At 40.4% G+C, this 116,355-nt stretch overlaps 2 protein-coding genes and 2 long non-coding RNA genes across 5 annotated transcripts in view; 2 read left to right on the forward strand and 2 right to left on the reverse strand.

Moving 5' to 3' along the window:
* Positions 1-13,661: 13,661 nt before the first annotated feature.
* Positions 13,662-21,820, reverse strand: LOC144221834 (uncharacterized). Of its 2 annotated transcripts, none has more exons than XM_077752361.1 (2): positions 21,739-21,820; positions 13,662-17,561 (listed from the first exon to the last, which is right to left on the reverse strand). In XM_077752361.1, the coding sequence occupies exon 2, from the start codon at positions 17,521-17,523 to the stop codon at positions 14,743-14,745; it is 2,781 nt and encodes a 926-aa protein (XP_077608487.1). In that variant the 5' UTR covers positions 17,524-17,561; positions 21,739-21,820; the 3' UTR covers positions 13,662-14,742. The 2 variants fall into 2 exon arrangements, with proteins under 2 accessions (XP_077608487.1, XP_077608488.1); XM_077752362.1 differs by having other exon boundaries at positions 13,662-17,558; positions 21,739-21,818.
* A 613-nt stretch (positions 21,821-22,433) lies between these two features.
* Positions 22,434-34,997, reverse strand: LOC144221837 (uncharacterized). The gene is made up of 3 exons (XR_013332196.1): positions 34,719-34,997; positions 27,649-27,693; positions 22,434-22,471 (listed from the first exon to the last, which is right to left on the reverse strand). It is a non-coding gene; the product is annotated as an uncharacterized LOC144221837 (long non-coding RNA).
* Positions 34,998-35,114: 117 nt separating this feature from the next.
* On the forward strand, positions 35,115-89,635 carry LOC144221836 (uncharacterized). The gene is made up of 3 exons (XR_013332195.1): positions 35,115-35,188; positions 79,958-80,349; positions 89,265-89,635. It is a non-coding gene; the product is annotated as an uncharacterized LOC144221836 (long non-coding RNA).
* An 11,871-nt stretch (positions 89,636-101,506) lies between these two features.
* Positions 101,507-116,355, forward strand: part of LOC144221835 (uncharacterized) — a 33,157-nt gene continuing 18,308 nt past the window's right edge. Inside the window, 3 exon segments of the mRNA XM_077752363.1 lie at positions 101,507-101,630; positions 104,302-104,428; positions 105,168-105,260. Coding sequence (XP_077608489.1) covers positions 101,604-101,630; positions 104,302-104,428; positions 105,168-105,260 — 247 coding nt within the window. The 5' untranslated portion in view covers positions 101,507-101,603.

Consider the following 116,355-nt stretch of genomic DNA (forward strand, 5'->3'; position numbering starts at 1 on the left):
TGCTGACAGCTACCTCAGATCCTGGAGCCTGCTTCAGATTCTGTATCTCCCTCTCTCTCTCTGATCCTCCCCTGCTCATGCTGTCTCTATCTCCCTCCCTCAGAAATAAATAAAAGCAGTAAAAAATTGTTTTTCTTAAAAGGAGTAAATAATGAAAAAAAAAACAAAACTCTAGGCTTTACGCCATACTGGTTGCAAGAACTCACAGTGTTGAAGCCCTCTCATTTTCCATGCCACTGGCTTTGGGGAAATATTCTCCTTGTGCATTCCCCTGTGTGCTCCTCTTTCTCTGCCTTTCTCCACAACCACAACTCCCAGACCTCCATAGCAGTACAATCTGTTTCTCTCCAAGCCATATCTCTGTCCTGCCTACGGTACAGTTTTTGAATTGCCTCTTGTCTCTCCTTAGTTAAGGTGTTCCTCTGTCTGTCTTCAGGTTGCTTTTTGGGGTATTAGGATGATTTGATAGTTATCTAGTTGTGTTTGTGGAATGTGATGAGCCTAGAGTCCTCCCACATCGTCTCCATCATCCTCTTTTCTGAGGAATCCTTGCTTTTAAAAACCTGTTAAATCTCACACAAATTGTCCAAAGTTGGAGAATACAAACCCAACGCTTATCAATTAACTGTTTCCACACAACAAACAACAATATTCCAAATAAAGAAAATTGCATTCACAATAGCATCACAAAAAATAAAATGCACAGGATTTCACACAAGATAGAGGTCATCACTACTGTGATGATAACTGAAAAATATTGGGCCAGAACTGAAAAAATAAAACGCAGAACCACATCCACCTTGCATAAGAACGTTTAACACTCCTGGGCTATTGGGCACAGGGTGGCTCAATTGCTTAAGCGTCCAATTGTGGCTCCGATCATGATCTCAGTCCTGTATCAGGTACTATGCTGATATCTGGAAACCTGGAGCCTACTTCAGATTCTGTGTTGTTGTCTCTCTCTGCCCCTCCCCCACTTGCACTCTATCTCTCTCTCATAAAATAAACATTAAAAAATATATTATTAACTGTCAATACTACTCAAAGTGATGTATAGATTTAGTACAATCTCTATCAAAATTTCAATGGCATTTTAGGAAGAAAAATCAATAACCTTCCTAACATGAATATCGCTTTCACAGGAATATATGTACTGACAAGAATCTTGAAGAAAAGAGTACATTGGTAGCAACACATTTTTAAAATTTAAAACCTATCTCAAAGCTGTAAAGATCAGGACAGAAATAAACAATATAGAATCCCCCCAAAAAACAGTTGAACAGATCAATGAACTCAAGAGTTGGTTTTTTGAAAAAATATACAAAATTGATAAACCTTTAGCCAGGCTTCTTAAAAAGAAAACAAAGACCACTCAAATAGACAAAATCACAAATGAAAATAGATTTATTACAACTAATCCCTCAGAAATACAGGCAATTATCAGGGAATACTATAAAAAATTATATGCCAACAAATTGGACAACCTAGAAGAAATGGACAAATTCCTAAACATGCACACACTACCAAAACTCAAATGGGAAGAAATAGAAAATCTGGACCGACCCATAACTAGTGAAGAAGTTGAATCCGCTATCAAAAATCTCCCAACGAACCAAAACCCTGGAACAGAGGGCTTCCCTTGGAAATTCTATGAGACATTTAAAGCAGAGTTAATACCCATTCTTCTCAAGCTGTTCCAAAAACTAGAAATTGAAGGAAAACTTCCAGACTCATTCTATGAAGCCAGGATCAGTTTGATTCCCAAACCAGACTGAGATCCAGCAAAAAAAAAAAAAAAAGAGAACAACAGACCAATATCCTTGATGAATACGGATGCGAAAATCCTCAACAAGATACTTGCAAATCAAACTCAACAGCATATAAAAAGAATTATTCAGAATGATCAAGTGGGATTTATTCCTGGGTTACAGAGCTGGTTCAATATTGGCAAATCAATCAATGTGATACATCACATTAACAAAAGCAAAAATATGAGCACTGAGTGTTATATGGAAACCAACTTGACAATAAACTATTTGTAAATAAAATAAATAAATAAATAAACCTTCAATAACACCTTTCTATAAAAATAAACAAATAAAAATACAAAAAAAAAGCAAAGATAAGAACCATAGGATCCTGTCAATAGATGCAGAAAAAGCATTTGACAAAATACAGCATCCTTTTTTAATAAAAACCTTAAGAAAGTAGGGATAGAAGAAATTATGTAAACATCATAAAAGCCATTAATGAAAACCCACAACTAATATCATCTTCCATGGGGAAAAACAGAGAGCTTTTCCCCCGAGATCAGGAACACGATAGGGATGTCCACTCTCACCACTGCTGTTTAACATAGTGCTGGAAGTCCTAGCATCAGCCATCAGACAACAAATGAAACAAAAGGCATGAGAACTGACAAAGATGAAGTCAAGCTTTCACTTTTCTCAAAGCTAGAACAAAAATTGAAATCAGACAACATAATTCTCTGCATGGAAAACCTGACAGACTCCACCAAAAGTCTGCTAGAACAGTTCCATGAATTCAGCAGAGTCCCAGGGTGCAAAATCAAAGTACAGAAATCGGTGGCATTTTTATATACCAATAGTGAAGTAATGGAAATCAAAACCAATGTTTCATCCCATTCACAATTGCACAAAACTCATAAAATACCTAGGAATAAACCTAACCAAAGATGTAAAAGATATGTATGCTGAAAACTATAGAAAACTTATGAAGAAAATTAAAGAAGTCACAAAGAAATGGAAAAACATCCCATGCTGATGGATTGGAAAAATAAATATAGTTCAAATGTCAATACTGCCCAAAACAATCTACACATTCTATGCCATCCCAATAAAAATTGCACCAGCATTCTTTTGAAAGCTAGAATAAAAATGCTAAAGTTTGTGTGGAACCACAAAAGACACTGAATAGCCAAAGTAATATTGAAGCAGAAAACTAAAACGGAAGGCATCACCATCCCACACTTTAGCGTCTACTACAAAGCTGTAATCACCCAGACAGTGTGGTATTGTCACCGAAACAGACACATAGACCAATGGCATAGAATAGAGAACCCAGAATTGGACCCATACATGTATGGCCAATTAAACTTTGACAAAGCAAGAAAGAGTATCCAATGGGAAAAAGACACCCTCTTTAACAGAGGGTGCTGGGAGAACTGGACAGCAACGTGCAGAAGAATGAACCTAGACCACTTTCATACACCAGACACAAAAACAAACTCAAAATGAATGAAGGACCTGAACATGAGAGGAAACCATCAAAACCCTAGAGGAGAAAGCAAACAACAACCTCCTTGACCTCAGCCGCAGCATTTTCTTACTCGACACATCTCCAAAGGCAAGTAATCACAAGCAAAAATGAACACTTGGGACCCCATCAAAATCTAAAGCTTCTGCACAGCGAAGGAGACAATCAGCAAAACTAAAAGTCAACCAGCAGAATGGGAGAAGATAGTTGCAAATGACATATCAGATAAAGGGTTGGTATCCAAAATCTACAGAGAAGATATGAAACTCAACACTCATAACACAAATAATCCAGTGAGGAAATGGGCTAATGACATGAACAAACACTTTTCCAAAGACGACATCCAGATGGCCAACAGACACATGAAACAATGCTCAATGTCATCATCCAGGACATACAAGTCAAAACCACAATGAGATACCACTTCCCACTCGTCAGAATGGCTAACATTAGCAACTCAGGCAACAACAGATGTTGGCTAGGATGTGAAGAAAGAGGATCTCTATTGCACTGCTTGTGGGATGCAAACCGGTGCAGTCGCTCTGGACAACAGCATGGTGGTTCCTCAGAAAATTAAAAATCGGGGGCGCCTGGGTGGCTTAGTCGGTTAAGCGTCCGACTTTCGCTTAGGTCATGATCTCGTGGTTTGTGGGTTCGAGCCCTGCTTCAGGCTCTGTGCTGACTGCCAGCTCAGAGCCTGGAGCCTGTTTCAGATTCTGTGTCTCCCTCTCTCTCTGACCGTCCCCTGCTCACGCTGTCTCTCTCTCCTAGAAATAAATAAAACATTAAAAAAAAAGAAAATTAAAAATCGAACTACCCTACGGCCCAGCACTTGCACTACTGGGTTTTTATTCAAGGGGTACTGATATGCTGTTTCCAAGGAACACATACACCCCAATGTTTATAGCAGCACTATCAACAATAGCCAAAGGATGGAAAGAACCCAAATGCCCATCGATGGATGAATGGATAAAGAAGATGTGGTTAATAAATACAATGGAGAATTACTCGGCAATTAACAAGAATAAAATCCTGCCATTGGCAACAATGTGAATGGAACTAGATGGAATTCTGCTAAGCAAAATGAGTCAGATAAACACAAATATCATACGACTTCACTCATATGAGGAATTTACGATACAAAACAGATGAACATACGGGAAAGAGAGCAAAAATAATATAAAAAGCAGGAGGGGGACAAAAACATAAGAGACTCTTGAATATAGAGAACAGAGGATTACTGGAGGGATGAAGGAGGGGGGTGGGCTAGATGGGTAGGAGACATTAAGGAATCTACTGCTGAATTCATTGTTGCAATATATGCGAACTACCTTAGATGTAAATTTAAAAAATAAATTAAATAAATTAAAAAAAATTTTTTTAAATGTTTTATTTATTTCTAGGAGAGAGAGAGAGAGAGACAGCATGAGCAGGGGAGGGTCAGAGAGAGAGGGAGTCACAGACTGAAACAGGCTCCAGGCTCTGAGCTGGCAGTCAGCACAGAGCCCAAAGCGGGGCTCGAACCCACGAACCGCGAGATCATGACCTAAGCGAATGTCAGACGCTTAACCGACTAAGCCACCCAGGCGCCCCAAATTAAATAAAATTTAAAAAAAAAAGCAAAGAAAAATGAACTTTGGAAGTGAGATAAAACATTAGATTTTCTCATTTTAGGGAGGTGCTTCGTTATCTGATGAAATTACTGAGTCTCAGTTTTGTCTGATTAAAGCCTCCATAACATTGGAAAGGTTAAACAAGAAAGCATGTGGTAACTACCTCCATTCTTCCTGGGCTTTCTGCACCAAACCCCAAAAGGGCCACCACTACCCTGACTCACTTCTCACAGAGGCAAAACAGAACTTAGAAATGGCTTAGAATAGAGTTCCTCAGAAATATGGAGATTTCCCCAGGGTCCTCAAAGCAATGAAGAGGCTGTCAGATTATGAAGGCCCTCACACTCCAAGCAGGCCTCCTGGCCCTCACTGGACCTGACGGACCATCACCGGACCTGAAGGAGAATCCTTAGAGAATAGGAGAGGTTGCTAACGTCCGACAACAGACGTCCCTCTGTGAGAGGGAAATAGAACCAGGTTTCTCAAACTAACTTCCATTCAGGGAGAGTTGCTCAAACTACATTTTAAGGGGTATCTTCCTCCTTCACAATGGGACCTCACCTCTGTCATCTGCTTCATACAGTCCCACGTACCTGAGTGAGTGGCTACCGTCTCCAATTGCTTTACATTCCAGTGCTTGACCTTTTATTTCAAAATGATGATCAGACTTAGTTTTGAAACAATGAGACCTGTTTATTTGGAAAAAAAAATATGTTGGACATCAGAAGCTCAGTTGGTTTAGCTTCTTGTCCTAGATCTTAACTCAGGTCATGATTTCATGGTTCATGATATAGAGACCAAGTTGAGATCTGTGCTGACAGTGAGGAGCCTGTTTGGATTTCTATATCTCTACGTCAGCCCTTCTCCCGCTGGTATTCTCTCTCTCTCAAAATAAAGAAATAAGTATTTTTAATGGAATGACTATTAATGGAGATTCTACCTTTCAATCCACTGTTGTGTTCAGTAGAGAAGAAAGGACACTGTAGAATGCTACAAAATGATTTCCCAACTGGTGTTGCCCAACAATGGCTTTGGACCACACAGGAGCAATTGCCGAAGTTCACACCTTCACCTCCCTTCCGAGTACTATCTCTACATCAATGAGTAGAAATTGGTATTTAATACGTGGGAAATACCATTTTATGCCTCTCAATATTTAGAATTGCCATTAATCTACAGAAATGATCATGTTACTCTAAGGGAAAACTAAAACTAAGAAGGAAACATCAGGAAGATTTTTCTCTACATCTGCCAACCTCTAATCTTTCCCTTACTGCAGGGATCTGAATTCTAGTCATGCAAAGAGGAATTTTCCAAGAGACAGTCTTCAAAGGAGGGAACAGAACCTGAGTGTGGTTTGGGAAATCTGGAAGCAGTTATCCTCACCCAAGAAGAGGAGGTGTTCATAGATGTCTAACATCACATCCCTGTATGGTTCCCACTGCCTGTGGCTCAGGCATCCCCACTCCTCCTGAGAGAATTCTATGGCCACATTCCTGAAGGTCGGCAGTCCCAGAAATAAATAATACATTTATCAAGTGGCTGCTGGCAGTTCACAATGGTACCTAAGATCAAAGAGGGAGTCAGTGTCACCAGCTGGACTTCAAGACCTGAACTTCACTGTTACCTGCTTGTGCCCATGGACCTTCGTCCCTCATTTTACTTCACCTCTCCTCTCCACCTTAATTTTTACTTCAGGGAAAACACCCCATGGGCACAGTGTCCTTTGATAGAAAACAAAGTATGGAATGAAAAGTTATGACTGCCCTGAGAAAGAATTTCAGCCTGCTTGATCCTTGAGCTTAACCCCTGACTCACACCTCTGCAGATGACCCAAGGAGAAAGCCATGAAGTGGCCAACAGTTATTTTTACCTCCTTATAATTCTAAAACCTCCACCTGAGGAATACAAACCTTTTTTCATAACATACCTACAAAATATATATAGAACTGTTTTCTTAAGGTGCTTGTGTGACCTTAAGTAGAGATTGAGATAAGATAATAGGCTTCCGGGCACCTGGGTGATCAGTCAGTTCAGCATCTGACTCTTGTTTCAGTTCTGGTCATGATCTCAGGGTTCCCAGGATTGAGCTCAGGTGGTGGGGCTCTGGGTTGACAGCAGGGAACCTGGTTGGGATTTTTCCTCTGCCTTTCTCTGCCCCTCCTCTGCTCACAGGTAAGCTCTCTCTCTCTCAAAATAAGCAGAACTTTAAAACAAAAAAGATGACAAGCCCCTCTCTTTCTAAATACCCACCCTAACCCTACTTTTTCATTTAAAAAATTTTAAATGGTTACTTTTGAGAGAGACAGACAGACATAATGTGAGCAAGGTGGAAGGAGCACAGAGAGAGGGAGACACATACTATCAAGCAGGCTCCAGTCTCTGAGCGACTTCAGGCTCAAACTCACAAACTTGAAATCCTGACCTGAGCCAAAGTCAGATGCTTAACTGACTGAGCCACCCAGGTGCCCCTTTTTTTCGTTAAGAAAATTTATCTCATAGAGAGAGAGAGAAAGAGAAAGAGAGGGAGAGACAGAGCATTTGTGGGGGAGGAGGAGAGAGGGAGACACAGAATCTGAAGCAGGCGATTGGACGTGAGCTATCAGAATAGAGTCAGACGCGGGGCTCACCTCACAAACCATGAGATCATGACCTGAGCAGAAGTCAGGAACTCAACCAATTGAGCCACCCAGGTGCTGCTCCACCCTAACCCTAAATAGAAGGAAACCATCTCCCCGTCTCTGTAAATCTCTGCTTCCCTCGGGTCCCCTCATTGGCTGCAAATCAAGTTTCCTTTGAGTGACAACTACCTGGAGTAGTTCCTATCTTAGATTCTATTATATTTTGTGTTTCAAGGTTCTCAAACATGTCATTATGTGATTCTTCTTTTCATTTTCTGAAAATATAAAGAAGCAAATAGAAGGGTATTTCTGTGACCTGATGTGAAATGAATTAAAAACATACTGGATGAGTTTGATTTAAAATCCCCACTCTCTCTCTAGGGGCGCCTGGGTGGCTTAGTCGGTTGAGCGTCCGACTTTCGCTTGGGTCATGATCTCGCGGTTGTGGGTTCGAGCCCCGCGTCGGGCTCTGTGCTGACTGCCAGCTCGGAGCCTGGAGCCTCTTTCGGTCTGTGGCTCCCTCTCTCTCTGACCCTCCCCTGCTCACGCTGTCTCTCTCTCTCCTAGAAATAAATAAAACATAAAAAAAATTAAAAAAAATAAATAAATAAAATAAAATCCCCACTCTCACAAGTCAACATCCTTACAACAAAAAGGGAGCCCTTAATTTTCTAGCGGAAACTGATATGATGTGGGCTGAGAAGTGTCAAGTAGTATTCTTGAGATGTTATGGGGCAAAAAGTAGTTTTTAATAAGCATGTAGACTCTGGGCAGGAAGACCTACGCATTTATTTTGAGAGAACATTGATCATACATTTTTAATTTAGGGAGGAAAGATGAAGTTTCTAAAGCAATTTTCATATGGTAAAGAAAACTCATAGTATCTTTAAAGTCTGGCTATTGTCAACTTAAAGAGACTCTGCCTCTAACAAAGCACTAAATTAAGGCACTTGGGAATTCCTAGAAGAATGGCATTGTCTGCCAGTTTCAAGTACTTAGCAGTTGTGTTTCAAGTTGAAGCAAGGTTTGTTAGAGAAAGCATGAGTGGAGGAGGAGCAGAGAGAGTAGAGAGCAAGAATCCCAAGAAGGGGCGCCTGGGTGGCTCAGTGGGTCAAGCATCCGACTTTGGATCAGGTCACATGATCTCACGGTTCGTGGGTTCGAACCCCGCGTCGGGCTCTGTGCTGACAGGTAGCTCAGAACCTAGATGTTGTTTCAGATTCTGTGTCTCCCTCTCTCTCTCTCTCTCTGACCCTCTCCTGTTCCTGCTGTCTCTCTCTTTCAGAAATAAATAATAAAAAACATTTTTTAAAAATAGAAAGACTTCCACGCAGTCCCCACACATTAGCGTGGGAGCCCAATATGGGGCTCAAACTCATAAACCACAAGGTCATGCCCTGAATCAAAGTTGGCACTTAGCCAAATCAGACACCCAGGTGCCATGATTTTGACGTATTTTAGATTTCACATGATTTCATATAGTATTTTCCCTCCCGTGTGATTCTCATTTAATTCAACAAAAAATCTTCCACTTTGTAGGAGTCACAAACAGGCTCTTCAAAGCTGGACCCTGTTGGCAGAAATATTCGAGTTAAGAAGCAATCAAAATTAAGCAGATGAAGGAAAAGTGTTTACTTTTCACCTGTTTAAAAATAATATACATAGGAAAGCTGCCCAGGAGAGCACTCACCACACGGACTACGTTATGATACAAGCAAAGTATGGTCAACAGAGAGGAGCCCAGGAACGACCATGTGAACAAAGTTTTCTATGTCCTACTGTTTTAGAGTGGCCCAGAAAATATTTGCTTATCATCTACACATTCAATGCAAATCCAATCAAAATTGCACCAGCATACTTCTCAAAACTAGAACTATCCTAAAAGTTGTATGGAACCCCGAAGAGCCAAAGTAATACTGAAAAATAAAACCAAAACGGGAGGTATCACCATCCCAGACATAGCCTCTACTACAAAGCTGTCATCATCAAGACAGTATGGTATTGACACAAAAATAGACACAAAGACCAATGGAATAGAATAGAAAAATCAGAGCTGGATCCAAAGGTATACAACCAACTAATCTTTGACAAAGCTGGAAAGAATATCCAATGGAAAAAAGACAGCCTTTTTAACAGATGGTGTTGTGAGAACTGGACAGCAACATGCAGAAGAATGAAACTAGATCATTTTCTCACATCATACACAAAAATAAACTCAAAATGGGTAAAGGACCTGAACGTGAGACAGGAAACTATCAACACCCTAGAGGAGAAAGCAGGAAACAACCTCCTTGACCTCCACCGCAGCAACTTCTTACTTGACACATCCCCAAAAGCAAGGGAATCAAGAGCAAAAATAAACGATTGGGACCTCATCAAGATTAAAAGCTTCTGCACGGCAAAGGAAACAACCCACAAAACTAATAGGCAACCAACGGAATGGGAAAAGATAGTTGCAAATGACATATCAGATAAAGGGTTAATATCCAAAATCTATAAGGAACTCACCAAACTCCACACCCGAAAAACAAACAACCCAGTGAAGAAATGGGCAGAAGATATGAACAGACACTTCTCCAAAGAGGACATCCAGATGGCCAACAGACACATGAAACGATGCTCAGCATCCCTCCTCATCAGGGAAATACAAATCAAAACCACACTGAGATACCACCTCACACCAGTCAGAGTGGCTAAAATGAGCAAATCAGAGAACTCTAGATGCTGGCGAGGATGTGGAGAAACGGGCACCCTCCTACACTGTTGGTGGGAATGTAAACTGGTACAGCCCCTCTGGAAAACAGTGTGGAGGTTCCTCAGGAAACTAACAATAGAACTCCCCTATGACCCAGCAATAGCACTGCTAGGAATTTACCCAAGGGATACAGAAATGCTGATGCATGGGAGCACATGTACCCCAATATTCATAGCAGCACTCTCAACAAAAGCTAAAACATGGAAAAAGCCTAAGTGTTCATCAACAGAGGAATGGATCAAGATGTTGTTTATCTATACGATGGACTGCTCCACGGCAATGAGAAAGAATAAAATCTGGCCATGTGTAGCAACATGGATGGACCTTGAGGGTGTTATGCTGAGCGAAATAAGTCAGGCAGAGAAGGACAAATATCATATGTTTGCATGTATAGGAAGATTGGGAGGAACATAACGGAGGACCATGGGGGAGAAGAAGGGGGGAAATGGTGGGGGAAAGGGAGAGAGGCAAACCATGAGAGACTTTTGAATGCTGAGAACAAACTGAGGACTCATGGGTGTGCGGGGGGAGGGAGGGATAGGCATGGAGGAGGGCACTTGTGGGGATGAGCACTGGGTGTTATATGGAAACCAACTTGACAATAAACTATTTGTAAAAAAATATATATTTGCTTATCAAATACTTACTTTTCATCTTCCTGTGAATTACATTCTTTCCCTTGGAGGCCCCAGACTTCTGTTCTTCCCTCCTTTCCTTCTTCCTTCCTTCCTTCTCTCTTCTTCAAAGACATGTATACCTTACTTTTCCTTTCTCTGCAATTTCCCTGTTTGTGGAGTCTCCATACATATACTATTAAATTTGAATGTCTCCTGTTTGTTACCCGCCAGTTTACTTCTTTGTCAACAATGAGAACTTCCTCTGAGGTTCCAGTTGATGCTTTCACATATTCTTCCAAACTGTACTTGGCTCCTCTTTTAAACAATCAACGTTATGGGAGAAAAAGTAACAGAAAAGCAGGGCACAATACCTATATTCTAGGGGAAATACTGGACACCCATTTTCAGATCCTAAGGTATGAAAAGCTTAACTCACATGCACGTTCTTGAGGTACCCAGCACAGCACCTCGTGAGTAAAAGCTGTGTGTGTGGTGAGTAAAAGCTCCATGAACACTGCCTTAATGATGTGTCTGTTACTTTCCAAATACAGACTTTCTCAGACTATACCTGTTCCAAATACTGTCATGGGTACATACATCTAACACACTGACCTATGCTTTCTAGCTATGGCTTGACTAATTGTCGCTTCTTTGAGATTTCAACAGGTCACTGATGCTGGGGTAACAAGGAACTCAATGTTCCTAGAATTTCAAGTTTGACCATGGTAGAAAAGTGCCCTTTTCTTGTGCCAGCAAGTCTTGAGGTCATATGGAGAATGATTCAGCACTGTACCACTGCTTCCCCTGCATGTCAATGCTCAGGAGTTCCCTGACTCCCCTTTAAAAACTCCCTGCTTCCTATGCGGCTTTGTAGATTGTCTACAGCCCTCCTTCAGAGAGTGAAAACAGGTCAAATAGTAGGTGTTTCTAATAAATCTCATCGGGTCCCTGTCTCTCAACATATCCCACTATGTCCAGGCCCTTTGAGCGTCATCTCCAATATCTACTGTAACGTGTGACATTTTACAGCAATGCCCACAATGATTACATCATCCAGTATGCCCTCCTTCATAACTGCCACTGATCAACACCTGGGCATCACAGGAATCATTGTCATCTTACACCATCTGGTCCTAGTAACACACAGGGATTCAATTCAATCATGAAGATAAAATGGCACTTCTCTCATCCTCAGAAACCCACCACGTTTGCCAATTCCTTAGCTCTATGACTTTTATTCATCAGATGATGCGACCAAGAGCTGCCTGTGACTTTGGAGTTATGAAAGGGAGCCATTTCGGGTTCCCACCCTACAATGTAAAGAGATCTTCACATTATCTTACTTTCCATCCCTTTCCTACAGTATTCAATGATATGCGATAGGTGAAAATTGGTGGTCAGATAACACTCCACTCTACATATCTAGGTAAACTGTCGGAGGCCAGCTCCGGCAGCCCCAGGGGTCCCTGAAGGATGGACAGAGTTGGCAAGAGAGTGAGAGAGCCCTGAGATTCTTTCTGATCACCAGGCAGGCATCTCTGTCCTGTCGTTTTTTTGTGTCTTTATTTAAAGGTTCAGCAACAACATGAAGTGAGACAAAGGAATTTCTACAATGGGAGGACTTTTGCGATAACAACTTTTTGATATTCTGCAGAATTATCCCAGTCATAGTGAATTTACAGCCAAGGATTTAACAGGATGCTTTTAGTGAAAAACAGGATAATATATAGGTTAAGTTGTATATAGATAAGCTACGAGTCATTCTGTCTGGCTCTCAAAGGATGAATGTTTCTGAACTGATTTGTTTGTGGAAACCTATTTGATGCTGAATGTGTGAACACCATGGGGGCCCTAAATGTGTTAACCTTTTGCTTTTGGGTATGTGTTAACTAGGCTTATCTATCCTCATCCCAGCTGCCAGTAGGGGTGTTTGTGGAATGTAGGCCTTGAGGAAGGGACTGTTATGCATCACCAATTAGTAAGTTATGTTTTGTCCTTGTCTGTGCCTTAACTCTAAATTAGGCTCTTTTGACACGGGACCAGGCTAAATTGTAACTCTTGTGTTCTTAACCTCCTTTATTATCTAAGTCTTGGATCTGCAAGGCCCATAGGAAGACCCTTTTGACAATGATCCACAGAGCTTTCATCTAAAATCTCTTTCATAAAGGCAGGAATATGCTTTTCCTTATGAGGTATCTGTGTTCAAAATATTGGTCTGATATGGAATATTGTGAGGCCTGGTCAATACCAGCATGCTCATTTCCAACATGAGCCAATAGTAGCAGAAAGAAATACCAGTTTTCATTTCTCATGGTAGGAGCCGTGCAAACACTGCCATTTCCTTGCTGTCACTGCCATCCAGAGAGGACAGGCGGCTCCCAGCAGTAAACACATTAAAATCAATTATGTTTTATTAATTAAATATTTTAAGTTCACACATAGACAAAGTCATGCATTTCAAGTCCACTCTATTACCACTGTTTAAATCTAGAAGACAAGCCTTCACAAATATTTGACAAGTTGATATGGGAATACAGACATCCATAATTTCCAGGCCTGAGGTCATTCTTGTAAAATATGTATAATCGTATGACAGTTTGGGGAAGAGTTTGTCATGCTGTTTCTAATTGCTCTGAGCATTCCATCATTTAAACCACATTAACTGACATTCTCTAACTATTGCCATGGCAAAGGTATACTAGTGTTTCACTACCCTGCCACCTCTTTTTTCCTTATAGACCATTTGGGATATTATTTTATTTATAGTAGTCAACAAGAGTTTTGCTTTTATTATTATTCTTTATTTATTTCAGAGAGAAAGACAGTACGTGAGCAGGGGAGGGGCAGAGAGAGAGAAAGAGGGAGACATAGACTCTGAAAGAGGCTCCAGAATCTGAGCTGTCAGCAGTGAGCCCGACACGGGGCTCAAACACATGAACCATGAGATAATGACCTGAGCTGAAGTCGGACACTCAGCCGACTGAACCACCCAATCATCCCAAGAATTTTAGTTTTAATACAAGGGAAAGAATGATGTTCTGAACACCTATTACATTAGAACTTACACCAATGATTTCACCAAAAGCAGCATCTCCATGAAGTTTCTTTATAAATTGTATATTATGTTGTTCATCTTCCATGACAATGACACATGAGTCACAACTATTGAAGAAGGGCATGTCATATCTTTCATGCATCAACAATCAGCCACATAATTTTCAAAACCCACTGGGAATTAATGAATTTTGGAAGTAATTCGAGAGTAGAAATATATTAATGTTTACTAGTCACAAATGTCACATAGGGTTGAGGTGATAAAAAAAACAGAGCACAGACTGAAATTAACGTGCCTATGAAAAACTGATCCAATTAATCTTTTGAGGCATAATGGCATATACACTGTTTAATATTGTTTATTCCTTATAATTAGTATCTTGACGTGTGTCTGAGTAGAGACTGACGTAGTACTTTCCAAGGTGAATTCTGTGACATTTATTGACATTTGATATTCCATTAAATATCCTTCTAAAGATTTAAGTCTTTCAAGGTACCTTCTTTTATGAAGAAGTGTCTGGTGCTTGCTAACGTGTACATTTAATATGAAGGCCTTTCCTCATTCATTATGTCTGTAGAATTTACATCTCTTGTGTACTTTAGGATATTGATTAAGGATCAAATTCCACTCATAAACCCTGCAACTTTCTCTACATTTTCTATTGTGAAGTAAGGGGTGAGCTGTCTACAAAATGTTTTTCACATTCCTTAAGTCTGGAAGATTTCCTCCAGTATGAATTCTGTGATAATGAGTAAAGAATAAAGACTGATGAAAGACCTTAGAATATTCTTTACAGTGGTTTCCATCAAGTATGAATTCCGTGATGTCGAGTAAGGCTTGATCGTTGGGTAAAGGCCTTGCCGCATTGTTTACATTGGTGAGGCTTCTCCCCAGTATGGATTCTGTGATGTTGAATAAGGTACGAGCGGTACGTAAAGGCCTTGCCACATTCCTTACATTGGTAAGGTTTCTCTCCAGTATGAATTTTCTGATGTGCACATAGATTTGTGTGCTGGGTAAAGGTCTTTCCACATTCTCTACATTGGTAAGGTTTGTCTCCAGTATGGATTTTGTGGTGTTCAGTAAAGTTTGAAGAGTGGGAAAAGGCCTTGCCACATACTTTACATTGGTAAGGTTTCTCTCCAGTATGGACTCTGTTATGTTGATTAAGGGCTGAGGACCAGTAAAAGGCCTTGTCACATTCTTTGCACTTGTAAGGTTTCTCCCCAGTATGGATTCTGTGATGTTGACTCAGACCTGAGTGGCTGTTAAAGGCCTTGCCACATTCTTTACATTGGTGAGGTTTTTCTCCAGTATGGATTTTGTGATGTTTGGTAAGGTTTACGTTGTGGGAAAATGCCTTGCCACATTCTTTACACTGATAAAGTTTCGCTCTGGTATGGATTCTGTTATGTTGAATAAGGGATGAGCGATGTGTAAATGCCTTGCCACATTCTTTACATTGGTAAGGTTTCTCACCAGTATGGATTTTGTGGTGTTCAGTAAAGTTTGAAGAGTGAGAAAAGGCCTTTCCACATACTTTACATTGGTAAGGCTTCTCTCCAGTATGAATTTTGTGATGTTCATTCAGGTTTGAGCGGTGGGTAAAGGCCTTGCCACATTTGGTACATTGGTAAGGTTTCTCTCCAGTATGAATTTTATTATGTTGATTAAGAGCTGAGTGGTTATTAAAGGCCTTGCCACATTCTTGACATTGGTAAGGTTTCTCTCCAGTATGGATTCTGTGATGTTGATTAAGAGCTGAGTGGTTTTTAAAGGCCTTGCCACATTCTTTACATTGGTAAGGTTTCTCTCCAGTATGGATTCTGTGATGTTGATTAAGAGCTGAGTGGTTTTTAAAGGCCTTGCCACATTCTTTACATTGGTAAGGTCTCTCTCCCGTATGGATTCTGTGATGCTGATTAAGAAGTGAGTGGCAGATAAAGGCCTTGCCACATTCTTTACACTGGTAAGGTTTCTCTCCCGTATGGATTCTGTGATGTCGATTAAGAACAGAGAGGCAGGTAAAGGCCTTGCCACATTCTTTACATTGGTAAGGTTTCTCTCCAGTATGGGTTCTGTGATGTCTATTAAGAGCTGAGGGCCGGTTAAAGGCCTTCCCACATTCTTTACATTGGTAAGGTTTCTCACCAGTATGGATTTTGTGATGTTCAGTAAAGCTTGAAGAATGGGAAAAGGCCTTTCCACACACTTTACATTGGTAAGGCTTCTCCCCAGTATGAATTTTGTGATGTTCATTCAGGTTTGAGCGGTGGGTAAAGGCCTTGCCACATTCTTTACATTGGTAACGTTTCTCTCCAGTATGGATTCTGTGATGCTGATTAAGAAGTGAGCGGCAGATAAAGGCCTTGCCACATTCTTTACATTGGTAACGTTTCTCTCCAGTATGGATTCTGTGATGCTGATTAAGAAGTGAGTGGCAGATAAAGGCCTTGCCACATTCTTTACATTGGTAAGGTTTCTCTCCAGTATGGATTCTGTGATGCTGATTAAGAGCTGAGGGCCAGTTAAAGGCCTTGCCACATTCTTTACATTGGTAAGGTTTCTCGCCAGTACTGATTAGTTTATGTCCATTTACTGATGAGCCATAATTAAAGGTTTTACTACATTCTTCACATTTGTAAGGTTTGTCTCCAGTATGCACTCCTTGATGTTGAATTTGTACTGAGTGCCAGTTGAAGGCTCTGCCACAATCCTTACAAATGTATTCTTTCTCTCCAGTATGCATTGTCTTATTTATCTTTAGCCTTGATGACTCACTAAGCAGGTTCCCAAGTTCACTGCATGTAGATGGCTTTTCTCCCACATGAATCCTCTGATGATCATGATCATTAGAGGACTGGTTAGGAATTATCCCACAATCATTATATTTTGAAGGATTTTCTCCCAAATGTGTACTCTTATGCATAAGAAGGTTGAAGCTTTCATGAAACACTTCTTTACGTTTATTCAATTCATAATGGTTCTCTGACAAACATGTCCTTCGATGTTTCATAACATTTGAACCCTGGTTAAGTATTGTCTCAGATTCACTGCAATAAGCAATTCTGTTTTCATTGAAAATGCTGTGGTTATGGTTTAAGGTCGATTGCTCAGAGAAGGACCCTTCAAATGTACACCACTTACCACTTTTTCCTCCAGTTGTAAATCTCTGATTTTCAGAAATATTTGACTGAAAGGTCAATGAAATCCTATTGTCAAAATGGTACAAATGTGTGTTTTCAGGATGGACAAGGTCACTTTCCAGATTTTCCAAATTTTTGTTCTGCAAATATGTGTGTTTCACCACTTGATTTGAGCCTTTGCCCATAGAAACATACTGCTTTCCAGAAGTAATGGACTTCGAAATTGGTGTTACCCAAAATGCTTTAGAACTTTCACCGATTGGGGCAGTGAGACTCTTATAATGGACCCTTGTCTCCATTTGCATAGGTGCTTCATGAGATCTTTGATGCCCTTGTCTCTCCCCAACACTGTTCCCGTCTATCACTAAGAGTCCATTCTCAATGACGCTCTCTTTACATCTACCCACTGACACTCTTTGGAAAGCAGTTTCTCTGCACATCTTTGGAAGGAGGCTCTGAGGGCCATTTGAAGACACTGCTGAAAGGTAATGAATACAAGAAACATCATTCCAAATACTACTGTCAGGTGAATACAATAACAATTTCTGACACACAAAATTGAAATCAGAGAACTTTAACTTTAGGAAAAATGAATCATTAGTTTTTCTACATCACTCAGATTATATCTGTATTTAATTCCAACTATTTTTTATCATGATATTGTTGGCATTTGTTACAACTTTGATGGCATTTATTTATTTAGAAATAAGAGGTTTTGGGGTGCCTGTGTGGCTGAGAGGGTTGAGCATCTGACTCTTGGTTTCAGTTCAGGTCATCATCTTATAGTTAAGGAGTTCCACCCCACATCCTGTTCGGCACTGACAGTGTGGAACCTCCTTGGAATTCTCTCCTCTCTCTTTGCTCCTCCTCCACTCTCTAACTCTCCAACTCTCAAAATGCATGGGGGGAAAAAAACCTTAAAAGGAATGAAAGTTTCTTACTTGCTTGATTCTGAAAAATGGGTAATACCCTGAAATTCTGTGTTATAATGTCTTTTAAGTGCTTAATACATCAGGGTTTTCATTAGAGATTTCCATGGTGTATATTAATGAATATACTTTACAATTTTACTGTCCATGAAGACATGGCATTAATTCAAAATGTTCCGTTTTTTCCTGAGTGCACACTCAGAGTTCAGTATTATAGCTACAGGTGACCTAGGTGGTTCAGTACGTTCAGTGTCCAGCGTCAGTTCAGGCCATGATTTCTCGGTCAGTAGTTGGAATCCCTTGTCAGAATGTGTGCTGATAGCTCGGAGGCTGGAATCTGCTTCAGATTCTGTGACTCCCTTTCTCTCTGCCCCTCCCATGTTCAGACTCTCTCTCTCCTTCTCAAATATAAATAAATAAACATTAAGTATTTTTAAAAAGGAAACAATTTATAATAATAGATACACAGGGACTCCTGGGTGCTGTTTTAGTTGGTTGAGTCTGACTGTTGATTTCACCTCAGGTCATGTTCTCACATTTTAGGACTTCGAGCCCTGCATTGGGCCGTGTGGTGACAGAGCAGAACATTCTTGGGATTCTCTGTCTCCCTCTCTCTCTCTCTTCCTCCTCCCCTGGTGCTCTCTCTCTCCCAAAAAAAAAATAAATGTATAGTAACATTCCTTTACATAATTCACCATTTTTATGTAGAATTTTTGGGTTATAGTTTGTCTTATTCTGATTTTGCAATTCGATAATAATGTGGTTCCTTTAGTATGGATTTTTCCACTACATTATTTTTCAACGTCAGCTTTAGGTGTGGTTTTGTTTTTACCTGTGTATTTTCGGAGAGGTTGACAATTTTCAGCTCATTACATTTTTGGACAATGTGAGTGTAACTCAAATATGAATCACCTTTATGCCCTCTTCCAATACGATTATCTTAGTATTTGTCTCTAGAAATATTACCCTTGCATACTTTGTGAATCATCCTGTGTTATTTCTTTCCTTGGTTAGTGGTCAGTGAATATTGTTTCATCTCTGTGTGTTGTCAGAATAGAATTAATTGTTTTATCTGTTTATTGGTGAATATAGTGTACATATTTTCATTGTGGTTTCCTTAGAGATTACTTAAAATAACTTAAAGGTCTAACAAACCATTATACCCACTGTTGGCACAGAGCTGGACACAGGGCTTCAACTCACAAACTGTGAGACCATGACCTAAGCCTAAATCAAGAGCCAGACAGTTAAACAACTGAGCCACCCTGATGCCCCTATGTAGCTATAATATCAAACTGTCACTGTATACACATAAAAGAAATGGAGCATTTCGAATTATTGGCATGACAGTAAAGTTGTGAAGTATATTAATTAAAACCAACCATGGAGGGGCACCTGGGTGGCTCCGTCGGTTAAGTGTCCAACTTCGGCTCAGGTCATGATCTCACCGGTTCATGAGTTTGAGTCGGCGTCAGGCTCTGTGCTGACAGCTTAGAGACAGGAGCCTGCTTCGGATTCTGTGTGTGTCTCTCTCTCTGCCCTTCCCCTACTCACACTCTGTCTCTCTCAAAAATAAGTGAACATTAAGAAAAAAAAAAAAACACCAACCATGGAAAACTCTTATGAATGAAGCAGTGAAAAGACATTAAAAGTGTGTTATGTTAATAGATCTTTCCAATTACATAAATTTTAAGAGTGTAATCCATCCTTCAGAATCGAGCAATCAAAAACATTTCCTTTAAATTTTTTTTAAAGTGTATTGTGAGAGAGACAGGGTAACAGCGAAGTAGACAGAGAGAGAAAGAGAAAGTAAGAGGCAGAGAGAGAGGGAGAAAATCCCAAACAGGCTCCATGCTGTCAGTGCAGAGCAGGATCCAGATTACAACTCACAGACCGTGAGATCATGCATGAACTGAATTCAAGAGTCACATGTTCAACCCTCTAAGCCACTCATGTTCCTCCAAATCTTTTATTTCTGAGTAAACAAGCACTGGCAGTATTGTAAATAGCAAGCACATTATTAAAAAAATCTCTGGGATTGAATTCAGATACATTCTGAGAAAAGTAGAAAAACGAGTGATTCAATTTTCCTGAAGTAAAATTTCATTTACAATTGAAACTTTTCTCTATATACAGAAATTTTACTAACCATCACCTTCATTTGTTATAAAGCACATGCCCCTGTCATTTCAGAACTACTGATCAAGGGACACCTGGGTGGCTAAGTCAGTTGAGCATCAGACAGACTCAGGTCATGATCCTACAATTTGTGGGTTTGAGCCCCATGTCAGACTCTGTGTAGATAGCTCTGAGTCTGGAGCATGCCTCAGATTCTGTGTCGCCTTTTGTCTCTGCCCTCTCCTTCTCACTCTCTCTCTCTCTTTCTCTCACGAAAATAGATATTAAAAATTTTTTTTTAAATTTTAATGTAGGGGCGCCTGGGTGGCTCAGTCGGCTAAGCATCCGACTTCAGATCGAGTCATGATCTCACGATTCGTGGGTTCAAGCCCCGCATCGGGCTCTGTGCTGCCAACTAGCTCAGAGACTGGAGTCTGTTTCAGATTCTGTGTCTCCCTCTGTCTTCGACCCTCCCCTGCTCATGCTGTCTCTATCTCTCTCTCAAAAATAAATTAAATACTAAAAAAAATTTTAATGTAATAAATCATAAGGTCATCTCATACACAACTACTCAGAAAGTGAAAACATATATAACAAAGTCACATCAACTTCATAGTATACATGAAAAATTCTAAAATGATTCAAGTATTAAGAAATAATGTAATAATTGAAACTTTATTATGGGCTGTGAGTTTTAAATTCTAAATGTTGTATCACCCCTATGGTATTAATTGATGCAGGAATGCTGGCAACATCATAGGTGCTTTAAATTCCTTCGCCAGTGAGGAATGGAACACATGCAGTGTAAATATCTTATTTTAGTTAATAATACACAAAATGAACTCCTCTTACTTTTGAAAGTTTATTTGTACTTGAGAGAGAGATAAGACTAAGTACGGGAGGAGCAGAGAGAGAGAGAGGGAGACAGAATTCCCAGGTTGCTCGGTGCTGTCATCACAGAGGCCTGTGCGGGACTCAAATTAACTAACTGTGAGATCGTGACTTCAGTTGAAGTCAGAAGCTTCAAAAACTGATCCACCCATGTTCCCTAAAGCCTGAACTTCTGAAGTGAAATAAAGGTTGAGATTTTCTCATTTTAGGGAGGTGATTTATTATCTGCTGAAATTAGTGGGTCTCAATTTTGTATGATTAAGATGAAAGCCTTCATAGTATTGGAAATCAACCAGATAACATGTGATATCTGTCCCCAGTGTTCCCAGGATTTCTGCATCAAACCCCAATATAGCTACCACTACCCTGACACACTTCTCACACAAGGCGAACACGCATACATGAATTAACATAGACTTCCTCAGAAATACAGAGATTTCCCTAAACCCTCAAAGCAATGGAGAACCAATGAGATGAGGGACGCCCTCACTGTGGCTGTGAAGGATCTTCAATGGAAGTGAAGGACAATCCATAGAGAATATAAGAGCGTGAGGTGTTGGAAAGCAGATGTCCTCTGTGAGAGGCAGAGACATGAAACTAGGTGTCTCAAACTAATTTCTATTCAAAAAGGGCTTCTCAAACCACATTTTAAGGTCTGTCTTCCTCCTTCACATTACGACCTCATCTCTGTCATCTGCTTCCTTCCTTCCCACCTACCTGGGTAGGAGCCTACTGTCTCCTTTCTCTTCACATCCAATTGCTCCCTCTTTTGTTCCAAAAAGATGACCAGGTCCGGCTTTGACACAACAAAACCTGTTTGTGAGAACAAAGGGATAGAGTATTGCTGCAGATTCTACCTTTTAACCGAGTATTGGCCTCAGTAGAGAAGAGAGGACATTCTAGAATTCTGGAAAATCATTCACAAATTCTGTTGCCCAACAGCCTCTTTGGAACACACAAGAGGGATTTCCAAAGGTTCACAGCTCGGTCTCCACTTCCAAGTATTACCACTACCATAATCAGTACAAATTGGTATTGAAGTAGGAAGTACCATTTTATGCCACTCAATTGAATTGCCATTTAAGAAAGGCCAGTTAGAATTGCCGTTAATCTAAAAAATGATGATGTTACTCTAGGGAAGAGAACACTCACCTGAAAGGAAAAATCGTGAAGATTTTTCTCTGCATCTACAAACCCCTAGATCTTTCCCTTACTGTACGATTTGAATCCCAGTCATGCAAAGAGGAAGCTTCCTAGAGAAGTCATAAAACAAGGAATAAAACCTTGAGTGTGGATGGGAAAACTGGAGGGAGTTATCCTCACCCAAGAAGAAGAGATGTCCATAGTTCTCTAACATCACATCCCTGTACAGATCCCGCTGACTGTGGCTCAGGCATCCCCACTCCTCCTGAGAGAATTCTACGGCCACATCCCTGAAGGTCAGCAGTCCCTGCAACAAACACCACAGTTACCAAGTGGACACATGAGGAGGTCATATGGTACCTATGAGAGAAGTTAATGTCACCTGCTGAACCCCACAACAGAACCTTCACTGCTTACCTGCCTGCGCTCACTGACCTTAGTCCCTCATGTTACTTACTATTCTTATGTACACCTCTCTCCTACTTCAGGCAAAACAGCCTATGGGCACAGTGTCCTGTGGTGGAAACAGAAAGTATCCAACAGAAGGTAATGACTGCCCTGAGGAAGACCTTGAATTGGCTCAAATTGAGTTTAACCCCTGACTCCCATCTATGCAGATGAAGTTTTTAGGGTAAACATGGAATGAGGACAGTTACCTTTATCTCCATTATGTATTTCTCAAAAGGTTTCTTTCCTCAAAGAGAGAGCACAAGTATGGGTGGGGCAGAGATAAGAATTCCAACTAGTTCCATCATCAGCAAGGACCTTGACTTGGGGCTTAATCTCAAGACTGTGAGATCGTGACTTGAGTCAAAATCAAGAGGGGGAAGCTCAAGGGACTGAGCCACCCTTTTAACTCGTCATAATACTAAAATATCCACCCATGGAGGAGCACAAATGTCATTTACTGTGTAACGTACAGAGAATGTATAGAACTGTTTTCTTAAGGTTCATGTGCAACTTATCCTCAGCCTCCCCTTTCTAAATATCCACCCTAACCCTTAATAAAAGGAAACCATTCCGGAGCACCTGGGTGGCTCAGACAGTTAAGCCCCTGACTCTTGGTTTCAGCTCAGGTCATGGTCTTACACTTCGTGAGTTTGAGCCCCACATTGAGCTCAGTGCAGAGTCGGCCTGAAGTTCTCTTTCTCCCTCTTCCTCTGCTTGTCCTCTGCTCTCTCTGTATCTGAATAAATAAACTTAAAAAAAAAAAAGCAAATGATTGCCCCTTCCTCCTCAGTCTCTGCTTTCGAAGCTTTTCCCTGTGATCACCTTATTTCCTGTAAATCCAAATTCCTTGTCTGATATCCCCACCTGGTATAGTTTTTTGTGATTCACCAAGGACTAAACTCTTGTTAGCTATGTTATATTAGGAGAACTGGTTCTGGGCTAGAGGAGTGTCTTGCTTTCTGCAGTAAGAAAATTTGTAACAGACTATCATGCCATAATATATTCTTTAACTTCGAGGTATGACCGTTATAGATATTGTGTTTATTCAAGAGAATTTGTAAAATGAAGGCATCAACACAGGTAAACACATTAAAAAATGATTTTTAAACTTCATATGTTATTTTTGAGGGACAGAGAGAGAGCATGCATGGGGGAGAAGCAGAGATAGAGGGAGACACAGAATCCAAAACAATCTCCAAGCTCTGAACTGTTAGCACAGAGCCCAACACGGGGCTCGAACCTACAAACTGTGAGATCATGACCTGAGCTGAAGTCGGAGGCTCACCTGACTGAGCCCCCCAGCCCCCAATGCATAGACATTTTTGAATTTTTAAAAAATCTTTTTATTTATTTCTAGGAGAGAGAGAGAGACAGCGTGAGCAGGGGAGGGTCAGAGAGAGAGGGAGTCACAGACTCTGAAACAGGCTCCAGGCTCTGAGCTGGTAGTCAGCACAGAGCCCGACGCGGGGCTCGAACCCACGAACCGCGAGATCAGGACCTAAGTGAAAGTCGGACGCTTAACCGATAAGCCACCCAGGCGCCCCATGCATAGACATTTTTGAATGCTGTAGTACAACATTTAGTACATGTGGTGTCTATTTCTTAAGGGAAAGTTTCGGTGGGTTCCAAATATACTTAGCATGTTGTAATATGAATTAGAATTCACAACAGTGCGTTGGAGATCCAGTTAAATGCAGATACTGTTCGGGACATCTTGGATGGGGGAGGTGTCTGCATTTCTAACAAGGCATTAGTCTATGGGCCAAGGGATACATATTTCAATATGAAGAAGTAGAACTCAAAGGCAGGAACTCTTGGAGGACGTGGANCCCCCAATGCATAGACATTTTTGAATTTTTAAAAAATCTTTTTATTTATTTCTAGGAGAGAGAGAGAGACAGCGTGAGCAGGGGAGGGTCAGAGAGAGAGGGAGTCACAGACTCTGAAACAGGCTCCAGGCTCTGAGCTGGTAGTCAGCACAGAGCCCGACGCGGGGCTCGAACCCACGAACCGCGAGATCAGGACCTAAGTGAAAGTCGGACGCTTAACCGATAAGCCACCCAGGCGCCCCATGCATAGACATTTTTGAATGCTGTAGTACAACATTTAGTACATGTGGTGTCTATTTCTTAAGGGAAAGTTTCGGTGGGTTCCAAATATACTTAGCATGTTGTAATATGAATTAGAATTCACAACAGTGCGTTGGAGATCCAGTTAAATGCAGATACTGTTCGGGACATCTTGGATGGGGGAGGTGTCTGCATTTCTAACAAGGCATTAGTCTATGGGCCAAGGGATACATATTTCAATATGAAGAAGTAGAACTCAAAGGCAGGAACTCTTGGAGGACGTGGAACTGAATGGGTTTCATAGAAATTACAGGTTCTACTATGGGCTCCAGGGTGGCTCAGTCGGTTAAGCGTCCGACTTCGGCACAGGTCATGATTTCACAGTTTGTGGGTTTGAGCCCCGCGTCTGGCTCTGTACTGACAGCTAGCTCAGAGCCTGGCGCCTGCTTCAGATCCTGTATCTCCTTCTCTCTGTCCCTCCCTTGCTCACACTGTCTCTATCTCTCAGAAATAAATAAAACATAAAAAAAAATTTTATAGGTTCTACTAGAATACTGAGAAAGGTGGCAACAAGCCTTTCCAACCATTTCCTGGTTAGTTGATAACATTAAAAGTCTCCCATAAATTCATGGAAAATAAATAATAACAATCTAACAAAAGAAACACATTATTCTATTTTAGTGAATATTTTGCCAAGCATCCAGTACATGGTAAAGATCAAGTTTTAACTCAGGTTAACTGACCCAGAGTTGATCAAAAATGACACACAGGTCAATATATAGAAGGGACCTTAAATCAATGTTCACAGCAGGCATCAATCCTGAGAAGAATGATGGATAGAAGAAGGTATGCACACAAATACTGATCTTCCTCTATACATTCCATGTACACATGCATACGTTTTGAAAGTAGTTATATAACATTAAAAGTAATAGAATAGAAAATTATCAGGGTGAGTAAGAAATAGTTTTAATGAGCAGTGTCTGGGTGGCTTAGCCAGTTAGGGGTCCAACTTTTGATTTCAGGCCTGGTCATGATCTCAAGGTTTCTTAGTTCAAGCCCCACCTCAGACTCTACGCTGACAGTGTAGAGCCTGTTTGGGATTCTCTCTCTCCTGCTCTTTCTCTTCCCTCCCGTCTCTCTCAAAAAAATAAAAAAACCAACCAAACAAAAAACATTTTGATGTCATGAAAGTCCTCAATCTAGCTGTAGAAAAAGATGCTTAGGTCTTTTCCTTACACTATCAACACAAACACATAAATGATATGAATATAACAGTTTTTATTTCTGAGTCTACTATAATGAGGGATACAAATCGAAATATGTTCACCGTCACCACAGAAGCCTGACCTATGACCTAGAGCCTGCATAGTTTTCGTAAGCATCAAATAAAGACTGCTTCCTGCATTCTGCTGCTGGTGCTTCTTCTTCTTTTTTTAAATGTTTATTTATATTGTTAGAGAGAGCATGGGCAAGTATGTTGTAAAAGGGGGAGAGGCAGAGAGAGGGAGAAAAATAATCCCAAGTAGGCTCCAGGCTGTGACTGAGGCACTCAGGGGGCCCTGGATACTGCATATGAAAAGGGTCTCATGACCACTGTTAACGACTCACCAATTGTTAATATTGAACTGAAAGATAAGCAGCAGAGAAGTCGTGAATTGTTAATATTGAACTGAAAGATAAGCAGCAGAGAAGTCGTGCGGAAGTCTTTATACAAGTAGCAATCTACAGAAACATTTGTGATTGAACACTTTGTGCATCTACCTTCCCCTGTGAACTTATAAGCTTCATGCAGCCAAAGTACCGTTCTTTCTGCCCACGGGGCCTGGCCCTGTGCTACTTCAATAAATTACCCATCTTGTATCAAACAGTAACTTAAGACTTGTTTCTTGACTCTACAACTCAATGATCCCATAACATCATATTTCTTGGAAATCTTTTTATTTTATCATTTTTAATAGTATAACACATTTTTTATTGAGAGAGAGGGCACGAGTGAGGGAAGGTGGGGAGAGAGAGAGAGAGAGCAACCCACGAGGGGCAGAGACAGAGAGAAAGTGAGTGAGTTGTGGGACTCGACATCATGAAGCCTGAGGCTGTGACCTGAGTTGAGTCAGATACTTAAACAACTGAGCCACGCAGGCACCTTGAAGGCCTTATTCAAAAATCAAGTGTTGGGGCGCCTGGGTTGCTCAGTCAGTTGGGCCTCCAACTCGGCTCAGTTCATGATCTAATGGTGCGTGGGTTTGAGCCCCACGTCGGGCTCTGTGCTGACAGCTAGCTCAGAGTCTGCAGGCTGTTTCACATTCTGTGTCTCCTTCTCTCTCTCTGACCTTTCTCTGCTCACGCTGTCTCTCAGAAATGAACAAACATTTCTAAAAATTTGGTGTTTATTTAAGAAAGGATAAGGGTGCGGGGGGGGGGGAGAGAGAGAGAGAATCCTAAAACGTCTCGGGTGGTCAGCATGCTGCCTGACATGAGGCTCTATCTCAGGAACCCCGAGATTATGATCTGCACCAAAATCACGATTGGAGACTTAACCGACGGATTCACCCAGGCGCCCCTCATTGAAAGCTCTTGTTTCAATCATCTTTTGTGCCCTATGGTACTTTGGGATTTTCAGATGCTCAAATATGTGAATTATGTGATCCTTCTCTTTCTGAAAACAGAAAGAAGTGCACAGAACAGTATGTCTGCGTCATGACTATGCAGTGAACTACACAAGATGAGGGCCTTCACTGCCCAATAGAAACTGATATGATGTGGGGTAGGCATAAATAAAGGCTCAAGAAAGTATTCCTGAGGCCTTTTTGGTAAACGACGCTGATCTTATTAAAGCACAGGGACAGGATATGTGGAAAGAATGAGCTGCAGTGTGATGGTGAGGAGCCAGTGATTATATACTTTAAGTTGAGGAGTAGTAATGCAAGTTTCCAAAGGTTTGTCATAGGTAAAAGACACTCACTTGATCCTGGAGTCTGGCTATTGTCCAGCTAAGCTTGCTTTTTGCCTGTAAAAAAGCATTAACAATAAAGCAGTTGTAAATATCTTGATGAATATCTTCCTCTGCCAGTCTCAAGTATTTCTCACAGGGTTCCAAGTTGTACAAAAATTTAATGATATCTACATTTCTTTTGCCTTTGTTCTCCTCATCAGAAACTGCAAGGGCTGCCTGGTGCTCAGTCATTTAAGCATCTGACTCTTGATTTCATCTCAGATCAGAGTCTCATGGTTTTGTGAGTTCTAGCCCCAAATGAGGTTCTGCAATGACCCTGTGGAGCTTGCTTGGGTTTCATGCACTCTCTCTACAACTTCACTGCTCCCACTTTCTGTCTCTAATTAGTAAACACACACACACACACACAGGGAATGAGAAACTGGAAGAAAGAAGTTTCCATTTTAAATATGATGGTGTCTGGATCTCGCTCAGGGAATCTGCCTAAAATCATTTCAACTGATAAGAAAGAAAACATGCATTTTATAGGGGAGAAATCTGGCAGCACAAAGCCAAGTAAAAGAAGGTAAAGTCAGCTGTAAGGAATCAAAGCAATCTCAGTGCCTGAGGCACACCTCACAACACAGGACCCTCAGCTGTGTTCTGGTGACCCCCAAACAGCAAGTCAGAAGAGAAACAACTTTGAGGATACAGTGGATTTTTATAGACTTCAAACACGTATACTTTCCATGTCTTGTGATATGAGAATATTTTGAAGTATCTTTTCCACATCCTCATGAGCAGGTTATTCTATCTTTGTTTCCATCTTATGTATTTGTGCATTTTCGTACCTACTGTACCCAGAGCAGAGAGAGCATTGAGATCAGGCCTAAATGGGAACTGTTTCCTTGACTGCTATCCCAGGACCAGACCCCGTCAGCAACAGGAAACTTGGACTCAACACCCCTCCCCCACTCAACTCAAGGATCTGTCTCGAAGGGAATATTTTCAATACTTGCAGGACTTTAACTGAAAGTGACAAGTGTTGATGCCCTGCTGGAAGCCAGGTTGGAGAGAAGGGAGACGAGTCTCTGGGACACAGGGAAGGAGTGTCCTAACCACCTACTTTGAGTATAATTTCTGAGAAGGTAAAAATTAGGTGAAAACATAAAGCAGAACCATCAGAACTAAAAACAAAATCACTGGCTTTTTTTTTTTAAATTTCTTTTGTGGCAGGATTCTCACACCAAGGCTTTTCTTTGCAGGAAACTGATAGGGAAAAATCTCTTATAAGATGGCAGGCAGGACTGATAAGGAAATACCTGTCCCTGATCAAAGGCTCCCTCCTCTGGGCTCTTCTTCCCACACTGCTTGTCTCAAGCCGAAACGAGGAATGCGGAAGTAAGAGGCTGTAAATTCCTCCCTCTGCTGAAGCTCTGGGCTCAGCCCTCTGGAGAATGATCTCTGAGCCCCTGGTTTACAATAAACCCCCTCCCTTCCAAGATCTGCTGGGTGTTGCTTGGTTCTTCCAGACCAAATTTCCACAACAAAACACTTTTATGCCAGCCAGCACCACTCAGTTGGGCTCCTACCCAAGGAACTGAGCCCTGAACACCACGTGGCATAGTTTTTATAATTTTTGACTTCTTTGTCTTCCATGTATGGTAACACACAAATGTGTAGTCTCACCTAGTGTCTCTTATTACAAGGTCAAGAGGGAAGTTTTCAGGTACTCATATAGCCACGTTGTCTTAGTGTTTTCTTTCCTCATTGAGGAGATAAGATCACACTTTTAGAGAGAGGAGAAGAAGGCAGAAGGAGGGAGGGGGGGTAGGAGGGAAACACAGAGAGAGATAAGTAGAGAGAGGGAGAAGAGAATGCAGACTGAGGGAAGAGGGACAGAGAAAGGGAGGGAGAATCTTAACCCCGACTCAAGGCTGGAACACAGGTCCCGGGGATCATGGCCTGAACTCAAATCAAAAGTCTGTTGCTCAACTGGCTGAGTCACCCAGGTGCCCTGCGATTCCTGCGTGCATGGAATTTCCCCAGAAAGACAACAGGGCCTCCGGTCAGGCCCACAAGACTTACCTGAGAACTAGCCATTTCTTCTTTCACCTTCTCCTCCAGATTTTCTTCTCAGAAGATGTTTATGGGGAAATCCCAGCTGAAGTAGGAGAAAATGTCTGTGAAGCCACAAACACAGCCTCTTCCCCAGTAAACTGCTTGCCTGCGGGCAGGAATTTGAAATGCAGAGAAAGCCCAAATTCCTAGTCCTTTGTGTCAGAAGCTGTTCACAAACTGTGAGCTCCTGCTTGGAGACCTATCCCTGGGTTTCCCTTCTCTGCTTCCAGGGGCCTCCCTTCCCTCAGAGGCCCACAAATTCTGCTTGAGCCTAGAAAACGTGTGCTACATGGACCTGACCCTCCCCAACTCCTGTACAGGAGACCTGTTACCTCTCCTTGAGGAAAAGCCTGCACTCAACTCTCATAATTTTTAAAAAACATTTTACAATAATGAAATTTTTTATGATTTTTTAATGTATTATTTATTTCTGACAGAGACACGTGAGCAGGGGAAGGCCTGAGAGAGAGAGACAGAATCCGAAACAAGCTCCAAGCCCTGAGCTAGCTGTCAACACAGAGCCTGACATGGGGCTCAAACTCAGGAACTGTGAGATCATGACCTGAGCCGAAGTCGGACGCTTAACCCACTGAGCCACCCCGACACCTCTCAACTCTCATAAATTAATGGGAAGCCTTCCTGCCTAACCCTGGGCCTCACTTAGAATTAGGATACAAAACAATAGGATTCAGTAGGCAGAAAGGGAAAGATTAGGACCTGAGGTCCCTGGCTGGGGAAAAACACATTTTGGAACAATGCTGGGAGTGTCTGATCCCAGCAAAACCCCCTCAGGTGTAAGGTTTCACTTAAGAAAGTGAGAGTCACCACCTACTGCCCCTCAGGTTCCCCTCAGGAATTTGACTAAAGACCTAACTAAAAACTAGTAGTAGACCATAAAACCTAAGACCCACAAGGAACTGTATGTCCTGAGACCACCCCTCATACAATGGAAATGAGACAAGCATCCGTGGAGAACCCAGCAGCTACAGTCATGAAGGCAGTAAGTGTAACAGTTGATAAGCAACCAGGGGGAAGGGAACGAGGGTGGGAGACACCTGACCCTCATAACACAAAGATTCTTGCCTATTGTCTCAGGTTCTCACCCTCCAATGCCCCCTCTCTGTACAGAGGGCTTTCCTACAACCTCCCTCTCTCATACTCTAATCGACTTTTGCCTGTTGCTCATTTTGTGTCAATTTCACAGGTGATCCTGTTGGGAAGCATTTGGGGAGGTGACCAGGCAAAGCACAGGAACCAAGGCTCGGGTCGTTGCTCAGATGAAAATACATGCTGTCTGGGGCGCCTGGGTGGCTTAGTCGGTTAAGCGTCCGACTTTCGCTTAGGTCACAATCTCGCGGTTCGTGGGTTCGAGCCCCGCGTCGGGCTCTGTGCTGACTGCCAGCTCGGAGCCTGGAGCCTGTTTCAGAGTCTGTCTCCCTCTCTCTCTGACCCTCCCCTGCTCACTCTGTCTCTCTCTCTCCTAGAAATAAAAAAGAAAAAGAAAAAAAGAAAATACATGCTGTCTGCACTGATCAGAGTTTCTGGAGTTTTACACATTCTCCCTCTTTCTGCTGCACAGAGGGAGAGACCCTTCCAAATGGAACTTTCCCTTGTACATGCAAATGTCTCTTACAAAGAAAACTTATCCTGGGTTTTTAGAGCTTTTCCTTTGTTAGATCAAAATAATCCTTATGCAAAGAGACATAATTTGATGTGACAAACTGCTGCCCTTCAGTAAGAAAGTTTATTTTCATAAGTCACTGCCAAATAGCTTTCCAAATAGGTGTACTTTAAAAAATTAATGGTTATTTCTGAGAAAGAGACAGGAAGAGTGAGGGAGACAGAGCATGCGCAGGGGAGGCGCAGAGAGAGAGAGAGACACAGAAGGTGAAGCAGGCTCAGCTGAGCTGTGAGCACAGAGCCTGACGCGGGGGTCCAGCTCCTCAACTGCGACATCATGACCTGAGACAAAGTCAGGGGCCCAACCAACGGAGCCCACGGAATCACCCCTAAAATGTACTTTCTCATACTCCCATCGGAATTATATGAAAATTCTATATGAATGGCTCTAGATTTTCAGTGAAATTTGGTGTTGCCCTGTGTTTTTTGGGTGTACTTTTTTGTTTTTCTGTGTTTTGTTTTGTTGCGATTTTAGTAAATATTGATGTTGTTCATAATATAATACGAAGTGGTCTTACTACAGGTTGTCCTTGTAACTGAAATTGAAATCGCTTAAAAGTGTAAGGTTGAATAAAAATAAAAATGACTGCATTTAAACATAGCATGGGTTGAGGGTAAACGAAGTAACGTTGTTTTTCTGTTTGGGGCAACTGGCCCCTACCATTTTCACCTTTTTTGATAGTTTTTTTTAAAGTGTATTTACTTTAGACATAGACAAAGAGAGACTCAGAGAGGATCCGAGAGCAGGGGAAGAGCAGGGAGAGGGGCAGAGGGTCCCAAGCAGGCTCCACGCAGATGGCAGCGAGCCCAGTGCAAGGCGGGAACACATGAACTGTTACGTGACGACCTGAGCAGAAGTGGGACGCTGAGCAGATTGCGCCACTCAGTCAGTCCTCTTCGCCGTTTTGCTCTTTTTTTTTTTTTTTTTTAAATGAGGAAATTAGTAGCACTCAGGACACCCAATGAACAAGGCTGGCAGCAGAAAGGATTCCTGTCCAAACCAGGTGGATACTTATTTCCCAACAAACCGCCAGCCCTTCCTCTGGGTGGCCTTGCAGTTCTGAAGGCCCTAACCTGCCTCAGCCTCCTCAGCCTGGCAAAGCAGGAAAGCTACTGTTCCTCTTTCTCCCACATTCTCTTGTTGTGCCCGAATCGCGAATTCCCAGAGACCACCAAGGAGCTGAAACCGATGCAAGTACATAAGGGTCTTTATTACAAGCTCGAGCAGGGGCTCACCCACCAGCCGATGCAGCAGCAACAGAGTGCAGCCCCGAACAATAGCGAGCAGGGTTTTTATGGGGTAAGGGACGGGGGTGTTACAGTGCACACGTTGTACATATAGTATCATCACATAAGGGCCAATCATAGTTGTACAACACCCATGGTAACAGTTTTGACCATTCAGTGTCTGTGAGGTGTCCGTTACTTTTGGCGGAGTCCAATTATGACCTTTTGAGACTCCTTTGAAAATGACCAATTATGACGTGAGTTAGGCAAGGGGGAGTAGCCCTTGTCTCAGGCCTCAGGAATGTTTTTAACCTCCTCTGATTGGCTGATCTGAGAGTGGTTTCGGCCTTGAGCAATCTGCGGTTTTTCCTGAAACTGCTGCTTTGTGCAACCCAAGGTTGCTTTTAATTCAGGCCTTCATCTCAAAACGACGTTACTTAGGCTCTTCATTCCCCCCTTCTCTTGTGAATTTGAAGAGGTCAGGTCCCAATCATGAGTTGTATTGCCCCCAGACGTTCTTGCATGAAGGCAAGCAATTTATTTAAATAACAAAATCTCAGATGGACATTGTTAAAGTTTTAATGAGAGTTCAGTATGATGCAATTGACAAACAAATTAAGTTATTTTTGTGACATATAATGTTTTAAGTAATCAGAATATTACGTGATAACCTTATACCAAAACATTAAAACTTTAGGATTTGCAGATATATTTGGGCAGTTATAGCATTTACCCATGCAATACAACCTAAAGTTTATGGTTGTACACAGTGCTTTTCCAAGTAATTTAGCATCTCAAATAAAAGGGCCTAATTGGTCAAAAGACTTTTTTTATTATTCAAGTCCTGGGAAGTTTGTTAAAACCTTAGGAAGTTACAAAGCGCATCCTATATAGGATTATAGATCATAAAAATCTTATAACTTTTTTTATTCAACTAAAGTGGGAATAAAAGATCCTAAAGGCGTATGTATACCATAATATAGTTGTTAGCAAAACCTAGCTCCTTTTTCATTGAGAAGCTTTAACTAAGCAATCAAAGACCTGATAAAGATGAAACCTAAAGCTTTGGTTTTCTTGGTAAACTAAGGAGAAAACTTTTGTTTACATTGTCTTATCAAGAGCAGATTTACAATCTAAGAAAACTTTGTCTTTTGACCAGTGTACTTTTCAAATTCCATTCATCTTAACCTTAGTCTATCCTGAGTACACATAGAATTCTTTCTGAAAGATTTCTTTTCACGGATCTTCTACCTTTTCCTGTGCCTTTAAACTTTGTCTCAAAACTATTTTTTTTCTAAGTAACCAGTCTTATTTAGGACAAATTTACTTTTTTTATTCTCAAAAAAAATATATTTTTATTTCTTATATTTTTTAAATGTATCTCTCAGTTTCCTACATACAAGATTGATTTTTTTTTTTACCAGTCTTAAGTACACTTAGCAGAATTTTAACTTGGAAAACTTTGGTCTCCAATTGAGGACTTAGTAATCAATTGAGAGGTGTTTACACTAGAATTTTTTTTTAACGGTAAATTTAGGAACCAATTAAGCATAAGCCATTTTTTTCCCCCCAAAAGATCTAAATAGTCTTACTTCTTCTGCAATAGGAAGCTGAAAACTCAAACCTATGTTTAGTAATCATGTATTCTATCTGGATATAGGGCATACAATTTAGGCCAGACATCTTTTTGGGCCCACCGAACTTTTCTTAAGTCTTTCAGTAGACGCTGATCTTCAAACTCCTTAATCGCCTGTGCTTGGAGGTTGGGAATGATGGGAGGGGTCATCCCAAACATGATTTCAAAAGGAGTTAATCCCATCTGGTAGGGGGAGTTGCACACCCTATACAGTGCAAAGGGGAGGAGAGCCACCCGGTCTCCCGCCAGTCTCCAAGGTTAATTTAGTTAAGGTCTCTTTTAGGGTTCTATTTATCCTTTTTACCTGTCCTGAACTCTGGCATCTGTATGCACAATATAATTTTCAATTAATCCCCAGGGTCGTGGCTAAATTCTGGCTGAACTTGGACATAAATGCAGGTCCTTGTCTTACCCTATCATCTGAGGAAAGCCATACCTTGTGAAGATGTCTTTTAGGAGTTTCTTGGCCACGATCTGGACAGTCTTATATTTGGTTGGGAACGCTTGGTGGGCGGCGGTTCCTCAGCCCCTTGGTAGGCATCCCTCTTCATCAAGGACCATTACTTTACAGCGGAGATTCCGGAGCTGGCCATCCCCAACGACGAGGAGCTCAACAAGCTGTTGGGCGGTGTGACGATCGCCCAGGGAGGCGTCCTGTCCAATATACAGGCCGTGCTTCCGCCCAAGAAGTCTAGCGCCACCGTGGGGCCGAGGGTGCCCGTGGACAGCAAGAAGGCCACCTAGGCCTCCCAGGAGTACTGAGGGGTGCCCGCGCCGCAGCCGGTCCCCCATGCCACCCAGTTTTAGCCCTCGCTGACGGGAACTGCTGGAGCCCAGGTTGAATCCCCACATCTGGTGTCAGCGGCGTCTCAGGCTGACCATCAAGTGCGTGGTGGTCGGCGACCGGTGAGTGCGCTGCGTGGAGGCCGCGGGTTGGGCGGGGACGGCCCCGGAGACCTTGCCCGGGCGGGCGCATGGCTCCGGGGAGGTGGGAGTGGCGGGGGTGCAGGCGGCCAGCTTGGGGCCCGGAGGGGCGGTCCTCAAGCCCTGACGTCCCTATTGCGCGCTCCCTAGAGGTATTTTTTTTGGCCCAATGTCCTGCTTCCTTGCAGTAGGCGCATTGATTTTTGCCTAAGTGGGGGGCGCCCTTCCAACCGCTGAGAGTTTTTCTTACTTTCTTTTTCTGAGGCCAACTGCCTGAGGCGGGTTTTTTTTTTTTCCTGTCCTCCGGTTCCGCAGTTGCCGCGAGTAATATCTTAGCTAGACCCTGGTTTTGTCTCTTTTCAGCTCTTACTTGCTTGTCCTCTGCACTTTCCCTGTTGCTATATATCCTTTCTGCCACGACCACTAGATCTTAGAGTCTCTTTTCCCATAGACGATCTAATTTCTGAAGTTTTCTCTGAATGTCGGGAGCAGACTGATTAATAAAAGCCATGGCCACCGCAGCCAAGTTTGCCTGAGCCTCAGGCTCCATAGGGGTGTACTGGCGGAATGCCTTTATTATTCTCTCAAGGAATGCTGCGGGCTTTCCTTTGATCCCTGACTGACCTTGAAGGCTTGTGAGCCGCAGCCTTGAGACTTGCCAACAGTCTGGCGGTAGACTAAGAGACTTTCCTTATCTCTAACCGAGTTGTAGTCCCAATCCGGCCGTGCTAGGGGAAGTTCAGCATCAATTCGAGCCTGATCAATTTCGGTGTGACCTACAGTGGGCTGATGAGTGAACAGAACAGTTTTTAGTATGTTAAGAAGGGCGTGGGGATTCTCCGAGAACGGAGTGTTCTGAGATCTCTAATTGTATAAATCACTCGTGGCGAAGGAACAGTAATGGTGGGGCTGGTTGCCCCGATCATCAGGGNACAATAGAGTCCGGCCCCTCAGGCGTTGCTTCTCGAGGCTCCGGGTCCCTCGGGCGGGGCCCATTTCCGCCGACCCAGGGCCACCAATGGTTCGGGTGGCGACCTTGCCCCCCTGCTGGGTCCTGTGGAGGGGGTTGGTAAGGAGGGGGAGAAATGAAGCTTTCCTTCGTTCGGCCCTGTAAGAAAGGGTACAGCGGCGCAGAGGGTTTAGTTTCCTTTTTTGGCGGCTCCGAAGCCTGGGTGGGCGGGTGCTTTTCAGCCACCGCCAAGATGTCAGGTTTCTGTGGAGGCAAGAAACTTTTAATATATGGGGGTGGGTTATCAATCAGATCGGCCCAAACCACAATGTTCATTGGACATCCTGGCAAACACTGAGAGGTATGTGCTTTTTTTTTTTTTTTTTTTAAATCTCTCCAAAATGGGCTAACATTAAGTCTAGGGGTTTGGATGAAGTCTGTCCCATAGCATCAGTCTCAGTCACAAGGTAATAGACACCAACAGATAAGACCGACAACCACAGAGAGACACAGAAGGCTAGACAACAGATTCCCCCGCTCGATCGGAGGAGAAACAGAAAGTAAGACGCCGGCCTCATGCCGGTTCGCGGTAGCGACCCGCTCCGTCTTTTTCCAAGGTACAAATGGGGGCGCTCCGTCCCCTTTACAAATGGGGGGCCTCGAACCCCCTTTACCAATGGGGTCTTGAACCCCGTTACCGATGGGGGCCTGAAACGTCTTCACAGGACGCCCCGTGGTCACGGTCCCGTGCTGCAACCGCCTGACTGTAATTGACCACTTCCAGATACCGAATTGTCCCTGGACCAGAATATGAACCTGACAGACAGACAAACTAGACAAACAGAGACAAAGAAGTTCTTAGCGGCCGGTTGGCCCTTCAGTTCGGGGGTCCTGGGGGTCTTGGGGAATCCCAGGTGCCGGGAGCCACACCGGCCTCTCTGGATGGCAGTCACAGCAAGGAAATGGCAGTGTTTGTACAGCTCCTGCCATGAGAAACGAAAACTGGTATCTCTTGCTGCTACTACTGGCTCATGTTGGAAATGAGCCTGCTGATATTGACTGGGCCTCACAATATTCCATATCAGACCAATATTCTGAACACAGATACCTCATAAGGAAAAGCATATTCCTGCCTTTACGAAAGAGATTTTAGATGAAAGCTCTGTGGATCATTGTCAAAAGGCTCTTCCTACGGGCCTTGCAGATCCAAGACTTAGATAATAAAGGGGGTTAAGAACACAAGAGTTACAATTGAGCCTGGCCCCGAGACAAAGAGCCTAATTTAGAGTTAAGGTACAGATAAGGGCAGAACATAGTTACTACATATATCTTTGCTAATTGGTGAAGCATGGCAGTCCCTTCCTCAAGGCCTGCTTTCTGCAAACACCCTCCCTTACTGGTGGCTAGGATGAGGATAGATAAGAGTAGCTAAAACATTATCCACAAACAAAAGGCGGACACATTTAGGGCTTCCATGGTGTCCACACATTCAGCATCAAATAGGTTTCCACCAACAACTCATTAACCAGCTCAAAAACATTGGTCCTCTTGGGGCGCCTGGGTGGCTTAGTCGGTTAAGCGTCCGACTTTCGCTTAGGTCATGATCTCGCGGTTCGTGGGTTCGAGCCCCGCGTCGGGCTCTGTGCTGACTGCCAGCTCAGAGCCAGGAGCCTATTTCAGAGTCTGTGTCTCCCTCTCTCTCTGACCCTCCCCTACTCACGCTGTCTCTCTCTCTCTTAGAAATAAATAAAAATTAAAAAAAAAAAACATTGGTCCTCTTGAGAGCCAGATGGAATGACTCTTAGCCCATCTGTACACTTAATCTATGACCTAATCTTAGCGTTATTAACTTAGAACAAATATGTATCCTGTCTTTTACTAAGAATGCCCTGTTAATTCTTTAGTTATAAGATTTACTTAACCTCACTATAATTAGAATAGTTCTGCAAGAATATTTCTGTAAAACCTGCCTCTGTACACTTTCCAAGGCATCTTATCACAGAGTTATCCATTGTAAAAATTCCTTTTTCTGATGTCATGTTATTATTTAACCTATAAATAAAGACACCAAAACTGACAGGACAGAGATGCCTGCCTGGTGATCAGAAAGAATCTCGGGGCTCTCTCACTCTCTCTCTCGCCTACACCGTCCATCCTTCAGGGAACCCTGGACCTGCCGGAGCCGGCCTCCGACACCCGGGAGAGCACCCACATGTTGTGCCTGAATCATGAATTCCCAGAGACCACCAAGGAGCTGAAACCAATGCAAGTACATAAGGGCTTTATTACAAGCTCGAGCAGGGGCTCACCTGCCAGCCTACTCAGCGGCAACAGAGTGCAGCCCCGAACAATAGCGAGCAGGATTTTTATGGGGTAAAGGACGGGGGTGTTACAGTGCACACTTTGTACGTATTGCATCATCGCATAAGCACCAATCATAATTGTACAACACCCATGGTAACAGTTTTGACCATTCAGCGTCTGTGAGGTGTCCGTTACTTTTGGCGGAGTCCAATTATGACCTTTAGAGACTCCTTTGAAAATGATTATGACGTGAGTTAGGCAAGGGGGAGTAGCCCTTGTCTCAGGCCTCAGGAATGTTTTTAACCTCCTCTGATTGGCTGATCTGAGAGTGGTTTCGGCCTTGAGCAATCTGCGGTTTTTCCTGAAACTGCTGCTTTGTGCAACCCAAGGTTGCTTTTAATTCAGGCCTTCATCTCAAAACGACGTTACTTAGGCTCTTCACTCTCTTTTCAGTTTCTTTTGGATCTGAAGCACCAAGTACACTTCTCAACAACGGAATGAATGTGTAGGAGAGGAAAACTTTGCTTCATCTGTTCTCAATTCTTTGTCTGGTCTAATAATTGAACTATTACAAGACAGATTCATAAGTGAAAAAAAGGCTTAATTATAGGAACATCAACGAGATGAGTGTCAGAGTCAAGCAAATGATCCTTATGTGCCATTCTGATTAAGGAGAAGGGCTAGAGAATTAGAATTTCAAAGAGGGGGAAGTACACTCAGGAAAAAGGAAAGAGTAAATATTGGGCAAACAAATATTTGCCATGCCAGGCAGGCAACACTTTTTTACAAGTTCCCCTTTGGTATAACCTATTTTCCCAATAGAGGTCTCTCCTCTGATTCGTTCTTTGTCTAAAAGCCTCAGAAAAGAAGGAAATCTTTCGCTTTGCACCAATAGAAGAATCCTAGAGGATATTTTCTTAAGTTAAATTAAATGAGCCACAAGGAGACAAATATATACTGTATGATCGACAACATACAGGGTTTGTGGGGGCCTGAGCCAACGACCAAGAAAGAAATCTTATGGGCATCTTTGGTGCAAAAAGGTGAGTTTATGAAAGCATGGAGACAGGACCGATGTGCAGGAAGAGGTGCACTGGGGTAGTGGGGCAGGGTGTGTGTGACCCTTTCATGGAGTCCAGGGAGATAAAGCCAAGAGGGACTTTCCAAAGAGACTTTCACATGCTACAGACTTACTGGAGACCTAGCTGTTGTCAAGGTCAGGTTGTTTGTCCCTGCAGCAAAGCGTTGACATTGAGACAGTAGGGAGTTCCTGGACTTTAAACTAGGAAGGGATTGCCTTTTTCTGGGAAGTGGTGGACACTCTTATCAGTTTAAACGTTTGTTTGTTTTTCCCTTCGTGGTTTGGGGTAGCCTGGGGTGTCCAAGGAATAGCCTACATGCCCACCTGGGGAGGGGGTGCTAGCTTGTGCTTTGCCCCTCAGCCTGCCTCAAGCTCCCTCATCAAAATCACATATATGTGGAACCTAAAACAGACCAAACTATAAAGATTAGCATGATTGTTGCCAGGGGCTAAGGACAGGGAAATGTTCAGACATTGGATCAAATGGTAAAAGGTTTACTGATGCAGGATGGGTAGGCACTAAATGTTATAGCCTGGTGAGTAGAGTTAAGACTAGTGTATTGTACACGTGGAATTTGCTAGGGGTAAGGTGCCTGGGTCAGTGGGTTGAGCATGCGACTTCAGCTCAAATCATGACCTCACAGTCTGTGCGTTTGAGCCCCCATGCCTGGCTCTGTGCTGACAGCTCAGAGGCCAGAGGCTGATTCAGATTCTCTGTCTCCCTCTGTTCCTGCCCCTCCCCTGCTCGCACTCTGTCTCTCTCTCTCTCAGAAATAAAAAACTATTTAAAAATTGTCTTAATTAAACAAAATAACCACAATTTGCTAGGAGAGGTTATGCTATGTGGTCACAACACACAAACGTACACATGTATTAATTCTGGGAGGTGAGGGATATGTTCATTAGATAGAGTGTTTGTAATTAGTTTGTAAGCAGGACCCAAGGGTTCAAGAGCACCTGCCTCCAGTGGCCCCAGACAGACCCAGTTCTGCCACTTGTGGGTGACACAGTTGAAGGCAAGAAAGAGCACTTTGGCTGCCTCCATGTTGACTTCAAACTTTCCCAGTGGGTTCCTTCCAGCTTGTCTCCTGGCTCAGGAGGGACACCCTGTGGACAAAGCCCTCTGAGGGGAACTGGAACTACCCACTCAAGCCACAGGGACTGCCCTGGGCCAGAAAGACCCCAGCCCCGAGTGACTCCTAGACAGGACACCTTTAACCTTCACCGCCTACCTGTAGGTCCCCACTCACGTTGGCCCCACATCTCACGGACATAAACCAGGAATATTTCCCACACATCAGAATCAGGAGAAAACAACCACTGAGCACACTAAACAAGAAAAATGAACAACGTAAATCACGAGCAAAGCATGTATGGGTAATATTAATACATACAAAAATGCAAGTAATTTATTGGCAACTGACATATCTGATTCCTATTTGAATTAAACCCTAACTGTTTTAAAATGTACTCAGTTAGAAAATTGTTATCCACAAACCTCAAACATAAATAAAAAATAAAAACAAAATTAATTAACATTGTGGAAACTATCATACCAGAGGCAGTATGATTAACAGAATTCACAAAGAACAATCAGAGAAATTTTAATCATCAAAATCCTGAATAAATCATAGATATTTGTTATAAAGGATCCTGTTTAAAGAAAAATACATTAAAATTTTTCAAAAACCCTCCACTTGCAAGTATTTTTCAGAAATAACAAGGAGTGGAAATGAGAATGTAAGGAGGAGCCAATACCATTAAATGTCACCCCATATATAGAGTTGTCACTCATCTACAGTAAAGGATGATGGTACCTTAAGAAGGGGACAGTAAAGCTGAAGATATGGAACATCATGAAGATTTTTATCTCAACATCTAAAAATCCCCACTTCTTTGCCTTACACCAGGGATCTGAATCCCAGTCATGCAGAAAGTAATCTTCCAGGAGACACTCCTCAAAGGAAGTAACAAAGCGCCAAGTGTGGATTTGCACCCGTGCACCAGGAAGTTAATGAGTTTTCAAATGTCAGCCCCAAGATCCCCAGCAACCCTCCCTCTTCTTCAAAGCCTGTGAACCCTTTCTTTGTTTTTGTGAAACAGAGATTCATGTTTATTTCTTTATTTTATTGTTTATTGTTTTTAGAGAGGCTTTTAAAATGTTTATTTTTCTGTAAGAGACTTTTTTTTAAAATGTATCTATTTTTGAGTGGGGGAGGGGCAAAGACAGAGACACGGAATCCAAAGCAAACTGTCACCTTAGAGCCCAATGCAGGAATCCAACCCACGAACCACGAGATCATGACCTCAGCCAAAGTCCGATGCTTATCTGACTGATCTACCCAGGCGCGCCAGAAATTAATATTTATTGAGAGGTATTGTAATTCATGCATTGATAATGAGGATGCAGAAATATAATTGCTTTATGGTAGCCTAGTACAATCAACAATTGCTTCAATGTAGCCTAGTCTATAAACTAACCAGTAGGTCATTATAAAATTGTTAATGGCAAACAGTATAGCGGTCCTAGTAACTATTGTTACCTTTTCTTAAGAACCTTGTCAGACATAAATTAAAAAACATTTAAAAAAACACGACTACTTGGTTATGATGATAGGCTGAAATGTAATTTCCCCAATTCAAAATGATAGGAATGTTGTGCTATACTGTAAGTATTTGAATGTAAAATTGTAAAACAGTAAGAAAACTAATACACTGTTAATATATACTGAATATCACTATATATATACTTAAAATTTTTTTTCAAATTATTTCTGAGAGAGAGTGAGACAGCATGAGCAGGGACGGTCAGAGAGGGAGACACAGAATCTGAAATAGGCTCCAGGTTCTGAGCTAGCTGTCAGCACAGAGCCCGACGCGGTCTCAAACCCACAAACTGTGAGATCATGACCTGAGCCGAAGTCGGACCCTTAACCGACTGAGCCACCCAGGCGCCCCAATATATCTTTATGTAAGGATAGGTTCTCCACCTCCATAAGCTTCCCACAGAATGTTCTACAAGATGAATACTTAGGCAATGATGAGGACAGACAACAACTCCTACATGTTTATGGCTGAGTAATACTCCTTTATATATATCTCTATCTATCTATCTATCTATCTATCTATCTATCTATCTATCTATCTATCATCTATCTATATCTCACATCTTTTTCCATTCATCTTTTGATGGACACTGGATTGCTTCCATTTTGTAGTTATTGTAAATAACGCTGAAATTAATACTCACGGGTGCATAATCTTTTTGGGGATATTCTTGGCCTTATTTCTTTTTTTTTTCCGATTTATTTATTTAAAGTCAAGTTAGTTGGGTTGCCTCAGTGATTCAGTTGGTTATGCATCTGACTCTTGGTTTCAGCTCAAGCCATGATCTCAGAGTTTGTGAGTTTGAGCCTCATGTTGGGCTTTGTGCTGACAGCATGGCACCTGCTTGGTATCCATTCTCTCTCTCTCTTTCTCTGACTCTCTCTCTCTGCCTCTCTCTCTCTCTCATCCTTCCCTTCGTGCTCTCTCTCAAAATAGATGAATACATGTACAAAAATAAATAAAATAAAATAAATTCAGGTTACTTTACATAGTCTGTACTATTACTTTCAGGACTAAACCCCTGGGATTCTTCACGTACATATGACACTCAGTGCTCATCTCAACAAGTGTAGACTTTAATGGCCAACCCCCTATTAGCTTATCCCCCCCAACCTCCCCTTCAGTCACCCTCATTTGTTCTGTGTACTTAAGAGTCTTTTTTGGTTTGCCTCCCTCTCTGTTTTTATCTTATTTTTCTTTCCCTTCACCTATGTTCACCTGCTTTGTTTCTTACATTCCACATATGGGTGAAATCAATGATACTTGTCCTTCTCTGACTAACTTATTACACTTAGCATAACACACTCTAGTGCCACACACATTGTTGCAATGGGCAGGAAATCATTCTTCTTGATCGTCAAGTAATATTCCATTGTATATGCATGCCACTTTTCTTTGTCTTTTCATCAGTTGATGAATATTGGGGCTCGTTCCAACATTCGACTATTCTTGATAGAGCTGCTGTAAACATTGGGGTGCATGTGCCCCTTCAAATCAGCATTTTAGTATCCTTTGGATAAATACCTAGTAGTGCAATTGCTGGGCCATACAGTAATACTATTTTTAATCTATTGAGGATCCTCCATGCTGTTTTCCAGAGGGGCTGCCCCAGTTTTCATTCCACCAGCTGTGCAAAAGAGTTCCCCTTTAACCGTGTCCGTGCCAACACCTATTTTTCTGCAGTTCTTAGTTTTAGCCACCGGGGTGAGGTGATATCTCATTGTGGTATTGATTTGTCTTTCCCTGATGATGAACGATGTTGAGCAAATTTTTCTGGGTCTGTTAGCCATCTGGAAGCCTTCTTTGGAAAAGTGTCTCTTGGGGTCTTCTGTCCATTTCTTCACTGGATTATTTGTATCTTAGTTGTTGAACCTGATAACTTCTTTATAAATTGTAGATATTAACCTTCAATTCAAATGTATTTTTCGATTCCATCAGTGGCCTTTTAGTTTTATTGATTATTTTCTTTACTGGCAGAAGCTTTTTATCTTGATGAGGTCCCAATAGTCATTTTTGTTTTTATTTCCCTTACCTCCAGATATATGTCTAGTAAGAAGCTGCTGTAGCCAAGGTCAAAGAGGTTGCTGCCTGTGTTTACATCTAGGATTTTGTTGGTTTCCTGTCTCACATTTAGGTTTTTTATCCGTCTTGAATTTATTTGTTCATATGGTGTAAGATATGTTGCTGTCCAGTTTTCTCAGGACCATTTATTCTAGAGACTGTCTTTATTCCGTTGGTTATTCTTTCCTGCTTTGTCAAACATTAGATGGCCATACATGAGTGGGTCCATTTCTGGGTTCTCTCTTCTGTTCCATTGATCTGAGTGTCTGTTCTTGTGCCAGTACCATACTGTCTTGATGATTACAGCTTTATAAGACATCTTTTTAAAATTTGTTTTATTATTTATTTTTGAGAGAGAGGGGCAGAGCATGAGCAGAGGAGGGGTGGGGAGAGAGGGAAACACAGAATCAGAAGCAGCTCTGGGCTCTGTGTTGATGTGGGTCTCAAACTCACAAACTGCGAGATCATGACCTGAGCCGAAATCAGACACTCAACCGACTGAGCCACTCAGGTGTCTCTACAATACATCTTGAAGCCCAGGACTATGATGCTTCCAGCTTTGGTTTTCTTTTTCAGGATTTCTTTGGCTGTTTGAAGTCTTTTCTGGTTCCATACAAATTTTAGGATTGTTTGTTCTAGCTCTTTGAAGAATGCTGGTGTTATTTTGATAGAGATTGCATTGAATATGTAGATTGCTTTGGGTCCTATTGACATTTTAACAATATTTGTTCTTCCTATCCAGAAGCATGGAATATTTTTCCTTTTGTGTACGTGTGTGTGTGTGTGTGTGTGTGTGTCTTCAATTTATTTCATAAGCTTTCTACAGTTTTCAGTGTATAGGTTTTTCACCCCTTTGATTAGGCTTATTCCTAGATATTTTATAATTTTTGTGCAATCATAAATGGGATCGATTCCTTGATTTCTCTTTCTGTTTCTTCCTTATTGGTGTACAGGAATGCAAACAATTTCTGTGCATTGATTTTATATCCTGTGACTTTGCAGAATTCATGTATCAGTTGTAGCAGTTTTTTGGTGGAATCTTTTGGGTTTTCCATATAGAGTACTATATTATCTGTAAAGAATGAGTGCTTGACTTCCTCCTTGCTGATATGGATGCTTTTTATTACTTTGTGTTGGATTGCAGAGGCTAGAACTTCCAATACTATGTTTACTAACAATGGCGCTAGTGGACATCCCTGTTGTAATCTTGACCTTAAGGGGAAAACTCTCAGTTTTTCCCCCTTGAGGATGATATTAGTGGTGGGTCTTTCCTATATGGCTTTTATGATCTTGACGTACAATCTTTCTATCCCTAAATTCTTGATGTTTTTTTATCAAGAAAGTATGCTGTATTTTGTCAAACGCTTTCTCTGCATCTATTGAAAGGATCATGTGGTTCTTGTCCTTTCTTTTATTGATGTGATATATCACATTGATTGTTTTGCCGATATTGAACCAGCCCTGCATCCCAGGTATAAATCCCACTTGTTTGTGGTGAATAATACTTATAATGTATTATTGGATCCTGTTGGCTTGTATCTTGTTGAGAGTTTTTGCATCCATGTTCATCAGGGAAATTGGGCTGGAGCTCTCCTTTTTAATGGCGCCTTTCTCTGGTTTTGGAATCTAGATAATGGTAGCTTTGTAGAATGAGTTTGAAAGTTTTACTTTCTTTTCTTTTCTTTATTTTTTGGAACAGCTTCAAAAGAATAGATGCTAACTCTTCTTTCAATGTTTGGTAGAATTCCCCTGGAAAGCCATCCAGCCCTGGAATCTTGTTTTTAGGGAGATTTTTGGTTACTAATTCAATTCCTTTTCTGGTTATGGGTCTGTTCAAATGTTCTATTTCTTCTTGTTTCAGTTCTGGTAGTTTATATGTTTCTAAGAATTTGTCCATTTCTTCTAGATTGACTAATTTGTTGACATATAATTGCTCATAATATTCTCTTATTATTGTTTGTATTTCTGCAGTGTTGGTTGTGATCTCTCCTCATTCTTGATTTTATTTATTTGGGTCCTCTCCTTTTTCTTTTTGATCAAACTGGCTAAGAGTTTATCACTTTTGTTAATTCTTTCAAAGACCCAGCTCCTGGTTTCATTGATCTGTTCTACTGTGGGGTTTTGTTTGTTTGTTTGTTTGTTTTTTGTATGTTTTGATAGCATTGATTTCTACTCTAATCCTTCTTACTTCCCATCTTCTGCTATTTTGGGATTTTATTTGTTGTTCTTTCAATTTCTTTCCAAAGGTATATTTTGTGAACTTGCTTCAAGCCAGTTAACTTAAGAGAAAAGTTTTCTTAAATCTGTAAATAAGAAAACACTTTTGAAAAGGCTTTACTTAAATTTCAGGTTGTTAACATACAGAATAATATTAGTCTAAGGTGTCCCATATAGTGTTCAACAATTCCATATATCATCCAGTGGTCAACACAAGGAGACTCCTTAATTCACATCCCCTATTTACATCCCCCAAACCGCTTCCACTCTGGTAAACACCAGTTTGTTCTCTATAGTTAAGAGTATGTTTTTCAATTTGCCTCTCTCTCTTTTACTAATCCTTTGCTTGTTTCATTTCTTAAATGCACCATATGAGTGAAATCATATGGTATTTGTCTTTCTCTGACCTATTTTGCTGACTATAATGCTCTTTACCTCCATCCTTTCATTGCAAATGACATGATTTCATTCGTTTTTATGACTAATAGTCCATTGAACATATCTACCATATCTTCATTAATTTCAATCAGTGAACCCTTGTGCTGGACTTTTTGAAGCAGAAATGCTGACTGTCACTAACTGTTGAACGGCTCCTCCAACAATTCTGTGCCTCAGACAGAACCAGAACACAGGATTATACTCATCATTGGGCTGACTGAAGGGAGGAAGGTCTCTCACAGCAGTGAATTAGCTTCCCTGAAAAGTCATCCATGAAGACTAGATCTAAACTGAAATAGTGTTATATACCTGGGATATTAGTGCTTTGGTGCAACCACAGCACACACCTTGCTGATCCTGCCTATTATAGAGTCCAGAAGGCTTCTCCATCTCAAATACCTACTCTTCCATGTGACATTTTAAAGCTATGCCCAAAATATTTGCATCATCCAATATGCCTATCCACTGCTACTGATCCACGCCTGGGCAGGTACAGTAACCACTGTCATCCAACAGCATCTATTGTTCAGTAACACACAAAAATTCAATTAAATCATGAAGATAAAATAGGAATCCCTTAATCATCAGAAACTCACCACATATGCCAATCCCTTATCTCAATTACATTTATTCATTCTAGGACACCACCAAGAGCTGCTATGACATTGAGTGACTACAGGGAACCACCTCCAGTTCCTTCCACACATTTAAAAGAGAGTTCTTCACATTTTATTTGAATAGCTCTTATCTATCTAAGGATGGTGCCATCATCATGTTTTACTTATATTTGCATTCCATATCCCAGTGCTAAATGTCTGAATTAATACTGTGTCCCACTGGACAAACATCTCTATGATCTCATTTAGGATTTCAATGATGTCACACTAGCCACAAAAAGGCAAAGAAGAATGTTTTTGATGCCTATGTAAATGGAAACAAAAATGAGGAAAAATAGAAATGGATATCTAGAGATAATCAGGAAATAAAGCAAGTAGAAGTTATTTTTCTAAATCTAGAGAGTCAGTTGTGTAACTCAGGACAGGTGTCCTCTCTCCACATGCAGAATTCATTATGCTACTTCTTTACCTTGTACATTTTCTATCCCTTCCATGGGGCTATAATATCGCTTCTATGGAAATATGTTTCTCCTACTTATAGGGTATCTTTACTCACCCAGGACTGTCATATGTGCATGTTTATTCCATGTAAATATCAAAAAGCAACACTTCCACTTATGACATGAGTCACATATCTTTACTTGGATTCATGGTGGAGTGCTTTAGGGTCTTTGGGCTAAGTCCAGATTGGGCCATTAACTAAAACAGATTTAAATAAGCTCTGTGGGAGTCTTCTGTAGAACACACAAGAGTAAAGCCATGGGTGACAGGAGAGACGGTTGCTCACAAGGGTGGATTGGAGATGTCATATCAAAAGTTACATTAACTTGTAATTCTTCAGGGTGTTGTTTAGGGACCATAGTAGTGAGAAGGCCCCTACAAAACTACTGGGTACACAAAGTGGATGCCAGGTAGCATTATCGTGGAGTACTTGAGGTAAACGTTCAACAATACCCCTAAAAAATCTGTAATATATCCATCATCATATCTCAGCAGTACCAAAGAGGCGGAAATAAAACAATAGATAAAGTAGGGTAAAAATAATCACACATTATTTGAACTTTAAGGCCACTGAGAAAATGGATTACAGGATATATTATTGGACTCCATTACCAAAGAGTTGAGAGGTACCATTAGTTACCTACAATTTTTAATAAAATGAGGTATGTTAACAATAGTGGTGGGATAACACTTCATGCATTTACATTGATGTTTATGCATTTAAAAACATTGTTTTGTTAATTAAAATATATTAAATTCACACATAGACTAAGTTATGTATTTCAAATCCACTCTATAATCCTTGTAAAAATACAGAATACAAGAATTCCAGAACGATTTTGGGGCTAATATTGAGCTGAGAGTAGTGATTTCCTTGACAGCCCTCAGGTAATTCTTGAGAAATGTGGATGTACAATTATATACCATTTTAGGGAAGAGTTAGCTATCCTCTACTTACATCCACTAATATTCTAACTATTGCTATAATGAAGATACATCAGTATTTTATTGGACTACCACCTGTTTTTCCCTTAAAGATCAATTACTGAACAATTTTTTTGTAATATTCAGAAACCTTTTCAGTTTTAATAAATAGAGAAGAATGATGTTCTGAAAGCCTATTTCGTGGTAACTTAATCAATATTATAATCACAAAAAGCATCTGCATTTAGATTCTCTTTGTATATCATATATAATATTTTTCTTCCTTTTCCATTGACAATTAGATACGCATGAGTCCCATGTAATGAAAAGGTCATCTAATTTATTTCATACAGCAATAATCAGCCTCATGATTTCATAAATACACTAGAAATAAATGAATTTCATGGAGTGATTAGAGTATAGAAATACATTACTATTTGTTAGTCACATCTCAAATAGGACCAATGTAAAAAAGCATATATTCAAATTATTAAACCTATGAAAATCCATCCTCTCTATCTTTTGAAGGATACCAGCAAATCAATTATCTAAGTGTTTAACTTTGTGTTATCCTTCATGATATGTATTTGGATGTAATGTCTGAATACAGTGACTAAAATACTGCTTTCTACTGTGAATTCTGTGACATTTATTGACATTTGATGTTCAATTAAATACTTTTTGGTGTTTGCTGAAGTATGCTTAATATGAAAGATTTTTCTCATTTATTATGTTTGTGGGGTTAAAATCTAGTGTGCGCTTTGGGATGTTTATTAAGGACTGAATTCCAGGTAAAAGCACAACAACTTTATATTTTATGGTTTCTATCCCATAAGATAGCTATGATGTTGAGCAAATTGTGAGTTCTAGCTACAGGCTTGCCACATTTTTTACCTTTGTAATGTTTCTCCTCAGTATAAAGTCTGTGATGCTGAGTAGGGTTGAGCAGTCCTAAAAGTTTTACCATATTCTTTGCTTTTGTACGTTTTTCCTCCAGCACGAATTTTATGATGTAGAGTGAAGCTTGACCTCTGATTAAAGGGCTTGCCACATTTTTTATATTTGAAAAATCCTTCCAAGTATATCTACTCTGGTCAGGAGTCAGGGTTTAGCATTGCTTAAAGGCCTTGCCACATTCTTTAGATTTCTATGGTTAATCTCCAGTGTGAAGTAAGGGATAAATCCTTAAAAGTCTTCTCTTGTAATGTTTGGTCCAGTACAAAATATGTGATAATGAGTAAAGGATGAACAATGATTACAGATCTCACATTCTTTACATTGGTAAAGTTTCTCTAAAGTATGAATTCTGTGATGCTGAATAAGGGTTGAGTGCCAGGTAAAGGCCTTTTGCCACATTCTTTACATTTGAAGTTTCTCTCCGGTATGAATTCTGTGATGTCTAGTAACGTATGACTGTTGGTTAAAGGCCTTGTCGGGGCTCCTGGGTGGCTCAGTTGGTTAATCGTCCGACTTCAGCTAAGGTCATGATCTCATGGTTTGTGGGTTCAAGCCCCACTTCAGGCTCTGTGCTGACTGCCAGCTCGGAACCTGGATAAGAATAAGGCTTTGCCACATTCTTCACATTTGTAAGGCTTTTCTTTAGTGTGAATTCTATGATGTATGATTCTTTGTTCAGTATGAATTCTATGGTCTTGCGTGGTTGTTAAAGACCTTGCCACAGTCTTCACATTTGTAAAACTTCTCCCAAGTATGGATTCCCCTATGTCCATTTACTGATGAGTCATATTTAAAGGTTTTACCACATTCTTCACATTTGTAAGGTTTCTCTCCAGTATGCATTCACTGATGCTGAGTTAGTCTTGAGTGCAAGTTGAAGGCTTTGCCACATTTCTTACAAATGTAACCTTTCTGTCCATTATGGATTATCTTATTTATAGTTAGTCTTGACTAAGCATGTTTCCAGGCTCATTGCATGTGTATGGATTTTTTTCCCCACATGAATCCTCTGATGATCACCAACATTTGGGCACTGCTCAAGAATTTTCCCACATTTGGGGCTCCTGGGTGGCTTAGTCGGTTAAGCGTCCGACTTTCGCTTAGGTCATGATCTCGCGGTTCGTGGGTTCGAGCCCCGCGTCGAGCTCTGTGCTGACTGCCAGCTCAGAGCCTGGAGCCTGTTTCAGTCTGTGACTCCCTCTCTCTGACCCTCCCCTGCTTACACTGTCTCTCTCTCTCTCTCCTAGAAATAAATAAAACATTAAAAAAAAAAAGAATTTTCCCACATTCATTTTATTTGTAAGGATTTTTTCCCATATGTATTCTCTTATGTATAGTAAGGTTGGATCTTTAATAAAAGACTTCCCTACATTTATTACAGTTATAATGGCTCTCTGGCAAACAAGTCCTTTATTAATGTTTGAACCCTGGTTAAATATTTTCTCATATTCACAGCATTGAGCAATTCTATTATGACTGAAAATGCTTTGGTAATGTTGTAAGGTCGACTGCTCAGTGAAGGACCTCTCAGAGGGATATAACTTACCACTTTTTGGGCAGTGAGATTCTTATTATGGGCAGTTGTCTCTCTTTGGATATGTCCTTCATGATATCTTTGATACCCTTCACTCTTTCCATCACTGTCCCAGTCTGTCATTAAGTGTACATTCTCAAGGGCACTATGTTTATACCTACCCACTGACACTTTATGGAAAGAAACGTCTATGTGCATCTTTGGCAGGAAGCTCTGAGTACCATTTGAAGATACAGCTGAAAGATAACAAACAAGAGAATAGTAAAATTATTCCACTTAATACTCTCAGATGGATATAATGAAAATGTGTAATATGCAAAATTAATCTCAGAGAACTTTAGCAAGATGGCTGAGAAGGAATCATCAGGACTTGATTCTTCCATTGAAACATAGAGTTGCACACAATGCACACAGTTCTATGGTATTGTCATGTTATAGCACGCATTACTTTCCTATTCCTCCAATAATCAGGGAAAGTACCATATGAGCCCAAGTTACCAGAAGAAGGAAATTTAAAAATAAAACAGAAATGAACAAAACAGGATATAGTAAACATAGGAAAATATCAACAGTAGGAAGCAGTGGTTTTCACAAAAGCCCAACAAACTGGACAGACCTATAAGCAAATCAAATAAGAATGAAAGAGAGAAGACCAACTAAAATCAGACATGGAAAAGTGAAACAGTATAACAGATAGCATAGAAATAAGAATCATTGTAAGAGATGACAATGGATAAGTATATGCCAAGAAATAGATACTGAAAAGGGGGTAAAAATTTTTTAAATGATAAAACCTACCTGGACTCCATCATGAGGAAATATTTTTAAATATCTCAACTGATCTACAATGACTATGTACATTGAAAATTAATTTTAAAAACACCCAACAATGAAAATTCTTGCCCTGCCAGGGCAGAGCCTGACAAGGGGTTTGAACGCACAAACCATGAGATCATCACCTAAGCTGAAATCAATAATCAGATATCCAACTGACTGAGCCACCTAGGAGCCCCTAGGATGATATTCTTGCTTATTCTTGAGTGTGCCCATAGCAAGGCATCTCTCTGTACAAAGGTTATTCATTTAGTAAAGTGGAAGACTAATAGGCAAAGTTCATTAAATGCCAGGGGAATCTACGACTCCCTTATTTCATTTATCTTTCAAGTTTAACCAAAGAATGATAAATATTGATTCCTTTCTAGGTGGTGAGGGAAGGAAGGAAGGAAGGAAGGAAGGAAGGAAGGAAGGAAGGAAGGAAGGAAGGAAGGAAGGAAAGAAGGAAAGAAAGAAGCACACCTCAAATGGGAACCAAGAGTTTGAATCAAAACTGCACAGAATTGGGGCGCCTGGGTGGCTTAGTCGGTTGAGCATCCGACTTTCGCTTAGGTCATGATCTCGTGGTTCATGGGTTCGAGCCCCGTGTCGGGCTCTGTGCTGACTGCCAGCGCGGAGCCTGGAGCCTGTCTCAGTCTGTGACTCCCTCTCTCTCTGACCCTCCCCTGCTCATGCTGTCTCTCTCTCTCCTAGAAATAAATAAAAATGTTTTAAAAAAATGCACAGAATTGAGTTTGAGTTTAGTCAAGGTACTAAATGTATTTTAAAAACAAAACAGGGGTGCCTGGGTGGCTCAGCTGGGTAAGCATCCGACTTAGCTCAGGTCATAATCTCCTGGTTCATGTGTTCAAACCCCACATAGGGCTCAGTGCTGACAGCTTGGAGCATGGAGGCTGCTTCAAACTCTGTGTCTCCCTCTCTCTCTCTGCCACTCCCCAGCTCACACTTTGTCTCTCTCTCTCAAAAGTAAATAAACATTAAAAATTAGAGAAAAAAAAAAGGAATCCTCGTTCCCTAGTACCTCATAATTTGAAGCACATTGCTGCTTTTAAGCAGTCAAACCTCCAGAATGTACGCTGCATCCTAGAAATCCAGACCTGCATGAAAGAAGATGAATAGTTTCAAAAGGTTCTTAATCAAGAATGCGGACAAAAGAGGTGGTGAGTCTGGAGTCCTCCCTCCCTTCACTTTTCTTTCAATCTGCATCCACCCCTGCATGGTGAACTTGAGGACTTCAGGCTCTTCTATGTCCTCCTATTCACTTCTCCACCCTGCTGGGTACACTCTCCTCTCTCCTGTGTCCTCTCTTTTTCCAGCAAGTTACCTCTTTCTCCTCTGTGTTACAGAGCAATTTCCCTTCCTAAGTTTATATCCTACTATGAAAACCTAGGATGAGCTTGATTTGAAGAGTAGGTTAGCTTTCTTTACATGCAACTTCTTAAGAAAGTAGTTGAACCAGCATATGTGTATGTACATCTGTATCTACTTTACATTCTCTCTTTTCTATTAAAGTATACCTGAGAGGTGGCTGGGTGGCTCCGTTGGTTAAACATCTGACCCTAGGTTTCAGCTCAGGATGTGATCTCAGAGTTCATAAGTTCAAGCCCTGAATTGGGCTCTGCACTGACAGTGTAGAGCCTGCTTGGGATTCTCTCTCTCTCTTTGACCGTCCCTCATTTGTACTCTCTGAAGATAAATCAATCATTTTTTTAAAAAAGTATACTTGACATACAATGTTACTTTAATTCAGGTGTACCACAAAGTGATTGACAGTTCTATAGGTTCTACGATGCTCACCACAGTGTAGCGACCATCTGTCACCATCCAATGCTAGTATAATGGCATTGAATGTATTCCCTATGCAGTAGCTTTTGTCCCCATGGCTTATTAATTCCATAATGGTAAGCTTGTACTTCCCATTCCACATTACCAATTTTGCCCACTCTCTTACCCTGTTTCACTCTGGTAACCAGTGGGCTGTTCATTGTATATGGGTCTGTTTCTACTTTTTTTGTTGTTTTTTACCAACGTTGGGACAATGTGGATAGATATAGAAGATATTATGCTATGTGAAATCAGTCAAAGAAAGACAAATATCATATGATTTTGTTTATATGCATAATTTAAACAGCAAAATAAATGAACAAAAAAGCAGAAACAGACCTAGAAATATCCATTTTGTTTTGAATAAAGTCCATGGAAAATCTCAAGAGCTATAAAATTTCAAGATTACACACATTCTATAGTGGGACTGGTTGACCTGTAACAGTTTTCCAATCCTGGCAGAAGACGGGAGACTCCTAGATCAAACTCCAAGGATCTTATGGCTCATGACACAGCAAACACCATAAACATCTTGATCACACTAATTTTATTTGCCAGCGCCATACCCACAATTCATACAGGTAGATGCTGCACATACTTTTGTGTCTCATCTGTGAGACTCTGAATGTAGGAAACCCCAATATCTTAAAGGATTATCTAGGATATCTGTTTGAAACTTTACCATTGGTGGAAACATCTCTGTTTTCCAGTCCAATAAACAAATCTGTCCTATACCTAAGAGCAAGATACCATCACAATATTACAAAGACTTTTGTACACAAAGATAAGTGGAAAGATGATTAGAATAAAAATTTCAATGCCTCTATCCATAATACATGGAGAAACTGAAGCCCATAGAGAATCGTCTCCCAAAAACATCCAGCACTCAGTTTGACCGCAACTTGGCCGCTGCCTAACTTTTCCATGTGTAGACCATCTCATCAAATGCTCATTAATCTGACACAGGGTCTGGGATAAATTCTATTCAATTTATGTCACAAAACCTTTTCCAAGGCTATGATCAGCAGGCTACAATGCAGAAGAATCAGTGACTGAAACGTTTACTTCTGCAATGTCCCCTTGGGTTTTTCTTGATTTCAACCTGGTAAAGAAATCCCAATACCCATTAAGGGTCTATCTTAAATTTCTCTAGTGAATTTTCTATAGGAGCTGGGTGAAAAAGCAATTAAACTGTGGGAAAGCATACAATTTGCCTGTATCTGATAAGATGAGAGGACTTTGAATTGTTTACCTGGGCCAAGCAGGTCCTGGATACACTGGAATAATGGTTCAAAACAATAAAAGGCCTGAGCACTGGGAAACTCAAAAGAACTAGGGCAAAAGATTAGGGCAGAGGTGTTCACCAACCAGTGGACAAACCCCTGGCCACTCTGTAAACATACCAAAGAAGAGTGCATCCAAAATCATGGCAGAGGGGTGGAAGAACCAAGATAGCAGAACAGCATGGAAGTTTTTTTCCATCTCCCATACATGAAATGTAGCCAGATCAACATTAAACCATCCTGCACACCTAGAAAACTGATTTGAAGATTAACACAACAATCTGTACAACCTGAACCACAGAGCTCAGTAGGTATGCAGCAAGGAGAGGTGAACTGGGGGGAGAGAGAAGCCGCGAAGGGGAGGGAGCTGTTTTTGCTTGTGGAGAGAGGACGTAGACAGGGGTGGGGGATGTGGAGAGTACAGGAAAAGAACCCTCCACAAAAGGAGCTGGAGAGAAAGTGGAAAAGTGAAAATAGCCACAGGGACAGAACTAAAAAGGGAGAGAGGAGAAAGGAGAGGGTTAAAATTCCATTAAGACTCTATAAACAGGGGGAAGGCAGAGTTTAAAACTCTGCAGCTGCATACCTGGCACTGCTCTGGTGGGAAGGGAAAATCCCCAGGAGCAGAGTGAAGTCCAGTGCCGGCAGGCCACATGGGGAGAGGTGGTTCCCCTGCAGGGAGGACATTGGGTAGAGGCTGTGCAGCCTCCCCACAGGCAAACACCCCAGCAGACCCCAGAGAACAACCACATTTGCTGGTGCTGGAACAAGGAGGTTAAGGGTGAAGCCTCCCACCAGGTGTGTGTTGCGATTTTCCAAATCCCTAAAATGCTGCTGCAACACAATCCCATGAATTTTTCTGGGGGGGCTGACACCCGGCTGCAGGCTCTAGGCATCAGCAGCAGCACAGTCATGCAAACGTTCCTGGGTGCAGCCAGCACCCGGGCATTGCTTGGTGAGACCCTCCTGCAGAGGATCTCAACGGCTCAAAGCTGTGGTCCCTCAGAAATGAGGGCTTAGGGGGGCACCTGGGTGGCTCCAACGGGTGGGCGGCCGGCTTCGGCTCAGGTCATGATCTCACGTCTTGTGGGTTTGAGCACCGAGTCGGGTTCTGTGCTGACAGCCAGCTCAGAGCCTGGAGCCTGCTTCAGATTCTGTGTCTCCCTCTCTCTCTGCCCCTCTCCTGCTCACTCTCTGTCTCTGTCCCTCAAAATAAAATAAAGACATAAAAGAGACAGAGTGCAAGTGGGGAAGGAACAGAGAGAGACGGAGATGCAGAATCTCAAACAGGTTCCAGGCTCTGAGGTGTCAGCATAGAGCCCGATGCAGAGCTGTGAGATCATGATCTGAGCCAAAGTCAGATGCCTCACTGACTGAACCACTCAGGTGTCAGTATAGAGTCCAACACGGGGCTTGAACTCGAAAACTGTGAGATCATGACTTGAACTGAAATCAGACACTTAACTGACTGAGCTACCTGTACAGGCACCCCTGTGCGTATCAAACTCTAATATGAATTAGAATTTCACAACAGCGATTCAGAGATCAGGTTCTGTCTGATTCAGGAGTTAGAATGGGAACTGAGTCTGCATTTCTAACAAGGTATCAGCAAATAACAAAGAGGTAGAATTTCATGCAAAGAATTCTCAGAGGACAAGAAATGAATAGGGTTTATAAGTAAATCCAGATTCTATAGGTTAAAGCAGGACAGGCAACAGCAGTATTTTCTGGGCATTGGTAATGACTAGATTCTAAAAGTTTACATAGATCAACACACACACAAACACAAATAATCTAGGGGACAAAATGTTTATACTTCTTCTTCGTAGAACATTTTGTCACACATCCAGTAAATGTAAGAAACTCGATTTTTTAAAGTAACCATTTAATTAATTAATTAATTAGAGACAGTGAAAGAACAAGTGGGGAGAGAGGCATAGGGAAAGATTAAATTCTGCATGGAGCCCTGCACTGAGGATGGAGCCTGCATAAGATTCTCAATCCTATATCTGTTTACCAGGTTCTTCCATGTATCATGGAGGAATTATAAAAGTCCTTCATCGGGGCGCCTGGGTGGCTCAGTCGGGTAAGTGTCCGACTTCAGCTCAGGTCATGATCACACGGTTCGTGGGTTCGAGCCCCACATTGGGTTCTGTGCTGACAGCTCAGAGCCTGGAGCTTGCTTCGGATTCTGTGTCTCCCTTTCTCTCTGCCCTTCCCCTGGCTCATGCTCTGTCTCTCTCTGTCTCAAAAATAAATAAGCTATTAAAAAAAAAGTCCTTCATCTCATGAGAAAAATGTAGTGTGTTTTTTTTTCCATGTCACTCGTTTATATATTCATCCCTTGGAATCTTATGAGGATTTATAAGGCACTCACATTGTAGTTTAATTGTGAGTAATAAATTGTTTCAGTAATAAATAACAAATTATAGCCATACAGCGAATCCCTTTATAATTATTATATAATTATCCATACACTTATGTTGTTTTAATGGTTCAAGGAGATAAGGTCAGAGTCCAATCAGGAATGAAACAGTTTCTCCTGATACTCAGAATCCTTTTGAATGTGTATTTTTCTTATTTTTAAGTTTCTTTATTCTGAGAGAGAGCGAGCAAGAACAGGGTAGGGGCAGAGAGAGTAGAGAAAGAGAACACCAAGCAGGCTCTGTGCTGATAGTGTGAAGTGCAAGGCATGGCTCAACCTCATGAACCATGAGGTCATGACCTGAGCTGAAACCAAGACAAAGATACCTAACTCTCAAAGTTCCCATGTTCCTCCTGAACGTGTATCTTTCAATACGAGATATTTTCTTTGCTTAACATTTACCTGGGCATGGGATTTTGAAGACAGTTTCACAATGGTGTTAACATGTTTGATGGTCCTTCAAGAAACTGGCTCTCCTGATGGTCAGTGTGGAATCTCTACGTGGCCATCAAGAATAGGCCATAAATCCTGCCACAGTAGGTGCTGCGTTAATGCCACCCCAGGAGGAGAGGAGATTCTTTAACAAGGCAAGGTTAAACCCCACAAAATATCTAGAATCATACCTGGAATCTATAACCTGTGTTAAGTGAAGTAGGGGCTTTTTACGCTAGAATGCCCTGATCAGGGACAGGAAACATCACACCTGCATCAAGGATGCTGCTCTACCAGGGCAGGTCTATGTTCCACCTGATGGCCCAGAGTCAGCCTAAAGGTTTCTGGACCTTGAATCCCTATGGGGCCATCAGGACAGTCTCACGAGATACACTCTCTGCAGCCACAAAGCCTCTTTGGAATATTTGGGGATGCCCTATGTATCCCCAGGCTGTGGTTAGGCTGAACCTGTTTCCATCTCAGAGAAAGAGGAGTGAGTCATCCAGTGTCCTCTCCTCATTCCAAAGAAGGAATTTCCTTCCTGGTACCCAGGTGGGACCCATTCCAAGCTCCTTCTATTATTTTCAGAGCACTGAGCATGTGTAGAGTTGCAAACAGATAGAAATGGATTGTTTGCATGGCATCTCCTTATTCGAAAAACAGATAGAGTCGTGATTCCTACCAGGTAGGAATTTTAAGGATAGAGCAAATGGGTACATTGTTGAATTCCGGATTGTAGAGAGAATGAGAGGAAGAGGTGGGAGCCAGGGGACTTGGCTGCAGTTGGGCCACTTTCCTATCTGTGTTGTGGTGTGAGATCTGGTGTCACTTCTGGAGGGTCATCCATGAACCAAGGAGTTGTTCTTTCTCTTTAAGAGTTTTTCTTAGCAGTAGTAGTAGCATTTATTTTACATTCTCATTAAGAATACAAGTTTTCTAACATAATTGTCCCAGGAAATTCTGTGTATATAAAGTTGCTGTTTATTTTACTTTATGGAATAGAAAAGAAAGAGACTAAATAGAATAACATAATATGAACTCCAGGTGTTCTATTTCTCTGGGCAGGCTTAGGACAGAGCAGGAAGTACCCCGGAGGCAGGGACATCAGAGCCTGCAGCCAGCTCCCTCCCTCCCCCAAACCAGATCCAACCCCTTCTGAGACTGTGTCCAGGTCTGGCCTGGCTCTGGGATCTCCTCCTTTCTTAAGACAGATTAGAGGAGGTGAGATTCTGAGTCGTTGTTCCTTTCATCTCCCAGGGCTGGTGCTCACAATTCCAAAAACCCAGAAGCAGATTACTTGTAGCATAGAATTATATACTTTCGTGCCTTCATTTCTACCTTTCCTATTCAGCCTTGTTTTTCATAAGTCTTTCATCCAGAACCTATTTTGTATGTCTGCAGATTGGGTAATTGCTCAAGTAACAAAATATAAATGTATTTATATTATGACGTGATTATAACAGTCTGGATAATTAACATGCCTACTACTTGATATACTTAAGAGTTTTGATTTTTGTTGAAATCATCAAACATGTAAACTTTTGGCAAATTTCAAGAGTAAAAGACATGTGTAGTCTCCACCCTGTACTTTAGAGCTCCAGAATTTCAGGCATACCTGAGGTTTTTGTACCATTTTTTAAAGTCTTAAATTTTTTAAAAATGTTTATTTATTTTTAAGAGAGACAAACAGAGTGTGAGTAGGAGAGGGGCAGACAGAGAAAGAGACACAAAATCCAAAGCAGGCTCCAGGCTCTGAGCCATCAGCACAGAGCCTGATCAGAACTCGAACTCCCGAACCGCAAGAACATGACCCAAGCAGAAGTTGGACCCTTCAGTGAGCTACCCAGGTGCCCCTCATTTTATACCACTTGACCAACATCTCCCACTATGCCTTCAGTCAGCTCCTGGCCATCATAATTCTTCTGTTTTAAGGGTTCAATGTTGGGGCACCTGGGTGGCTCAGTTAGTTGGGCGTCTGATTTCAACTCAGGTCATGATCTCACAGTCTGTCAGTTCGAGCCCCGCTTTGGGCTCTGGGCCGACAGCTCAGAGACTGGACCCTGCTTCAGTTTCTGGGTCTCCTTTTCTCTCTTTCTCTCTGTTCCTCCCCCTGTTCATGCTCTCTCTCTCTCTCAAAAACAAAACAAAACAAAAAGCCATAAAGCGGTTCAATGTTATTAGTTCTAGATATAATTGAAAGAATACAGTATTTGCCATTTTGTGCAGCTTAATCCACTTAATATAACATCCTCCAGGCTTACCTGCATTGTCCCAAAGGGAAGAATGTAGTTATCTATGTTTAGATATACATCTATCTATAGCTAGATGTAGTTATCTATGTTTAGATATATAGATGTACTATATATTACATATGTTATATATTATTTATGATACATATTTATTTTTACATCATAAATAATATTTTATATATTACATATATAAACATATACTATGTTCCATAACTACTCCTTCTAGAAAGCTGGGAAACTAAAGGGAGATAAGAGCTCCTATCTTCTCAAATGATTAAACTTGAGGAAAAAACAAAGTGGTAACATCAGTGTAGAGGAATTAAACTGATCACATATTGCTGATGAGAGTGTACTAAGAACAGGAAACTGGCATTTACTTATAAACTCGAAACATTTTTTCTAGCCTGTTAAAAAAGGCAAACACAACAATGTAAAGTCCCTGAACTTAGAATCTAACCTTCCTTTCTGTTTTTTTTTCATTCATCCATATTTCATTCCTGTGGCATGCAAATGTTTTTTAATCAATAGGGAAACAGAAGATGGCAAATGAGTCAGGCCCAGTATCTACATCTTCATGGTTATTGTTGGACACCTAGTGGTCAACTTGGAGGATATTATGGGGGTTGAATCCCATCATTTATGTAAAGTTCCCTACACAATACACCACAACTTCTTCGTAAACAGGATATGAGTGCTCAATCCACATCGCAGTAATTGATTTATACATGTTGTTTTCCAAGTGGAGACTGGTTCAGACATTAGTGCATTCTAGAGGCTTCTTTCACTAAACTTTGAAGTGTGGTGGAAGCATGTGATCCTGCGGGATGGTGATAGTGGCCTTTGCTGGGAACCAACAGTAAACTCACCACAGAGGAAAGGAGGTGGTAAACTCCTCCCTCGGAACTCAGCAGGAGTTGTTTGTGTTGAGTCAGATGGTGCTGTGGGGGGCTCAGGTGTGCAGAGCCTGCGTTCTCTACTGTAGTGCCACTAAAGGTGGGTCTCAGGGAGCAGCATCAGCACTAACAAGGATCTGGTGAAAGATGCCAATTCATGGAGCCCATTCCAAACCTGCAGAATCACCGATTCTTCTATGGGACCTGGACACCACATGATCTATATGCACAGGAAAACTTGAAAGTAGAAAGTGCCTATCAGCCTGGGTTTACAAGAAACATCCGTGGCGAGTTTCAAGAACCAGCATCACCTGGGCCCTCTGCCGGAGTCTGTCTATTGGTCAGAGTGAGGGCATCGGTGCTGCCCTAACCATGAGCTCCAGGTGATTCTCAGGTGAGGCCAGGGAGAAACACGAGGAGCCACAGAAGTATTCGGGAGGCTGCGTCCGGCTTTCAGTTAAGAGGTGATGGTAGTCTGTTTGGCATAGACTTGGAAAGGGCAGGTCAGTACAGTCCATGTTCCCCAAGCTGTGGCAGGATATGTGGCTATCTGTGGAAGGGGAAGACATCTGAAACTAAGAAGGAGAAACTCACAGGTAAGTGTCCACACGTGAGCTCCTTTTTTTCCGAATCTTTCCTGTGACAAAGGAGAATGTGGCATCTTCTGCATTGCACGATTCTGCTACCTCCGAGGTGATGATAGCAGGTGAGGAGGCTATACTGAGGCCCTTACAGGCATACAAGTGTTATTTCCCTACATAATATTATTCTGAAAGCATTCAAGAGCAGAAAGGAGAGGAAGAAATGGCTGCTTCTCAGTTAGCTCAGGGGCTGTGTCCTCATTCCTTACTGAAATGCTGTGCATTTAGCATTTGCAAGCATTTGCCTCTCTACCTCTGATGGTATTTCCTAACAAATTTGTCTTGGATGAGTATTTATCCCTTTCATGATAGTCAAATTCAGGTCTTTAGGACATTTTTGAATTATATCCCCAGGCCATCTCTCCATTCTCTACAACCAGGCTTTTTGTGCAGCATGAAGAATTCTGCCATGAATTCATGACTTAGAACTACTGAAAATATTCCTTTGCTGACAGATTAATATGGGGATGTGTTGATACCCAAGATTCTTTTGGGAGATGGGTTGTGTTTTGGGACCCCAGTGAAGGAAAATATTATACAATATTGTATATATATTGTCGTGTCTGGGTGTTGCATAAGTCTATGTAATAGATTAAGAACATGAACAAACAGGGGCTCCTGGGTGGCTCAGTCAGTTAAGCATTGAGCTCTTGGTTTTGGCTTAGGTCATGAAGTCACAGTTTGGAGTTCAAGCCCTGTGTCAGGCTGCTCACTGTCAGCAGAGCTTGTCTCTTCTTCCTTTTTCTCCCCTCCCCTGTTCACTCTCTCTCACTCAAAATAAATATACTTAAAACAAAAAGAATATGAGCAAACCGATCATATGGCTGTTTGGCCCAGAATAAGTCCGTCTTCTGAAAAAGAGCCTTGTTGTCTAGATTGTTTCAAAGACTTACTATCTAGAATACACTGAAGACTATAGGACAGGGGAGGAATCTGTGGCTTGAAATTTGCAAAAACCTATATCTTAATGGTTGGTATCCTATTACGATTTGTGGAATTTTTTTTAATTCTTTGGAAATTCTATCACAACAATGATGAGTCCTTCTACGTGCGTGAGACCACTGATATCAATTTGTCTCATTACAGCTGATTTTAACACTGTTCACATGAATTAGGGGCTCTTTGATGGATTCCCCCAGAAAAATGAAGTCTCTCCTTTATTTATAGGAGATCCTGGTCCTTGCAAATAAAGGTTTCATTAAGAGAAAACCTTAATCTCCTGAGTTGTAATTTTATTTTGCACAGTGTAACAGATATATTCTCCATTGTCACTTTTTTATTTTCAGCAAAAGGAAACAAGTGTCCTATAATTACTGTATGTTCTTGTGTTAAAATTCTGTAGTGTAGGGTGGCTTAGTCGGTTAAGCGTCCGACTTTCGCTTAGGTCATGATCTCGCGGTTCGTGGGTTCGAGCCCCGCATCTGGCTCTGTGCTGACTGCCGGCTCAGAGCCTGGAGCCTGTTTCAGTCTGTGACTCCCTCTCCCTCTGACCCTCTCCTGCTCACGCTGTCTCTCTCTCTCAGAAATAAATAAAAAAAAAAATTCTGTAGTGTAGCTTGGCACAAATTACCTCATTCAAGGAAGTAATCAGGCATTTGTTGGTGTAAAAAAGGCAATATTAATAATCATTTATCTTAAACTTTCTCCTTCCCTGAAGTTCTCTGTAAACATCACAGCAAATTATTGATAATTCTAGAAACTAAAAGGCATAGGATACTGTTGCCCACATTTTAAAATACGATATCTCTTCCTTATTTCTGATTCAGTAGTACTTGGAGGTGGGGTTAAGTGGCTGAACATTGAAAAGTATTCCTAACTGTTGTAAAGAGGTCATCAGGAAACAACATTTGGAGAAATCATTTTCTGTATCTTTCTGTAATGTGTTCTATTCTCTACTGAGCATAGTGTTGGATTTGAAATTGTAGACTCTCCAGCTAGGGTCATTTACCTTTTTCCTGTAAATAGGTCTGCTATCTTTAGTGTAGATTTCATCAAGCTCTTGGAAAGGAAAGAGCCCTAGCACATGAAGAGAAGGGAGAAGTAACCACACACCCAGATAAATGGGAATGAATGAAGCAGATGACACAGGTGAGGCACCAAAGTCAGTGGAGATAACTCAACATTAAAATGTTGTTTGGGGGGCACCTGGGGGGCTCAGTAGGTTAAGCATCCGACTTTGGCTCAGGTCATGATCTCATGGTTTGGGGGTTCAAGCCCCGCATCGGGCTCTGTGCTGACAGCTCAGAGCCTGGAGCCTGCTTCAGATTCTGTATCTCCCTCTCTCTCTGCCCCTCCCCTATTCACTCTGTCTCTCTCTCAGAAATAAATAAAATATTAAAAACAAATAAATAAAATCTGGGAAGGCCAGCTTAAATGGAATAACTTTTGGAAACCTAGTTTTATTCTGCTGGTGGTCACAGAGGTACGTCTCCTGCCTCACTCTTCCCATGCTCCTACATCTTCTTAGGCTTACCCTCTGTTCCAATGTCTTCCATGACATTCACGGTAGAATCGAAAAGCCACCCCATGTCCAGTGAAGGTCTGTGTGATCTATCTGCTTTTCTGTTGGTTTTGGGAGCTTGTGAAAATCTGTACACATAGGGAGATTCTAAGTGGAGGCCCCAACGTGATTTACTCCTGTCCCACTTATGGGTGGACTGGTCACCTGGAGATATACACAATGTCTGGTACAACATCAGGAATGTGAGGTGGACTGATGCTCCCCTATCAAATCTTATACAGTGCAGCCCTCCCTGTAGAGGCTCCCCATTGATGAGATCCAGTAGTCTGTGCTCAGAAATATACTGGGAGCCTCAGTGTTTACATTGACCTCACAGTGAAGCCATTGGACCACTGCATTAACAGCTGATTAATTCTAGGCTCCATCAAGGCCTAAGTACCAGAATCTTTGGGGGTGAGACATTAGAGATGGTAGTTGAAAAAATTATACAGGGAATCCCAATATGAAGCAAAGCTAAGAGTGACATTTTAAGCATTCCTTGTCAGAATTCCATGTATACACAGATCATTTGAGGTTCCCATTGAAAACAGATTCTGGGGCCCCACACTCAGATATCCTGACTCCTTAGGTCTAGATGAAGGTCCTTAATTTATTCTTTATTTTTCTTTAATATTTGTTTATTTTTGAGAGAGCGTATGCATGGAGTAGGGGCTGAGGGAGAGAGATACTGAGTCCGAAGCAGGCTCCAGCTTCTGAGCTGGCAGCAAAAAGCCTGACATGGAGCTCAAACTCAGGAACCGGTGAGATCCTGACCTGAGCCTAAGTCAACCACTTAACCGACTGAGTCACCCAGGCACCCCTATTAATTTGTACCTTTAACAAGCATTAAAACTGCTGTCCCCAGACTTCATTTCCATTACCACTAAGCTAGAGAAAACAGAAGAGCACACCTGAGTCCCTTCTACCCAACCATTCGATCTGAACACAAATACTGCTGTTCCCAGTGAAGACTACTAACTGCTTTCAAAAAGATAGCATTCTCTGCTCATCTACTGAAAGTTGGGAGGGGACTAGATAAGGCAGTGGTGTCTGAGCAAGGCTCATTGAGAACTGTGAGGGAACATGTGTACTCCTCCACGAAAGTGGTGTTTATTAAGTATCTACCACATGCTCCAAGTGTATGAAGATGCATTGTGTCCAGAACACTGGCCTGGGAATCTTACATACATTGTATGAGTTAATATCTCTAAAACCCTGGGAATTGGGTATACTGTGTTCATTTTTCCAGGAGGATTGGATGTGGGGTGAGTCATCTTGGAGTAGAGATTGTTTTTCTTCTTTTGCAATATCAGTACTCTTAAAAATAATATTGGATGTGGAGGCACAAATATAAAGAGCAGATGGGATTCAAGGTGGAGTAGAACCTGTGAGGGAAATATGATGCATCAATCATTTGCATTTATGTATTTGGTTACTTTCAATGTGTTAAAAATCCATGAACATCCCAGGGATGGAAGGTGGAATGCTATGTGTTCCCTAGAAGCACTGTTTGAAACAGAAAGATAAAAGGGACTCACAAAATTTAAAGTCCTTTACAATCCTTTATCTGAGTCTGAGTCTCAGGAAGGTGTGGATACCAATGGGCTACCCAGGAGGTAGAGCTGCCAGGAATTCTGTTCTCTGAGCTTTTCTGAGAAGGGAGGATCAGGGACTGGCAGTGGGGCCATAGAGATCAATTTCATGGTGGAACAGGTCATTTTTTACAGAATCTGAAGGGATGATAATTTTAGGCTCTGCAAGCACCATGGAGACAGAAGGACGATTCCAGATGTAAATTCCAGGACTGCTGAGCTCTGTGCCCACAATGTTAGTCCCCAGTAGGAATCCAGGGACATCAGAAGGTCTGCTGCTTGGTGGGACTGATGGGAGACTGAGCGTGTATATTACACAGAGTGATCCTGTATGGCCGGTCCCTGCTCCCCATCTGCTCAGGGTCACCTGCATGGTGGGAGGTGCCACACTTGACGGGCTCACCTGCATTGTCTTTGGGCCCATGTGTGAAGTATTGATAATAGCAAAGGGAGAGATGAGAGAAGGCCTCAAAATCTCTGGGTGTGATAACATTGGTGTGAGGGAGGACTGGTCTGTCCAGAGACTCTGGCCCCTGATTCTTTGAAATGTAAACTCAGGTGTGTGGGCTTGGTTGAGAAGGGATTCAAGGCTGGTGCTCTGGAGACCTGGGCAGGTGAAGGGAGAAGCACATAAATGCAGGTTTTGGCCACGAGAGGGACAATGTATGCCAGAAGTCCTCTGTGCACCTGTGCCGCACGTGGCCAGAAACTCTATCTGCGCAGGCGCTGTGGGGAGCCATTACCAAGAGTGAAACCTGGGGAAGTGAGGGCCGAATCACATCAGTGTCTTATGCGCATGTGCAAAGGTGGGCTGAGAGAGTCAGGGAAAGGTGTCCTGAGTTTTATGCTCCTGTTATAAGTGGGCAAGGTGTTTAGGCCACATGAGTAAGGTGCTCAAAACGAAAGATGGTCCTGTGTGGTATTAAAAGATGAACTGATATATGTTCAAATGTTCAAGAGTTTAACCTGACCAGTTTTTTGTCTATTCAAATTGTTAGGAATGTTCCTTCTGTAGGAGGTAGTGGTAAGATTTTAATAGAGACAATGTGGAAGCAAAGGAAGGACAGTGCTTGACCGGATAAGCCTTCAGTAGTTGTCCTTGTTTGGGGAATACAATTGTATACAAAGAAAAACTGCCCCAAAATTAATATCAGAAACCTTACAGAGGGGTATCATGGCAACCTGCATGAAAGGACAAATAACTACTTTGGAGTTTAAAATGTCAGATAACAATGTAAATTAAATAGCATTGAGAAAAAAAATACAGTGTATAATAGCAAGAGGTAGGTGAGGAAATGGATTACTGTAGAAAAGATTTATTAGGCTGTACAAGTTGGCTTTGATAAAAATATTGGCTACTGGTTACAGTGAAGGACCTTGACTTACATTGCAACAGTATTCTCCCACACACATCAAAATCTGGAAACAATAGGTCCTTCTGAAACTGTCACGCAGTGTTCTTTTTTCCCCAACCCTCAAATCACAGAAATATGTTTTTGAATATCAACTAGCCATTTAGGGAACCCTTAAGATAACCCTCTACAAGCTATAATTGAGGCACCTGAGGAAACCTCCCCAACATTTATGGGGGAAAAAGGGGTTGATATGAAAAGTGGTAAGTACTAAATGAGTTACAGACACACCTTATTCATATCCTTCCAAAACCAAACTGGGGGAAAACCTTACTGTTATTCTTCCAAACACCACATACCTAAAAACACTGCACAAAGTGACCCATTAGTTTATAATGACTTTCACTGTGTCTTAATACAGTCCTTCGCTTAAAGTCTACTTGTCTAATGTAAGCATAGATACTGTGCTTTGTTTTGTTTCCATTTGCATGGATTATCTTTTTCCATACCTGCACTTTGAGTCTGACTGTGTTCCCAAAGCTGAAGGGAGTCTCTTGAAGGCATCATATAGGTGTGTCTTGTATTTCTTTCCATTCAGCCAATCTATATCTCTTGATTGAAAAATTTAGTCCATTTGTAGTCATTTATTTAAAATTCAAGTTAGTTAACATAAAGTGTAGTATTGGGTCACCTTGCTTGTCTTTCTGAAAAGTGTGGCTAGGGGTTTATCAATTTTGTTTACTATCTCAAAAATCCAGCTCTCCGTTCTATTGATCTACTCTTTTTCTTGGATTCTATACTATTTATTTCTGTCTAATCTTTATTTATTCCTTTCTTCTGCTGGCTTTTGGCTTTATTTGCTGCTGCTTTTCTAGCTCCATTAGGTCTACCATTAAGCTGTGTACTTGGGACCTTTCTTGCTTTTTGAGAGAGGCCTAAATTGCAATGTATTTTCCTTTCAGGATTGCCTTTGCTGCAAAGGGTGTGGAAGGTCATGTTCATTTTCATTTGTCTCCATGCATTTTAAAATTTCTTCTTTAGTTGCCTGGTTAACCCATTCATTTCATTTTTTATCAGTGTTCTTTAAGCTCTATGTATTTGAGGGCTTTCCAAATTTTTTTCTTGTGGTTGGCTTCAAGTTTCATAGTTATGATTTGAAAATATGCATGGTATGATCTCAGTCTTTTTATACCCATGGAGGACTGATTTGTAACCCCATATGTCATGTATTCTGGAGAATGTTCCATGTACACATGCGAAGAATGTGTATTCTGCTTCTTTAGCATGAAATGTTCTCAATATATCTATTAAGTCCATTTGGTCCAGTATGCCATTGAGAGCCATTGAAGTCTTGTTGCATTTCCACTTTGATGATCTGTTCATTGCTATTAGTGGAGTATTAAGGTCTCCTGTGTTTATGGTATTATTGTCAATAAGTTTGCTTATGTTCGTTACTGACTTCTATGTTTAGGTGGTTTCAATGTGGGGGCCTAAATATTTACAATTGTTAGCTCTTCTTGATGGACAGACACTTGGGTTATGATATAATCTTCTTATTCATTTCTTGTTGCACTCTTTGTTTCAAAATCTACTTTTTCTGGTAGAAGTATGGCTACTCCAGCTTTCTTTTGATTGCATTAGCATGCTAGATGGTTCTCCATCCCCTCATTTTCAATCTGAGTGTGTAAAATGAGTCTCTTATAGGCAGTATATAGATGGATCTTGTCTCCCCCCCCACTCCTTCTGATACCCTATGTCATTGGGGGCATTTAGTTCATTGACATTCAGAGTGGTTATTGAAAGATATGAATTTAGTGCCGTTGTGTTACCTGTAGATTTTTGTTGTGATGCTCTCTAATCCTTCGTAGTTTTGCTGCTTTCCACTAACAGAGTCCCCCTTAGAATGTCTTGTAGGGGTGCTTTAGTTATCATTAACTTTTTTATGATTGATTTTTTTGTTTAATTTATTAAATTTATTTATTTATGAGAGACAGAGTGCAAGTGGGGGAGGTGCAGAGAGACAGGGAGACACAGAATCTGAAGCAGGCTCCAGGCTCTGAGCTGTCCACACACTGCCCAATGTGGGGCTTAAACTCATGAAACATGATCTCATGACCTGAGTAGAAATAAGAGGCTTAACTGACTAAATCACGTAGCCACCCCAGTGATCACTAACTTCTTTAGTTTTTTTCTTCGGGAAGGTCTGTATCTCTTCTATTCTGAATGACCTACTCAATGGAAAAAGGAATCTTGGCTACATATTTTTCCTAATCAACACATTGAATGTTTCCTGCCACTCCCTTCTGGCCTGTCAGGTTTCAGGGGACAGGTCTGCTACTAACCTTATGTGTCTACCCTTGTAGATTAAGGACCGTTTGTCCCTAGCTTCTCTCAGAACTCTATCTTTGTATTTTGCAAGTTTCACAGTGATATATTGTGGTGTTGACCTGTTTTTGTTGATTTTGAAGGGATTTCTCTGTACCTCGTGGACTTGGATGTCTCTTTTCCTCCCCAGATTAGGGAAGTTCTCAGCTATAATGTGTTCAGGCAAACTTTATTCCCCTATTTTCTCCCTCACCTTCTTCTGGGACTCTTATGATATGGATAATGCTTTCATGAAATCACTTAGTTCTCTATTTTCCCTTCGTGATACAGCAATTTTCTTTCCCTCTTCTTTTCAGCTTCATTATTTTCCATAATTTTATCTATTTCTCTTGTTCTCTGCTCCTTCCATCTTTGCTGTCATTGTATCTAGTTTATTTTGCATCTCAGTTATACCATTTTTCAGTTCATCCTGACTAGTTCTTAGGTGTTTGATCTTTATAGCAAGGGTTTCTCTGGTGTCTTCTATGCTGTTTCAAGCCCAGCTATTAGGCTTATGACTATTGTTCAAAATCCTTGTTCAGATATATTATTGTCATGTTATGAGCAATACTGTGGCTAGGATTTCTTCTTGACCTTTGTTTTGGGGGAGAATTCCTCTGGATTTTTCACTTTGGCTAAGTTTCTGTCTTTTGCATGTTCTAACAGCTTCCTATGGGCCTGAGAGTACTGCTATATTAATAAGGGGTCACAGACGGTCTAGAGCCTGGCACTCCAGGATGTGTTCCTGGTATTATGTTTGGTACACTCTGCTGTTGCATTTTGGCTGCTCTACCCCACTGGTCCATTCTCTGCAGAGCTCATCCTTGGTGCAGTGGCAGTGAGATTGGAACTTCAACTAGGTGTGCTTTGAGCTGTTTGTTGAAATAACCCTGAGAAACAAAAGGGTGTGGGAAGACTGCTTTCTTAAAAAGACTAAAAGGGGAACGATGCTCAGCATCCCTCCTCATCAGGGAAATACAAATCAAAACCAGACTGAGATACCACCTCACGCCAGTCAGAGTGGCTAAAATGAGCAAATCAGAGAACTCTAGATGCTGGCGAGGATGTGGAGAAACGGGCACCCTCCTACACTGTTGGTGGGAATGTAAACTGGTACAGCCCCACTGGAAAACAGTGTGGAGGTTCCTCAGGAAACTAATAGAACTCCCCTATGACCCAGCAATAGCACTGCTAGGAATTTACCCAAGGGATACAGAAATGCTGATGCATAGGAGCACATGTACCCCAATGTTCATAGCAGCACTCTCCACAATAGCTAAAACATGGAAAGAGCCTAAGTGTCCATCAACAGATGAATGGATCAAGAAGATGTGGTTTATCTATACCATGGAATACTACATGGCAATGAGAAAGAATGAAATCTGGCCATGTGTAGCAACATGGATGGACCTTGAGGGTGTTATGCTGAGCGAAATAAGTCAGGCAGAGAAGGACAAATATCATATGTTTGCACGTATAGGAGGATTAGGAGGAACTTGACGGAGGAACAAGGGGGAGAAGAAGGGGGGAAATGGTGGGGGAAAGGGAGAGAGGCAAACCATGAGAGACTCTTGAATGCTGACAAAAACTGAGGACTGATGGATGTGGGGGGGAGGGGGGATGGGCATAGAGGAGGACACTTATGGGGATGAGCACTGAGTGTTATGTGGAAACTAATTTGACAATAAACTATTTGTAAAAAAAAAAAAAAACAAACATTGGGGTGCATGTGTCCCTTCAAAACAGCATACCTGTATCCCTTGGATAAATACCTAGTAGTGCAAGTGCTGGGTTGTAGGGTAGTTCTATTTTCAATTTTTTGAGGAACCTCCATACTGTTTTCCAGAGTGGCTGCACCAGTTTGCATTCCCATTAGCAGTGCAAAAGGGATCCTTTCTCTGTATCCTTGCCAACATCGGTTGTTGCCTGTGTTGTTAATGGTAGCCATTCTGACAGGTGTGAGGTGATATCTCATTGTGGCTTTGACTTGTATTTCCAATGATGAGTGATGTGTTGAACTTTGTGTGTGTGTGTGTGTGTGTGTGTGTTGGCCATCTGGATGTATCCTTTTGGAGAAGTGTCTACTCATGTCTTTTGCCTGTTTCTTCACTGGATTATTTGCTTTTTGGGTGCTGAGCTTGATGAATTCTCTATAGATTTTGGATACTAACCCTTTAGCTGATAAAGCGTTTGCAAATATCTCCCATTGTATTGATTGCCTTTTAGTTTTGCTGATTGTTTCCTTCACTGGGCAGAAGCTTTCTATGTTGATGAGGTTAATTTCTGATTCTTTAACTCTTAGCTCTGCAGGAAGGGTCTCCTTAATGTTTTATATTATTTTCTTAATGCAATGAGTATTTAAGATTAATGCCTTATATTTTCTATCTGGCATGTTACTGACAACTGTTTTGCATAGATCTATGTCCAAGGCCATATCTTGTTCTTACATTTTGGAAACCTTCCATCTAGGCATTTTGTAGAAGTCTCTGCTTTCCTCTGTATGTTCAAAAACCAGTTATGTCTCCTCACTGCAGGCCAGTGACCTGCAGATGCTCTCCTTGTCTGCTGTGAGCAGTATTTGGTGTCTGGCCTGAAGTGTTCACTAGTTGTGCTGAGGTCTGTTTGTGAAATAAGACCTGACACCAACTCACCACAACTTAGGCGCTATGCAGAACTGTCAGAACAAAAGACAGGTGTGGTTACCGGTTTATATAGATCTGCTGGAGAGGGGTTGACCTTGCTGGGCCTCAGGCAAGCTTAACTCAGAATGGCACGTCCACCACAGCACAGTCAGGTGGGGGTTCCCATAAGCCACTTAGACAACCTACTGAGCTGCCTCACTCAGGTGATTGTTTATGCTGAAGGGTGGGGGAAGGAAATGGTGCCATCCATCTCCGTTTTTCTCAGGCAGGCATCTCAGTGAATGATACCTTTGAAGGAAGTGCTCCTAGAATCGTGAATAATCTCACCCCTCTGTGCTCTGTGTTCTTCAGATCCCTGTTTCCAAGTTGTCTACATGGGGGTTGTGTGCCTGCCTTCTCTCCAGGAGCAGTGCAGTGCCCTTCTCTCTCCAGCTGGCCTTTAAAACTCTATGCTTTATGCCATACTGGATGCAAGAACTCACAAAGTTGAGCCCTTCTCCTTTTCTAAGCCATGACTTTGGGGAAATGTTCTACTATGTTCCCCTGTGTGCTCTTCTTTCTCTCTTCCTCCTCCACAACCATAGCTCCATATCCTCTGTAGCAGTATAGTCTGTTTCTAAGCCGTATCTCTGTACTGTCTACAGTCTTTATGCTCTTCCCTCAGTTGGGGAGTTTCTCGGTCAGCATTTCAGGTGCTTTTATGGGTATTAGGATGATTTGATACTTATCCAGTTGTGTTTGTGGGCTGTGATGACCCTAGGGTCCTCCCACATTGCCCCCATCTTCCTCCCTCTCTGAAGAATCCTTGCCTTTAAAAACCTGTTAAAACAAGTTTTACAAAGTTACAGAATACTTTGTACTTCTACACAACAAACAATCCCCAAATGAAAATAATTACATTTACAACAGCATCACAAAGAAAAAACTCATAGGATTTGACACAAGATAGAGGTGCTAAGTACTGTGATGAAAACTAGAGAATATTGTACAGGAATTGTAAGAAAAATAAGTGGAGCCATATACATGTTCTTGCATAGGAATGCTTAACACTAGTGAGCTGTTAAGGTACCAGGTTGCTCAGTTGGTTAAGCGTCTGACTTCGGCTCAGGTCATGATATGGTGAATTGTGGATTTGAACCCTGGGTCTTTGCTGACAGCTGAGGCTTTGGAGTCTGCTTCAGATTCTCTCTCTCAAAAAATAAACATTAAAAGAACAGTAGTAAGTTGTCAGTACTACTCAAAGTGATGTAGAGATTTAATGCAATCTCTATGAAAATCCCAATGGCATTTTAGGCAGAAAGATCAATACCCATCCTAACATGCATATTGATTTCACAGGAAAACACGTACTGAGAATGATCTTGAAAAAAAAAGAGTACATTGGTAGCAACACACTTCTTGATTTAAAACCTTTAACAAAGCCATAGTTATCAAAATAATGTGCTAGAGACAAAGACAGGCATAGAATGATGGAAAAGTGATGGGTGAGCTAATGTGGTCTTCTCTGATGCTAATGTATATGGTAACAAACTGAATATCTTGTTAAATTCCTATTCTAGTTTGGATTTCTGGGTGGAGTCTGAGTTTTCCACATTTCTCATTAGCTTGCAAAGGATGCCAGTATCTTCAGTTCAGCAGCCATACTTTTTGGGACGACTGGGTGGCTCAGTTGGTTAAGTGTAGAACTCTTGATTTCACCTCAGGTCATAATCTTAGAATCAAGAGATGGAGCCCCACATTGGGGTCCACACTGTGCATGGAGTCTGCTTGGGATTATTTTCTCCCTTCTCTCTCTCTCTCTCTCCCCTCCACCCCTCACTCACTGATGAGGTCTCTCTCAAAATAAACAAATATTAAAAAGAAGCCATACTTTTAAAATAGCATGATTTTGAACCTAAAACCTATTGTGGAAATTACAACTTCTAACATGAACAGGAGCAATTTTACTGAACATTTACTACACACTACATAGCATTCTAACAGTTGTTGGTTTTTTGTTTTTTTTTTTAACAAATTCACACATGAATTGCCAGTAACCTATGAGAACAGGATTATTCTTCAGCATTCAAAAAATATCTTGGCAAGCTTCAGTATTAGTAGGGCTTGAATTTTACCTCAGCATGTCTGACTTTGAATTCATCTAAGAACACAGACTGCTATACACATGCAACTCTTAAAGAAGCATCAGAGCAGGTTTCAAAGTGACAGGGGCAATGAAAACCTGATTACACCACAGCAGTGACAACGAAAAGAAGTGAACATACAACATAAAATAAGAAAATTACAAATTGGATGAAAAAGAATAAAAGTTACAAAGTAAAAATTTTTTAACTAGCATTGAAACCAAGAAATGTTGTCAGGGGCATAAAACTCCTAAATCTATTTATGGAAGAAGGTTACAGTGTCTTGCAAACACACCACAAAGACAAACACCCACCTGATTTAAATAACATAACTATTGTTTGTGAGTTTTCTACAACATTGAAAGTTTTTGTCTCATTTCTCTTTTGTGCTGAGTTCTATTTTACAATTTGAAGGCAGTGGACCATATGACAGATTTTCTTTCTCTGAAGCAGCGGAGCAGTGATAAGGAAGACGGTGGCAGTAGTGTGGAATAAAATGAACTTGTAAGACAAAGCCCTGACTTGATTTGTAATCTCCACTTCATGCACCATTATCTCTAGCAAACACAGGAGAAAACCCTTATTTTCCAAAGCAGACCAAAAAGAAAGTGAAACATGGGAGAGTTTCCAAAAAAGATGATCTCTTTCAGTAAATCCTCCTAAGGTACTTAATGATAAGTGAGGGGGGAAGAAATCAACCTTATGGTGGAGGGATGCAACAGAATATAGAAAAAATGGAAGTGCATGAAACTACTATAATGGATCAAATTGATGTCAGGTGTCTCATGATCTTCAAAGGACATCACAATTGCTATAAAATAAGTGTCCAGAACAAGTATGTAAATCATAATCCAAATGTAAACATTGAGGTGTCTGGGTGGATCTGTAGGTTAAGTGTCTGACTCTTGATTTTGGCTCAGGTCTTGATGTCATGGTTTATGAGTTTGAGCCCTGCATCGGGCTCAGCACTGACACCATGGAGCTTGTGATTCTCTCTCTCTCCCTCTCTCTCTCTCTCTCTCTCCCCCACTCATGCTCACACTTGCCCTCCCTCTTTCTCTCAAACTAAACTTTAAATACATACATGCATACATATATACATAAAACCTGAAAGCATCAGTTTTTATTTAAATACTAGGCCAAATATAGCACCCATACCTATAATCTATGATAGTGAATATGAGCCTTGTGTGTCATATGTAATCAGACTTTCATATGCTCCTCTTTGAATTTTCTCATTAGATCAATCACAAAAGCTTGGTCCAGACACTGTGGCATGGGAGGTGAACTGACATAAAGCAATTGTGGAACTCTGATCTCCTTTCAGTGCCTTTGCTTCATTTAATAATATTTTTCAGGGTTGCTGGAACACTGTGGGATTTCCCCACTGCAGCACAGATGGACTGGACATTTTAACAGAAGAAGCCCTTGTCCTCAGGCTGACTGATGTCCTGTGCCATTTTTATCTCTCAAGGATGATGTTTCCCAAGAGTGCCTATAGGAAGGTATCTCTCTATATCAATACAAACATTACTGATCAAGTGAAGTACAAGAGGAAAAGGAAAGTTTATGTAATGCTTCATTCCACTGCTTTAACAGGTACAAGTGGTCCTTCAATAATGCAAGAGTTTAGTGTACCCACCACTCATGCTGTTGAAATCCATGTATACTTTGACTCCCCAACATTTCAATAGCTGACTGTTGACCAAAAAAAACCTTTATCAAAAACAGTCAACATATTTTATATATAAGTGTTATATATGGTAATTCTGGAATAAAGGAAGCTCAACAGAAGAAAATGTTCAGAACATCAGAAGGAAGATAAAACACATTTACTCTACTGTAAATGGATCTGACTGTAAGTGGACCCACAGTTCAAGCCCATGAGGTTCAAGGGTCTAGTGTACTTTGCGTTACTGTTTACCAGCAACCTTGATGAAGGTGGGACAGGCTAAGGTAGGAGAACACTTCATCTATTACAGATCACTTGCTCATACATTAAAATCCACTCACTGTTATTCATTAAAATATATTAGGTTCAAACACTTACTAAACAAGGCACTGCAAGATTGCTGTATGATTCTTAACCATTAGAAATATTCAAACACCATTTTTGTTCCTCTGCTACAGAGATCTGTGACTTGTACTTCCCATGTTTTTCAAACTGAGACTGATTCTTGAGTAAATGTGGATTTACAATATTGTACACCTTTTTACAGAAGAGTTACCTGTACTTTCCTCAAGTATCTATGAAAATTTCTTTGTTAGTGGTGTAATGAATGTTCTTTGAATTGGTATGATGAAGACACATACAGAAGTTAATGAACTGCCAGTGTTTTCTCCTTAAACAGCAAGTGGCAAAACTATTCAAAATTAGACTGTTCTTCTGTCTTTAATGCAAAGAATGATGCCCTAAACACTTACTTCATGCTGACTTACATCACTTTTGTAAACAGCATCTCCATTAGATTATCTTCATGCATTAGAAATGACAGCCTCTTGAATCTTCCATGGAAAAGTGGCCATGCATGAATTCCACATCATAGAAGAACCCCTCCTATGTGTGAGATAGCAACAATCAGATCAATTTGCATACATATGAATAAAGTCATAGCATGAGATTTAGAGTAAAATTAATATGTACTGTGCATATATTCTATTTGGTCAGAAAAAGACATACTAGTACTAATTATCCCTCTCCACACATCCATCTTCTTCCTTATTCCTTTAAATCATATTAACAAATACAGTTGGCAGGGTGCCTTCGTGGGTCAATCGATTAAGCATCAGACTCTTAGTTTCAGCTCAGAGTCAATTCTGAGCTGTCAATTTCTCCATTTGCGAAATGGAGGGACACATCGGGCTCTGTGCTGACAGTGTGGAGTGGGCTTAGGATTCTCTCCTACCTGTCCTTTCCCCACTTGTAGTCCCTCCCTCTCAAAATAAGTAAGCTTTCTTTTTTTTTTTAAAGAGAAGTAAACACAGTTGATTGTTGAATAACATGGGTTTGAATACTGTGGGTCGATATGCACATTTTTTAAATGAATACAGTACTGAAAACATGTTTTCTTCATTATGATTTCCTTAGTATTTTCTATTCTCAAGCTTACTTTATTATAAAAAAAGATAGCCTACAAGTAATGTGATGATTGTTAGTTAATATTCTAGGTAAGGCTCCTCATCAACAATATGCTATTTCCATATAAAAGTAGGTATGGCTTTAAGTTTTGCAGACTCAGAATTACATATAGATTTTCGATTGTCCAGTGGTTAGTGCACCTAACAATTCTATCGTCCAAGGCTAAAATATAATCTGAGTGTTTTAATTTTGCATTCTTGTCTCTAAGACACTGATTTGTAACCATCTCAAAAGTGGTATTTACTTAGGCTTTCTCCCATAAATTCTGATTTCATATACATTTGACTTTCCATTACATAGTTTGCCAATTGTTGATGTCTTTGTTTTCGTCCTCTGTAAAGACTGTTTTGGAGGGCAGCTGAGCGGATCAGTCAATCGAGTGTCTGACTCTTAATTTCAGCTTAGGTCATGATCCTAGGGTCATGAGATCGAGCCCGACATGGACTCTGCATTGAGTAAGGAGCCTGCTTAGGATTCACTCGTTCTCTCCTTTTCCCCTAATCATACATACACACACACACTCTCCCTCTCTACAAGACTATTTTGTTTGTACATGTACATGTACATGTCTGCCATTAGATTTTCATTTTTAGTGTTTCTATCCAGTATGTTTTCTCTGTTGAGTAAGGTTTCAGTTCCAGGTAACGACTTTTCTCATATCAAATGGCTTTAAGAGTTAAACGTTATGCCACATTTGTTACATTTTTTTTATTTGAAAAGACTTTTTTTGACAAAACAGGAACATGGGACAGACAGAGGGTTGTGGGGAAACAGAATATCTGAAGCAGTCTCTGCACTGATAGCAGTGAACCCAATGCATGGTTTAAACTCACAAACTGAGTTCATGACCTGAGCATATGTCAGACGCTGAACCCACTGAGCCACCCAGGTGCCCCCACATTCTTTACATTTTAAGGGTTGTCTCCAGTATGTACTATGGTGTTCAGAAAGTTTATAGCTCTGCTTAAAGGCTTTTTCACATTTTATTTTACATTTCTCAGCCTTCACCCCACTATTTGTAAACTTTTGTGGGTAAGTTTTGAATGGTAGTAAAGTCTTGCCACATTGTGTTTATTTTGTAAGAGTGTAATTTCCATTATAAGATCTCTGTTGTTGAGTTTTGAAAACAACTTAAAAGGTTTGCTACAGTTATTGCCTTTCTAGAATTTGAGCTTTCATAAAAGTGTTTGCCATACTTACTGCTCATAGACTGGTTCTCTAATGGTTCTTAGGATTAACATTTCCCCCAGATTCATTGCACTGGTAAGCTTGCTCTCCATTAAAATTCCTTGGTAATTATGAAAATTAGAGTACTCAGTGAAGATCTTCCTAAGTTCACAACATGAAAATTTGCTCCAAAGCAAGTATTATGTGATACTATTGAGCAGTGATGTTTAATATATGACCATGTTTATCAAAATTAAGGGACTTTAGAACAAAAGGAGATTATGTGTTGGTTGAAGAATCAAGAATACTCCACAAAGGACTTCTGAAATCAATAACATTTAGAATTTTTATCTCTATTGTTAAATGTCTTTCAGAAATGTTTCAGTGAATGATTAAACCAGTGTTATATACGAAATGGCTTGAATGATTAGGTCACTTTGTAGAATTTCCAAATGTCCTTTCAGAAAATATCTATGTTTAATAAATGGATTTGGGTCCTTTCACTCAAAGACAGTGTTCTGTAGGGGTGCCTGGGTGGCTCAGTCGGTTGAGTGTCCGACTTTGGCTGAGGTCATGATCTCACAGTTTGTGGGTTTGAGCCCCACATTGGGCTCTGTGCTGACGGCTAGCTCAGAGCCTGGAGCCTGTTTCGGACTCTGTATCTCCCTCTCTCTCTGACCCTCCCCTGCTCATGCTCTCTCTCTCTCAGAAATAAATAAAACATTAAAAAATTAAAAAAAACAGTGTTCTGTAAACATAATTTACTGTGGGGTTCTCGCCCCCCCCCTTTTTATATCCTTCATCTCTTTGTCAATAAGGATTTCATCATGGTAATGTGGCCAGTTTTGTCATATCCATCATAATATCCTTTCTACCCTTCATACCCCCCATCATTATCACGGTCAGTCATTAAGTATAAATATTCAAGGCCCCAGCCTCCAGATCTTCCCAAATTGTCTAAGGAATGAAACTTTTTCTGTCAATCATTGCCAACAAGCCTAGAGTCTTATGGAAAGACCCAACTATGAGAAAATAAGTTATCTCACTAAACCCACATGTATGTATGCTAAAAATGATGTATAAAATGAATACCCATCATAGGACATCAGCAGAATGGAGAAATCGGAAATACCAGCACTTTGCTCTTCCATGAAATAGAAAATGGACCAAATGACCTTTTGGAGTGCTCCAGAAGCCTGTGGGAAAACACAGCACACCCAGGCAAAAACAAATGAAGAAGAGTCACATCAAAGAGACAAGAAACATTTGTGAAACTTGCCCACAACAGCTGCTCATCCTCTCTGGGATTCCATGGCAAGATTGTGAGAAAACTCTTAGCTCCTCTAAGGAGTTAAACCAATGAGTGACCTGTATGCTCAATGATCTGACTTGCTTGCAGCTGCCCGAAGGTCTTGTTTCTGCATGAAGGATATGCAAAGCTGAGGGAATGACAGCACCTTCTGGATGCACTGTGGTCGCTGCTCAGAGAAAAGGTGAGTATTTGTTCCAACAATGGAAACTACAGAGCTAAAGACAAACAGGAAAGTATCATTGACTCTCAAGTAACTATACTTGCTTAAAGTGGGAAATCTCAAAACCTCAGACATTACAAATGGCCAAGATGTGCAACAGGTGCCAGGGTTACTACTATTTGTGATTTCCTCTAAAAAGTTCATAAGCCTGCACCCAGAGGCTAGTGTGTTCATTTTTATTTTTTAATGTTTATTTTTGAGATAGAGACAGAGCAGGAGTAGGGGAATAGCAGAGAGAGAGGGAGGGAGACACAGAATCCAAAGCAAGCTCTAAGCTCTCAGCACAGAGCCCAACACAGGGCTCAAACTCCTGAACCATGAAATCATAAACTCTGCCACCTGGGCACCCTCCCCCACTTTTTAAAAAATGTTTTTATTTCTGAGAGAGAGAGAGAGAGAGCGTGAGCAGGGGAGGGTCAGAGAGGGAGGGAGATACAGAATCTGAAGCAGGTTCCAGGCTCTGAGCTAGCTGTCAGCACAGAGCCCAATGCAGGGCTCGAACCCACAAACCGCGAGATCATGACCTGAGGTAAAGTCAGACGCTTAACCGACTGAACCATCCACGCGCCCCATCCCCACTCCCTTTTAATTTCTAAAATTCAAGGAAAGATCACAAAGTATACAAATAAATATAAAAACTGATTTCAATCAAGAACAAAATAAATCTGCAAAACTGGCCCTAATTTAATATAGAACTATTAATTGCCTGACAAAGATTTCAAAAACCAATCCTAAATGAGGTATCTGGCTGGTTCAGTCAGTGGAGGGTATGACTCTTGACCTCTGGGTTCTGAGTTGGAACCCTACATTGGGTGAAGAAATGAGTTAAAAATAAATTCTTAAAAAAATTTATCAGGGGTGCCGGGGTGCCTCAGTCGTTGAGCGTCCGACTTCAGCTCAGGTCATGATCTTGCACTCTGAGTTCGAGCCCCGCATCGGGCTCTGTGCTGACAGCTCAGAGCCTGGAGTCTGTTTCAGGTTCTGTGTCTCCTCCTCTCTCTGCACCTTGCATGTTCATGCTCGGTATCTCTCTGTGTCTCAATATAAACGTTTAAAAATATTTTTAAAAAATGTATCATAAAGATACTCCTGAAGAATAAGAGGAAATAGCTAGGTAACTAAACAGGATCCGGAAACTATGCATGACCAAAATGAAAATCCAAAGAGAAAAGGTATAACCATCAACCTGAAATTAGGAGTTGAATTTAATTACTGAATTTACTTAATTGCTAGATTTAAAAACACACTAAGGGGACATAACACATTTAGTTAAGTGGAAGAAAGAATCATACAACCTGAAGAACCGCTGTTATAAATTAACTATGAGAATCAAAAATGTGGAAAAGAATAGAGTCTAGGGACTCATGGGACACCAAGTCTTATCCTCATAAGGAGAGGAGAGTGAAAGATTATATGAAGAACTAAAGGCTTGTAGTTCCAAAGTATATGGAAAGAAGAGAAATTCAACAAGTTCAGTAAATTCAAAGGAGGATACATGTCAAGACCATAACACAGGGACACATTATAATTAACCTATCAAAAATCACAGGTGGTAAGAGAATTGTTAAACACCATGAGAAAAGCAGCTCATCTTATACAAGAGAGCTCCTTTGAGATTATTAGTGCGATAATAGACCTTAGAGGAAGAAGTGCATGGGACAATGTATTTACGTGATGAAAGATCAAAAACTATCCACCAAGAATAGGTTATATGGCAAAAACTATTTTCCATGAATGTAGAAATGAAGCCTTTTCCACGTGACACCACCCCTACCCCCAAAGTTTACCAGTAGACCTGTCCCATAGAAATGTACAAGGAAGTCCTTCTAGTTGAAATCAAAATATTTTAAACCATATCTGAAACCACATAACAACATATAGCTCTCTGCTAAATATATTTATACAATTATAGAGATCTTTAGTGTTGTAATTGGGTAGCTCATGATGCTTTCATTTCTGCTAGGATTTTTTTTTTCAAATAAAAGCATAAAAATCCTAAACCTAGGTAAATAAAGTTTACAACAAAGAATAGAATTTGTAATATTAGTAATAAAGTGGGTATAGAGTTGGAGATGACAAGTATAGGTTTTGTGTATAATGGACAATGTCAGTTTACAATGGTTTAGTTTATCTTATAGATGTTTTAAGTAATCTCTAAGGTAACCACAATAAAAATACATACAGAGGACTTAAAAGTTAATGAGAGTGGTATCAAAGCATGTCATGAGTATAATGCCACAATTAGGGATAAAATATGATACCTAAACTTGATACAGTGGTATAACATGTTTAAAAATTACTCTTAGGGGTGCCTGAGGGGCTTTGGACCCACATCATGGTTTTGAGCCCCACATCAGGCTCTGTGTGGACAGCTCAAAACCTGGAGCCTGCTTCAGATTCTGTATCTCCCTTTCTCTGTGCCCCTTCCTCTCTTTCTGTCATTCTCTCTCTCTCAAAAATATTTAAATTCACAAAAAAATTTTCCCATGCAAAGGCAATATAAATTCACCAATAGATGATGAAATTAGTTCTGTTACGACAACTCACTTAGATATGATAACAACATTCACTGAACACTAACCAAGGAAAGAAATGAACATGAGTCATGATCAAAGTATGTATTGGTGATATTTATACAGGCAAATACCTAATTTATGGGTAAAGGGCATAAAGATGATTCATATTTGAGTTAACCTCACATGGTCTTAAAATGTACTGAGGTGAATATTGTCAGCCTACAACAAAATTGATAGTACAAGTGAAACCATAATCAACTAATATTGTGGAAGGTCCTTGTATGGGTTTAACAGATACATTCAGAAGATTTCACCCTAAAGCCACAGAATACACCTTCTTCTCAAATGCACATAAAACATTCTTAAGAATACATGGCAAACTGGGACAAAAATCAGTCCTCAACAAGTACACAAAGATTGAGATCATACCTTGCATATTGTCAGACCACATGCCATGAAACTCAAAATCAACCACAAGGAAAAATTTGGAAAGATAACAAATACTTGGAGACTAAAGAACATCCTACTAAAGAATGAATGGGTTAACCAAGAAATTAAAGTAATTTAAAAAATACATGGAAACCAATGAAAATGAAAACACAACAGCCCCAAACCTCTAGGATGAAGAAGGGTTGTTCATAAGATGGAAGCATATAGTAATCCAGACCTTCCTAAAGAAAAGTCTCAGATACACAACCTAACCTTATACCTTAAAGAGCTGGGAAAAGAACCACAAATAAAGTGAAAAACCAGCGGAAGATGGGAAATAATAAAGATAAGAGCAGAAATAAATGATATGGAAATTTTTAAAAATGAGATCAATGAAACAAGGAGCTGGTTCTTTGAAAGAATTAACAAAATTGACAAACCCTTAGCCAGTTGTTCAAAAAGGAAAAGACTCCAATCAAGAATGAAAGAGGGGATCACAAACAACACTGCAGGAAAACAATAATAAGAATATCATGAGCAATTATATACCAACAAATTCGGCAATGTGGAAGAAATGGACAAATTCCTAGAAACGTATGAACTACCAAAACTGAAACAAGAAGAAATAGAAAATTTGAACATACCCATAATCAGTAAATAAATTGAATTAGTAATCAAAAATCTTCCAAAAAACAAGAGTCCAGAGCTAGATAACTTTCCAGGGGAATTCTACCAAACATTTAAGGAAGAGTGAATGCATATTCTTTTGAAGCTTTTCAAAAAATAGAAATGGAATGAAAATTTCTAAATTCATTCTGCAAGGCCAGAATTACCTTGATTCCCAAACAAGACAAAGACCCCACTAAAATGGAGAACTACAGCCCAATTTCCCTGATGAACATGGATGCAAAAATCCTCAATAAGACATTAGCCAAGCGGATCCAACAATACATTAAAAGAATTACTCACCATGATCAAGTAGGATGTATTCCTGGAATGCAGGGCTGGTTCAATATCCACAAAAATCAAGATAACACATCACATTAATAAAAGAAAAAAGAAACCACATGATCCTTTCAACAGATGCAGAGAAAGCATTTGACAAAATACAACATCGTTTCTTGATAAAATCCCTCACAAAAGTAGGGATAGAAGGATCACACCTCAAAATCATAAAAGCCATATATGAAAGGCCCACAGCTAATATCATCCTCAATGGGGAGAAACTGAGAGCTTTTACCCTAAGATCAGGAACATGACAGGGATGTCCCACTGACAACTGTTATTCAACATAGTATTGGAAGTCCTAGCCTCAGCAATAAGACAGCACAGAGAAATAAAAGGCATCCAAATCAGCAAGGAAAAAGTCAAATTTTCACTCTTTGCATATGATGTGATATTCCATGAGGAAAACCCAAAGACTCCACCCAAAAACTGTTGGAACTGATCCATGAATTCAGCAAAGTCACAAAATATAAAATCGAAGCAGAAAATCAAGGAATCCATTTCATTTACAACTGCACCAAAAATCATAAAATACCTAACAATAAACCTAACCAAAGAGGTGAAAAATCTGGAAACTATAGAAAGCTTATAAAAAGAGTTGAGGATGACACACACAAAAAGGAAAAAACAGGGTGCCTGGGTGGCTTAGTCGGTTAAGCGTCTGACTTTTGCTTAGGTCATGGTCTCGCGGTTCGTGGGTTCGAGCCCCGCGTCGGGCTCTGTGCTGACTGCCACCTCAGAGCCTGGAGCCTGTTTCAGAGTCTGTGACTCCCTCTCTCTCTGACCCTCCCCTGCTCAAGCTGTCTCTCTCTCTCCTAGAAATAAATAAAACATTAAAAAAAAAAAGATTGCTTTGAAAAAAAAAGGAAAAACATTCTATGCTCATGGATTGAAGAACAGATATTGTCAAACTGTCAATACTAGCCAAAGCTATCTACATATTCAGTGCAATCCCTACCAAAATAACACAAGCATTCTCCACAGATGTAGAAAAAAAATCCTAAAATTTGTATGGAACCAGAAAAGACCCTGAATAGCCAAAACAGTCCTCAAAAAGAAAACCAAAGCTGGAGGCATCACAATTCCGGGCTTTAAGCTGTGTTACAAAGCTATAATCCTCAAGACAGTAAGGTACGGACACAAAAACAGACCCACAGATCAATGGAATAGAATAGAGAACCCATAAATGAACTCACAAACATATGACCAACTAATCTTTGACAAAGCAGGAAGGAATATCCAACGGAGAAAAGACAGTCTCTTCAGCAAACGGTGTTGGGAAACCTGGAACACTTTCTTACACCATACAGAAAAATAAACTCAAAATGGATGAAAGACATTTTGTAAAACAGGAAGCCACGAAAATCCTACAGGAGAAAACAGCCAACAACCTCTTTGACCTCAGCCACAGCAACTTCTTACTTGACATGTCTCCAGAGGCAAGGGAAACAAAAGCAAAATATCAACTCTTGGGACCTCATCAATATAAAAAGTTTCTGCACAGAAAAGTAAACAACCAGAAACACTAAAAGGCAACAGAGTGGGAAAATATATTTGCAAATGACATATCAGATAAAGGGTTAATATCCAAAATCNTTATGAGTTTACATTCCCACCAACAGTGTAGGAGGGTGCAGAATGGCTAAAATTAATACCTCAGGCAACAACAGATGTTGGCAAGGATGCAGAGAAAGAGGAACCATTTTGCCCTGTTAGTGGGAATACAAACTGGTACAATCACTATGGAAAACAGTATGAAGGTTCCTCCAAAAGTAAAAAAAAAAATAGAGCTACCCAATGACTCATCAAATGCACTAGTAGGTACTTATCCAAAGGATATAAGAATTCTGATTTGAAGGGACACAAGTACTCTAATGTTTATAATAGCACTATAGACAATAGCCAAAGTATGGAAAAAAAAAACATTCATCGACTGATAAATGAATAGAGAAGAGTGTACACACACACACAAAATAGAATTTTACTTGGTGATCAAAAAGAATGAAACCTTGCCATTTACAATATGTGGATGGAAGTAGATTATGCTAAATGAAATAGAGAAAGACAAATACCATATGACTTCATTCGTATGTGTAATTTAAGATAATGTTGTGAAAGATCCAACAAAATGAAGCACACTGTTATGTAATTGCAGAACGAGAATAACAAAATATAACCCCAAAAATACTACATAAAAAGATGAATTTTTAAAAGGAAACCCTCTATATAATTTTAAACTGTGTACTCATAAAGAGCAAACATTTTGACTTATTGGCATGTCTTCATTGATAGTACAATAGTAAAGAATATTCATTAAAATCAACCATTAAAAGGCTCTAATAAAATTTTTATGAATAAGTACTGAAAATACATTAAAAAATGTAGTATGTTTCAAATATATTCCTCCTCTTACAATGAAAGTAAGGCTATGATCCATTCCTAGAACCAAGCCGACCAACAATACCTTTCATTTTCATAGAAAGATCACAAATGTAAAATATACCAGCAATTGCTTTAGAAAAAAAATATTTTAAATTAAGAAAAATAAATATTTCAGATCAACTTCTGAAGAACCTAATGACTGATTTTTCCTGAACTATAATTTCATTTCTTTTTTTAAATGCTTATTTTTGAGACAGAGAGAGAGACAGAGACAGATGGAGCATCAATAGGGAGGCCAGAGAGAGAGTGAAACACAGAATCTGAAACAGACTCCAGGCTCTGAGCTGTCAAAAACAGAGCCCAATGCAGAGCTCGAACTCACAAACCATAAGATCATGACCTGAGTCAAAGTTAGAGGTTTAACTGACTGAGCCACCAAGGTGCCCCTAAAATTTCATTTCTAAACAAAACGTTTTTAAATATGAGAATTTTATTAATTTTCTACCTCAGTTTCTAAATTTTTTTATAGTTTATTTTTATTTTTGAGACTGAGACAGAGCATGAGCAGGGGAGGGGCAGAGACAGAGGGAGACACAGAATCTGAAACAGGCTCCCGGCTCTGAGCTGCCAGCACAGAACCTGATGAGGGGCTCGAACCCACGAACCGTGAGATCATGACCTGAGCCAAAGTTGGACGCTTAACCTACTGAGCCACCCAGGCACCCCTCTACCTCACTTCTTATAACATGCCCACATCATTTCAGAACTTTTGTTCTAAAAATTCAGAGATGACGACTGGGTGGCTCAGTTAGTTAGAATCTGCCTCTTGGTGTCAGCTCAAATCATGATCTCATGTTTTGTGAGTTCCAGCCCCATGTCTCTATGTTGGGCTCTGCTTTACAGAGTGGAGCCTACTTGGGATTCTCTCTCTCAAAATAAATATACTTTAAAAAAATAAATAAAAATTTGGAGATGAATCTCATATATAACTAGGCAGAAAGTGAAAACACATATGAAAAAGTAACAACTTCATATCATCCACGATAAAACTATAAAATTATGCATTTATGAATGGCTAAAATAACAAAAATTGATGACAGGCTGCATGTTTCAAGTTCTAAATGTTCTACCTCCCCTAGCATTAATTTCTGTAGAAATTCTAGGATACAAATAGATACATTAAATTATTTAATCATGGAGGAATGGAACACATAAAGAGGAAATTTTTAACTTCAGTTAATACAAAGAAAAATGAACTTTGGAAGTGAAATAAATTTTAGGGAGTTGCTTTGTTAGGAAATTGTTGAGTCTCAGTTTTGTATGATTAGGATTAAACCCTCTATAACTTTGGAAAGCATAAATCAGAAAACATGTGAAAACTTTCTCCATTGTTCCTGAGGTTTCTGCACCAAAACCCAATATGGCCACCAATACCCTGACACACTTATGACACAAAGCAAAACAGAATTTAGAAATGATTTAGCATAAAGATCGTCAGATACAGAGATTTCCTCAGTGGCCCTCAAAACAATGGAGAAGCTCTCGGATTATGGAGGCCCTCGCACTCCCAGGGGAGCCTCCTGGCCCCTCACTGTGGATGTGATGGGTCATCACTGCAGGTGAAGGAGAATCCTTAAAGAATAGGAGAGGTTGATAATATCACACAGCATAGGGACACCTGCATGGCTCAGTTGGTTAAGCATCCGACTTCAGCTCAGGTCATGAACTCACAGTTCGTGAGTTTGAGCACCGTGTCCGGCTCTGTGCTGACAGCTCAGAGCCTGGAGACTGGTTCAGATTCTGTGTCTCCCTCTCTCTCTGACACTCAAAATTAAAACATTAAAGAACAATTTTTTTTAAAGAAATTGGCAGAGTAACCTTCCTCTAGGAGCTCAGCTGCCTCGATAATGACACTTTGCTGGGGTCAAAAAAGAATATTAGTTTAAGATTATCTCAACCTCAAGAATCCTGTAAATCTACTTACTTTATCTCAACTGCCCCAAGATATATCCTGGCAGTTCTGCTCCAAGCTTATGACTCCTGATATACATCTGAAGGGACTCATGACTGAGGTTTTACTAAACAGTAATAAATGGTGTTTCCTTAGCAACAGGTAGCCCCTCAAAGTCCTGAAAACTTGCTTCCAAAATTCTTTAGAGACTTTATCCTTCATCCCCTCTCAACCTGAAGGTGTGTAATGAGTTACCATCACAACCCCAGGGCAGCTATTCTGCCCACGGGTCTAGTCCCTGTGCTTTAATAAAATCACCTTTTTTGATCAAAGATGTCTTCAAGAATTCTTTCTTGGCCATCAGCTCTGGACCACCATCACCCCAAAACTTTATCACCACCACAACATCAATGAGTCAAAATTGGTATTTAAGACATGGGAAATACCATTTTATGCCACTCAAAGTTTAGAATTGCCATTAATCTACAGAAATGATGACATTATCCTAGAAAGGGGAAGCTAAAGCTGAAAAGGAAACAACAGGAAGATTTTTCTCTATATGTACACATCCCTACTTTTTTTGCTTACTGCAGGAATCTGAATTCCACTCACATAAAAAGGAATCTTCCAAGAAATTGTCTTCAAAGAAAGGAACAAAACCCCTGAGTGCATTTTGGGAAATCTGGAAGGAGTTATCCTCACCCAAGAAGAGGAGGTGTCCATAGTTCTTTAACATCACATCCCTGTATCGTTCCTGCTGACTCTGGTTCAGGCACCTCCACTCCTCCTGGAAGAATTCTGTGGTCTCATCCCTGAATGTCAGTGGTCTCCGCAATAAATAACACAGTTACCAAGTGGACATAGGCCGAGGTCATAATGGTACCTAAGATGCAAGAGGGAGTTAATGTCACCAGCTGGACCCCAAGACCTGACCTTCACTGCTTACCTGCTTGTATTCACTGACCCTCGTTTTACTTCTTTCCACCTTATCTTTTACCTAAGGCAAAACACCCATGGGAATAGTATCCTGTGGTAAAAACAGAAAGTATCCAACAAAAGGTAATGACTGCCCCAAGGAAGAGTCTGAGCCTGCCAAATCTGAGCTTAACCTCTGACTCATACCTCTGCAGATGACCCAAGGAGCAACCCATGGAGTGACCAGGTATTTTTTTACCTTATAATACTAAAACTGCCACCTCATTTGCTGAACATACAAAGTTATGTATGGAACTGTTCTCTTAAGGTGCATGTGTGACCTTAAGCCCAGATAACAGGCCTCAGAGCACCTGGGTGGCTCAGTCAGTTGAGCATCTGACTCTTGATTTCAGCACTGGTCATGATCTCAAGGGTTCCCAGGATTGAGTTCTCTATGGGGCTCTCCCCTGACAGAATAGTGTCCGATTGAGATTCTCCCTCTTCCTTTCTCTGCCCCTCCTCTGCTCATGTGTATGCTTGCTCTACCAAAATAAATAAAACTCTAAAACAAAAGAAGATGGCACTTTCTAAATGTCCACCCTAACCCTAAATAAAAGGAAACCATTTCCCCTGCCTCTCTGAGTCTCTGCTTTGAAAGTTATTCCCTTGAATCTCCTTATTGGCTGCAAATCAAATTTCCTCACCTAGGGTAGTTTCTAGTTATGACTCTATTATATTTCATGGTTTTAAGGCCCTCAAACATGTCATTATGTTTTCATTTTCTGAAAATATAAGGAAGTAAATGGGTATTCCTGTGACCTGATGTGGGATGAATTAAAAACATGCCTGATGGAGGTCTAATTTAGAATCTCCACTCCCACAAGTCAGTATCCTTACAACAGAAAGGTGAGCCATTCCTTGTCCAGTGGAAAGTGATGTGATGTGGTAGACTGGGAGGGCCCAAAAAGTATTCTTGAGATATTTTTGGTGCAAAAAGCTGTTTTTACCAAAGCATGTGGATTCCTTGGTAGAAAGATCTACACTGTCATTTTGAGAAACCAATGATTATATGCTTTTTATTTGGGGAGTAAAGATGAAGTTTCTAAAGGGATTTTCACATGTTAAAGAAAACTAATAGTATCTTGCAAGTCTGGCTATTGTCAAGGTAAAGGGACTCTTTACCTCTAACAAAACATTAAATTAAGGCACTTGGGAATTCTGGGGCACCTGGGTGGCTCAGTCGGTTAAGCGTCCGACTTCAGCTCAGGTCATGATCTCCCGGTTAGTGGGTTCGAGCCCCACATCGGGGTCTGTGCTGACAGCTAGCTCAGAGCCTGGAGTCTGCTTCAGATTCTCTATCTCCATCTCTTTCTGACCCTCCCCTGCTCATACTGTCTCTCTCTCTCAGAAATAAACATTGAAAATTTTAAAAAAAGCAGGAGTCCCCTATATTTTGAGAGCTTTCCTACTTATTTTAGACCTCATATCCATTGTGTCTATTTGTGCAATTTCTTAAGTGTATTTTGTTTTGTTTTGTTTTTGACTTTTTTTTCTTTTTCTGAGAGAGACAGCGTGAGCAGGGGAGGGTCAGAGAGAGAAGGAGACGCAGAATCTGAAACAGACTCNAGCTCAGAGCCTGGAGTCTGCTTCAGATTCTCTATCTCCATCTCTTTCTGACCCTCCCCTGCTCATACTGTCTCTCTCTCTCAGAAATAAATAAAACATTGAAAATTAAAAAAAGAGCAGGAGTCCCCTATATTTTGAGAGCTTTCCTACTTATTCTAGACCTCATATCCATTGTGTCTATTTGTGCAATTTCTTAAGTGTATTTTGTTTTGTTTTGTTTTTGACTTTTTTTTTTTTTCTGAGAGAGACAGCGTGAGCAGGGGAGGGTCAGAGAGAGAAGGAGACGCAGAATCTGAAACAGACTCTAGGCTCTGAGCTGTCAGCACTGAGCCTCACCTGGGGCTTGAACTTGAGCCAAAGTTGGAAGATTAACCAACTGAGCCACCCTGGTGCCCCAAGAACTCATAGTTTCTGAAAAGCTCCAGATTCAAAAGACTCAAAAGGAAATTGGTCCTTTTTTGCATTTCAAAGTTCTGCCTGTGAGTAGTTTACAGGTGAAGATGGCCTGCTGGTGGCTTTGATGGCATTTTCTCCTGATGCAGCTGTGATTTCTCCACAAATATCTTCTGAGAAAGAAATCTAGAGGTGGAGGTGAAAGAAGAAAAGGCCAGTTCTCAGGTAAGCCTGGTGTACCAGGTCAAAGGTCTTTTCATCTCTTTCTCTAAAATTCTATGCATTTTGAAATTGCAAATGTGGGTTCCTCTACTTCTGATGTTTCTGATTCATGTTTTCACCTAATTTTTAAAAAACCATTTCAGAAATGATACTCAAGGTCAGGGCTTTATCACACTCTTCCGCTATAACCAACCTAGCTTCCAACCAACCACCTACACTCTCCAACCTGGCTTCCAATACAGTGTCAACAACTCGCATTTTGAATTAATTTCCTGCAAGTATGAAAAATTTCCCTTTGTAACAGATCCACAGGGGAATTTCTTATGTCCAAGATTCCTATTGCTGATGGGGTCTGGTCTTGGGATTTAGGTCAAGGAAAACAATTCTTATTTTGTTACAGCAAATACTCAGCCCCCAGGAAGAGACCAGTGACAAGTACTCAGGGAATCAGAAAAGGCTGTTTACTTTGCATCTGTAATGGCCCAGTGGAGTCACCTCTAAAGGCTGAGCATCTGGTTCAGGTTTTACTGATCTTTTATATATATGCACTTCCAAGTTGGGTGGGATAGTATAATCAACCTTCTGGTTCCTGGCTGCTGGCTGATGCAAGAAGCAGACAAGAGTATAGAAGCCAAAAGCATGCAAGGGGAGTATCCAGCCTTGGACACCTGGCTGGCCCTTTTTATTTGTGTTTCCCAGCTTTCCTCCTCAATTTAGTTTCCATGGGGATGCTCTAGCAGCTCTGTGTAGACAAGATTATGAAAATGCACAAATAAGGGCACCTGGGTGGATCAGTCAGGGAAGCATCTGGCTCTAAGTTCCAGATCAGGTCTTGCCCTCCTAGTTTTGTGAGTTTGAGGCCCAGGTCAAGTTTCATGCTGGGTCATGTATGTGCTGAAACCTGCCTGGGATTCTCTTTGTCCCTCTCTCTCTGCCCTTCCTACACTTGTGCTGTCACTGTCTCTCTCAAAATAAATACAGTTGGGGCAACTTGGTGGCTCAGTCTGTTAAGCATCCAACTTTGGCTCAGGTCATGATCTCACGGTTCATGGGTTCAAGCCCTGTGTCAGGCTCTGTGCTGACAGCCAGCTGTATCTCCCTCTCTCTTTGCCCTTCCCCTGCTAGCTAGCTTGCTCTCATTCTCACTCTCTCCCTCTTTCTCAAAAACTAAACATTAAAAAAAAAACCAAAACCCTATGAGTTCCTAATAGAGGCCAATGTCTGAGTTTCCCTTCTCTTTCAGGGGGCTCCCCTCCCACAGAGGCTCACAAATTCAACTAATGCAGGAAGAGCAAGCTGTGGGGACCTCATCCTCTCAGACTCCAGACTCATGTAGATGAGACACTGTTGCCTCCCCGTGAGCCAAAGCCTGCACTTCCCTCTCATAAATTAATAGGAAGCCTTCCTCCTGAACCCTGGCCTCACTTAGAATCACCTGGAATACTTAATTAAAACAACATTGTTGTTTCCACCCACACTAATTGACGGGCTCTGAGGGGGAGGGCACAGGTGATGATGGTTTTTGACACGCCACACGTGAGCCTATTGGGAAGCATTTGGAGAAGTGACCAGAAAGAAAACTAACCATGGCTATGGTTGTCCATATTAAAATCCATGCCTTCTCCACTGATCAGAGTTTCTGGAGATTTAAACATTCCCCCTCTTTCTGCTACACAGAAGGAGACACCCTTACAAATAGAACTTTCCCTGATACATGCAAATGTCTCTTTCAAAAGCAAACATACTCGTTATCCAAGCTATTCCTTTGTCTGTTTCTTTAAAATAACCCTTATGCCAAAGAGAGATATTTTGGGATGGCAAAATAACGCTGTTTAGTAGGAAAGTTAATTTTCATAAGTCACCACCAAATAGTTTTCCAAAATGAATGTACTTTTTAATCTTCTATCAGCAATAGAATTCTAATTCCTTATTATTTTCACTGAAATTTGCTGTTATCCTATTTTCTTCATTTTAGCCATTCTAGAAAATACTGAGTGGTTTCTCATAGAAAAATATTAAGTGCACTTACTAGTGTTGTTTTGTCTGAAACTGATATACATAATAAAACATATATAAACTATAATTGTTATATTCCTTATATTCCCTTTCACTTATAATAAAGTCTTCCTCCCCAAAACTGAATGTGTGACTAAAATAAGAAATTTCTACTTTGTGTTTTATTCCTCAATGGTGAAATAACTTAAAACACCTATTATTTTCCCAGAATTACTACATAAGGTAATGGCATGAGGGAGATAGAACAGTAAGAATTTAAAATTCACAATCTACAGTAAAGTCTTAATTGTTACCTCATTTCATAACAATCGAGTCATTTAAGGGGCTCCTGGGTGGCTCAGTCAGTTGGGCATCTGACTATGGCTCAGGTCACCATGGTTCTTGAGTTCGAGGCTGCTTTGGATTCTGTGTCTCCCTCTCTCTCTGCGCTTCCCTCACTTGTACTCTGTCACTCTCTGTCTCTCAAAAATGAATAAATGTTAATTATAAAAAAAATTGAATCATTTTATAATTTTGTCTTATATAATATGAAGTTCCTGTGACTTTTTCATATATCCTTTCACTTTGAGTAGTTATGTATGAGATTCCTTTATGACTTATGAGATCAAATGTTCTGATATGACACAGGCATGTGTTTTATAAGTGAGGTAGATAATTAGTAAACTTCTTATACTTAGAGAAAGGGTTTCAAATGTAAGTGTAATTTTACTTCAGGAAAATGAATCAGTTTTTCTACTTTCCTCAGAATGTATCTGAATTAAATCCAACAGATTTTTTTATAGTGATTGTTGGCATAAAAGATGTGTATGTAGATGTAGATGTGTTTGTCTATTAGAAATGAAAGTTTTTGGGTGCCTGGGTGTCTTTCACAGAGTGCTGAACTCATTTTAAGTCAGGTTATGATTTCATGGTTTATGCGTTTGAGCCCCGAGTCCTGCTCTTCACTGACAGCACAGAACCTGCTTGGGTTCTCTCCCTCTTTCTCTGTCCCTCCTTTACTCTCACTCACTCTCTACCTCTTCTAAAATACACTTAAAAAAAAAAATTTAACAAGAAAGGTTTTTGGGGCGCCTGGGTGGCTTAGTCGGTTAAGCGTCCGACTTTCACTTAGGTCATGATCTCGCGGTTCGTGGGTTCGAGCCCCGCGTCGGGCTGTGTGCTGACTGCCAGCTCAGAGCCTGGAGCCTGTTTCAGTCTGTGACTCCCTCTCTCTCTCTGACACTCCCCTCCCTGCTCACGCTGTCTCTCTCTCTCTCCTAGAAATAAATGAAAATATTAAAAAAAATAAAATAAAAATGTTAACGTTTAAAACAAAACAAAAAAGGTTTTTATTTGCTTGATTCTAAAAAATGGATTATGCCCTTAAATTCTGGGCAATAGGAGGGATCTATTAACATAATACATTTTTTAATGTCTTTCAAGTGCTTCCTTCATTAAAATTTTCATTAGAGCTTTCTATGTCTAATTTTATGAATTATACTTTATAATTTTACTGTCCATGAAGACATGCCAATAATTCTCCTTTTTTCATGGGTACATAGTCACAGTTTAAAATTATAGCTATGTAGGGGTGGCTAGGTGGCTCAGTTGATTAAGGGTCCAACTCTTGATTTTAGCCTGGACATGGTCTCACCTTTTGTGAGTTCAAGGTATGTGCCAGCAGCATGTATAATGGTTTGTTATACCTTTAAGATATTTTAAGTAATCTCTAAGGAAACCATAGTGAAAATACATACAAACGATATATTCACTAATAAGTAAATGATGAAATTAATTATATTATTATGACAATTCACAGACATGCTAAAACATTCACTGACCACTAACCAAGTAAAGAAATACACAAGGTGAGTCACCGAGTATGCTTGGGTAATTTTTCTACAATTACATAGATGATTTTATTGGCACAGGGCATAAAGCTGATTCATATTTGAGTTATACTTACATTGTCCAAAAATATAATGAGTTGAAAATTGTCACCATAAAAACAAAATCAGACCTAAATCATGCTGTGGAAAGTTCAATACAAAAGGAAGTATGCTATTATGAAATTGTAAAACCAGGGGCGCCTGGGTGGCTCAGTCGGTTAAGCGTCCGACTTTGGCTAAGGTCATGATTGGCTAAGATCATGATCTCACAGTTCGAGGGTTCGAGCCCCGTGTCGGGCTCTATGCTGACAGCTAGCTCAGAGCCTGGAGCCTGCTTCAGATTCTGTATCTCCCTCTCTCTCTGACCCTCCCCTGCTCATGCTATATCTCTCTCTCTCAGAAATAAATAAAACATTAAAAAAAACCCAGAATAGGACAAAATATAACCCCAAAATACTATATTAAAAGAAAAAACAGTGATAAATTACTTAAAGGAAACCTACTATAATTTTAAAGTTTATTTTGAGAGGCAGAGAGCACAAGCATGGAAGGGAGAGAGAGAGAATCCCAAGCAGGCTCTGCAGGGTCAGCACAGAGCCTGCAGCAGGACTCCAACTCATGAATAGTGAGATCATGACCTGAACCGAAATAGAGAGTCAGACACTTAACTCACTGAGCAGCCTAGGTGCTCATATGTAGCTATAATTTCAATTAAAAAATTTTCTTTAATTTTTGAGAAGAGAGGTAAAGCACAAATGGAAGAGGGTACAGAGAGAAGGAGACACAGAATCCAAAGCAGTCTCCAGCCTCTTAGCTGTCAGCACAGAGACTGACACAGGGCTCAAACTCAATGAACCATGAGATCATGACCTGGGCCAAAGTTGGACACTTAGCTGACTGAGCCACCCAGAAGTCCCTGTTGTTGTAAGTTTAAACTGTGCCTGTGTATCCATGAAAAAAGGAACATTTTGAATTATTGGCATGTCTGCATGGACAGTAAAATTGTAAAGAATATCCATAAAATCATCCATGGGAAGCTCTGATGAAAACTTTTATGAATGAAGCACTTAAAAGACATTAAAAATCTATTTTGTTAATAGATTCCTCATATTACACAGAATTTAAGGGTATAATCCATTCTTTTTTATAATCCATTCTTTAGAATTAAGTAAACAAAACCTTTCATTCTTTATTTTCTTTCTTGTTTTTTTTTTTTTTTTGGTTTGTTTTGAGACAGAGAGAGATAGAGTGGAGGAGGGGCAGAGAAAGAGGGACAAAATCTCAAGCAGGCTCCATGCTGTCCATGCACACTGGATGTGGGGCTGAAACTCACAAACCATGAGATCATGTCCAGAACTAAAATCAAGAGTCAGATGCTCAAAACTCTGAGCTAAGTTCCCCTAAACCTTTAATTTCTAATAAACCAACACCATCAAAGTTGTAAAATATGCCAATAATCACTTTACAAAAAAGTTTTTAGGATTAAATTCGGGTACATTCTAAGAAAAGAAGAAAAGTAGAAAAGCTAATAATTCATTTTTCCAGAAGTTAATGTTCTCTGATTTTAGTTTTGTGTATAAGAAATTTTAATTGTATTCCTAAGACAGTAAAAAGTGGAATGATTTTACTTTTATTCATTATCTTTTAGCTGTATCTTCAAATGGCACCCAGAGCTTCCTTCCAAAGATGTACATAGAAACTTCTTTCCAAAGAATGTCAGTGGGTAGACATAAACATAGTACCCTTGAGCGTGTATACTGAATGACAGACTGGAACAATGTTGGGAAGAGAGAAGGGCATCAAAGATATTATGAAAGTCATATCTAAAGGGAGACAACTGCCCATTATAAGATTGTCATGGCCCCAAATGGTGAAAGATATAAAACATTTCAGAAAACCCCCTAACTCTGCTACTTCTGCGAAGTGGTGTGTTTCTCTAAGCAAATCAAATGGTCAAATGTACATATGTGCAAAACAAAAACTTGGAAAATCTGGAAAGTGACCTGCTCCATGCTGAAAATACTTATTTGTATGATTTTGACAACAGGATTACATTGACCTTTCAGTCAACTATTTCTGAAAATCAGAGATTAAAAAAATGAAGAAAAAAGTGGTAAGCTGTATCCCTTTGAGGGGTCCTTCACTGAGCAGTCGAACTCCAAGAGAACAGCAGTATTTTCATAAAAACAGAATTGCTCAATGAAGTGAATCTGAGAAATATTTAACCAGGCCTCAAATATTAATAAACATTTGAGGATTCCTTTGCCAGAAAACCATTAGGACTGTAATAAATGTAGGAAATTCTTTTATCAAAGCTCCAACCTTATCATACAGAAGCGAAAAATATTTGTCTTTAGTAGAATTTGTCTTAAATAAAACGTTAAAAAAAAAGATTTTAGAATTTGTCTTTAGTCAAATTACTGTAGGAAACCTGAGGGGGAGTAGGTGGTGTCTGTTACATTCTTTAGAGGAACCTAGGTGGGTGTTGCTGGGATCAGACACTCCCAGCATTGTTCCAAAAAGTGTTTTTCCCCACCCAGGGACCTCAGGTCCTAATCTTTCCTGTTCTGCCTACTGAATCCTATCTCTTTCTACTATAATTCTAAGTGAGGCCCAGGGTTAAGCAGAAAGGCTTCCCATTAATTTATGAGAGTTGAGTGCAGGCTGTTTTCAAGGAGAGGTAACAGGTCTCCAGTACAGGAGTTGGGGACGGTCAAGTCCGGTAGCACACGTTTTCTACGCCCAAGCAGAATTTGTGGCTTCTGTGAGAGGGGAGGCCCCCTGAAAGCAGAGAAGGGAAACTCAGGGATTGGTTCCCAAGTAGGAGCTCACAGTTTGTGAATAGCTCCTGACACAAAGGACTAGGAAGTTGGGCCTTCTCTGCATTTCAAAGCCCTGCCTGCAGGCAAGCAGTTTACTGGGGAAGAGGCTGTGTTGGTGGCTTCACAGACATTTTCTCCTACTTCAGCTGGGGTTTTCCACAAAGATCTTCTGAGAAGCAAATCTAGAGGAGAAGGTGAAAGAAGAAATGGCTAGTTCGCAGGTAAGCCTTGTGGGCCTGGCCGGAAGCCCTGTCATTTTTTTCTCGGGAAATTCCATGCTTGTAGGAATCGCAGGGCACCTGGGTGACTCAGCCAGTTGAGCATCAGACTCTAGGTTCAGGCCATGATCCCAGGGACCTGTGCTCCAGCCCTGCATCAGGGCTTCTTCTGAGCCTGGAGCCTACTTAAAATTTTCTCTTTCTCCCTCCGTCCTTGTCCCCCATTTGCACGCACACACACATTCTCTCTCTAAACCAATTTTTTAAAAAAATGCCAATGATTTTTTTTTCTTTTTCAGTTCTGATGCTTCTGCTTTATGTTTCCACATAATATTTAACTTTTTCAGAAATAATTTTCAAGGCTAGGTGTTTAGGACACTCCTCCCCTGTATCCCAGAGATTCCTCTTCCTTCTCTCCAACCTGCCTTCCAGTAGGGCAACAACAATTGTCCCTGTGAATTAAATTTTTACAAGTATTGGAAATATTCCTTTGTGACAGATCCAGTGGGGAGAGCATTGAGTCAAAGTTCCTGTTACTGAGGAGTCTGGTCCTCGACTTGCACTCTCGGAAAACAGTTCCCATTTATGTCTGATTTGGATGTTTTCTCTGGGTAGAATAGGATTGTGAAAATGCACAAATACATAAGATGGATATGAGGCACAGAATTACCTGGAATGTTCCTGCTCATTAGGATGTGGAAAAGCTACTTGAAAATATTGTAGATATTACAAGACATGGAAACTGTATGTGACTGAAGGCTGAATAAATCCACTGCATCCTCAAAGTTGCTTCTATTCTGACTTGCTGTTTGGGGGTCACAAGAACACACCAGTGGTCCTGTGTCCTGGGGTGTGCCTCAGGCACTGAGATCGCTTTGTTTCCTTACAGCTGACGTTACCTTCTTTTACTTGGCTTTGTGCCCTTGACAGATTTCTCCCCTGTAATGTTCGTATTTTCCTTCTTATCAGTTGTAATGATTTTAAGCAGATTCTCTGAGCGATTTCCAGACAGCATCACCTTTAAACTGGAAACTTCTTTCTCCTAATTTCTCTTTCCTTGTATGTATATATATGTGTGTATATATATTTTTTCTTGTAGTTTTTTCTTAGGTTTGCTTATTTATTTTGAGAGAGAGCTAGAGCAGAAGAGTTGCACAGTAAGCACACAAATCCCAAGGAAACCCCACAGGGTCAGCACTGAGGGGGACATGGGGCTTGAACTCACAAATCAAGAGATCTTGACCTGAGCCGAATTCAAAAGTCTGAAGCTTAACTGATAGTGCCACCCAGGCACCCCTTCCTTGGAGTTTCTGAGGAAAATAAAAGCAAGAGAAATAGGTAAACTTAAATTTTCTTACAACTTGCAACCCATTGAAAAATACTTGAGACTGGCAGAGGAAGGTATTCGTCAAGGGATTCACAGCTGCTTTAATGTTAGTGCTTTTCTAGAGGCAAAAAGCAAGCTTAGCTTTACAATAGTCAGACTTCCAGTATCTTATGAGTCTTCTTTAACATATGAAAATCGCTGTAGAAACGTCTTTTATTTCTACTCCCCCTTCCCACCCGCACTTAAAGTCATGACACAAACACACTCTATTTACTTCAATGTCGTTTCAGAAAAAAAAAAGAATCACATAATTAACAGGTTTGCATGTCTTAAAATCCCAAAATAAAACTGTATAAATGATGAATGAAACAAAAGCTTTTAATGAGGGACACCTGCCTGGCTCAGTAGGTTAAGCATCTGACTTAAGGTCAGGTCTTGATCTTACTGTTCCTGAGCAGGAGCCCCAAATCAAGTGAACAGGAGCCATCTCTCTCTCTCTTCCTCCTTCTTTCTCTCTCCCCTTCCTCCATCTCTCTCTCTCTCTCTCCCTTCCTGTCTCTTTCTCTCTCTCCCTTCCTCTGTCTCTTTCTCTCCCTCCCTTCCTCTCCCCCCATATTCTCTCTCTCCTTCTCTCTCTGCACCCTTGTTCACCTGCGCCCTCTCAATAAAAAATAAAGAAAAAATTTAAAAAATAATTTTACAAAAGCTTTCAGAGAAACACTATGTTATGGAATCATGAAGTACCATGGTCAGGACCCTTCTTGTATGGTGCCAAATAGTTTATCGAAGTAGCACAGGGCCAGGACCCGTGGGGAGAAAGAACTGTACTTTGGCTGCATGGAGCTTCTAAGTTCAAGGGGGAGGGTAGGTGCATGGAGTATTCAAACACAAATGTTTCTTTCAGTTTCTACTTGTAAGACGACTCCTGCAAGATTTCTCTGGAGCTCATCATTCAGTTCCACATTAAGCAGTGGTGAGATGTGCTGGAAGTCACGAGACCTTATAAAAATGCAGCAACCGGGGTACCTGGGTGGCCCAGTCACAACATGGAGCCTGGTTGGGGTTCTCTCCCTCTTTCTGCCTCTCCGCCTATCACACCATGCTTACCCATGCTCTCTCTCTCTCTCAATATAAACTTCTAAAAAAAAAAAAAAAGAATGTCAGAACCAGCCTTTATTTGATGCTTATCAAAATTATACAACTCTATGTCAGTCTTCTGTGCTAAAGGTGAAAATTTTTCTGATAGTATCCCTCATCATTCTAGGTCAGAAATAACATTTTTTTTTAAATTTTTTTAAATGTTTTATTTATTTCTAGGAGAGAGAGAGAGACAGCGTGAGCAGGGGAGGGTCAGAGAGAGAGGGAGTCACAGACTGAAACAGGCTCCAGGCTCTGAGCTGGCAGTCAGCACATAGCCCGACGCGGAGCTCGAACCCACAAACCGCGAGATCATGACCTAAGCGAAAGTCGGACGCTTAACCGACTAAGCCACCGAGGCGCCCCTATACAACTTCTTTTAATATTTATGGATATAAGCATGGACTCTATAAAGGTAAATTAATTTTGTATGCATACCTACTTCTTTCCATCATTTTATTCAGGTATGACACCTGTTAAAAACATTGCTTTAAGGTCCCCTCTATATACTGACCTGTATGTCATTTTAGGTTAACTTTAGGTCTGATTCCTGTGTTAAACCTGATCCCTACCAAGTCCTGGATGTTTGACAAAATATTCACTAAAAATAGAAGAATAATTTGTTCTCTTAGATTATTATCCATGAATTTATGAGAAACTGTTAGATGCTCTCTACTAACCAGTAAATGCTTGGAAAAGCTTGTTTCCTTTCTTACTTTTCTAATAGAACCTGTAATTGCAGTAAAACCCATTCAGTTCCAAGTCCTCCAAGAGTTCCTGCCTGGTTGCCTCAGTCGGTTAAGTGTCTGATTTCGGCTCAGGTCATGATCTAATGGTTTGTGGGTTCGAACGCCGAGTCAGGCTCTGTGCTGACAGCTCAGAATTTGGAGCCTGCTTCGGATTCTGTGTCTCCTTCTCTCTCTGACCCTCCCCTGCTCACGCTCTCTCTCTCAGAAATAAATAAAAAACATTACAAAAAAATAATTTAAAAATGAAATATATATCCCTTGGCCCATAGACTAATGCCTTGTTAGAAATGTAGACACCTACCCCATCCCAGAACTCCTTGAACAGAATCTCCATTTTAACAAGATCTCCTATGTGGTGCTGTGAAATTCTAATTCACATTAGAATATGCTAAATACATTTGTAACTCACCAAAACTTTCCACTTAAGAACCACATGCACTGTGTGATGTAAATATAGTATTCAAAAATATATATGACTGTGTTGATGCCTTCATTTTACAAATTCTCTTGAATGAACACAGTATTTATAAAGGTTCTTACCTCAAAGTTAAAGAATATATTAGAACATAATACTGGTTTATAAATAATGTTATCTCATAAGGCAGGAAAATCACCTAAGTCAGAACCAGTTCTCCTAATATAACTGAACTAACAGGAGTTCAGTCCTTGATGAATCACAAACTATACCAGGTGAGGATGTGAGACAAAGGAGAATGATTTACAAGAAATAAGGAGATCACAGGAAGTAACTTCCAAAGCAGATACTCCTGGAGGAAAGGGGAATGGTGTCCTTTCATTTAAGGTTAAGGTGGATATTTAGAAAGGGCAGACCATCATCTTATGTAGAGTGGAGTATAAGGTTACACGTGAGCCTTAAGAGAACAGTTTCATACATACTCTGTATATTTCATAGTAAATGAGATTTGTCCTCCTCCTTGAGTGGAGATTTTAGTATTATAATGAGGTAGAAGGGAGCTCCTGGGTGGCTCAGTCCATTGATCATCTGGCTCTTGATTTAGGCTCAGGTCATGATCTAAAAGTCCTGAGAACAGGCCTCAAGCCAGGCGCTACTCTGAGTGTGGACCCTGTTGGAATTCTCTCTTTGCCCCATACCCACTTATGCTTTCTCAAAAAAATAAACATTTAAAAAAAGTATATATATATATATATATAATGAGGTGAAGGTAACTACTCACTCCATGGTTTACTATGTTATCCATTTGCTTAGGTGTGAGTCACAGGTTAGTCTCAAACTGAGCCAATCCATGCTCTTCCTCAGGGCAGTCATTACCTTTTGCTGGATGATTTCTGTTTCCATCACAGGAGACTATGCCTGTGGGGTGTTTTGCCTGAAGTAAAAGATAAGGTGGGAAGAAGAGGTTAAAATATGTGACTAAGGTTGGTGGGCACAAGCACATAAGCAGTGAAGATCAGGTCTTGGGGTTCAGCTGGTGACTTTAACTCCCTCTGTTTTTACATACCATTATGAATGCTGCCTATGGCTACTTGGTAACTGTGTTGTTTATTGCAGGGACAGCTGACCTTCAGGGATGTGGCCATAGAATTCTCTCAGGAGGAGTGGGGACGCCTGAACCACAGTCAGCGGGATCTGTACAGGGATGTGATGTTAGACAACTATGGACACCTCCTCTTCTTGGGTGAGGATAACTCCTTCCAGATTTCCCAAATCACACTCAGGGTTTTGTTCCTTCCTTTAAAGACTGTCTCTTGGAATCTTCCACTTTGCATGACTGCAATTCAGATTCCTGGAGTCAGGGAAAGAAGTAGGGGTTTGTAGACGTAGAGAAAAATCTTTCTGGTGTTTCCTTTTCAGCTTTAGCTTCCCCTTCCTTAGGGTAACATCAGCATTTCTTAGATTAATGGCCATTCTAAATGTTGAGTGGCATAAAATGGCATTTCTGACATCTTAAATACCAATTTCTACTCATTATTTTCGTGGTAATACTCAGAAGGGGAGGTCATGATCTGAACATGGAAAATTCCTCCTGTGTGTTCTTAAGGGATTGCTGGACCACAGCATTTGGGAAATTATTTTCTACAATTCTCCTATGTCCTCTCTTCTCTATTAAGCACAATAGTGGATCAGAAGTTAGAATCTCCAGCAACACTCAATTCTTTTCTTTTTTTTTTTAATTTTTTTTAATGTTTTATTTATTTCTAGGAGAGAGAGAGAGACAGCGTGAGCAGGGGAGGGTCAGAGAGAGAGAGGGAGNAAGATCAGGTCTTGGGGTTCAGCTGGTGACTTTAACTCCCTCTGTTTTTACATACCATTATGAATGCTGCCTATGGCTACTTGGTAACTGTTGTTTATTGCAGGGACTGCTGACCTTCAGGGATGTGGCCATAGAATTCTCTCAGGAGGAGTGGGGACGCCTGAACCACAGTCAGCGGGATCTGTACAGGGATGTGATGTTAGACAACTATGGACACCTCCTCTTCTTGGGTGAGGATAACTCCTTCCAGATTTCCCAAATCACACTCAGGGTTTTGTTCCTTCCTTTAAAGACTGTCTCTTGGAATCTTCCACTTTGCATGACTGCAATTCAGATTCCTGGAGTCAGGGAAAGAAGTAGGGGTTTGTAGACGTAGAGAAAAATCTTTCTGGTGTTTCCTTTTCAGCTTTAGCTTCCCCTTCCTTAGGGTAACATCAGCATTTCTTAGATTAATGGCCATTCTAAATGTTGAGTGGCATAAAATGGCATTTCTGACATCTTAAATACCAATTTCTACTCATTATTTTCGTGGTAATACTCAGAAGGGGAGGTCATGATCTGAACATGGAAAATTCCTCCTGTGTGTTCTTAAGGGATTGCTGGACCACAGCATTTGGGAAATTATTTTCTACAATTCTCCTATGTCCTCTCTTCTCTATTAAGCACAATAGTGGATCAGAAGTTAGAATCTCCAGCAACACTCAATTCTTTTCTTTTTTTTTTTAATTTTTTTTAATGTTTTATTTATTTCTAGGAGAGAGAGAGAGACAGCGTGAGCAGGGGAGGGTCAGAGAGAGAGAGGGAGTCACAGACTGAAACAGGCTGCAGGCTCTGAGCTGGCAGTCAGCACAGAGCCCGACGCGGGGCTCGAACCCACCAACCGCGAGATCATGACCTGAGCGAAAGTCGGACGCTTAACCGACTAAGCCACCCGGGCGCCCCCACTCATTTTTTTCTTTAATTAAACAGGTCTTGTTGTGTCAAAGCCAGACCTGGTCATCTTTTTGGAACAAAAGGACATCTGGGATGTGAAGAGAAAGGAGAAGGAAGCCTCATACCCAGGTATGGGAATGAAGCAGATGTCAGAGGTGAGGTCCAGTTATGAAGGAGGAAGATAGACCTTAAAATCTGGTTTAAGCAGCTCTCCTTGAATGGAAATTAGTTTGAAAAGGCTAGTTTTAGGGCTCTTCCTCTCACATTGGACATCTGCTTTCCAACACATCACACTCTTTTTTTTTTTTAATTAATTTTTTTTTTATTTTTTATTTTTGAGAGAGAGATAGAGACAGCATGAGCAGGGGAGGATCAGAGAGAGAGGGAGGCACAGAATCTGACACAGGCTCCAGGCTCTGAGCTAGCTGTCAGCACAGAGCCCGATGCGGGGCTCGAACCCACGAACCGTGAGATCATGACCTGAGCCAAAGTTGGACGCTCAACCGACTGAGCCACCCAGGCGCCCCAACACATCACACTCTTATATTCTGTAAGGATTCTCCTTCAGTTCCACTGAAGGTCCTTCACATCCATAGTGAGGGCCTCCATAATCTGATCAGTTCTGCATTGCTTTCAGGGTCTTGGGGAAATTGCTGTATTTATGAGGAACTCTGTGCTAATCCATTTCTGAGTTCTGTTTTGCTTCACATGTGAAGTGTGTCAGGGTAATGGTGGGCATCTTGGGGTTTGGTGCAAAAATCCCAGAAACACTGGAGGTAGATCTCACAAGTTTTCTAATTTATCATTTCCAGTATTATGGAGGCTTTCATTTTAATCATACAAAATAGAGACCCAGTAAATACATCAGATAACAAAGCAACTTTCAAAAATGAGAAAATCTAGTCCTTTATTTCACTTCAAAAGTTCATTTCTTGGGTTGCCTGGTTGACTCAGTTGGTTAAGTGTCTGAGTTGAGCTCAAGTCATGATCTCACAGTTGGTGAGTTTGAGGCCCGCAACAGGCTGTCTGCTGTCAGTACAGAGCTCACTTGAGATCCTCTGCCCCTCTCCCTCATGCTCTTTCTCAAAAATAATTAAAAGTTTAGGATGCCTGCATGGCCCAATTGGTTAAGAATCCGATTGTTGGGGCGCCTGGGTGGCTTAGTCGGTTAAGCGTCCGACTTTCACTTAGGTCATGATCTCGGAGTTCGTGGGTTCGAGCCCCGCGTCGGGCTCTGTGCTGACTGCCAGCTCAGAGCCTGGAGCCTGTTTCAGAGTCTGTATCTCTCTCTCTCTCTGACCCTCCCCTGCTCACGCTGTCTCTCTCTCTCCTAGAAATAAATTTAAAAAAAATTAAAAAAAAAAAAAAAAAAATCCGATTGTTGATTTTGGCTCAGGTCATGATCTCAGGGTTTGCGAGTTCAAGCCCTGCATAGGGCTCTGGGTTGACGGCACAGAACCTGCTTGGCTTCTGTCTCACTCTCTCTCTACCCCTCCCCCTACTTGCTCTTTTGCTTTCTCTCAAAATACTTAAGTATTTTAAAGTTCATTTTCTTTATATTAATTAAAATAAGAAATTTCCTCTCAATGTATTCCATTCCTCACTGGTGGAATAATTTAAAGCACCTTTTATTTTCCTAGAATTCTACATAAATTAATGCCATAGAGGAGCCAGAATATTTACAAGTTAAAAGTCACAGCCTAAAATAAAATCTGAATTGTTACCTTATTTCTTAATTGAACCATTTTATAATTTTCTTATATAATATGATGTTACTGTGACTTTGCCATATGTTTTCAGTTTGTGATTAGTTATATATGAGATTCCTTTAGGTTTTTTTAGATCAAAGTTCTGATAGGACATGGGTGCGTGTTTTATAAGAACTATGGTAGGTAATTAGTAAAATTCCTGTATTCAGAAGTTTTAAGTATAAATGTAATTTGACTTCAGGAAAAATGAATCATTAGTTTTTCTACTTTCCACAGAGTATCTGAATTTAATCCCAAAGATTTTATAAAGTGATTCTTGGTATATTTTATAATTTTGATGATGTTTATTTATTTAGAAATTAAAGGTTTTGGGGCACTTGGGTGGCTCAGAGAGTTGAACATCTCACTCTTGGTTTCAGCTCAGATCATGATCTCCTCGTTTGTGAGTTCAAGACCTGAGTCCAGTTCTGCACCCATAGTGTGGATCCTGCTTGGGATTTTCTCCCTCTCTGCCCCTTGTCCTTGTTTTTGTTTCTCTCAAAATAAACTTTAAAAGAATTAAGACTTTTTTTTGCTTGATTCTAAAGAATGGATTATAGGGGCACCAGGTGATTCAGTTGGTTAAGCTTTAGACTTTAGCTCAGGTCATGATATCCCAGTTTGTGAATTCAACACCCCATCGGGCTTTGTGCTGACAGCTCACGGCCTGGAGCCTGCTTCAGATTCTGCATCTCCCTCTCTTTTTGCCTCTCCCGTGCTTGTGCTTTGTCTCTGTCTCTGTCTGTCTCTGTCTCTCTAAGATAAACATTAAAAAATAAAAATAATGATGTATCCTATCTAGGTGATTTTATTAATGATTATTTAATAAACACAAAAAATAAAGAATGGATTATACCCTTAAATTCTGTGTGATAGGAGGGACCTATTAACGTAATACATTTCTAATGTCTTAAGTGCTTAATTCATAAAAGTTTTCATTAGAGCTTTCCATGATTGATTTTAATGAATATTCTATACTATTTACTGCCCATGAAGACATACCAATAATTCAAAATGTTCCTTTTTCATGGGTACACAGTTGAAAATTATAGCTACATAGGGCTGCCTGGGCTCAGGTCATGATCTCACGGTTCATGAATCAGACCCCTGCATCGAGCTCTGTCCTGATAGTGTGGAGCCTGCTTGGGATCCTTTCTTTCTCCATGTCTCTCTGTTCCTCCTGTCTTTGCTTTCTCTTCTCAAAATAAAGAAGCCTAAAATAAATAAGCTTATATATATTTTAAACTTTAAGTAATTTCATTTTTTTATGTAGTTTTTCGAGTTATATTTTACCTTACTCTGTTTTTGCAATTCTATAATAATGTGCTCCTTTTGTATAAAACTTTCCATGGCATTATTCAATTGTGATTTTGTTTTTACCTGTGTATTTTGTCTTAGGGTGACATTTTTCAACCCATTACATTTTTGGACAGTGTGAGTCTAACTCAAATATGAATCAGGTTTATGCCCTTTGCCAATTAAAGTATCTATTTGTCTGTAGCAATATTACTCAAGCATACTCTGTGACTCAAGTATGCATTTCTTTCCTTGATTATTGGTAAGCAAATGTTGTATCCTGTCTAGGTGAGTTATCATAATAGAATTAATTTCTTCATGTATTTATTGGTGAATGTATTATCTGTATGTACATTCATTCTGGTTACCTTAAAGATTACTTAAAACGTCTTAAAGGTATTACAAAGCATTATACATGCTGCTAGTGCAGAGCTCAACACCAGGCTTCAACTCCCAGACTGTGAGACCATGCCCTAAACTGAAATCAGGAGTTGGACACTTAACCTAATGAGCTACCTTCATGCCCCTAACAATTTTAAGCTGATGTTCTCAATTTTATATAAAACTCTTCTACTTATCATCTCCACATCTGTACCCACTTTATATTGATGATATCACAAATTCTGTTTTTATATTGCATATATTACCTAGATTTTATTTTTTTTTATTTGAGAAAAAGTCTATAGCAGAAATAAATGTGACTTGTCCTACCTTGTTACAACACTATAAGTTTCTGTAATTGTGTAAATATTAATACTGATCAGAGAGCTTTATGATGTCATGTGGTTTCTTTCAGTTATTCTCTAGAATCCTTTTATTTCAACTAGAAGGACTTTTTTTTTTTTTTTTAATGTGTATTCATTTCTTGAGAGAGACAGAATCTGAAGCAGGCTCCAGGCCCTAAGCCATCAGGCACAGATCCCGACACAGGGCTCAAACTCACAAATTGTGAGAGTATGACTTGAGCAGAAGTTGGACGCTTAATCAACCGAGCTACCCAAGTGCCCATAGAAGGACTTTCCATAACATTTCTTGTACGGCAGATCTTCTGGTAAACTTAGATATTTACTTGGCAAAGTCTTCATTTCTATATTAGTAGAAAAGAGTTATGCCAAGTAGGGTATTCTTGGTGGATATTTTTTGATCTTTCAGTATGTGAATACATTGTTCCATACTTTTTGTTCTTTAAGGTCTGCAGAGAATCCCACTAATAATCTTATAGCTCTCTTGTACAAGATATCTGATTTTGTCATGCTTTTTTAAAATTTCTTAATGTTTTTTATTTATTTTTTAGAGGGGGGGCAGTGTGAGCAGGGGAGGGTCAGAGAGAGAGGGAGACACAGAATCTGAAACAGGCTCCAGGCTCTGAGCGAGCTGTCAGCACAGAGCCGGATGCGGAGCTCCAACCTACGAACCATGAGATCATGATCTGAGCTGAAGTCAGATGCTTAACCGACTGGATACCCAGGTGCCCCTGTCATGTTTTTTCAAAATTCTCTTGTCACTGGTGAGTTTTGATAAGTTAATTACAATGTGTCACTGGGTTCATGTCTTGTTTTTCTTCTTCAATTTTTATTTAAATTCTAATTAGTTACCTTACAGTGCGATATTGGTTTCAGTATAATTCAGTGGCTCATCATTTACATATAACATGCGGTGCTTATCATAAGTGCTTTCCTTAATACTGGTCACCCAACCAACCTCTCTCCCCCTCCATTGATACTTATTCTACTGTGAATGTACTGAGTTTGTTAATTTGTCTCTTCTTTCCACACACATGCGAACTACAAGCCTTTAGTTCTTCATGGAAACTCTCTGCCCCCTTTTACCCTCCTCTTCTTATGGGGTCCCCTTAATGTACACATTGGTCCATTTGTAGGTGTCCCATGTGTCCCTAGAACTTGACATTTTCCACATTTTTCTGTGGTTCTCTTAGATAATTTAAAACAGTCTTTAGAAGTGGCCGTCTTGGTGCAGTGGGCAGCGCGTCAGTCTCATAAAACAGTCTTTAGATTCTCTGATACTTTCTTCTGCTTGATCTAGTCTGTTGCTGACTCCTTAGTGTATTTTTAAATTCAGTGATTCTACACTTCAGGTCCCAATTTCTGGGTGATTGTTATACTTTGTCTCTTTGGGTTTACATTTTGGTCCTGCATAGTTTTTATGCTATCATTTAGTTACCTGTCTGTTTTCTCTTCTTCCTCCATGGGCATTTTTATGATTTTTTTTCCCCTTGAATTCTTTGTCTCACAATTAATACTTCCTTATTAATTTAGGGTTAGTTTTGGAGATATAGTTCATTCCTGTGATTGGAACAAGTTCTTCTGTTTCTTTGTGGCCTTGTGATCTTTGTTGAGATGAGTGAATTTAAAGAAAACTGTCTCTGGGCTCAGGCTTATGAACTTGTTTCTACAGGAGAACACAAATAGTAATTTGCAATGTCTGAATTTTTGTGATTTCCCAGTTTACAAGAGTATAGTTACTTCTTTAGCGCCCATGGTACCTTCCTCTGTTGTCTTCAGCTCTGTAGTCTCTCCGGTGTCTAAACAAATGCTCACCTTTTGCCTGAGCAGCCACCACAGTGCATCCAAAAGGTGCTGTCATTCCGTCTGCTTGTCATGTCCTGCATGACAGAAACCAGTCCCTCAGGCAGCTACAAACAAGCCAGATCACTGAACATACAGGACACTCACGTGTTTGTCTCCGGATGAGAGGTAACAGTTTTTGCTCAGTGTTGCCATGGAGTGTCAGGAAGGGTGGGCAGCTGTCTTGGGCAAGTGTCACAAACTTTGATGTGGCTCTTCTTCATTTGTACTTGCCTGGGTGTGGTAGGGCTCCTCATTGCCTTCTGGAGCACTCAGAGAGGTAAATTGGTCTATGTTTGTCTCCATGGAGGAGCCATGTCCTGGTGCTCCCTATTTCTCCACTGCTGATGTCCTGTGATGGGTATTAATTTTGTATATTAGCATTTTACCATATATGCATGTGAGTTTAGTAAGAGGGATAACTCACTGTGTATCTTGTACTTGTGTCTTTGCATAACACCATAGGCCTGTTGGCAAAGTCAGGTAAAGAATATTCATTCCAGGGCTCCTGGGTGGCTCAGTTGGTTAAGCGTCCGACTTCGACTCAGGTCATGATCTCACAGTTTGTGAGTTTAAGCCCCACATCGGGCTCTGTGCTGACAGCTCAGAGCCTAGAGCCTGCTTCTGTTTCTGTGTTTCCTCTCTCTGCCGGTCCCCGACTTGTGCTCTGTCTCTATATTTCAAAAATAAATAAATGCAAAAGTTAAAAAAAAAAAAAGAATATTCATTCCAAAGACTGATCGAGAAAGAAATGGAAGCTGTGGCTCTTAGTATTTACACTTAACAAATGGCTTGGATGAAGATGGAGGGTAGTGAAGGGCCGAAAGGATGTTATGATGGGTATAACCAAACCCAGACAGTTGCTCTTAATGGAATCCTTACTGCCAGAAGAGATCAAGGGTATAAAATATTTGGGTGGCAAACCCCACCTTAAGTCAGTTATACTTGAACCCAAGGACCCAAATCCATTTTTGTAAAATTTTTTTAAAAAACCTTATTCAGTTTTTAGAATGAGAAAGACCAGAGTGCAAGTAGGGGAGGCAGAGAGAGAGAGATGGAGACACATAATCAGAAGCAGGCTCCAGGCTCTAAGCTGTCAGCACAGAGTCCTATGTGGGGCTCAAGCTCAGGAACCATAAGATTGTGACCTGGGTCGCAGTCAGATGTCCAACCAACTGAGCCACCCAGGTGCCCCTCCAAAATCCATTTTTAATCCTACATATTCTCTGGAAGAACATTTAGAAATTCTGGAAAGTTAACCAATCCATGCCAAAAGTACTCACTGAAATCATTTCAAATATAAGAATGGACTGAAACATTTCTACAAGTTAGACATTTAAAAAGGAAGATAAAATTTCTAAATGTTTTGATTGTTTTGAGAAGTTCATTTCTGGGGCTTCATTCTTCCACCAATACATAATCCCTCCTTTTCCAAAGTCTCTAAATTTGATAAAAACCAGACACTCTTTATCCAAACATCACAAATAGTTAATTTGGATTAAGTTCTTATGTGTTGTGAACTTCAGAAGGCCTTTAGTGAGAACTCATATCTTTCATAATTACTAAGGTGTTTATTATGGAGACACAACTTAACCAATGCAAAGAATCTGGGAAAAACCATGATCCAAGGGTCAAATCCTATAAACTTCAGAGAACTCATTTTCCAGAAATCCAGTATGAAAGTAATAGATGTAGGAATGTCTTTTAAGAAAGTTCAAATCCTATTGTACATCATTGTATCCTTACTGTAGAGAAGACATAACAGATACAGCAACTCTGGTAAAGCTTTTAACTAGTCTTCAAAACTTATTCAACAGCAGAGTCTTCATAATGGGAAGAAACTTTACAAATGTAACAATGTGGCAAAGGTTGAAGTACCACTCAAAATTTGTCAACATGAGGTAACACATACTGGGGAGAAGGCTGGAAAATGTTTTTAAAAATGTGGCAAAGGCTTTAGACAGAACTACAAACTTTGTGAATATCAGAAAGAAACATTACAAATGTTAAAAATGTGAGAAAGCATATAATTCATAATCAAAACCATTCAACATGAGATAATCCTGGGGAGATACCTTACAGATGTCAAGGACATTGGCAAAGTCTACTTAGAACTGAACTCTTATTCAACATCAGAGAAACTACACTGAATAGAAACCCCATGAATGATGAAAACCTTGGTTTTTAAAAAATATATATTAAAAAAAAATTTTTTTTACTTATTTCTGAGAGAGAGAGGCAGCATGAGCAGGGGAGGGTCAGAGAGAGAGGGAGACACAGAATCCGAAGCAGGCTCCAGAATCTGAGCTGTCAGCAATGAGCCCCACATGGGACTCGAACACATGAACCATGAGATCGTGACCTGAGCCAAAGTTGGACGCTCAGCTGACTGAGCCACCCAGGTGCCCCGAAAACTTTGACCTTTTACATATTTATAAACAGCAACAAGAGTCTTTATAAAGATAAAAAAAAATTACAGTTGTAAACAATTGGCAAACTATGTAATGGAATGTGAAATCTAAATAAACTCAGAATGCACAGCAGAAAGAATGAGCTGAATATCACTTTTGAGACATGATTCTAAATCAGTATTAGAACAATCCAAAGTTAAAACACTCAGATCACTTATTTAGCCTTAGACAATAGAGGTGTTGTTGGGTGCCAACCACTCCACGACTGAAAATCTTCTAAGTTTTGAGTCCTCAAACTTAAAAATAAAGGTGCTTTTTCAACGAAATAACCTACTGTTGACCAGAAGCCTCATCTAGAACATAAAGTCAACATCCCATTCTTAATATGTTGCCTGTATTACATACAGTATTTTTATAATACAGTAAGCTTGAGAAAGGAAAATATTAAGAAAATCGTAAGGAAAACACATTTACAGTATACATACACATTTGCGTATATGTGGACCCATACTGTTCAAACCCATGTTATTCCATGGCCAACTATATTTGTTAATATGCCTGAAAGTATCAAGGGAGGATGGATGTCTGTATGGAGAGGAATAATTTTACTGTGTCCTTTTTCTTTTGATCATGTTTTAGATTTGTTTTTTGTTTTGGCCAGAAAATATTACTTGGGTGCCTGCAAAAGAAAGTTATTGATTGATGTATAACAGTGATATAAGTCATCACGAAGTGATCACTCAGGGTATCATTTGCAGTAAAGTAAGATAGAGAAAGATTCTGAACTTTAAATAGACTCACCAGTAGTTTTTTCAGGAGATTAGGTTGGCTGTTGATTAAAATCTGAATGTATCTTCATAATAGCAATTGATAGAAGTCAGGAATATTAGTTATGCAGTTGAAATAAAGAGATCCTCAGAGACATCTTAGGCAAGTATAGCTAACTCTTCCATAAATGGGTGTAAAGTTATTATAAATCCATATTTACTCAATAACGAGCCTCAGTTTGGATAGCATGGAAAGCACAATTCACAGATCCTTATGTCAGAGGAACAAGAATGGTTCTTGAATGCTTGAAATGGGTGTTTTGGGTCATACAGTGGTTTTGCACTGGCTTGTTTAGACTGCATTTGAACCTAACACATTTTCATTAAGAACACTGAATGGGTTTTAATGTATTAACAGTGTGTTAATGAATGAAGTGTTCTCCTACACCAACCTTAGCCTCCCCACCTTATTAAGTTTGCAGGTAAACAGTTAACACAAAGTACACCTGACGATTGAACAACATGGTTTTTAACTATGTGCGTTCATTTATAGTCAGGATTATTTATAGTACAGCAATGTATTTTCTCTACTGATTTTCTTAACATTTTCTTTCCTTAAACTTCCTTTACTGTAGGAATATCATGTAACAGAAGATATATACTGATTGTTCTTGATAAAGTTCCTTGTCAACAGTAGGCTGTTAAAATGAAGCGTTGGGGAGTTAAGGTAATACACAGATTTTCAACTGCATGGGGGGCAGGCACAGTGAACCTCTGCTTTATTCAAACATCACTTATGCTTCTGAAAGCAGTGGGATGTTATTACTAATAATCTATTTTCCCCATTTATGTATTCTGTCTTCCTTATTGTGGCAGCTGGACATTATGATATTTTTAATATGATGACACAGAAGTATTATTGAGAGCATAGCTAGTCAATTTCTTGATACCGTGGCCATGGAATCCATCTTGTATAACCAGATTGGCTACAGAGGATTGAATGGACTCTAACTCTGCCCAATAACAAATATAGTAGATAAAAGTCCCCAAAGTCACAAAGTAGTTCCTGCTGGGACTTACCACAATAACCTCTGTGAAAGAGCGCCCACTCCCAGTATATTTACCTTGAGCACCCCTTAGAGAAGACCCCTGTAGAGTTTACCATGCTCCACTCATTTGAGTTTGAATTGTGCATTCCAGACTTACCTGAGGACGTGCAAAGCACTCCAACCATGGACTGTAAAATAGGCATCAGGCCTGGTTCCTGCCACTTTCTCTGCCTGCACTCAGCCTTGACCTCAAGGCATATTGGGTAAATCCTCCAGGGTCTGTGAGTAATAAACTTTATGTGGTTCTTTTCTTGAACCATGGCTCACATTTCAATGCTCAGGGGGTTGTACTTAACAAGTGGTAATGAACAAACTTATTACAAATATAATTATAAGCCATATGTACAGGATTTCCAATTACTGTTTTTAAAATGTTACATTTTTCTTTGCTTATGCTGTTTTTATGAATATACAGAAAATATAGTTGTATGGTTTTGGTATGCACAAAATGCAATATGTTAAAGATTTTTTATTCTTTTGTTTTAAATTTTTTAGTGTTTATTTTTGAGAGTGAGAGAGAGCAGCAAGCATAAGCAGGGGAGAGCCAGTGAGAGACAGAGACACAGAATCCAAAGCAGGCTCTTGGTTTTGAGCTGTCAGCACAGAGCCCATCATGGGGCTCAAACTCGTAAACCACGAGATCATGACCTGAATTGAAGTCAGATGCTTAACCAACTAAGCCACCCAGGCACCCTGCCAAAGATATATATTTTTTCTTTTATAGTTTATTGTCAAGTTGGTTTCCATAAAACATCCAGTGCTCATTCCAATGAGTGCCCTCCTCCCTGCCCATCACCCTCCTTCCCAAAGATATATTTTGGAATAAAAGAACTAACTAGGAAAAAGTATGAGTATAGGGGTATGTGTATTTATGTGTGTATCTTCAGAAGGAAAGGGAATATTGGGTCAAATGAGGTAATTTCCAAATTTCAATATTGATGATTACCTAGCAAACAAAAATGTTATAGATTCATAATGGGAATAATTTTCTCTATATTGTATTGTATTTCTTCTAAATCTCATCTATCTTGGCTTGAGAATCTCCCCATGCAAATCCTGTCTCTACCTGCCTATTATGCAGGATCTACTCTCTTTTTCTTATTCAAATCTTCAGGAACTATTGCTTCTTGGATTTACTCAGGGATTTTAAGAATGGTTTGCATGAACTGACATTGTGGTTCAAAATTAATTTGATTATGGGAGTAATTCCACAGTGAACATATTAAATTCCACATAGTTTAATTGCTATATTTTACTTCTTCCTCTCAGTTGGACAAGAACATTATGTAAAATAATCTTTAGTTATTT

Source organism: Crocuta crocuta, unplaced genomic scaffold (genome assembly GCF_008692635.1).
Source record: "Crocuta crocuta isolate KB4526 unplaced genomic scaffold, BGI_CrCroc_1.0 scaffold473, whole genome shotgun sequence".
NCBI lineage: Eukaryota > Metazoa > Chordata > Mammalia > Carnivora > Hyaenidae > Crocuta > Crocuta crocuta.

What these genes read in the sequence shown, in the direction of transcription:
- LOC144221834 (XM_077752361.1), bottom strand. Translation starts at nt 17,523, where the DNA reads ATGTGCAGAGAAACTGCTTTCCAAAGAGTGTCAGTGGGTAGATGTAAA.